Genomic DNA, 144179 nt, shown 5'->3' with positions numbered 1-144179 from the left:
CTCTTCTGCCTTTTCTTTAGACCTGTCTCCCATCCGTTCTATAGTTTCTAGTTTTTTTTCTGCCTTGTGTAGCTCTCTTTCAACAGTAGTTTGCATTCCTTTTGTTTTAGCTATTTCTGTTCCTCTAATCACCATTTTGAATGCTTCCCATAATGTGCCTGCTGATTGCACACTACCCATGTTATATTTAAAGTATTCTTTCACCCTTTCTCTTAGATGTTTGCAGAATACTTTATCCCTAAGTGATTCTCCTCTAAGCCTCCATTTCGGGGGGCACAATATTGTCCGAAAGTACACGTGGTTTATATTCTGCCCCCTTAAATTCCCCCAAGGTCTCTTTGCCTGTGAACACATAATCCAGCCTAGTGTGTAAGTCCCTAGGAGCAGTGTAATGTGAGTATATTCTGTAATGCGGGTGTGGGGTCCTCGATTTATTGCGTTTAATAATGTATTCAAGGCTTTAGACGAAGGGGCTGGGTGTGTGAATTTTTTCGTCTGATCTGTCCATTGGCAGGTTAAGCGTGCAGTTGAAATCTCCCCCTATATGAGTGTGCCATCCCTGTATGGGCTGATCTTAGGATATAATGAACGGAAATAGGCTGCTGTATCCTGATTTGGTGTGAACGTGTTAATAACGCAGATTTCACTTTGCTCAACCAGACCCTGTATTACAATCATCCTGCCATCTGTATCTTGGAAGGTCTTGAGGACTCTGAATGGAACTGACAGCACCACCCATATCAAGACCCCTCTGGAATATGCTGAATATAGCGAGCCAAGGGTCGTGTCGACCCACTTTTTCTCTAGGGCGTTTTGCTTCTCTCTGGTAAGGTGTCTCCTGCAGGAGCTCAATATCGATTTTCTGACATCTCAGGTAGGTCATTATTCTATTTCGTTTGATGTAACTGTTTAGAGCCCTGGCATACCAGGACGCTAATTTATGTTCTCCCATCGCGCATTGAGGTGCTAACATATTCTGCCAGTCTGTTGCTCGTACTATACCTACCCTGTGTGGAACAATAGGTTACCTCCCCTCTAACTACCCCAACTTCCCTTCCCTTCCTCCTCCCATCAATTGCCCAGCTCAATACTTTGTGCTCAGGAATCCCTGCGTCTCACTCCTGCCCCAGGCACTAGTCTTGGTGCTCAAAGTGTAGCGGGAGGATGTATAACCGCTCATATCCTAAAATGAACCAATCTAGTCTCAGGGGTAAGACGTTTCCCCCGGTGTTTACCCGGCTGGGCACGAAAAATCTGAAAAGGGCTGGGAAACTCTAGCCTCTGTACCAGAGTATTACAATTGCATAGAACAACAGAAAAAGATTGTCCAGAGAAACAAATCAATTTGAAAAAATGTGTATCAAAATTTATTGAAAGTGATACCAACAATTTAAACAATGGTGAGTCAATCACAAATAATTAAACACTGATCACTTTAATACAGCAAAACAGCAGCAACCGTATGCCTAAAGTCGGCTAAAACATTGTCACACATACTTGCCATTCATAGTGCACTCATTCAAACCCAACTCAACATACCGTGACATACATCCAAAAGCTTAAAAGACAAAAGAATCATGCTAAAAAACCTGTGGGGAGAAGGAATTCATGACTGGTCCCCATCAAACAGACATAATTTTTATATTCATAATCAATAGAATTAATTAATAAATAATCTATTGTCAGGGTGGATCAGAAGGAAAAGTGCAAAAGATCACATCCCTGTAGGGTATATCTCTCGACCGGTTTCGACGTGTAGTGGTAGTAAACACAACGTCTTCCTCAGAAGGTGGATGTTACCATTCTGTAAAACACAAAAACATGGCTATAGACTACTGCGTAGAACATATGAGTCATAGCTGACTGTCTGCCGAATACAATTAAACAGAGAGGGCAACTACAAAAGAGCAGCCCAATTTTCTTTGTGAAACAACTCAGGGATCATATATGCCGTATAACAATAAAGCAAAATAGGAATCCCAATCTAACAGCTATATATGACAGAGCGAAAGGGTTAGTGACTCCCAAAAGAAGACCGTGCAGAATGGTGGGGAACCTTCAGGACCATGGTTAATCTGCGACAAGTATATAAGTGCACAATGCAGATTATATATAAACATATGATTGTTAGTCCAAAGAAGACCAATACTGGACCAACCTGATGAATGCCAAATTGCTATGGTGGCCGTAACGAAGTGATATGGTCAGTCACGCTGGGGGAAGCCAGGACCAAATCCTAACCTAAAGTAAGACCGACATGCAAAAAATTAAATAAAACAAGACAAAAAGTGCTATATCAAGTGCTTAAAACTGGAGCAAAAAATGGTGGCTCACCTGAAAAGGCACCCTATTGAATTAGGGGAAGCCAAGTTGCAGATGTTGGAAGTTGGCAAAGCAGCACAGCTTAACCCGAAACACCAGTGTCATCTGTAGATCACTACAACAAACCAGTTGAGAAGCCCATTATAATGATGAAATAGCAGAAAATGGCAAAAAATGCCGAAACAGAATGCAGGCGCTGCTTTGGTAAAATTACAAACAGAGCTGTGCTGTAAGGGTCCTCAGCGGACATGCCCATCCCTCAAGGAGGCCAAGAGTATTATGCCAGTACAGAACAACATGTGCAGCATTAACGTGGATGTTCAAAAAATGAATTAGCAGAAAATGGCAAAAAATGCCAAAGCAGAAAGCAGACACTGCTTTGGAATGTCAAGCTGTGAGAGTCCACAGCAGACTTGCCTATCCCTCAAGGGGGCCAAGAGTGTTGTTATACACATTTAAAATTACATGCACTGCATTCACGTGAATGCTCGAATGACTGCCCTGTTAAAGAATGTGCATGGCAGCACTGAACTGTCATCCAAAATGCAGCCCCTCTTAAAAGTGCTCAGAATTCCCACAATTAAGTTGTACAAAGCGGAAGAACTAGCCGCTCGCTTACCTCCATCAAACAATTATTCATCTCTGTCAAGTGGATAATAGAGGTCAAAAAGGTTGACTCTGCGAGCCGAAATAGATTTCCTCACTCAAAACACCACGCATGCGTGTAGGCAGTCTGCACAAAAGAGGCTGGCTGACGGGAACCGCAAGTTAAGCTCTATTTAAGCTAACTGCGCATGCCTATGTTGATAAGAATCAAGAATCCAGAACCCAGGTGCGTAAACTTGCTCGTATACTGCCGCCTGAAATGTAATTAACACAAGCAATGAAAACTTCCTCAGCTGGAAAGAGAATGTTACCTAGAATTAAATACTGATGCCTGAAAGCCGCCTAAGAAAATTGAAAGCTGCTAGTTGACGCCCAGAGGGATTTTGGGAATGGTAGTGCAGCTAAGTGAGTTATAAAGAAAAATGAAATAAAAATAAAAATAAATTAACTGACAATTCGAACTTTAAATTACAAAGATGTCAACTAAGCGCCAATTAGATGCTGTAAATAATAATGACACAAAATAAGTAAAACCTCGTAGAATAGGTAAATACTACTATTATTGCCTAGAAAAAATAGTTATTGCCTAGAAGAAATAGGCAGGAAAAGTAAAAAACTGCTGACCAGACGCCAGATGAACACTTGGAGATGACATCCAACTAAAGTGCAATATACGATCTACCAGTATCTAAATGGCTCAAAACTGAGCTAAAGATGTAAACGTCACCAAGTCTCTAGAAAATGCACCCAGGCTGCCACAGGATGGTCTGGAATGGGCTGGTGTGTTGTGGACAGTATCCGTAAATGTGAGAAGAATGACAAGAAGAAATGAATAGCATACGTGCATAGGGCGATCCTAGAGTCAGGGAAAGCTCACAAAAACAGCGGCCAATTAACAGCAACTAGTAAACACAGGAATAAAGAATGGGGGCGATTCATAGCCCACTCGTGATGGCATAGGCCCGTAGGGACTCGTGGTAAGAAACTCATTAACGGATATTAAAGTCCCATGACTCTAGCGTGTTGAAGCCTTTGTGGAGTGTTTTTAAATTAAAAATCCACATTTGCTCCTTATAGGACAATTTGTTGGCCAATTGTACTGTGTTATTGGCAAAAACCTTTTCTAAGCAGAACCAGGTTAAAGAGTCCGGATTGTGACCCATTTCTACATAGTGAATCACTAGTGGAGCCGATAAGTTGCGAGTTCTGATTTTTGATCGGTGCTCATTAATACGTAGGTTAACTTCCCTAGACGTTTTTTCTACATACAAAAGCTGACACGGACACTGAATGGCGTAAATAACATTCTTGCTTCTGCAGGTGGTAAAAGTACGTAGTGCCCAACACCTGCCGTTGTAGATAAAGTCTGTGGTTTTCTTTGAAAATTTACAGGCTGCGCACGACGTGCACGGGTAGTGGCCTGTCACTTGGTTGAGGTTGACATCCCTAACCTGGTTAGTACGAACCGGGAGTCTTGTGGCCCGAGTGAGCTTCTGTCCTAAATTTTTGCTTTTTTTAAAAGCAAAAAGAGGTTTCTCTAAATTGAGATTCGTGGAATTAAGGATCCTCCAGTTTTTCAGAACAATAGCTTTAATGGTCTCACTGTATTGACAAAAAGTGGACACGCAAACTAACTGTTCTTTCCCGACAGTTTTGTTTTTTGGTCTAAGGAGGGCGTCCCTGTTGGTATAGCGCGCTCTTTTTCTTGAGTGTTTTATGAGTTTGCGCGGGTAACCCCGATCTAACAGTCTAGCCTGTAAGACGTCCGCATGAGTATTGAATTGTGTGAGATTGGAACAATTACGGCGCAGCCGTAGACACATCCCATAAGGGAGATTGCGTAAAAGACTTTTGGGATGTTGTCTTTTGAACTGTAACGTCATATTCCTTTCTGTGGCTTTTCTGTAGAGCTCAGTCTGCAGGAACCCATCCTCATTATAAATGGATAGATTGAGGAAAGCAATGCGAGAGGTGGAGTATTCCAAAGTGAATTTGATGTTAATATCAACCTGATTGAGCCATCGAACGAAAAGTTCCAATGTGGCAATGTCACCCTCCCACAGTACTAAGATGTCATCAATATACCGGCGGTATAACGTAATGTTATACCGGCTGGGCACACCACAATCAGCTCCTGCATTCTGCAAAGACTTTAGCATCTGTGTGTGCTCAATATCTGTCCAATGTTCGTGTTCTGTTGTGGCTTATCAGTATCTCCGCCGTACGTTAGGATGTGCCACCTCCACCTTTCATTTGGTTATCTGCTTCCGTTGGTAACACTGCATGTCTATTCACTTATGCGCCTCCTCAGGGGTCTCAAAGAAGATAGCGCAGCCCTTATGTATGACTTTCAGTCTGGCTGGGTACAACAGCCTGTATTTAAGGTTCCCTTCCTGTAGCCTCCTCTTGACTGATGTAAAATTCATCCTCCGTTTTTGTACCCGGAAGGTATAGTCCGGGTATGTAGTGTTGTTGGCTGATGCTCGTTGAATTCTGCCCCCCTTGTGAAAGTGTTCAAGGATCTTTTCCATGTCTTTGTAATTGAATATCCAGGCTATTATGGGCCGAGGCGGGGCTCCAGGTAGAGGCTTCCTCGTCAGGGACCTATGTGCTCTCTCAATTGTGAACCCTTGCTTGAGGTATCCTGTAGCAGCATATTTTCTACAAAGTTGGTAAGGTTTGACCCTTCTTTCCTTTCCGGGAGCACGATGATCTGCACGTTGTTGTGTCTAGCTCATCCTTCTGCATCTTCTGCTCTAATTTGCAGGTTTGGCACTTCTTGTTGCAATATTGCTACTTCTCTGGAATTGTCTTTCAAGTTGCTGCATTCGCTGCTACCTCTTTTTCTAGAGCTCCTGTACGTTCTGCAAGCGCTCGCACATCTTGTCTCAAAAGGTTCACATCTAGGCTGATGGCGTCCATTTTAGATTCCAGAGAGATCTTTAAGGCTGCTATGGCATCAAATACCTGTTGATCTCATTTCATGTGGGCCTTCTCCCCCTGTAGAATAGAGATCATTGACTGCATTGACTGAGTGCCTTCAGGTGCTTGCCCAGGTCAGGTGAATGCATCCAACGTGGGCTGCTTCGGCTTGTTCTTGTTAGACTTGGACGCCATGATTAATCTGTTTCGTGCTTGTGTGATCGTTGCTTTCTAGTCCTTATCTTGCACTGTGCTTCTGCCGTAGGGGCCAGGACATTGCTGGGTGGGCCTGCACCGTCTTGCTTCTGCCTTGCTGCAGCACAGCAGGTATCAGTCAGGGGCTGTTGCTTGCTTACAGGGTTATACTGCCGGCTTTCTGCCGTCCGCTCTGCACTCTGCTGATGGAAATGTCATCCGGTGACTCTCTCAGCTCTGTGGTGTCCCGTATTTCCTGCTCAGGGCCCTTACTGGTGTTCAGTGTGTGAGCTTGTGGCCATCAGGCTGACCATCCTCGATCAGGACCAGAACATGTTACTCCCCAGAATCACAAGATTTAGGCATCTGAATTTATATTGATCTAAATATTTATAGGCAGTGCCCCTGTCCACTTTATCATTCAGCACCCAATAGTTAGTTAATCAATTCCTTTCCTCCTCCCTTTCCGTTACTCTCCTGTTCCAGTTTATGGTATGCTTTGCATCAGGTAGTCTCGTGGGAACAGGGGACGTTTATTTACTTGACTGCTGTGTTTAAATGTATTTGCATTTCTTTTCATCATCCCTTTAGCACAGCTAATTATTTGCCATTTATTAGTCTTCTGCGCAGCTCATACCTCTTCTGCTGAATTGTTTGGAACTCCAGCTCTTCACAAGGGTCCCAGCGGGTTTACCGGAATGTGGCCACCCTCCTTCATCTATCCTGCGTCTCCGGTACCAGTTGGAGAAACTGTCACTCGCTCGGTTGTCTTCTGACTCTGCAGGTTGTTTTACACGTTGCACCCTCACTTGTCTCGTCTATGTCCACCTCTTGTCCCTGTGGGAATTCCAATAGCGCTGTTGCGGGAGGTACCTTGTCCCACCTGATAACTTTCATCCTCTCTTGTGCCTTATAAACACAGGGGTGGCACCACTACGGGAAGCCCTGGTTTCTGCTGTCTCTCTGGCTCCCGCTGCGGCCTTCCCACAGTCACTATAATTGTGAGTCTGTTTGTCTTTTCTTGTATTTCAATCCTGCCGCTCCAGTAACTCCTTCCACGCAAACCCTTTCGGTCTCTCCCTCCAATCCGTCTTTGCTACTTTGCCATTGTGCACTGCGACTGCTGCTGTACCTCTCCTGTCGCTCAACAGGCCCTTTGCATGCCCCCTTGCCTCCCACTTTATCTCTAAAATCCAGGATATCCTGTCCCCCCGTCATCCCCTTCCCTTGTGCCCCCGTCCCACCTCTCCCTTCTGTGAACTCTAGTGCCCTTACAGCCACTCCTCCACCTTGCTTCTTGTCCTTTCCTCTTTTCTCCCCTGACAAGTTCTCTAGACAAGTCTGATCTATGAAAGCCTCGTTAAAACAGGTTTTTCCTTGCTCTTCCAAAACTATCAAGGATCATATTGACACCCTCGCTCCTGCCCTGACTGATTTCTGCAGCCTCCCCTTTGCCTCAGCAGTCTTCCCTTCCCCCCTGAAGCACTCTCTTGTGCACCCTCTTCTCAAACAACCCACAGCCGACCCTTCTTGCCCGGCTACATACCGCCAAATCTCCATCGCCCCCTTTCCGGGCAAACTCCTTGAAAAGCTGGCCATCTTGCAGCTTAACCTTCACTCTGATTCTGTTAGTTGTCTCCACAACCATCAATCTGGCTTTAGAGCTGCCAGAAGCAGGGAATCTGCTCTCCTGATCATCCGTGAAGATCTGCTCTCCGACCTTTACACTAATATCCCCTCTGTCCTCATCCTACTTGATCTCACTTCTGCCTTCTACACGGTCAACCATAACATCCTGCTCTACCATTTCTATGACAACCTGGGTATCACCGATCAGGCTCGGGCCTGTCTGACCTCTTTCTTCTCTGATTGACCATCCCAGTTCCAACTTGGGTCCTTCCTTTCATCTATCTTCCTGTCTACTTATGGTGTTCTCCAGGTGTCTAACCTCTCACCCTGGCTTTTTAACCAATAACTGGCAACTCTCGCTCATTGCATCTCCATTTTCTGCTCCCACTTTCAGTGCTATGTTGATGACACTCAACTAATTTTCAGGCTTCCCCCGGCCACCTCCTCTCCTTCTCTCATCTCTGATTGCCTATATGCCATTCAGGATTGGCATGCTGCCAGCGATCTCTGCCTGAATGCTAGCAAGATGGAGATCTTCCTCATCGGCACACCCTCACCCACCTTTCCTCTCACTCTTTGGCCGGCTTCCCTTGGCCATCCTCCTACCCCTACCTGTGAGGCTAAGAACCTCTGGGTCATCTTTGACTCCACTTTCCTTCTCTGCCCACTCTAAAAAGTCAAACTTCTGACTGCACCTCCTCAGAGGTATTCTGCCTTGCCTCTCTGTCCCCCAGCAGCTCACTGTCTCTCGAGCCCTTGTTCTCTCTAGGTTGGACTATTGTAACAACCTATTTTCTAAATCTACCTGCTTCTACTCATCCCTCCCTTTGCAATTTATCCAGAACAGGACTGCAAGACTTGCCCTTGGCCTCAAGCCCTGGGATTGTTTCTCTCCAGCCCTGAAATCTCTCCACTGGCTCCCAGTGGCTGCAAGGATAACATTCAGAATCATTTGCATTGTCCACAAGGCTTTCTGGGGCCTGGGTCCAATACACCTTCAGCTGTCCCTTCGTAAATACCTTCTCTCTCGAGCTCTTCGCTCCTCTACCTCTAACTCCCTCAGGGTCAGTTGTTTCTCAAAGAATCAAGCTGGGGGTAGATCTTTGTCTTCTGCTGGAGCCTCCATCTGGAACAGCCTCCCTGCCACCTTGAAACCTGAGGAAAACCATCTCCGGTTCCGGAAGAACCTCAAGACCTTCCTCTTTGCTTCTGCCTTCACCCCTCCTCTCCCCTGCAGATTTGCTCTCTCTTGGCACCGTGCTCCTTGCCTACCTTCTGATTTCCGGATCCAGGTACCCGCTCACCTTGCCACCCACCTGCACTGCCTCCTGGAAAACCCTTGCACTGGGGTCTGCATCTGAATCATACAGTCCCCCCCTTTTTCTCTCTGCACTTACCAGACTCACTCTGTCTGTTGCCTCAAACCTAGCACTTGCCACATGTTGGCTGCACTAGCACTGTTTGTTGGCTTGTTATTTATTTATTTATTTATTTGTTTATTTATTATTTATATCTGTATTCCTTTGCCCTGCACTTTCCACTTCTCCCCCTTGGATGCACTTTTCCCCTTTTTCCCTCTCCAATGCACTTACACGTTCTCAATGTCACTGGGCCTAGTAAGATTGTTGTTTTTGTTCTCCCTTGATACCCTCCCTTGCCTTGTTGGGCTCTGAAACACCTGTGTACGAGTGCGATATAAATAAAATATCACATCATATCATATCATATTAAGTTGTGCAGAACGTTTTCTCTACAATGTAGACATTACTTGCCCTTCCATGACTTGCAGTGCAACAATCTGTGCCGTGTTCTTTTGTCCCTCACTCTGTATCCTCTCGTCTTCACCGGATACTTCCATTGTTTGCTGTCGCTGTGCATCAGCTGTCCGCGAGGTCTGCGATGACATGGGCTGGCACTATTACTCTCCTGGATCCTGCTACCTCTCCTCCCACGTCTGAGGAATCGTTTGGCACTTCTTTTTCTTATCCGTGTTGCTTCTTACCATGCGGCTTGTACATATCTCATCCCTCCTTAGTTGCGTACACCTTCGATGCCTCTGGATCGCCGCTTGCACGTATGTGGACCTCACCTCTCGTCCCATTCTAAGTTGGCAGTCAGTGTCCCAGCTGTCGCGGAGAATGCCACATGTGCCGTTTCCCTTTATTGCACTGCAATCGCTGGCCCAGGCTCGTTCCAATCCAGCCACCGCTCCTATTAAAGGGTCTGGTCTGGTCTCTTTCTTCCACCAGTGGCTCTTTACATAGTTTCACAATGCTGCAGTGTCCCGTCTCAACTCAGCTCTTTGTCTCGCGTCATCTGCCATTTTGCTTTAGTCCTTTCTTGTCGGCTCACAAAGTTCCATTGGCTCGCATTCTATGATTTATCCATGGATAGCCCTCAGCTTGTTCCCATCGATGCTCAGCCACTTCATATACCTGGTGACATGTATATGTGCACTGACGCATCCTATAACCTCTGTTACTGCACAGGATCATTTAGGATCGGCAAAAACTCCCTGAGTCACGTCCTACTACATGGCCATGTAGCCATGCCCCATTGATATGCCTTATAACCTTGTGAATCTCGTCCTGATAGATTTCAGCGGCAGCCGAAGCTGAGCTGCTTGTATTGAAAAAGGCCCATGTGTGTCACAAATGTGGTGATATACCGTGACTCAGGGGTGATTTCAAGTTGATGGTATCCTTTTGTGAGGTATAGTTTTGAGAAAAATCTAGCGCTGACTGGCAGGTGGATCATGTCTGTTATGCTCGGCGCCTGGTGTCTTTCACGCTGTATTGCCCCATTTTCCCTCCTTATGTCCGCACATAGCCTGATGGAGCAGCCCGCTGACATCTTGGGGACGGGCACTATCGGCAACACCCATGGAGTGGGCCCTACTGCTGGTTCAATGACTTGTTGTTTCAGCAATTTGTTGATCTCTTCTTCAACTTGTCTTTGTATATCAATTGGTATGCCCTTGTAGTGCTCTGCGATAGGCTTAATGTCGGTATTGATATGTAGTTGAATTTTATGGTTTCTAAGTTTCCCCAGTCCTCTAAGCAGTTTTGGGAATGTCACCTCAATGACTTCAGTCTTGGCAAAGTACCAGGCCCATGTCTACAGCTGTTCTGAAGCTGAGGATGCACCTGCTATTTACTTCGGTCTTTAGCACATGTAGTTGAACTTTGGCTGCATGTGACTTGTGGGTGTGGGTTGCAGTGATGACTCTGTTGTGTGGTAGGTGCGTGGTGGAGCCGTAGGGGTAGACGTCGATAGTGGATCACTTGAGTTTTGGGGGCTGCGGGAGTGTCTTGTACGCTTCTTCACTTATGATGTTTATGGTCGACCCCGTGTCTATAAGAAACTCCAAGGGTGTGTCATTGACGTGAAGTATGAGGGTGTGGCTGTGTTGCTTTGCTGTGTTGTTATTTAGCGCCCAGACATAGCTTCTCTTCCTTTGGTCGTCTCCTGAGGATACAGAGTTACTGATGAAGGGTGACCTCACTTCGATGTATCTGACATGCTGTCTGTGGTGCCATTGTCTGGGGCCCTCTGAGGGCCTGAGATCCTCTCGTGCATGGGACCTAATGTATTCCCGATCATCCTGTCTGTGCCTTTTCGATTTACTGTCTGGCCCAGTCTCATGTGAGCCAGCCTTTGCTGTCCTTTGCCTTTCCCTTTGTGGCCTCCTGCTTGATGGGTGCAGGGGTGCGTTCTTACAGATGGCTCAAAATTGGTCCTCTCCACCACATGCAGCACATTTCTGCCCCAGTGCTGGGCATTCCCCGGCGTGAGGGTATTCATAGCCACACTTGATGTCATCATGTCTGACTGTGAAGTTTACGGCGGTGTATCATTTGTTGACAATCTCGCCCTCGGTCGCTTTTGGCTGTATTGTGACTTTGCTCAGGTTGTCCTTTTGCGTTTCTAGGTCCGATTCTATGAGTGCTAGCGCAAGGATTTCTTCCAATGACCTTTCTTTTTTAACAGGTTCTTGGTAAATGATTGAGAGTCACATTGAGCGATGACTTGAGACCCCAGGGCCTCTTCATTGGAGTGTCAGCGGAAGTTGCAATGTTTTAGTTTGATGTGTAATCTCATAACAACGTTGTCCACGGATTCCCCTTTGTCTTGGCCCGTAGTGTGGAAAATGTGTCTCTCGTAATAGACTTTAGTATGGGGTGCAAAATATGTTGACAATCTCGGGTGTAGGTGTCGACAGGATTCAAAGTTCAGCAGCTCTCCAGCAATGTCCCTGACTGCGGGCCGAACCCCCATGAACAGTGTTTTTTAATCTTGCGTCGTCTTTGAGCCCCAAGGGCCGACACAGAACTTGAATTCCCTTAGCCATATTACCCAGCGTGGTCCCAGATTGCTCGTGTCACATAAGTCAAATGCTGGTGGTAGGTGCAGTACCTGTGTTTTTTTGCCACCTGTGTGCAGGAGAGGTCCTGAGACCTCACCGCCCATGGTCGAGGAAATGTCATCTTCCGACATGGTTTAATGTGTTTACTCTCCCTTCTGTGCACCGCCGCATGGTCTGTCGTGCAGAACATTGTGTGCACGTGTTGCTTTTGCTGCACGGGCACTTCCGGCAACACGTGTAGGCCTCCGCCCTTGTACCTTATGTGCCGTGGCAGACTGGTTCCCTCTGGTGGTGCTCTAGCAGCTAGAGGCATGCAGACACGCCTTTAGCCGTGCCTGACGGCACCCTCCAGGACTACACTGTCCCGGCCCTCCTTGTATACACAGGCATGCGGCACGCGCTGTGGTAGGCCCTCGCCTGATAGGCAATGTTTGCTGCCGACTGTGCCCTCCTAGAGCTGACGCAGCGGCGGCTGGTGCATGGGTCGTCACTCGATGCCCAATCGTCGCCAGTGTAATGTTGTGGCTCACCCAGGGAATCCAGGGGTCTTCTCTGGTGGCAACTCCCTTTTCAAGGATGACACACACACGGGCTGGTGCAAGACAAACACGTCTTTATTCACTCCCATACATTACATTTCTGAACTCACTCCCCATCCCGGAACTCACGCCCTACCCCGTCACTTCCCTCTGTTCTGACCCAAACATGGACCATCCCCTCATAACGATGAGGGAGGCCTACGAGCCCACATTGACGACATTACAGTCCATTCGACCCACTTATTGGGTGAAGACTCATTTTTCTTTTACCGCCCAGATGGAAGAGTAGAGTGGAAGAAATCCCTTTCTATTCTTCCATTTTGCTCCACTGTGAGGCTGGAAGAGCAGTGGGGAGAGTTTAACCCTACCTGTAACGGAGGCAAGTGTGCCATCATTAGAGAGTAGGTAAGGCCTGTGCACTGAATGGCAGAGGTTTTGCTAGGGGGCCTGTGGAGGCAATAGCCCCCAGTCCTTTGTTTGTAGCCGCGGATATAAACTCAGAGGCTACTGTCAAAAGGCTAGCTAGCCCTTAGTCCCGACAGTCCAGACATTAGCGTAGCCCTAGATTTTTTCCAGGCCTAGCAACACCCCTGCTGAAGGGCCCTGGGTATGAGACCTTGCTGCAGGGAGAGGAAGGGCAGGGGCGCTTATCCACACTAGCCCAGGAGGCAGAAGTGGGCCCCGCCCTATCCCCTGGTTTTGTTCTTCAGTGCAGACATTTTGCGTTGCATCTCCCTGGCACTGGAAAAGTCAAACGCAGCCTGCGCCGAGCACATCATGTCCCTTCCCCGTGCATTAGGCTTTCTATTATTTCTCCCCTTGGGCATGAATGTTTTATGATGACCAGGAAGCCTGTCTGCACTCTGATGTGTGAGCATCTCCACACCCGCACCTTGGCGGTTACTTGCCGCAGGTCGGTAGCAATCAGCAGGAATAATCATTGCTGAGGCCTCACCTGCCATACCAGAAAAGGATCCATTCTGGATGCCGTATCTTTAAGATATTTTCCCAGTCTGGGGGGGCACTTCCAGATAATGGTGTCGAGTTCTGGGGCTTCATTAGGAACATGGGGAAGCAAGTATGATGCAGAGTTCTGGAGGGCACATTTGTGATATGGTTTTCAGTTTTGTAGGACTCATCAGTTCTGAAGGCCACGCCCGGACTCCTGTATCCAGTTCTAGAGGCTGAATCTTGATGATTGTGTCTAGTTGTGAAACACCACATTTACACTATTACAGTACAGTTCTGGAAGCCTCATCTGAAGCCTCATCTGAAGCTCTGTGTCCCGTTCTGGAGGTCTTTTCTGGGGTGCTGCGGCCAAGTGCTCTAGGTGACATCTGCAGCATTGTGTCCACTTATGAAGGAATGGGTAGGGGTCTGCATGCTTTAAATTGTGCATTCTGTCCACTACATGCTACTGCGGCAGCCGGTGGGGAGTTGCTAGGTCTGGAAAAGACCCGGGGCTAAGCTGATGTCAGAACTGTTGGGACTGGGGGCTAGCTAGTCTTTTGGCTGTAGCTCCTGAGATTCTATCCGGGGCTACAACCAAAAGATCAGGGGCTATAGCCCCCTTAGCCCCCCCCTAGCAACGCCCCTGCGGTGAAGTATGAAAGCTTATTTACATTTACTTCTGCATTCATCATCACAAGCATTATATCCTGCTCCAAAATCCACATTACATATACATCATTTTCTAGGGATATCTGTACATTGGTAGTGGACATGCACACAGCTACCTCCCAAAATAAGAATAGTCTGTCATAGTCATGTTATGCTGACATCCAAGTCCTAAACATGTCCGAATAAGTATTGCTTCTTGGTTAAAAACTCTGATATTATGGTGAGTGTTGAGAAAAATCAAATGAGCACCAGTGTGCATTATGTATTTAGTGATTCAAGCATATAATATTCCTTTATCACAGGCATATATATAAACCTATAAAGATCTGTAGTCATTGTTATGTTCCCAATATACTGAGTGATTTTATGCAAAGCAGCCAGGAATCTTCATTGTTGCTGTTTGTCCACCTGCCCTTTTCTCATAGGGGTATTTTGAAAGGGTATCATAGGAGTGTGCCAGACTCTCCATTTTGGGATGGTAACCTTCTATAAAAAAATAATGTATATGGTAAGTCTCGTTCTTGATAATGTGCTTTGCTCAGTAGGACAGGTGCAACATTTTTATGATGAGTACAATGTATACTGGAAGTGATCATTAGAAATTAACATTGCGAAATTAAAGAAAAATATGCCAGTGTACACCTATAAATAAATAATGTCCCTTTTAATAGATTCTTTTTCACAGCATGCCCACTTTTTTGTCACTAAAATGTCCTTCCTTCTTGGAAACGGTTGTACTCCGATTAAACCTAACAACCTGTTTCTTCTGTGAGCACTGTGGCGTTGTTCAATTTTGCGTGTTGGCCACTGAATGGTTGGTTGTGTAGCACATTTGTTACAGTATGCACGGACACTAATAAGTAACAACAACAGAAATTAACACATCCAATTGTCGATCCTGTAGCTTGCTCCTCTGCATCTTACAAGGACTGCCAGTACCACCTCGAAGCCTATCTCCGCCCCCCAAACCTGCACCTGTTGAGACAATGCACCTTCAGTAAGATGGGGAGATTCCTGCAGGATACATGTGATCAAAAACGCAGTGCGCCCACCCCTTCAAGATATATGTGTATTTTCTCTGGTTGCGCTGCTGTCAGCAGTGATTGGAGTGGATCAGCAAATAAGCACCTGACAGGGTGACACTATAGAGAAAGAGGTAGAGACTTGGAGTGAGACAGAGGAAAAGACCAGCAGAGACAGAGGTAGAGATAGAGAGAGAGAGAGCGAGAGAGAGAGACGGAGACAGAGAGAGCGAGACAGACAGAGACAGAACAGAGAGAGGTGGGTCGGTGTATGATACGCCGGGTACATCTAGTGCACAAAATGATGTCAAAATCTACATGTTTCATCTAAAATAGTATGGGCCTCATTATAAGGCTGGCGCTCCCGGAATGAACGGGGCCGGTACGGGACCGGCCCCCTTCATTCCGGGAGCACCGATTACGAGCTTCCCTTCGCGGGACCCGGATTGCACGCCTGGTAAAACCAGGCGTGCTTTCTGGGTCCCGCGAGGGGAAGAGGGACGCAATAACGGGCCAGATGTAATCTGCCCATTATTACCTCCCTCCCCATTGTCATTGAGCCATATGGGGGATCAAATGGGAATGGGTTCCTGCAAGGAGGAACTGGGTCCTCCTATGTCGGAGTAACGCGGTAAGTCCCCATTGCAGGGACCCGGTAATGGAGCCCAGACGGAGGCAGCCGTGGAGCTAACAGCTCTGTGGCTACCTCCATTCTCGTAATGAGGCCCTATGTCTGAGCCTGAAGGTTCTGTTCTTAGTTTTCTCTGTCTGGTTGGGGCACTGTGTCCCGTTTTGGGTATCACATTGGGAGTGAAGTTCTGTTCCATAGAAGTTTTATAAAAAATACAAGGTGTCTTCAGCACCATTCAAAAGCTACTTTGACTATTAAATGATGAAAATATAATAGTGTGCAGGTATAAAATGGTGTATTACAGCTATTTAATTTGTGAATTTACTGAAATATGAAATCATCATTAAAAAAAAGTTAAACATATGTTTATTCATTTTTCTGTAATAACACCAAAACAAAAGAACGGTAAGTCTTCAATGTCGCGATCACAAAATTCCAGTTCGACTCACTTACTTCCTAAAACAAAACTGTCCGCCCATCGTTCACCTGATCATTCCATATAACAACCAGTACTGAAACCTCCAATCCGGCCGTACAATTTGCAGACCATAAATACCATGTATACGAATCTAACCCAGGCAGTTCAGTATCTTTAAAAAGGAGTCGTATAATTCATAAGGTCCTCACTCAACATTTCATAAGAGTTTGACAACTTCAAGGCGGGTACCAGCGCGAGAGTTCACTCAACAGATCATGCAATGCATGCCACACGGTATAGGAGCCAGCGCCTTCACCCATTTGTAGTCTAACATTCCTGACATCCATTTAAGCCCTAACCTATTTTTTGACATTGGCCAACCACGTCACAAATCTCGTTCCAGCTGTAGATTTCCAAGCAGTGGCGATACGCCTTTTAGCCAAGCGTAACTCCAACAACCTAAATTTGGCTGCTGTGGCACCTCTTTTTTTTCCTAGCCGGAATGAGACACAAAAGACAGTGGTCAATTGAAAAATAAACTTTCATATTCGTCATTCGATTCCATTTTTCCACCACCTTTTCTCTGAAAGGAAATACTTTGCTGCAACCCCACCACATATGTATATAAGAACCATCATCTACCCCGAATCTCCAAAATGTAGGGACATGTCATTTTAACCACCACAATGGGCGTAACACAGAGGTCTTCAAACTGTAGGGCATGCCCCCCCAGGGGGGTGTAGCCTGATGCCCGCGGGGTGGGGGGGGGCGGTACCCGAACCCTGAAATCACCAAAAAATGGAGGAAAGAAAAAGCCGACGCTGGATGGGGCATGTATGTTTGTGCATATCCCATCCTAACATGGCCCCCGCACATGCTCAGTGTGACGGGCCAGTCTTAGGGTCAGTGGGAGTGGTTGACCCAGGAAATTGACACCTTGGAAGCGCGCTCTTTGTCCCTTTCCAGGGTGCACACTTCCAGGGTGTTTGAATCCATTTGCAGGATCGGAACGTGATTATACGAGGTAAAGAGGGGGGCCCTGGGGTTGTTTTTGGAGTGGATGGGGGAGCACTGGGGTTGTCTTTGGAGCAGGGAGGGGGCCTGGGATTATTTTTGGAGCAGGTGGGCGAGCCCTGGGGTTGTTTTATGGAGTGGTTGGGGGAGCCATGGGGATGTTTTAGGAGCAGATGGGGGGCCCTGGGATTGTTTTTGGGACAATGCAGTGTGTGGGGTGGAGGGTAAAATGGGATTGTGCTGGGAGCAGGGTGCTGGAGCCCATGGACTGTGCTGGGAGCAGGTTAGCGGGAGCCATGGGATAGTGGTGGGAGCATGAGAGCAGTGGGGAGGGCCCAGGGGTTGTGGTGGGGTGGGGAGAGCCCAGGGACTGGGCTAGGAGTGGGATGAGCGAGCCCAGAGACTATGATGTGAGCAGGTGAGGGAACCCAGGGACTGTACTGGGAGCGTGTCGCAGCAACGGTGCACAAGAATCCGTAGCCTTTTTGGACTTACTGGCCATTTGGCATTTTTGGGGGGCCTGTCCTGCCCACATTTTGCTCCGGTGGGGTGGTGGCTCAGGACAAAAAGCTGTGAAGACCACTGGTGTGACGTGTGCCCTCATTACACATTTATACTGTATCCAACAGAATCTTACGTTCCTGAAGAGACCTCCTTTGTGTGCCTAAGCATCCTTGCCCATTCCTCATCAGTAAACTCTGTATCTGCATCTACATGCCATGCCTGTCTAATTCTTGACAATTTCCCATCATCCTTCCTTGGAATCACCCCATAAAACTCAGAGACCTTCCTCTAAGCACATCAATGCTTGAGTCACTGTTTGCAGTTCCGGTCTCTTCCGATACCCCAGCCAGAGCCTCCACAAAGCCACCATCAATCTGGCGCGTTCCAAAAAATGGATCTGCATCATTGGATTTAACAATTTAAATTCCTGGTATGTGGCAACCATGTCTCCCAAATAAATATCATCAACCATTTCCTGAGTTTACAGCTGGAATTACCTGACCGTGCGCACCTGATATAAGCACGCCACATACAACTACTACTCAATGGCATCATAGATAAGTACAACAACTTGTGCGAGGTAGCCCTCGTCACTTGCCTCCAAAAAGTTAGCAAAGTGGAAATGAGTTGGCAGAGTATTCAAATCCCTCCCCATGGCGTCCACTATTTCGAACAACTGCAAGGGAAACCACAGCCCTTCTATTAATTCGGTAACCGCATCCACGTTGGCCACCTGAAACCAGGCTACCATATGTTGCAGCGTCTCTGCCCAATAATAGACCCTATAATCCAGTACACCCACACCCCTCTGGCCAAATGGCAGCTGTAATCTAGACAAGGCAACTCTCGGGTCCTCATTCCTCCAAAGGAGCTTCCTTAATACCATATTAAGTTTCTGGAAAAATTCAGCAGGTATGACCATGGCATAAATTGAAAAATGTACAATCATTTCTACAATGTGACCATATTTTCCAGACTGGTTCATCCCATCAGTGACAATGGAAACTTCACCCAGAAATCTATAGATTTATCAAATTGAGGCAACACTTCCTCCACATTCCACTGATATAACCATTGCAGATCCTGACTCACTTCTATGCCCAGGCTTTGGAACCTCTCTGTGGCAATAATCATGTGTAATCCCCCAAAATGAGTCCTCTATGGGTCTGGCCTTCCATATATCACTGATTTAGATCTCTTTACCACCAGGCCAGATAACTGTCCAAACTCCTCCACCAACTCCAACATCAAACCCAGTATCCGCACAGTGCGATGCAGTAAGAAACCTCGCCCACCTTGATACCCCACTCATTGTGCCTACCCCTAATTACCATTGCCAGAGGTTCGATCACCAGCACAAACACCAATGGCGAAGGTTGGCAACACTGCCTAGTGCCCCTGTTCACTTCCCATGCCCGTGACAGTGTCCTATTTACACTCACTGCTTGAGGTTGGTCCATTACACAGTAATTTAACCAACTCTGAAAACTGATCCTTTGACCCCATCTTTGCCAGGACAACCCACATGAATTCCCAGTCATCCTTATGAAACGCTTTATACGAGTCCAGGCTGGCGATCTCAAATTGTCTCCTGTCCTGGGTACACTCATTCAAAATCAAGAACAGTTTTCTCAGATTCTGAGTAGTGATTCTACAAGAAGTAGTGGTTCTTCCAGGCATGAAGCTGGCTTGATCTTCATGGACCAACATGGTCATAACTCTACTAAACCTACGTGCAAGTAACTTGCTAAGAATTTTCGGGTAAGCATTAATCAGTGACAATGGTCTGTATGAGCTGCATTCCCTGATATCCTTCCCCAGGTTTGGGCAACAGGTCCACCAACGCCTCTAGCATGGAACTTGAAAATGCCCCACAAGCACGTGCTTCCTGAAATAACTCCAGCCACCCAGAAGCTAGCGACTGTTTATAGGTGCAATAGAGTTCCACCGTCCATCCATCAACTCCCGGTGTTTTATTCCATACTAACTTATCTACAGTCCATTCCACATCCGATAAGTCTATCAGCACATTAAGCATTGCGCCCTCCTCCTCAGTGGGTGACTATAATTGAGCTTCCGCCAACCAGGCCAAGATCTGGCTTGTATCCACTCTGGGCTGTGCCGGAAACACTCTGGCATAAAAATCATAAAATACCTTGCATCAACTCCCAGTGTTTTATTCCTTACTAACTTATCTACAGTCCATTCCACATCCGATAAGTGTATCAGCACATTAAGCATTGCACCCTCCTCCTCAGTGGGTGACTGTAATTGAGCTTCCTCCAACCAGGCCAAGATCTGGCTTGTATCCACTCTGGGCTGTGCCGGATACACTCTGGCATAAAGATCATAAAATACCTTGCATCAACTCCCAGTGTTTTATTCCTTACTAACTTATCTACAGTCCATTCCACATCCGATAAGTCTATCAGCACATTAAGCATTGCGCCCTCCTCCTCAGTGTGTGACTGTAATTGAGCTTCCTCCAACCAGGCCAAGATCTGGCTTGTATCCACTCTGGGCTGTGCCGGATACACTCTGGCATAAAGATCATAAAATACCTTGCATCAACTCCCAGTGTTTTATTCCTTACTAACTTATCTACAGTCCATTCCACATCCGATAAGTCTATCAGCACATTAAGCATTGCGCCCTCCTCCTCAGTGGGTGACTGTAATTGAGCTTCCTCCAACCAGGCCAAGATATGGCTTGTATCCACTCTGGGCTGTGCCGGATACACTCTGGCATAAAAATCATAAAATACCTTGCAGTTTTCTTGCTGCCCTGTCACAATATTACCAGCTTCGTCTTTAATACAATTGATCGCTTACCCACCCTTCTCCGTATTTACTAACCACGCTAATAGCCAGCCAGGTTTATCCCCTCAATATGCTTTTTCACCACTCCGCCACATAATAAATGCTCCCCAACCTCTCCTGTGCCTCTAATAAATAATTTTGGATTTTTCAAGCTTGTGATCGATCCCTGGCCTGATCCCCCTATCCAACTCTGCCAAGTGTTGTTCAAGCTGTAATACTGAATAATTAAGAGCTCTGTGCACCCCAAACCTAAGGATACATACACATACACACACCCCTAATGTAGAACTTCAGTGCCTCCCATTCTGTAGACCTGGAACTTACTGACCCCCAATTAGATGAGAAATAACGTGACCATTCTGACCCCAACTTCTTTAAGCATCTCGTTGTTGAATCTCCTCATCAGAATCAGGGTGTACCTCAGAGGCATACAGAGAGCCACACCAAGAGGCGCATGATTCGATAATATCCTATCAAAATATTCCACTGAGCCCAACCGTTCCATATGTTCCTCCCCTGTAGAAATAAAATCTATCCTTGAAAGAGAACCATATACTCCAGAGTAAGAAGAATAACCCACATCAGCCCTATATTTCAGCCACCATCCCTCCCCATCCCACTACTAACCCCAATTCTTGTGTCACTCTCGGTAGCGTCTTTGCAGCTGTCCCAGCGTACAACCCCCCACCCTGAAAGTATCCAAATGTCTATCCAATATGCAGTTAAAATTCCCTGCCCATAGTATCCATCTATCTCGATATTTTGCTATAACTCCTGCCATTTTATCAAAGAAGCTTGTGTGATCCACATTTGGTGCATATGTCCCCACTGTTAATGCTTTCCTGTCCAATAGCTTATGTGTCACACCTATGTATCGCCCCTCCTCTCTCGTCTTCCAACGCCGAATTCAGCTCAAACACTGAGGTATCCCCTACCCAGATTAGCATCACCCTGGTGTATGCCAAAAATCCTGATCATACGAACCGCACCTTTCATCGCCTAGCCAAACTCTGCACCTCATCCCTTTGTAAGTGCGTTTCCTGGAAAATGCCAATCGTGACACAATGCCTAATGAAGTAGGAATGTATTTTGCTCCTTTTAACCACCCAACTCATTCCTTGAACATTTCAACTTATGATTTTCAAGTCGCTACCCATCACCATCGGTCGCCAACAGAGAAATCGCATACCCAAAACATTTCAACACTGCCTCCCCTCCCAACCCCAACATTCCCACACCCAACAAATCCCTCCAACCCAGCACCCTTGCTGACACATTCACTCACCTTCCTGAGGTCTTCTCTGACCAATGACGCATCCACTCCTACTTCTTGGATCTTGCTTTCCAAAGATGATCTGGATTCCTGAAGAGCAGCTAATAGGCCTTTCATCATGACTGGTGCCGAGGGGGTTCCGGCTGGAAATGTGTTCCAACTTCCACTGCTAAATGTTTGCTATGTTTTCCCCTGGCACCAACAAATTGATCCATCCTCTGTTGATGCCCTTTCACCATTGTATAACTCCAGCTGCCACACAACAAGGAGTGTCCAAGTGACCCCCTGTGCACTATCACCAGTGCTAACAGTTAAGGCACCGTCTGCCATGCACCAGTTCAGGCCTCCCACTGCTCTCACATCCTACCTGCCGCGTCCCTCTGAATTTCCACGGTACCCTCCTCAGCACTGGAGGAAGCCTCAAACACTTTTAAAAACACTTTTAACACAGTATTTTGTCAAAACAGTAGACACGTTATGCAAAACAGGATAGTGGTTGGTTTTAGAAATTGGGTACGAGGGTATCCTCCCCTTAAGAAATTGATGTCGAATGGTACATAGATGTATACATTTTAAAACGTCTGCTTGGCCCATCTAGATTAGAGTTTAGGAGCATGCTTGAACATTTTAAAAGGAGTGTGGGATCTTTTCTCCAAATAATATTTTTATGGAAAGGCAAAATACATCAATGTTCACTGCCCCCTTGCTAAATAACTGAACAAAATGAACATATAAGAGTGCAAAAGGTTCTCCCAATTGAGCCAAGATCTTCCTCCCAAATGTCATTCTCCAGTTCAATGCCTTTTTGCAGAAAGACATGAAAGAATCCAAAATAGCAATCATGAAATGCCCATTTTATGCTGAAATGATTTTCAGTTATGCCGGTTGTTGACGGACCCTAGAGTAGTGCTGTTATCCGTGTGGCACAGTGGTGCCCAGTGCTGCCCTGACTTCTGGTCTGTTATGGATGCAATAAAACAGCGTTAGCTTTCCTGAGGCCTCCTGCACTGGAGCAGGAGGGCAGGGGCACCGCTGGCTGGTGAGGAGCAATACTTCCCCCCTCGCATCTGGCAACATGAATCCTTGCTCGGGGTTCCTCTGCACCACCTTATGTCAAGGGCAGACCCTAAGTTTGGGAGCTGGGCAGGGATAGAGATGAGGTTTGGGTGAAGGCTGTGGGGTGAGATATGCGGTTGTTCCTTAGCAGAGGAGACTTTCAGCCACATAGGCCCAGGTCCTTTCCAACTTCATATTCCCAAATGCGCTTTTCATTTACTCAGGGACAATCATTTTATATGCAAGCCGGTCATAGGGTGGTTCCTTTTGAGAATATGATAAATGCACCTGGGATTATGAGGCTGTATTTCACATACGTTACTTTCCTGTAACAGTATTTTTTCACCTTCTCTCTGTTTTAGATTCACATGCGACTCATCCCAACAACCCGGAAGGTTGGCACATTGTAATGTTTATTACATGTTACATGTCTGTTGTTTTTATGTCTCTATGTGAACCTTTGCACTCCGTGGCTGTTTCTGTATCCCTACAGCCTCCTACAAGCACTTGACACCTGATGTCTGCACTTACCTTTGCACTACCCACCAGCTTGCCGCACTGCATATTTATTGCTTGTGTTATTACTGTTATCCTATGTACTGCACTGCCCCGTCCCCCTCACACTTTTTCCCCCTTCACCCATCCCTTGCACTTGCGCGATCTCAATGTCACCCCGCCTTGTAAGATCGTTGCCTCTGTCTTCCCTCTGTTCCCCTTCCATTGCCTCGTCGCGCCTTGCAGCATCTAAAGTATTGCTGAATCCTCAACTGTAGGCAGTTGCCGTTGGGTTTACTTGACTCCCTTACACTCACGCCCCCACTCCACCTTTAGCACCTTGCTTCATAGAACACTGCTAAATCCCACAACAAATGTGCTCCACCCGCCACGTGTTCACCGACATAGCGATCCATCATCCAGACCTGGACACTCTAGAGATCAGTGCTAATACAGTGTCATCAGTGGAGTAACTTTGCTGAAAAAGTTGGGGGGGGGGGCATGACAACTGAAGAAAAAGTGCCCCAGCCTAATGAATGGGGACACAATGGTGTGCCATGAAAGTTGGGGGGGACAAACATCCCTGTCCCCCCCTAAAATTACGCCCATGAGTGTCATTGCACTATTCATTTCTGCTATCAATTGAGCACTATCTGTAATTATGAATTGTTTAGTCTCTTAAAATAAAATTACTCTGTTTATTTTCATGTATGTTCAGAGTACAGTCTGCCGAAATGCCACACATCTAAAAGCGCTTTGAAGACATAAACCTGCCAGGAAGGTGACACACATATATCAAGCAACGCAACATAAGATGGCAGCAACTGGCTCTGCGAGGTTGTACCTTAGATATGGCAGCTACACTTCACATGCAAAGCTTTCGCCGGCAAACTAGCACAGTCAGTTAAGCACACACTCCAGACAGCCTTCATGACAAAGGCCCTGAGTGTGACAGGACCACCTCAGCCCTTCACCCTTCAGTGATCCATGACTTGCTTGCAGTGGAATTGGGAAAACATTATGCCTCGTATTACATGGCTCAGAAACCACTGGAGGAATCCAAAATGAAGCTCTGTGTAAAAAGGGGACATTATTTTGACCTGGCATAAAATCTCACTATCTGGGCATTTGAGGCGGCACTTACCATGTACCATGGCAGCACTTGGGCATGTGAACCCGTAGCTGGGATATGATGGTTATACTTTACATTTGAGGCTACAAATGGCATGAAATGCCAGCAGCTGGGTATACAAGAGTGCACTTGCAATACAAATAAAATAAACAAACAAACACACAAACACCCAAACTTGTCCTATGAAGGCAGAGCCCCGTGGCCTATCAGGGCTCTGCTTGGTGTGACCCCAGCACAACTTAAGGGAATTTCACTCTAGTTATTATATTGGAAGTAACTAAAATAACATTTTCGGATTTTGTCTTTTTTTTTAATGTTTAATATTCTTAGATGTATTATGGTATCTGTTTGCAAACGTGACGTCAACAGTCATACACGGTAGCATCACTTCCTGCAACGTTTTCGTAATGCCACGTCCTCTCATCTTCTCGCCCATGTGACACCCTGCCCATTACCTCTGGCATGTTGGTGAAATAATGTCCTTGTTAGAGGCTGTATGTTGATGATGGCGGGAGTCAGGGGAGCCGATTTATGAATTTCCCTGGGGGGCCCAAATACAGGAAGTGACATCACTGGCAGTTATATGACTGCAAATTTGCATGTATTCGCCAACTTGGTGCAACGGCGCGCAGGCGGGGCGGGTGTTGGCGCGCGCAGCGCAGAACAGTGGAAACCTTGGCTAGCATGCACTGCATATACTAAAGTCAAGAAAGAAGGAGATTTAAGCCTTCGAGTTGCATTCCAGTACGACATCACTGCCCCTACTCCACCGCTCTATAATCGTTCAGCAACACAACTAGGATGGGAGAATGAAACGCTTGCTAAACAGAAGGTACAGCTGCAAGGTGGAGTACCACCACCACCACCACCACCAAAAAAAAGTTCCCAATTCAAGGGAAACAAGAAGTAAAGACGTTTCCCGATTAAAAACTACCAAGCAAGACGTGTGTGGTGCCATAGCTCAGTAAAACATCAACAATTCAAACTTACAATAGTGCTGCTGTAGATTGGCCAGACGAAAGTGACATTTGCTCAGATGTTACCTCTGGGTAACCAGATAGAGTTAGGGATGTAGCTTAATCTTAAACCTTTCAGTGGACAGATCAGATGTGCTGCTGAAGTATAATGCAATCCTGGCTGAAGTATAATGCAATCAAGTGTGGTTTCAGACTTGGGGGGAAGAGTGTTAATTGCTTTTAACATTGTAGTTTACCAGAAATTCTGGTAAAGTAGTGTACAATGTTAAAAAGCAGTTACCCAGGCTCACCCTGCACCCAGGTGATGTTTGGGACTGATGGAAGCACTCGCGTATAGATGTTGTAGCCATGGTTGTCTCCATGTTTTTAAAACTCCCACTTTCCGGGTTTTCAACATTCATTTGAAACACCCCTTATTCAAAAAATGAAGGAGTCAGTAGACAAAAAGTATACCCCACTTATGCTTAATAACGTCTTACCTTCCAAGAAACCTTCAGTCAAAATTCACCCACTGCAATGTTCCTAAATTCAGATTGCAGAGTAGTGTCTGGTGGAACCTCAATCAGCTCTTCCTGGGCATCAAATGGAAGATGCACCACCTCCTCTGCCAGAAATGTCTGCATCACCCAGTCATTAATGCCAGCATTTTCTTCAGGGAAGTATTCATCAAAGCTGGACCTTAATGTTGCTAGGTGGCTTGCCCAGATCCAACTGTTCTTTTGCAAAGGTCTAGCTTCCTCTTGAAGGGAAATACTTTTTTATTCATTCTTTCCTCTGTGTTCCCATGTCCACAGGAATGCCCCCAAAAGGTGGGATTGGGAGTTTCTAGGGTGGTGAGTTCTAGTGGTCTTAGTTTCCTTTATAAAATGCACAAATCACATAGTATGTCAACCAGACAATGTATCATTGTGTACAGCTTAAAGGGGGCCACCTGACCCAAAGCAGCACACTAGGAGATGTATTTTGGAACAATCAACATTGTAAACACACCTCTAGTTTAGATTGTAAAGAGTGCTTGTGCTGCAATTACAAGCACCCAGTTAATAAAGTCCAGACTTAAAACACTTGATCAGCATTCAGTGAGTAAAATAACCTTGTAAAAATAAAATGCAGCTTTGCATAAAATTACAGAGAATTTTGGGATTATCAGGCACTGGCAAGCGGGCTCTGCTGTTGCTGTGGGAGAAGTGAGACTGCGATGGCGACAAATTGAAGGTTAATAGCTGCTGTTTATCACAAGATGGCAGGCCAGCACAGATCTTAACCACTGAATGCCCACTGAACAGCTATAAACCCTTCTATGTCAGCAAGAGGCTGATGTAGAGGAACCAGTGTTAGAAAGCAATGAGGTAATTATACTGTACCATATCCCGTGGGAGGTGATGCCCCCCAAGACTCAGTGAAGGCCCCTCGTGTCAAAAGGTTGAAAAGTCCTGCTGTCTCAGTCCCCACAGTCCTAACTTCTCCCCCGCTTAGAGTGGAAGCAGTCTGCGGCACACAGCTTGTAATGCAAATCGCACATTTTAAGCGTCAGGACAAAAAACAGAGAACTGAATACATTGCTGAGGTAAATGAGTTCTGACTGGCAACACTGGTAATACCATATAGAGCCACATTATCGCACCGCCCAACTATGAGTTTGAGGGCAAAGGTGGAGGAAAATCCTTCAGCAAGAAGCTGGAGGTATTTCCTCCACCATGCCGCCCAAAATAGAACAATTTGGGGTATTACCACCAGAAAAATTACTACCAGCAGTAATACCGCTGAAATCCACCATGGAGTCCTATGGACTCCAATTAATGGGGACTAACACTGCCTACCACCACGTGTAATCCGGCAGTAATACCGCCAGACCAAGTGGCAGTAATGGTAGTACAGTTTGGTGGTATCTCTGCAGATTTACAGGCCACACAGAGACATCACCCCTCTCCATGTTGTCTTTTATTGTAAAGTGGATTACCAGGTTTCAGACCTGTAAAATACCCCTGTCTCCTCAGGTGACTCAGACCCCCACCATTCCATCCTGCATAAACTTGATGCCCCCAGGCTGTTCTTCTAGTCTACTTTTATTCTACCCATGTAGATCCAGGAACGTCATACTCCTGTTACTTTCATGGATTATTTTACTTTCTGTTCCTTAAAGCCAGGGGCCTTAAACATGTGGCTCTCCAGATGTTTTGGACTACGACTCCTATGATCCATCACCATTGACTATGCTGGCTGGGGCTGATGAGCATTGTAGTCCAACACATCTGCAGAGCTAAAGGTTGCAGAACCCCGTGTCCAAGCAGAGGCCTGGAACTCCATACTGCCACAAGCACCTTGTCATTTGACTCTGGCTCTGAAATAGAGACTTTATGCCGGCCCTTTACCCACAAACACTGGTTGTTAATATTATACCTTGGAGCTGCACGCATTAATATCACTAGTGCAAGAAGCCGACGTTCAGGACGGGCGGTATAAAGCCTTCTGTGGGTTGTATGCGGCCTATGAGTTCACAGGGTTTGGTTGACCAGGGAATAGCACACGAGGCATGGAGTTGGGACAGGTTGGCAGGTTAGCAGCTGGCAACCTTTCAGGTGGCAACCGTAAACCCATGAAGAGGGAGCGTAGATGTGCAGTGCTTCTTTGCCCCCCCTGATTCTCTGATTTTTCAGAGCTACATTTTCAAAGCCTCTCTCTGAATGGCGCATAAGTGCATCCATCTCTTCAGTTGACTCACACAGTTATTGTTCTGTCCGCGTCTTTCATTTGTTATAAAACAGCACCCAAGGTTGGTGGCTCTCAGGAGGTAGGGAGCCTAGGACGTTCCAAGGACAACGAACTGGCAGCTAGGGGGTTTTAGTAATGCGCTACTTTTGTAAACAAAATGAGCCCCCAAAAAATCTTTTTTTTGTGACTGCACCAGTAAATCATCAAGAATCGATGACTGGGAGAGAGGCTGCAGGAGAGCGATTCCCCCTTATTTGTATGGTACAGTAGCACAGATAGGAGAAAGAGGTTGGTTGGCTCTTGACTTACATCTACCTGTTCAGTAGCACCCCTTGGAGTGGGTAGTTGAACTGGCTTTGGGGTCCCCGTTTCTCTGTGATAGCATACTCTTGAGGGCATACTTTTTTAATGAACATTTAATTGCAACTGCATGTGTATACCAAGTGCTTAATTTGTAAAACAGTAGGTGCCTGTGCCCAAATATGTTCTAGCACTTCTGTGACACTTGGGCAGTTCCACACCACTGCTGCCACCACCCACAGTGCAACAGAGGTCAGGCCTTTGTGGGGCCTCAGGCTCCATTAGGAGCCTATTCATGAAGACAAAAAAAAGCACACACATTCTTTTGCCGTAATGACCATCATCAAGGCAAAAGAAGGTGTGTGCTTTTTCTTTTGTCTTCATAAATAGGCTCCTAATGGAGCCTGAGACCTCACAAAGGGCTGGCCCCTGTCGCACTAAGCATGTGTGGCAGGGGCCGTGGATCGGGCTGCTGCTTATTAACGAAGCAACAGCCCGACCCTTTGGTCATTTATCCTTTTTTTTTTTCTTCAAACTGTGGATGCGCGCCCCCCCTGGGCATGAGGCTGCGGCCCACCCGAGGGGCGCGCCCCACAGTTTGAATACCACTGCGCCTAAACCCTCCCCTCCAGGACCATACACCAATGAGTCCTAGAGGGGAGGGCTTAATCGCACATTTTCGCGATTATACCCGGCCGGAGAGAAGTGATGCGGTATCGATGGAAAGGGCCATCGATGCTGCATCACTTCTCTCCTGTGGGGAGGGGGGAGGGTGCGCTCAGCCCCGACTTGATTTTGCCAGGGGGATACGGGGGGCTCGGGCCCCGGAGCCCCTCCCGTACTCGGCGCCACTGGCGGGAGTGGTGGGGGTGAAGGGGGGGCAACTCAGTTCTCAGTCTGTGCAATCAGTCCTACATTAACTCGCGTATTTCCTGGACGTTTGCAGACGAAAGAGAGGGTTTTGCTCAAAAGTGGCCGGTCTGGACACCAAACCAGGGGGATAGTTTCATGTTTAGGCCGTTAGGGCGGTCGCAGCGACCCCACCTCACAAATGTTGCTTCAGGAGTGCTACCGAACCCACACGAGCCAAGCTCTGCAATGCGCCTGCCCTAAAACGATCCCATGCCCGTAGACACCACCCTCACCACTTGACACTACTCCCAAGCTCGGCACTGCGAAGGACAATATCACTGCAAAACTCGGAAAGGTTGCTAACCTGATTACCCTGTTGTTTTCTTGTCTAGAGGGTTTTTGACTGCGTGCCGTTTATTTACCTTCCAATACATTTCTGCCACTGTGTGAATGCATCTGTCGTCTATGGCTCACCAGGGACCTAATTAGAGAAACCTTGCACTGGTGCAAGTGCAGTTTGCCACAATGTTATCACGATGGCAAACATTCTTTCAATGCATGTTTGCACTAGGGAAATGTTTGCCCTGGTGCCAGTAGGACACATCATTAGCACTACGGCAAGCATGACCAATGTGTAAATGTGTAAATACCAGCCTCTAGTCCAATACCTACATGTACAGAATATTTTCAGAATATATTACATTAATGTGTCCTCTGTCTATGTCTACCGACCCTAGCCTCCCAGAACCAAATTAATGAGCACCCTTATAATCACTGTTGCTTAGAAGAGACTGCTAAAATTGCGACTGCTTTGGTGCCTATATATTATATTGTGTACAGCACATCCAGCAGAAGAGTCAAGCAAGTTCAAACATGGCCCTGGTTGACGCTTGTTGTGAACATGAGGAGGATTACCAGTGTTCACCTTGCTGCAAAGGGGCCATTCAAAGTCGGTGAAGCAAATGACTGGCGCGTGTCCCAATGTGCTACCGCGGACCAGACAATCCATCAACATTAATTACTGTTGTTTTTTTGTGGTGGAAGCGCACTGGTGAATTTGCAGTTAAATATCGAAGCTCTTTGAAGGAAACTGTGGCTTGCCAGAGGATATATCTTATGGAGGCAGTGCTGGAAATGGCACAGCAGAGCAAGGCGGGCACCGGTGGCCTCGCCACCTGGCCACGCTCCATCACTGCCGCATCCCTTCAGACTTATGTGGTTTGTGAGGGGCGTCCGATCACTGCAACTGGCTAATGTGGCCACCTAGATGAGGAACCCGGCCAACTGTTATCTACAGCCTTATAAAACCGCACAGACTATTGCAGCAGTTTATATGACAAGCACCTCCAAAGCCAATAGGTCTGGCTTTGTAAATGTATAGGGTAAGATCTCTTTTGGGACCAATCACAAGACAAGCAATTCTTACCCTCTACATTTGCAAGGCCAGCTTTGTTGGTTTGGGTAATGCTTTTTGAAGTGGCTCGCACCCCAATTGTATGGCAAGATGAAGACTGCATATTGAAGTGCGAGTACAAGTGCAGTCAGAGATTTGTTTAACCTCAAAGTCACCATCAAGCCTTGATGATAATATCAATTTTTTTAAGGGAAAATAGCTGACAGGAACTGTTTTTTTTTTTAAAGACACCCTTTGCTTGGATATAGTAGTACAAAAAATTGCACCTATCCCCATGTTCAATTGCCCAATAGTATGTCACACAACCTGGGAGCTAGATGGACCTGGGCAAATCCCACAGTGAAATTTGAAAAATCTCTTATATGTTAGGCTATGTTGGTTGTTAACCAATTCCTTCAACTGAAGAGACATAGCCACTAAAACTCTGGAGTTCAACCAAAACACGATGCGAATCTGTTCTCCCTAGATCAATCTACTGTGATGCTGTGTCTCCCTGATGCACAACGCACCCTCTCCAATAGCATAACCCACCATTACCAAATCACTTCCTGTTTCAACCTCTCCAACGTCTTTACTTATTGTACATTAAAGGTTTGTGCATAACACGCCACTTCTTCTTGAAACAAGGTCCACATTTTACAAATAATTCACGTCCAAATAAATATACAATGCCAGTGTTTCTTTCTTTGCTCGGGTGGATAGCTCTGGGGCAAAGCGCTCACCTTGGAAGCAAGACGATGCAGAGCAACACAGGTCCGCGCTTGGAAACCTCTTGGTATTAGGCTTGTTATAAATAAGCAATTTCAATTCCAATTTGCCATCAGCCAGAATCCTGGGAAACAAAGCAACACTGCACTTGCTGGCAATCAGACGGTCAAAGAGAATCCAGGAGGGGGAGGCCAGGAATATGCCTGGCTTCTTCGAGGATGAGAGGCACTCTGTGTGCAGATAGCCTGGATAATGAGAGAGGGGTCTGTCCTATGACATGTGGTTAAGGGTATTAGAACTATGGCTGTGAGCAGTCGGGTGCCTAGCAGTGCTCAAATGAGTCTCCTGTGCCAAAATCAGGAAATCAGGAGAGAGGCTTTGGCCCTGGCAAGATGAAAAAAAAGAGGTTTCCATCATGACCTCCAAAAACGGTCATGATGGAAACAGATGGATCTGTGCACTGACATACTGGGCAGAGGTGTGGAGACATAGAGCATGGCGGGCTTTCTGGTAGCAGAAAGAGCGCCATGGTGAAAGAATGTAGGACTCTGGATGTAGGTACTCTTGCCTAGTACCCGTGACTGAAGCTGTGACCCTGTCCAGGACACACACAGGGTGTGGCTGTAGTATCTTTGGCAGGCTGTTCCTTTCTCAGCACCTGTGCTCCTGCTCTCTCTACAGTCAGAGGAATAGAAATGGGACACCTAGAATAGCTTCTACTGCAAAGGACAGCGATCCCCTGCCACCCAGAAGGCACACATCCGCCATCAGTGCAGTGACATTTGTAAAACCTGGAGGTTTATTAAGAGCCCCAATCCCATCATAGGAATAAAGACTAGGAACACACACAGATGCATTTAAAGAAAATGCATATAAACAAAAGACAGACAGCACACATTGTACGGCTAGCGCCATCTTGTCCTGAGTGGACATGCTGTTGCATTCCCATTGCTCATGGAACGGAATGCAGGACTCGTGTGCAGATAACTTGGCCATCCTGGGGCTTTTTCTATAATTGCCTAAAATGGGGAAATCGGGAGTAATACAGGCGGACCTACTAGATGCTGGGGCCTGCATTAACACACACACCTGCGGAGCAACACAGGGAGCAGGGAAAGACTTCAGACAGTGCAGGGAGCATGGGCGTAATTTTAGGGAGGCACAGGGGTGTTTGTTTCCCTCAACTTTCATGACACACCATTTTGTCCCCACTCATTTGGCTGGGGCATCTTTTCTTCAGATGTCATGTCCCCCCCCAACATTTTCAGCAAAGTTAGGGAGGTTCATACACTGAAACAATGGGGCGCCTCACAGGGATCAAGGAAGTAAGTTAAGCGCCAAATGGGACACATATAAATACACAAGTGGAAAAACAGCAATGTAGCATGCTTTTAAAAGTATCGCTCACAATTCTCTCCTCAGCTTGAATAGCTCCAGTCGCTCACACAAAATGTCTGCCGCTGTAACCGAGCTTTCAGCAGGTTTCACTCTTTCTGCCTCAAGGACAGTCTATCTGGCTGGCGTCCGGACACTTTTATGAGATGTACCTTAAAGTGCTTTGAGAACTAAAGTTTTCTCTAGGCAGACGTATAAGCGGTTCTATGTGAACATATCCTCCCTTTTTGCAGCAAAGGAATTAACCAATAACATTGACATTCCAGCGGTTTCCAAATTCATCACCAAACATGTTAATCAGAGCCAAAAATAACTCCCACTTATTCTAGTAGTAAGTTAAATTCGCATATTTGGAGTTGAAAGTTGTAAGGAAGTCTTTCCAAACATCTCAGTGCCCAGATGCCTCCTGGTTTGGAGCGCTTTATAAATGCCCAAATAAATAAATAAATAAATAAATAAATAAATCTGACGTGGAAATATTTTTTCGTGAGTGATATTGCTCTGGCAATATTACTGCTGACAATGTAACAGCACTGATATTATTGTCCCCAAGGCATAACGCAGGCTGTCCACTGTTCTACTGTAATTCCATATTTGTATACATTACTGTACTTCCCGTAGATGTAGCCTAGCCCTCAATCGTCGGTGAAGAAACTGCCAACCATCCTGTACATGGCGACAAGAAAAGCTGTACACTGATCAAATACGATCGGCGGGCGCCGTCTGCTGCGCCATCCCATCGATGCATGGACCCTCTCCCATGCAGAGGAAAAGGGAACTCAAACCCGAAAAGCCGGTAAACAAAAGTTTACAGGAAGCACCTTTACACTGGAATTGCAGGTACAATAGGGAAAGGCATTTTTCGAGCACCTGTCACTTTTTCGATTCCAAGCAAATTCATGCCTGCGGATTGGGGCCTGAGTGCATCGTTTTGCATTTCTGGATCTTGTGGTGATCTTTTAGGTATCAATGCTACTCCATGTTATCCTCCGAGCATCACAGAATATAACATTCCCATAATCCTGCATTGCATTAAAGCCAATTACCGCGTGGCTGTCTACAGAGAGCCTGCCATGTACTCACCCTTTTAGCGCCCGCTTCTATTCAGTTCGGTCTGCGTGGATCGAATATCTGCTTGGCACGAGGTGCCCAGGGCTACTGCCCTGCCTTATAAGTGCAGGCGTGGCACATAGTGCAAAAACGGATCCCCTACGGTGGGTGGAGCAATACCAGCTTATTTTGCAGAAAATGCACAAAAGCACACTCTGTACTGTTGTGGCAATTAGAAGTCTCAGCTTTGAAACATTCTGTAAGAAAACAAAGCAGTTAATTAGCCTCTGCCTCCATTAGGCGACCGACAAGGAAATAGGGCGGAGAAACTTAGAAAAAAACAAGTAAAACGTTTAGAAATGGAGCACGATTTTTTCCATGATCATTTTAGCTTTCCTAAAGCTTTTGCCGAATCGATTTGCTCTTGTTTCTACAAAGGCAATTCCAAGGGTGCCCATCACTGTTCTGGGAAGATAGCAACATGCCATTTGTCTGCCACCTTGTACTGCTAAGTCTTTCCTATCTGTCGATTTACTTGGTGACGCTTGGAATACGTGGTTCCTGTGATCTAGTCTCCAGATTTTCCCTGGCCTTCTAAGCACCATTGCAACAGCAACTTTTGAAGTTGGTATCAATTAAAAGCTCCATGGATTTATGGACGGTCTTTCTCTGGACCTTTTCAGCTAGGAGACCGTTTTGTTTACAAACATGTATCCCAAAATGTCCCTAGAGATTCCCCCGACTCGTCGAGTCCCATGTTGTGACCTCCTGTCCCAGATGTTTTCATCTGCTGAGAAGTTCTGCCAAGTTCAATGTAAGACAGGTTCTCTTTAGAACCCCTGAGCTTGACGATGTTCAAAGCGTTGGCATCCAAAGTCAAGGACAGCAAAGTCCCATTAAAAAGTACCTGGGTTTTTACCCATGTCCCTTGTAGCCTCACAGACATTCCTGTGGTGAGCAAAGTATCCTGATAGTGCCTCTTTTAGACCCTGGAATGTAGCTACAGACCCTTCCGTAAGATCACCTGCGCAGACACGCCCCCCGCAAGCGCCAGGAAACTCTTCTTTCTGTGGTTGTCGTTGTGGCCCAAAGCATTAATACACACAGTGAAGTCTCTTAGCCACCTCACTCACTTGCGGCCCATGTTGCTGGTATGCAGCAGGTGGTCAAAAGCAGTTGTACAGATAACGATAAACATCCTGGGCGAGGACGTCACCACCATCATTGGAATCAATCTCCTCGTCCGACATAACAACGTTTGCTTTCTAGCAAACATTTTTCCCTTGCCTCTACTCTGCATCTGTCCCTCACTTTCTGCTGCCTCCACTCCAGTACTTCATGCACCATGGTCACATCACTAACACAGCTGGCCGTGCCACCATCCTACACTTTAAAATGTCTAATGTTGGTTGTCCCTGGTGACTGACTGTTGCATTTACTACCAATCCTACCCCCCACAACCTGGTCTGAACGTCAATCAAACTCACCCCATTGTAAGAAGCTCACTGCTTCCCATCAAATTTGATTTCTTATATATTGTGCATTCTTTTGTGACCAAAAGAGCCTTGTTCCTCACAGTATATACACATTTAAAATATATTTAAATAAATAAATATATATATATACAAAGTCTGGGAGTCTTCGTGAATACGTGTCTCTCCTGTTACAGGCCACTGTGTAGTGGGCACACACCACCTAGTCTTCTCCTCCTCCTGGAGGGGGCCCCCCAGGCTGTTGCCGTGCTGGGTTGCAGCCTCCCCAATAGATGCAGATTACATATTCCAATAATACAGAACGTGCGGTGAGAGAGGGCACTCCCCCCCCCCTCACAGGCTGCATCACGAGGACCACCTCGCTTCCCAAACAGGAACACTACCAGCGTGAGCGCTCATTGCTCTCAGCGGCGGCGCACGCGGAGTCTTCACGCCGTGTGCCGCAGACATTGAGGCGCCCTCGCTTTCAGGGTCGCGGGACAGCGCACCGCCACTTTCCCAGCAGGTCCAGGCGCGCACGCGGTTTGAACCGCAGTCGTCACCAAAGGTAGCCTCTCACAAATGGGCTACAGGGGCCGTGTCATTAACATAAACCACCACCAGAACGGACGAATATTTCCAACTCCTTTATTCTTCAGCATCGGTTGTCCCTGACTACCTCCCCACTATGTCACTTTCCGTTCCACGTTCTCTTTGGTTCCACTACCGCATAACGATGCGGGAAGCCTGTATAGTGGGCAACATCTTGTGTGACGTTGCAGCCCTGCATTGGCGGCCCTAGTTATCGTTGATTGGTGATCTGTCTTGGACGGACTGATGCGATGTATTCTAACAGGAAGCAACTGCTAAGATATATCCTGGTGCACAGATAACCTGGAAGCATTGGTGGCTGGTGATTTTTTTGAGTGGGGGGGTGGGTGAACATGTTTCTCATGAACACGCAGGAATCACTGAGCACAGCAATGGAGATGAGGCTCTCCCCCGAATAAATTAAATAAACATAATGGGTGAAAATGGTGCATTTTAAAAGTACACTTTCTGTGGACATTTGGGTAAAAAAAAAACAGTTTGCAATCAGGTGTGCAAGGTAGTGCATGAACAACCCAATACATGTCAAGTCAGCAACAGTGCACAGGAGCATTTCCCAATGCATGTTCATGATGTCTTTACCCACAATATATGCCAGTATAAAGAGTGTTTTCATGCTGGCTGTGCCCATATTTGCAAACTCTGAATCTTATTCTTTTCCTTTCCCCTGCTGACCGTGCTTCATCTGTCCTGCTTTCTGAATCTGATTTTGCTATTTCTCATGAACTATTTCTCTCCTATGCTCGTCCATTCCTCTCACTCCTCCTCTCCCCCCTCTTCATCTAATTGTGTCACTCCTTTCACCCCTGTGATGTCATCTTTTCACTTGCACACTGACTTGGATATCGCTTCTGCTCTTGCTAGGTCTTCGCCTACATCTTTTCCCAGTGATCCTCTTCCCTAATTCTGCCCATCTACTCTACTATTATCCACTGTTTTATGCCCCTTTTCAACTCTACTCTTTCTTCTTCTACTGTCTCTTTTTCTTTCAAAACACCTCTATCCTCTCTATTCTGAAAGAAACCTCGCTTGACCCTTCTTTGCCTTCCAACTTTCCCTCCACCTCTCTCATTTCTTTCCTCTCCAGATGTCTGTTTATTCTCAGGTTTCTTTCTTCATCAATTTGCACTCACTTCTACCACATTTCCACTCAGGTTTTAGGCCGCGCCACTCCACTGAAACCGCTCTTCTGGCTGCTACCAGTTTGTTCTTTATGTCACGCTATTCTAAACTTTCCTCCTATCTTGTTGTTCTGGATCGGTCACCACCTTTGACTCTTTCCACCATTCTATGCTTCTTTCATCTCTTGCTGAACTTGGCTTTCGTAACTCTCTCTTTAATTGGTTCCATCTCTCGGGTCACACTTATTCAGTCTCTTGGGCTGGTCACTCCTCGCCTACCATGCCCCTTTCTCAGGGCGTTCCCCAAGGGTCAGTAATTGGCCCTCTCCTCTTCTCTTTCTATACCTCTGCCCTCGCCTCATCATCTTTTTATTCGTTTCTTCTTACCACCTTTATGCTGATTCTCAAATCATCCCATCTTTGACCTCTTTCACTGATTCTGTTCATTATCTGCCTGTCTTCCTGCAATACAGACATGTATGTCTTCCCACTACCTGTACCTTAATCCCTCTGAAAGAGAGGTTCTCTTATTTCCCACTCATTCTGTTCCCCCTCCCCTCTCTCCTCCCTGTTTCCTTTCCCCCTCTACTCTTTCGATTTCCACTTCTGCCCGTAATCTTGGCGTCATATTTGACTCTTCATTTTCCTTTTCCTCTCATATCTCCCATTCTTGTCGCTACCAACTGTTTAACATCTGGAAGGCCCATCAACTCCTCACTTTTTTGCCTTCCAAGCTCCTTAGCTCGTCTCTAGTTTTTTCCAGACTATTTTATTGCTCTTCTCGCCTCTCTTCCTTCCTCTCAACTTGGCCCTCTTCGCTTGGTTTATCATTCATCTATTCACGTCCTTTGCACTTTTTTCCCTATGGACTCCAATTCTTTTGTATTGCACACTTTACAATGGCTGTCCTTTGAAGCTTGTCGCCTTTTCCACTTCCTTTCAAATGCATCCATGTCCTTGCCCCTTACTATCTTTCCTCCCTTATTTCATTCTATACCCCATCACATTCTCTTAGCTCGCAATCGCTTTTGCTCTTAGCTGTTCCCGCCCTGTTGCGCTTCATCTTGTTTCCGCTCCTTTGCCTTGGTCGTTCCCCATCTTTGGAAATCCCTCCCCCTTTCTCTAGGTTGTCTAGCTTCTCTCCTCTCTTCAAAACCCACCTTAAAGCTCATCTTCTTTATAACTGATCTGTTGGTTTGATTATTTGACATTTTCATATTGGCGCCCCAGCCAGCCCACATGTCACCACGCACAAGTGAGCACTGACTCATGTCCCCCAGCGCCCCCATCCACCCAGCAGTGAGGGGCATCTGCCAGCAGGCCCCGACTCATGTCCCACAGTACCCCCATCCACCCAGCAGTGAGGGGCACCTGCCAGCAGGCCCCGACTCATGTCCCCTAGCACCCCCATCCACCCAGCAGTGAGGGGCCCTTGCAAGCAGGCCCCGACCCATGTCCCCCAGCACCCCCATCCTCCCAGCAGTGAGGGGCACCTGCCAGCAGGCTCTGACTCATGTCCCCCAGCACCCCCATCCACCCAGCATTGTACCATTTGTTGTTTATGTGAAGCGCTATAAAAATATAATAAAATACAACTATCAACACATGCCAGTATTCCCATATAAGAACATACTCATGTTTACTTTGCCCATAATTCCAGTAATGATGCTATAAAACACAGTACATTCTGACTCTAGAAATATATGCCAGTATGACCATGTAAGAACATATTAATTTTGGCTTTGCCAGTAAACAATTCCATGCCACTGAAAGAAAATATGTCCAAACTGGCTACACCTTTGTTGGTTGGTGTGGCCATGCAAAAACTCTCATCATGTTGGCTTTACTGTTGAGGCCAGTAGAAAATGACATGCCACAGTAAGACACCATTGGGGTAATTCATAGAATTCAGCACACAAGTGGCACACGCGGCTGGCGCACAGTGTGCGCGTGCGGCAGTCTGCGCCAGCCGCGTGCGCCAAAATCCATTTCCGCGCACAGCGTATTCATGGATTTCAACATCCATAACCAGCCGTGGTGCAGAGTAGCGCAGCGACCCTGCAGCTGCGCCAGTTACGCCCGCAACCTCTCCCTGTGCGCCATGAACAGCGCACAAATCCCGTACATGACGCACAGGCCAGTGGACCAGCATACAGCTCCCTAACCACGAAAACGTCTGTAAAACTCCCCGTGCACCCCTCCGAATACACGTACCCCACTGCACGGGAAGTTTAACACGCGATTGGCCTTGTGCGAGCGGGTTATGTGTATTTCGGCAGTGCGCAGGAAGTTACACACGCGATTGGCCCTGTGCGAGCGGGGTTCGTGTATTTCTGGGGTGCATGGGAACTTCCACACGGGATTGGCCTTGTGCGAGCGGGGTACGTGTATTTCGAGGGTGCGCTGGAAGTTTCACACGCGATTGGCCTTGTGCAAGCGGGGCACGTGTATTTCAGGGGTGAGCGGTAAATTACACACACGATTGGTCCTGTGCGAGCGGGGTACGTGTATTTCAGGGTGCGTGGGAAGTTTCACACACGATTGGCCCTGTGTGAGTGGGGTATCTGTATTTCGGGGGTGCGCGGGACGTTTCACACGCGATTGGCCCTGTGCGAGCAGGATACGTGTATTTTTGGGGTACGCGGGAAGTTTTACACGCGATTGGCCTTGTGCGAGCGGGTAGTACGTGCATTATGGGTGTGCCCCAACGAATAGGCAGTGTGTGCCCTCCCAGGTGTGCCCTCCCCCCCTCCCCAGGGCCTGCAGGCAGACCCCAACACAGAGGTACACACTGCACCCCTGGCCATGCCCCTCAGGCAGCCCATCCACCCTGGCGAAGCACACCAGCCAGCCCACATGTCACCACGCACAAGTGAGCACTGACTCATGTCCCCCAGCACCCCCATCCACCCAGCAGTGAGGGGCACCTGCCAGCAGGCCCCGACTCATGTCCCCTAGCACCCCCATCCACCCAGCAGTGAGGGGCACCTGCCAGCAGGCCCCGACCCATGTCCCCCAGCACCCCATCCACCCAGCAGTGAGGGGCACCTGCCAGCAGGCTCCGACTCATGTCCCCCAGCACCCCTATCCACCCAGCATTGAGGGTCAGGCCCCAACTTATGTCCCCCTGCAATACAACAGGAAGCTGCAGAATCATGGGCCTCATGTGCACCAAAATACCACAGCACGCCACCCCAGTCTTGACATGCTATGATTTCACCAATCCACCCCACACCAACATGCCTATGTCAGGACACAAATCAAAAGTCAACCACATACATCAACACATGTCTGTCTCACACACACACACACTGTTTGCCATAGATCGTGTAAACCCACATATTGACATGGATGAACCCAATGAGCGAATCCCACACATGGAATTAAAATATCAAAATGTATTATGAACAAAATCAATGTAATGAAATGAAAGCCAAAAAAATAATACAAACATGAAAAGAAATGCATGTCCAAAAATATGAAAAAGGAAATGTAGATCCAATCCAAAGAAATCCTAAAGACAAATGGTCCACCAAAACAAATCCAAAGGAAACGTAAAAATCAAAATCCATTGCTTCATGGTGAAATCCAAAGAAAATGTACACATTAATCCAATGTCCAACTATGTACAAGCAATTTGCAAAGGGTCCATGAGCCCAACAAAAGAACTGAAACCTATCAAAGAAACTACCTAAGAAATAACTATATACAAAAGTGTGGGGCATAGTCCAATCACCCCAAAATAAAGCAAAACGAAAATGAAACCTACCACTAAAAACTATTTACAATGGTGGCGGGCTAGTCCGAGGGCTCACTTTCTGATGTCGCGGGCCAGGGCATCATCGAACTCCTGCTCAATGTCCTGAAGGCTGTCCTCTTCCATGGCCCCGAGGGTTCGCAGGGACGACTCCAACTCCCTGAGAATAGCCCCGAGGCACTCGGCCCTCCTCAGTACCCTCCGCAAGGAGTTCTGACCATTGTGAGCCGTGCCTCTTCTGCCCGCCGCCGCTCCGCACCTATGGCCTGGCCCAACCGCTGCCACATGGAAGACACTTCCAATCCTGGGTCCTCCTGCCCTCTGGCCGATGCCTGCCCTTCCGATGTTGATGACCCAAAGCCATCATCACTCCCACCTTGTTGCTGCTGCTGTGCCTGTGCCCTGGCTCTTGCTGCTTGCACGTCCTCCTCCGGCTGGGGTGCAGTTGTCGTGGTGGCCACCCCTGCTGGACGTCCGACTCCCGACTGTGGCAGGGATGTGTCCTCCACCAGCCTGGCCGCTGGGTCAGAGGCAGCTCCACAGGGTACCCAGGTGATACATGGGTGGGAAGATGGCATGGAGGACGACTGGCGCATAGGGGGTTCAGGTGAGGAGGGGGTCGGAATAAGGTCCAGCATACGGAGGAATCCAGCCCTGGTGACCCGTCCCAGTAGGTCAACGCGGTCAATGAGGCATCCGAGATGACGTGCAGTGTCTTCACTAAAACACTGCAGGTCACCTCACATGCCCAGTTGACGCAACGCCATCCCAGCCAGGACAGGCTCAACCCGGTTCCGGATTGCCACGTCCGCAGGGAGAGGAAGGCCAGTTGTTGTGCACTCATCCCCTCCCTGAAAACGGGTCTGGACGTAGGCATCCCTGCTGGTGCAGGATGATGCAGTCACAGGATCGGGGACAGGATTACACACAGGCACCTCCGCGGCAGCCTGTGCTGCCTCCTGTCCCTACCCCTGCACTGCACCACTAGAACCAGTGGAATCCCCATCTCGAGACCCCATGTTTGTCCCTTCCACGGCCTCCTCCTCCACCAAACCCCCCACCAACCTGGATGACTCCATGCCATCTTCCTCTGTCGGACCCTGTGGGGTCTCAGCTGCCCCTTCTGCTGCCGAGGAGTCCACCTCCGACCTCCGCCTCTTGGACATACCCTCGGCAGCTGCAGCCTGGGATGCGGCACCAGACTCCTCATTCCCCGGCAAGATGACAACGTGGGAGGGGAGCCGGGCCTTGCGTCTCCGGCTGGTGGTGCGATCCCTGCCGCTTTGCTCCACAGCACCCTCTTCGCCCTCTTCATCAGTTGACACTACAGACAGGGAGAGATAGAACACAGGAATCAGGGCACTGTACAATGGACTGATACACAAATGACAGTTGCACATGAGTGGCAGGGTACGCGACACACAGGGGCAACCACAGTTGGAAAATACTTGTGCAACTCACTGTCTGCCTTGAAATAGAACATGAAAAAGACGCACGTGTGTGCGTTGGCAACACCCCCGCCAAAAGAAGAAAAGAACGCAGTCTGAGGAAACAGGGAGTACGAACTGGAAACGTTGTGAAGTAATCGCGTGTGAACCGACAAGAAGTACAAGAATCACCCGCTCGCTCTCCACAAAAAGCACGTACAAGAAAATAGCGTCATACTCGTACCTTTTAAGCCAGCCCACATGTGCAACGTCACTTACGTGCTTACGCGCTAAGGCCCTTTCCTCCAATAGCACGGTGACGTGCAGTTTTCTCACGTGCTGATTCACTATGCACCCGTGTTGTGCGGAATGCCCGTGTGCGTAACGTCACTTATGCGCTTACGCGCTGAGGTGCCTTTCCTCCAATTTCACGCTGACGTGCACTTTTTTCACATGCCAAATCACTCCGTATCAAGCTGGCCACGCAACAACACACGGAAGACCACGCTCCTGTCCCGAAGGCCATATTCCTGTGCCCCAGAGCCCCGAGCACGCTCCCACCTGCCATCTGCTGCTGCCTGCCTGCCTGCTGCCCACGCGTCCTGCTATTTGGCGCCTACACGTCAGCCAAGGGTGCAGGTGCTGTGACCACCCATGCTGGAATTGAAGACTCCCGACTGGGATACCATCGCTCCACAGCCCAGCCACAGGACCCAGTTGCCCACCCACACCTGCCACTGGGGTTGCCATGTCGGACACTACACCATCTGGCACCACTGGCAACCCCCAGGCAGAGAGACATTACTGCAGTTGCCCTTGAACTGTCATCTTGCAACAACATTGTTCAACATTTTCAGTGTTCATTCAGCCTGATTGTTTCAATCCTCCCATTTTTACAACACATTTTTCTGCCCTAATGCCACTTATGTGACATGCTTCTGTCATAGATTACACACCACAATGGCCCACATTTATTACCTTATTATGGGAATGATTTGACCATTCAGGCTGATTGAGTAAGGGCCAGCTCACATTAATTTTTGGGCCCTGTTTGAATGTGGAACATGACTGTTGTCTCCTGTCATGTTGAAGTGACCAACCATTGATGTATCCATCTTCCTGCCATCACTGTATCATTGAACACTGGATGTGTTGCAGTGTGTGGCACATGCATATTTTATCACACTATTTTGTATTTTTCATCTCATCATGTCCATCTCACAAGGATGGGTGACACTACTCATTCACTAACATATGGCTGTACTTGTCAAATGTACCATGGCTATGCTACGTGCCATCTGTGTGCTGGCATGTGTCATGTATGTGTATTGGACATGCCACTCACAGGCTAATGTGTGATGCCAGTGCTATCCAGCATGCAGCAAATCTGTTGCTTTTCCATCTTTGAGTCCTCAGTGTCTGCTTTTTGCCTCCCTTTCCAACTCATTGACAGTGCATGCATGCCAGAGTTATAGTCATGTGGGACATGTGTAATTCATGTACTGGATCTCTGGCTTGTCAGGCCTATGTGTGTGCTATGGTTCTCATGCCTGTTTCCATTTGTTGTCTTTCATGTTTTTGCAGGTGATGAAGCACTTGATGCTGTTGAGGTGGAGGAGATGGTGCGGACCCAGGAGGAATCTCAGCCGCAACCGGGCACCATGGGAGGACGTGGGGTGGTGGTGGGTGAAAACCCAATCCTCCTGCAGACCATACTGTCCACGGGTGTCTCTGGGTGCACCTCCCCAGACCTCTATGATTCAGGTGCTGAATCGGACAGCGAGACATATGTGCCATCACAGGTGAGTGTTTCTGGCTGCGATGCTGTTCTGTCCAACCCACCTGCACCGGGGGTAGACCCCTCTATGGGGATGTCAGTGTTGGTAACTCTGCCTTTGGCGGTTACGGATGCAAGGTCACACTCCAAAACATTAGCTCTTGTTCCTGGGCCAGCAGATCAAAGGGGGAATGCAGTCCTGCAGCCTCAGGCAGTGCCAGCACAGCAAGGTGCAGATCACCTTGCCCCAAACAGGTGTGGTGCCCGCAAACGCGGTGGCCGTGTGACTCCAGGCAATACTGTATGGGAAAACTCCATCTACAGTATAGCAGCACAACAGGGAGTATCGTGTGAAATGATGGCTCAGGCAATGGATAGTGTGGCCACTTCCATTCTCCTCCCTGAAAGCAGATGGAGCTCCAACAGCAGGCAACAGACTCCATTTGCCAATCACACAGGGAGGACATGTTGGCGTCCAACAAGGACAGACGGGCGGCACTGGAGACTCTGCGCAAAGCCATATCTGTAGAGTCACAGGGCCACAGGGAAGCCCTGAGGTTAGAATACCAGTTCCTCAGGGAGACTCTGGGTGAACTTGAGGCTTCCTGAAATTTTAGGTCAGAACAGCAGCTGGAGCAGCTCACACGTTCACTCTCAGCAGAGCTCCAGACAACCTGTGCGGAGATCCGGGCATCACGCGAGGCCATACAGGTAGAAATGTGGGCTACCCGTGAGGTGCTGCATGGGGATCTCCGTACCATCATCCTCCAGAACGAAACCTTCCACACCTGCATGCTTGCTGCCATGGAGGACCATACCAGGGCTTTACGTGGGCTGCCTCACATAGCACGGCCACCTCCTGATGTAGCAGCAGAGGGTGAAGAGAGCGACAGCTGTTCTCCCACAGTAGCGTAGCCGTGCAGGCCATGAGCCCATGGAGGTATTTTTTTTTCTCAACATCCACGCAGGTGGGTGTTGGGGTGCACCCTGTCCTCGAACCTCCTGTGTGCCCCCCCCCGGTCCACACATGGCCATTTTTGATTTTAGTATTTTTTTTTTTAACAGTGTGTTGCCTTGTGTGGCTCCCACTGTGTATTCCAGCTGGGCACATGCAGGCTTGTCCTGTCTTTGGGTTAGATGCTTGGGTTCCTGACACACACACCCCTTCTGCTCCCCCTTTACATGGGCTTGCAAAGGGTGTGACCAAGTGACAGTAACTTACACAGTGACATTGGGCTCCCATGAGCTGTGTGGGCAGTCTGTAGTCAAAACTGTGTGCACATCCCTAGTGGGGATTGTTGTTGGATTGAACACTGCATGGTGTATTGATATGTCCTTGTGCATCCATGTCTTTCTCCTTGTACCTCACATGTACCTTCTTCATGTTTTCACAAGGCCGTCTCCTTTGCAGATGCAGTTCATGTTGAATGCAGTACACTGACACATTTGCCTGACAGCAACACTCTGCAGTTGGAAGGGGTGGATGTGCTGGCTTAGTCAGGTTGTGAGACTTGCACTACTTTGATTTTGTACTGTCATATTTTGCCACTGTTTCATCCTGTGTTGCTGGTAAGTATTTGTTCATGTGTGCTGTTTCTTATTGATTACTGGGAGCATATTTTCTGTGGCCTTTTTACATTTGGGACAGTGCACTTTGTGACACTTGTGTCATGTGTTGTGCATTCATTTGGTTTTGCTTTCACATTGCATGACATGCCACGGTGTGTTGGGCAGCTGAGATGGGGAGGGGTTGGGTGACATGGCACTATTTTCATGTTGTATTTTGCAAGGGGGTAGTCATTCATGCTGCATGAATGTGTGTCTTTTTGTGACACATCATTGGTTGTCTTTAAGTAGGTAAGGATGCACACAATGTCACACTTCCAGTTGACCAATCTCAGGCTGGTATGGTTGTGACAGTTGACTGTTCCTTATGACATCATCATTGATTGTCAGCTGGTATGTGCCAGGGCTGTGTGCATTCCACATGGGTAGGATATTAGGTGACGTAATTAGCCACCAGCTGGGTACGGGCTGCCTCACCACGTGCCCTTTCACCTCCCATGCGCAGCGGCCGTGCATGTGGTTGGGGATGTGTGTGCACCACCATGTCCACCCGCAGGCCCCGGCGGGTTGCAACGTTGTGCAGGACACATGCTGCCACTATGATCCTGCACACTACTGGGGCCGCGTATAGCAGCTGCCCACAAGAGCGGTCAAGGGAGCGAAAGCGTGACTTCAGCACTCCGAATGTGCGCTCCACTATGCCCCGGGTTGCAATATGGGCTGTGTTGTATCTTACCTCAGGTGGTGTGGTGGGGTTCTGAATTGGCATCATCATGTGGGTGCTCAGAGGGTAGGCACTGTCCCCTGGGGTGGTGATGATGGGTATCATTAGTGGGGTTGTCACATTACTCAGTATCTGACATTCATGCATGTGCAGAGGCATTTATACTCACCCATCAGCCATGTATCACCATGTCGCCCAGCTTCTAGGTCCCGGTTTAGGGGTGACATTCTGAAAATGAAACTATCATGGGTGGACCCTGGATAGTTGGCATATACTGAGGTGATGATTCCCTTGGCATCACATACTACGTGCACATTTATGGAATGCCAGTGCTTGCGGTTTCTATAGATGTGCTCAGTTGCCCTGGGAGGACGTAGAGCCACATGGGTGCAATCAATGGCACCTAGCACTTTGATGAAGTGTGCCACCCCTTAAAAGTCCTGGACGGCAGCCTGCCTTTCTGCTGGTGTTCTGGGCATGTATATGTGCCTGCGGAATGAGGAGCGTGCAGTCATGATGGCCAACACCTGGTGTAGGCAGCGTGACTGTGTGGCCTGTGACACCCCCCCACTATGGCACTTGTCTGCTGAAATGAACCAGTAGCCAAGAAGTGCAGTACATTGCGCACCTTTTCCAAGGGGCTCAGTGTTTGGGAGCACAGGGTGGGTGATGTGAGGTCATCCTCCCACTCACTCACCAGGTCGAGTATTATGTGTGATGGAAACCTGTACCTCCCATACACCTGGTCATCAGGCATCCCAAAAAGGCTGGTCCTGGGTGAAAAAATGTGGGGCCTGGCTATCCTCCTCCTCCTGCGGTGTCCCACGACCACTGCTGCGAGGAACGGTATATTCATCGTAGCGTCTGAGCTTGTTTGTTGTTTGCGCGCACTTTTATGCTGCGCGGGGCCGCGTACGCCTGTTTCCTGCTGGCGTACATGTTTCCGGATTAGCGCGTCTTTTTTGGCGCATGCGTTTCCCCTGTTCGATTCCATGAATACGTGTTGTAGGCGCGCTTGTGGGTGTTGTGAGCATTTACCTCCTGTACTTCCCCCCGTAACGCCCACATTTTCACGCGTTGTTCCCCATTCCGCATGTTACGCCCCGTGTTACGCCCACTTTTGTTGTATGCGCTGCGCTTTGTGCGCGTAGCACACGCCGTTTAAAGACGTGTGCGCCCACATGCGCCACCCACGATTTTAGCACACATCCCAGGATTTACAAGCGCACTGACTTCCATGAATCGATGTGCGCGGCTTTGGCACGCTTGCGCTGTGATTTTCACGCTTGCGGTGCCATTTTCGGCGCACATTGATTCCATGAATCGGCCTGCATGTCTGGACTGGCTGCAATCAAGCTGCGCCTCAGTGAAGAGGCCATGAATGGATGAAACAGTTTTGGGGCTTGCATGTGTTCCTGTGCATTGAATTTGAGGCCTTGCAGTTTGGGCTAGCCTGCTCACATTTGTGATATGAAGTTGCATTTGGGTGATCCCCTTTTGTAATGGCTGAGACAGGCTAAAAAGATGTCATTGAAGGATGCAAAGAAAATGGTTTTGGTTACTACAAAGCCTCCCTTTCATAACTTTCTGGCTCAAGGGGCACATACCATATACTATCCAAGACACACACTTTTCAGAAATGTGTGGTGTTTCTATATTTTTCATGGGGCAGGGCTTGCCAGGAAAAGAAACTGCTGATGTATATTGGTGGAATATGCTTAAGAAAATAAAGTATGCCATAGAATAAAATCAACATGGCTGCCTTTCTACCTTACCCTATCCCATGATTTATAAGAACCTATACCAGGGGAAGAGGTAGCTTTTCCTGCAGGTGACAGGTGGCTTCTGAAGGGAGCACACCAACGGGCAGGTGATAAATATTATCGGTGGAAGAGCATTAACATCTCCCTGAATTAGTGAGAGTGATGGAACGTAGTCAGGTAGCCCTAAAGTAATGTATGAGAAATCTGGAGTCGGGGTGTGGGGGGGTTCTACCTCCAAAAACGTTTTTTTAAATAATGTTTTGATTTGATGCATTTTACTTGGTAGTGTATGTATTGGTACATGTACATGTACAATGGATGCCAGGCCACCATAATGCACAGGAACATTTTACAACATTGTCATGATGTTCCTGCCCACAATATATGCCAGCACTATCACTGTAAAGCACATGCACTGATATCTGTGCCCACGATATATACCTTCAGCGCCACTGTAAATCACTTTCATGATGCTGCTGCCACCGTTCTAGGTTTTCATTGCCTCTTTAAATCATTTTCATGATGCTAGTGCCTCCAATATATCTCCTTGTTGCCACTGTAAAAAGCGTTATGTTTTTGTCCACACTATATGATATCAACACACTTTAAAAGGCTTTCTTGATGCTGGTACCACAAATTAAGGTCATCATTACCACTTTAAATCACATTGGTGACGCAAGTGCCCCTAATATGTCATCCCTACCACTTTGGAACTATTTCTTGAAGCTTGGGACCCCCAGTATAGAGCCTCTCTGCCACTTTAAAACACTTTCATGATTCTACCCTGTATGTCTCGGATTCTATGTCATCAATTCCACTGAAAACATCTTTCATTATGCGGGTGTTAACAGTATGTGCCATCACAGGTTGTCATTGCTACGTTAAATCATGGTCATCATGAAGGTGCCCCAACTATAGGTCTTTTTTGTCAAACTAAAATACTTTCATGATGCTGTTGTCATCAATGCCACTGATACTGCATGTCATCAGTTCCACTAAATACAGCTTTCCTGTCATCATTACCACTTTAAATCAAATTCGTAATTCTGGTTCCATTAATATGTCATCAATGCCACTTTAAAAAACTTTCATAATGCCTGTGCCCAAAAAATAGGTGATCGTTGCTATTGTAAACCACTTTCAGGGTGCTTTTGTCCACACTGTACATCATCAACCACATTTTAAAAAACGTTAATGATGCTGGTGGTCACACGAAGTGTTATCATTGCAACTTTGAATTGCATTCATGATGCTGATGCCCCCAATATGTCATCAATGCTACTGTATAGTAGTTTCCTGATGCTGGTGTCTTTGGTGGAAAAAAGTGGCCTTGACCTATTTACACTCTCGCCACTCCTTTGCACATCCACACACAAACACACACACGCGTGAACACACACCACATAAATCTCTCACTCTCAGGCTCACACAAATGCATATATCTGCATGCTAACATACTGCCACAGGCTCACACACACATATGCACACACATATGCACGCTTGCACACACTCCCAGCTCCCACAACCTCTTAGACTGCACCTTCAGACTCATACAAACTCAGACATACACATAAACACATGCTCAAAGACACCCACCCACCAGGCTGAAACACTTGCACATAAACATTTTAATTTACCGGACACTCGGCTCAGCCACTCTGCTGCTTTGCCGCCAGCAAGAATCCACCCAAAGGGGCCGTGGCTTGGCACCAAGGTTGATGGCCGCCTGAATCAGAACCTCCCGCCCTTGGTAATGGTATATATGTGACCACAATGCCTCACGATCATTTTTATTAATTAACTGCTGCTTCTGATTACTGTGCCTTACCTCTGGCACCGTCGACACCTTTTTCAGTAACTTTGCTGAACTTGTCTAAGGAAGCCTCTTGCTCCACTACGGACGCTTCATGTGTTACTGCTGAGGAGAGGCTCGGCCGACATTCTAACGCAACACTTTGCATTGCTGGAGCTCGGCCTCACTCCCATGCCAACTACTGGACAAAAATGATAGCAATTATAAAAATATAATGAAATGGAAACTTAGTGCTTCTATGTACTATTACGAGGTGAGACTGTGTCGCATCGTTTCATTGCTGTTTTGACCATTCTAACGTGTTTTTTTGCGCCACATGCTCCTGAAATTCTGCTATGTGAGATTTGAATTGGAACAGTATTTTCATCTTCACTTATCTCCTGTTAGCCCAAGACCCATCTTCTTTGTCTTTTTATAGCAAAGCATATTATTGTTAACCGTGGCTTCCGGGAAAAGTGGACACAAGCCTACACCGGTTAATAAAGAATCCCATGCCACTTTATCTTCAGCCACACATAAAAGGCCCAAAAGTGATTCTCCTCCACTGCCTGGTTCCACTGACCCCACAGTGGAGTTGCTTCTGAAAGAGATTAGGTCACTAAAACCCTTCATTGAAACCACCAATTGGAAATTACAGCAATTGGATGACAGGTGGTGTGCATTCCAAAACAGAATGGATGAAGTGGAAAAAAAGAATATGTTTTGTTGAGGATATTTCACCTAGAGTCCATCAGCTGGAGAACTCTGTTAAAGAGCTTCAGAGGCAAAACGAGGAATTGGAAACTCGAGGAAGAAGGAACAACCTTCGTATTTCGGGCCAGCCTGAGGGATGTGAAGGGAATGACGCCATTTTGTTCCTACATAAAATGCTCTGGGCTCTACTCCATATCCCACCAGACATTGTTCTCAATGTTCAACAAGCGCTTCACATTGGGCCCTTAAAATCTGCTCAGTCACCTCGCCCTATGCCACGTACTCTGATTTTTTTACTATTGGAATACACTCAACTGCAACGTATCATCTCCAAGGCAAAATAAAATAACTCTCTTATTTGGCATGGCAGCAGAACGCTTATCTCTCAGGATGTAGCTAGGAAAATCTGTTCAATGAAGAAAAGAGTTTCTCCCCTATCGTCTGGCGTTAAAACTACTCAATGTCAGATATGATCTTTTTCATCCGTTTTCTTTCAAAGTCACATCCAAAGGACAAACATCGGTCTTTGATGACCCGGCCGACCTCAAAGCTTTCATTAGATTGCTTAAATCAGACAGCATGGACACATCTACTCCACCTACTCTCTCTGCCTCCGGTACCTGAAGCATCACCTTTGCTTCATTGATGTACCATTGCACTACTCCTGCTTGCATTGTGGTTATTGATTATCTAGTAACTTTATTTCGTTTTTTTCTCTTTTTGTCACAGGTGCGGTTACTGCTGTTTTGGGTGCCCGTCCTCCGATAGGGCTCGTAAAGAAGTCCATTTCGGTCACACCTAGCTCTCAACTTAGTACTGCTTTCCTCCTGTGTAAGTTGTCACTTGTATGTTATTATTTCTGATTCCTGCCACTCCGTTCTTCTCTTTTCATCTTTATGCACCGTCATATAGATGTCATGTTTTTACATACCCCTACTCTACTTATGTGTCTATCCTATGTGTTGCACTGACTCTCAATATGGTACTTTTTTGTCGACTGATTATATGATTGTTTCCTCTACTCTTTGCCTTTTTCATATGGTAGTTCTCACTTTCATTATATTTGCAATGCATTTTCATATGTGTCCATCAATTATGTTTAACTGTGCATAGTGGGATTTACATGCATATCTTGGAATGTGAAACGTTTTAATAATCTAAACAAAAGATACAGGCTTCTAGCTCTGTTGCTTGTATTCAAGAAACCCACCTATCCATGATGGAATCAATGAAACTGAAATCGTTGTGGGTTCAAAATGTAATTGCTAGCCCAGCTGTAGCAAAGAAAAATGGCGCTGCTATACTTATCAACACAAATGTACCCCATAAGATCCTGGGTCAGGGTATAGATCGTGAGGGAAGGTGGCTATGGGTTAAGCTACACATAGGTGCTAATGTGAAATCTATTATGAATATCTATGGCCCAACATTCCGACCTTGGTCTTGGTATAACCACGTTTATATATTGACTGGTATGCACAGACCCTACCTTCTCCCCCAATGACAAGGCAGCATATGATCCACCTATCTTGGGTGGGCAGCTCTGCGGATGGTTGTGTGGCATGCCTGACCTGGGGTTGGCTGAGTTAGTCGTCCATACAGACGTATTTTGTTGGTATACCTACCCATGGCCCCTCTTCCTTCGTTTCCAGTTGGTCAAATCCCACCGACATCATCAGATTTCTTTTTCTCCCCACACCCTCCTCAATTCATCATTAAACAACCCTATATCTATAAAACCGTTACAAAAAACCCCCATAACCATAACAATGAGTATGGTCCACTATAACATTAAACAACCAATACAATCGATGCATCAGGATCACACATAATGTGACAAGAAAGAAGGAAGAAAACAAAAGAAGGAGAAAATGTGCAAACATGAGGGATGAGTCAAAACAGGGGAGCAGGGGAGAGAAAAAGAGAGAGAGGATGTAGCAAAACACATACTCGCAGAATTACAGAGAGGAGCACAGAATCCACTGTCTGCGCGCCCCACATTATGACTTTAACTGCTATGGCTCTTAGGGCAACCAATAACCTCCCATGTGTGTACTTTCTGCTAAGCGAGGGGGGCACGCTCCCCATTAACACTTCTAGTGGTGTAGAAAGGTATGTTTAATCTAAAAATTCAAAGTATACGTTGCCATATCGCCTCCCGGAACGAGTATGAGAATTTGCACGCAAATAACATTTGCAGCAGGTTACCTTCCTTTTCCCTACATGACCTACAGTGTGTGCTTCCTCTACCTTTGCATGCTATTGCTTAGCGGTAAGCCGTAAAGAGAGCCCCATTATAAATAAGGCTTCTGGTTTTTTACGGTATTTATTTTTCTGACATTTCCGCCTGTATTTTTCCATATTTATTTTTGGCCCTTTTTTTAGTATTTATCCACATTTCTGTTTTGTCGTATGAAAAAGAAAATACGCAACCAATATTTTTCTGCATTTATTCTAATAAAATAATGCATTTATTAAAGCACACATGCAACCATATAGGAAAAGAAATGCTTGCTCCATTTTTTCCATAACAACAAATGGTTGCTCCTGTGACTGCTGCTGCCTTAATATATGCTGTCAGCAATTTGAACAAATGTAATACTATGTTTATACCCGTTTTTCCATTTTTATAAATAATTAGGGACAGAAAGCAGATTGATTTCCGTCTGTATTTATGTGTAAACATAAGTAAAAACGGAAAACTGGAAGCCTTCATTATCAACTAGGTATAATGTATGCATTGTGGACACAGCAAGTGAGGTGTGCCCGATTTCATGCCACACACGTGCCCATCTATCATCTAATAATGCAACCCCACATTCACTGTTCTATGCTAATTCAGTTTCCTGTTGGGATCTGTCTCATCCACTGATTCTGGGTAGCATAAATACCTGACACCTTACGGGTGGCTTTCGTCCAGCCCCCAGTCGCTACCATTGCCACCCACCCAGCCAGTTGCCCGTAATATAAGAATCTGCTGGCGGGTAACCGTACAACTTCTGTATTGATGCAAAGTGGAGATCCCCTGAGGCTGACCGTATCTTATGCAGATACAGTATTCACTGCTTCTCGCACTAGGACCAATGTAAGAATTTGCCCACTGTTCCTAGTTTAAAATGATGCCATTATGGGATCCTTCCATGCGGAAGCTGCTCACCTACTGTTACTACAGCCAAAGTTTTGCGATGCTTTGCTGGTAAATGTTATCTGGTGGACCCCTGCAGGGAGGGTTTTGCCCCTAATTGTGGTATGTCGCCTATGTGATAGGGATATGCCAATGATGCTCCCAGGTCCATCCGTACCGGCTGATGTTCTCTGGCCGACTCGGATGCCCACCCCATTCCCTGCCTTATACCAAATGCTGTCAAGTACCTTTCAAAGTTAGAGAATTTCACTCCGCCCTGAAACTGGTGCAATTGAAGTCTGCTGAGGGATATCCTGGCCCTCCTCCCATTCCACCAGACATTAGTGAATACCCTATATAATTGCGCAAAAAAGACGAGGGTCATTGGAGGGGTAACATTGCCAGGCTATAAACAATTACCAAGGAGATGCACATTTTAATAGTTGCTAGCCTACCCCACCAGGTAGGAGTAGCGGAGACCACCTGTTTAATAAACCCTCTATCTTGGATTTAAGCTTCATGCAATTCAATTGTAGTGTGCCAGCAATGTGTGTTGCAAAATCAATACCAAGATACTTATTATTTATTAATTTTTTATTGTTCATTTATAATGCACTTAATACCAGAGAGTGGTTTCTAAGCATGGGATCGGGATTAAAATCTGTGTTGCGCTGCATTGCCTTGCTTCCAAGACAAACGTGTTGCCCCTGAGCGTTGCCTCAATTTAAGGCTCTGATTCTTGATATGTGAACAGAAACATAAATTACCTAGGGGCATTACTTACATTTTGCCTAAATTAGGTTTATCTCCAGCTACCCAGAGTATCATATCATTACTTTTTTTATTAGTTGTTTTAATCAAGAAAAAAATCTTGACTTTTCAACATACATAAACTTAATAAGATTACACATTTTGATACATAAAATCCTACATGAGACAACATTTCAGGAAATTATTAAAAACAAAACTAAATAAAAAATGATCAAACACAAATTATCATCCCTTGATATTTACATTTATAATTTTCACATTTGGTAAAACCAAAAACTATAAAAGAAAGAAAAGGAAGGGAAGCTATTTGTTTAAAACAATATGTGCCATGATTATACATTAAGGATATTTTCATAAAATGTCTCAAGTATTGTGATTACAATTTAATTACAATTACTGCCTTTTTCAACAGTCCTAAACTATATAAAAAATTAAGAATTGCATATCTAACCTTTTTCCTAGTTGAATGATACAATAGCTCCCAAGCCCTTGCCATAGATAGATCACAGTAACCCTCAAACAGGGGTTTAAAATGCATAATCCTCTGTGATAGTAACATGACACATTCTGTGCAAAGATGCTTCAATGTTTCAGGTACAGTTTTACAAAACCGACATTGCAAGTCACTTGCTGTTATAAGCTTACGTATGTATAGAACTTCATGCGTGGGCCACAGATAATCATCATGCAGACGTGCATAAGGAAATCTGGTTAGACAACTTTCTACTACACCATACCGTTTTAGTGCAAAAGGGTTATCTATAAACTTCTGATATTTGGAACATGCACTCCTTGTTTGGATCCAATCATATTCCCATGTGCGCATTTTGGCTTTATCTGGATTCTCAAGTAATAGCTTTAAAGAGAAGCCTGTGTTATTAACAATCTTCTGTGCTTTCCCACACCACATTAGAGGGAATTAATCCAACAAATTTAACAAATAGTCTGCCATAAGTCATATCAAGCCAGTTTTTGTCGAGGCCAAAACACATTTATGGTAGAGTGAACATAATTTCCACTTATGCATTGCATACAGCAATAGCAAGCCTAATTCATGCCTTACTAAACATATGGGTTTGGATGCTGGCAGATTCAATACTTGCTTCCAGTAACCCCCTTCCAATCTCGACCAGTAATTGTATGATTTGCCTATTGATGCTTCAGTACCATACAAGATTACAGGGACTCATTTTTGTTTCTTAATAAATGAGAATAGGTGAGATGGAAAATTTACAGAATTTTGCTTTAATAATACGGGCACTTTTACCCTGTTGGTTGGTTACAAGGGTACCTAAGTATAAGTATGATGACACCGAGGTCAGGGATACTTTTTGAAGTGGCCACTTATACTTGATCGTGCGTTGGTTATCATTTCCAAACTGGATGACTTTCGTTTTCATGACATTAATTGATATGCAATTCTTCTGTGTGTACTTATCAAGTGCACCTAGCAAATCTCGTAGTCCCTTGGGAGTCTTGGAAAATAAAACCTTATCGTCTGCATAAAGAAGGAATTTCACTTGCACACCATTGATTTTTGGGGGGTCAGCTATAATTTCTGTAAAACAACATCCAACATCCGAAATAAAAAAGTTAAACATAGCAGATGCTAACAGGCAACCCTGCTTTAAACCACGGGCAGTGTGAATTGGGTCTGACAGTAAGCCGTCAGAGGTTAATTTGACCTGTATTGAGGTGTCGGAATGCAGATCAATCAACCATTTCAGGATAAACCAAGGGCACCCTTTATCCTTCAGTTATTTGGACAGCAGCTCACGTGACATAGCATCAAAGGCCATGCGAAAGTCTATGAAGGCAGTATATAGGGCCTGATGACGTTGCTACGCTTGATGTAAGATACTGTTCAAGGTTATAATATTGACAGCTGTGACAAGGCCCATCAAGAAACCCGTTTGCAAAGGATCGCGAAAGTTACTTGCGTCCAACCAAGAATTGAATTGCCCCAAAATTAAACGTGCAAATATTTTGCCTGGGCAATCTTATAATTCAACAGGTCGATAAGACTTAGGTTCGTCCCTGTTGCCTTTTTTAAAGATGGGGAGCATTATGGACTGTTTCCAGGAATTGGGGATTTGGCCCACCGCAAATATATGCCTGAAAATCTGGTAAAGTATTTATGCTCACTCTTGAGGATGATCACTCATGCCATTGTGCAACCCGTCGGGCCCCAGAGCACGTGAGCGATTTAGATTATTGAAACAATGTAGAATATCTTCTATTTCTAATGGAAAGGAATGAGTTACGTTTTCAACAATTGCATTCCACTGCAAATCAGCAAAAGGGGAGCCTTTCAGATCCCAAAAATATTCCTGCCAGGCCTCATTAGACATCGAGCTAATTTGTATATCACCTTGTGACTTGGAGACAGCATTACTCAAACATGCCCAAATGCCACTCGTAGATTTGTCTATTATTTGCTTAAGCATGTACTCGCCATCTCGTTGATGCCGAAGGAATCTCCGCGCTTTCAGCCATGTCTTGTATGCCATTCTCAAATTTTTTTTCACTGTGAGTCTATCTTTATTTAATTGATGTTTCAGATTGCGAATGTTTCACCTGAGACGAGATTTCTCACACTAAGTCCTAAATCAAAAACATGACAATGTCTGGTCTTCATGCTAGAATCTGGTAGACTATGTTCTTTAAAAACCTGTATCAACTGCACATAACAGTCTGAACCATCTGCGTAAGGGGAGTTAAAGGTCTTCTTAATTTGTGCTCTGAATTGGGTTAGTTTATGTGAGTTCCAGCGCAACCAATTGCCCTCGTTATTCACAGACACATTTGCCAGATGCCAATTGTTTTGTATGATCTGTGAATTCGATGGAATCTTACAACAAGCCTGAAGAATGTTATGGTCACTTAGGCTTGATGGGATAACCTTCAGGGATAACACATGTTTCAGAAAGTTGGTATTCACAAGAATATAATCCAAGGTGGTTTGTTTTTGGCTTCTGCCCCTTGTGGGCTGCAACGGAACATCACCTGCCACCAAACCATTCAGCATCACAAATTCCCTTTCTTTCATTATTGAAGATCAGATTCTTTCACCATGCGCAAGTTCGAGATCATGGTTAGGAAGCAAGTGTAAATTCAGGTCACCCACAATAAGGGTATGTGATAACCAAGAGTCAGAAGTAGTGTATCCAGAATCAAGAGCAAGTGTTTCAAAAACAGGTCTGCTTCTAATGTTTGCTGCTTGCTCCAATATATGTTAATGATGGCAAATGTTGTTGTACCTCTTGTTAGCTTCACGACTTGTAAGCAGGAAGTAGGGGTTGGGCATAGTACACTGATTACGCCAGAAGCTTTATTTGACTGCTAATAGTAGCCCGCCCATGCGGCGCACCGCCATTTTCCTGGTAGCCTGTGTTGCAATAATCGTATGGGAGGCCCATACCAGTGCTCTCATGAGCCAGGTTTCTTGGAGCGCAATAATGTCATAAGTCCCCAAACCAGTCTTCCAAGAGTTAATAATATGCTTATGACCTCTCATATTCCAAGAGATCATGGTGATGTTTTCAGCAATTTCACACTGTTATGATCCAACTCCATATGAATGCATTACTGGGGGATGGTGTTGAGTGACTCTGTATTTTCTCCATTGGCGCCCTCTGGGTGGACTTATAGATCTTAATTATCGGCTGCTCGACTTTCTGATCATTTTGCCTGGTGTCTTGAATTAATATGAAGCCCAGATCGAACAGAGCCATCCTGGCCTGCCACAGTATGTTAGCTAACAGCCCAGATCGAATGTAAATCCTCGCTTCTAACAAATCATGACAATTACCGAATTCCACTAGGTATATGTGATGTTCCTAAATTATTACATTAAATCCTTATTACGGACATATTGAGCAGCAGGCAAATCTCGACATTTTAATGTTAAAGAGTGATTTTTTTTGTCTATTTTGACCATGAGATCCCATAGATGTTATCTGGGTTTGATTCGCAGGGATAGAGGGAACTATATTGTCCCCTTGAGGCGGTCTCTGAAATGTAGGCTAACGAGTGGGACCCTTCAACAATGCACTCACATCAGGAAAAGCTGCTCGATCAATGTTACCGTCTCCATGTATTCTGCCTTGATTTCCTGCAATATAGGTGTCAATTGACGTCTTTATCATATCCCTCAGGTCCTGCGACATGGGCAGCACCGCATTGGTTGGCATCGTGGGGACCACTTGCATTGAGGTATGCTTGTGGGCATCCTGGGTTGGCAGGGCTGAGATTGTACCTGCACTATTTTGCAGATCTCCTGCCTGGAGAACCGGGTTAGTAAATGGCAAGAACGTGTACATCGGATGTGGATTAGTTGCAACAACCGAGGTCTCTACCATCGGGACTAACCATGAGGTAGGGGCCCCGGGTGTGGGTGCCATTATTGTGGAGATGGCTTGACAGGGCCTTGCATTTTCTGCCTCTAATGACTTTTGTGTCATGTAAGAATCAATGGAAGCTCTAATTTCCTCTCTAAGAGTGACAATGTTTGAGTTCACAGTAGTCGAGGTAACAGGAACTGCTGGCAACGTTACATTGTTCCCAGTATTGGAAATATGGGATAATGATCTCGTGGGCATCATATCCAGTGGACCATTGTTGGCATTTCTTATACCCCCATGGGGGGCAACATCCAATGAAAGGGCCACTAAGTCGTCTAAGGGTTTATATGCCATAGGCACCTGGATGTTATTTTTTGAGGCCATGCTAAAAGTCGTGGTGCCTGGAACATCTTGAGGTCTCCCTATCGACTAACGGCATTGGCAAACCTTCTTGCCTTACCCCTGGGCTGTAGGCACCGAGTTTTTTGACTTGACATCAAAGATCTCTTGATGCCATTGCCTGGGATAATCGGAACGCTATTTGTGTTGTCCTGGCAGTTTATTACCGGCCGGCGCAAAGAGTTCAAAGATGTTAGCTTTAGTAATCGATACAGGCTCCACCGCTAACACCGAATCAGTGAGCCTGTTCTTCTGGGGATTATAAATTGGCAAATTCAGCGCCTCGGATATTCTACGGCCGCCCGGGCTAGTGCAGGCGCAAGGCAGTAGGTGAACCTGCGTGTCCACCATCTCTCCTAGGAGTGCAGGTGGTGTACTTTGGTGATTAGAATCACCATCGACATGCGTAATTGCTGAGACGGTAGGTAAAATGTGCGCATCTGGACATTCTTGCAATGAAGATGAGCTGCTTATTTTATTAGGGTTGATGAGAGTCTCAATGACATTCACATTTCCAGCAAGCTGTTCTATTAGTATGGTTTGGCGACTTATTTTCCCTTCCAGAATCCCATATAGTTTTGCCACAGCCAAAAGGGTTGTGTTCATGGCACTGAACGTATTGTTGAGAGCAGGGGCTTCTGGGAAGGAAAATCCTGTTGATTGACCCTTATGAATACAAAATTCGGATTCCTGTGCTGCCTTCTGGATTCTGGGTCGTCTTGGTGTTTGAGCTATGAATGAAGGTGATGCATCCACAAAATGAATATGGGTCTTATCTTGCACCTCTGGCGTTGTACATTTTCTTGGGCTTCTCTCTCGGCATGATGTAGCATTGGGCGACACATGTTCAAGCTGTATGGAGATATTACTACGTGTGTGATCTTCATGCAATTGTATTAAGTCCCAGAATTAGAGCAGATATACAGATTATCCTGGGTGTGTGGGCTGGATTTATTGGATAAACCCATAAAATCCAGCGCGTCTTCATCAACCGCCCCTGCTAGGGTAAGTAGCTTGTGAGCCTTTCAGAGCCTCTGTTGGGCCACTACCGAGCACCAAACTGGTTTCATGACTTTGCAGGGGCTGGCCAGTGCGGTTGTGTGTGTCACTCCATTGGGCTGCAATTCTCCTGCTAGGCAGTCCGATTCTAATGTAGTGTCCGTGACTTCCCCCAGCAAAGATAGAGCCACAGAATTGACCTGGTTGGATGACTGACAGTCATCATTATTCATTTTGGGTGCACTCTGTGGTGCAGTTTCTAATAGTTTAACAATTACCGCGGAAGCATGGTAGGTGCTCGAATTCACTGGTTCACTGGGGTGATGACTTACTTCACTATCAAGCCGTGAGTCCATGTCACCAACTTCATACCAGAGGACTCATTAGCATAACAAGTACGGATATCTGATGTAATCAATATCGAACAGAAAGGCGTGGGCCCTAAATGCCTATTAAGAGAGGCTGCAGTTTTAGTCAGTGGACTAGGAATTTTGGCATCCGCCATCTTTATCTGTTCTATGGATGGCGGTCGCACTGGGATTTCTAGCGGCATGCCAGTTTTCAAAGTAAATCTTTTAGCGACCATTGTATACCACACAAAAGGTAAAGGAAAACTAAAACCTGAAAAGTAAGAAATAGTTAATTACAAAACTATACAGTACAAGCTGACGGTTTGACCTCCACCACCAGCTTGACCGCTAGACAGCGAGACAGCAGGGCAAAGACACTTAGCAAAGGCACTTGTGCAAATGCGCGCTCGCAAATGCGCGAGCACGGGGCCTTTGAGGATGCTGGGAAAGGAGGCGGGATTGTCGCTGTGAAAAAAAATAAATAATAATATATATATATATTATATATATATATATATATATATATATATATATATATATATATATAATCACATGGTGGAAGAGTTCGTGTGACAATAGAATGCAAAAAGCAGTCTATGGGGCCAGAGTAGCAGTCTATGGGGCCAGAGTAGCAGTCTATGGGTTAGGGCCAGTAGAAAGAGATCATAGCCCGTACCAGTCCAATCCTATTGCTTTGCTCAGCCAGAGGGTCACGTGTTCTTGTGGCGACTCTGCAACTTTCTCATAGCTGGATACCCCAGCAAACAACGGACAGCGAGACAGCAGGGCAAAGACACTTAGCAAAGGCACTTCTGCAAATTGTGCTCCCCAAGTTTGTCACAAGCTGCCCTTCTCACCTCCTTATTCCTGCCTGATACGTACCCTATGATGTGTCCCCAAAGCGTGGCTTTGTCGGCATCCAATGTTACACTAGCTTTCAGCCCCCCTTCGCCATTGAGCAAGACAAAGTCCTTTGTAAATTGCCCTAACAAATGTCCTATTGCTGGAGAGGCCAACAGGTCGGTATTAAGCCGCCACTTCCCGTTCCCAGATGCCCCCTCCCCCAGTCCAATGCAATGGCTACAGGGGCATGGTCTGATATTACTATGGCAGAGATTTCGACCCTGAACACTCTCTTGACTAACCCCTTACTCATAAACACATAATCAGTTCTTGAGTGAGAGGCATGAATCAGTGAGTAGAATGTACACACCCATGCAGTGGGGTTACAGAGTCGCCACACATCCCCCAAAACATTGCTCTTGCTACACTGTCAGTAAGGCTTGTGCATGCTTGAAGCCACACTGTGACTTCTTATACACGATGGGATCATAAGGAAGGTTGAAGTCCCCTCCAATGATCACCTTTGGGGAGTTTAGCCTTTGCACCATCTCAACATATTGCCAAATTTCCGGATTCCCTTGGTTGGGGGCATAGATGTTCAGTATGATGACAGTGACCTTATTGACTGAGCCGTCCCCCAACACCCATCCACCATCTTCATCTGTTCTAGAATTCCCAATTCAAACATAGAGACACTTATGGAAGAGAATGGCCACTCCACCCTTTTCCGGCCCACGGCCTGCGAGGCACACACTTGTTCACCCCATTGCTGCTTCAACCTCTCTGCTTTCTTAATCGGAAGGTGCGTCTCTTGAATAAGAGCTATATGCAACTCCAGTCTCCTTAGGTGACAAATCACTCGCTGGCTGCCTTTTTATTGGGGCCTGAAGGCCTTTTACATTCCATGAGACAACTTTAATCATGGAGCAGCGTTCTCAGTGCTGATAGACCTTGATCATTCTTCCTTTCCACAGAGACACAAATGGCCAGCCAAGCTCCTCACCTGAGTAGAGTGGTTTCTTACCCCCCCTCTCACACGCATAGCCTACCCACAAACTCAACTCAGGCATTTCTCTACAAGAACTGGAAAAGACACAGACAGACACATAAGGGAGGCAAAACACACAAACTATATCAACAAAACTATCCCTACTAATTGAGAACTCTCCTGCCTCTTCACGTTGCCCTACCTTCCACCAATTCACAGCTCTACAACTCTGTGCTGTTTGAGGCCCATCCCAACCACTGACCAAATACAGCTCCATCCCGCTGAGATCAGTCTACTCTCCAGTTAAACTGGAGGGCCCAAGGAGAGATGTCACCACAAAAGCTGCCCGACCCCGTAACCACTATAAAGATAAAGAACTGAGATAAAAATGGCAGGTTACTCTTCAGCTGACAGCTCTCTGCTTCAGACTATATCCACCCGGAAGTCAGCTCACGCTCCGGCTTCTTGATTGATTTCAATGGAGACCTGGCTCTGTCCTGTGCTTCTCAGTCTACCTGCGTTGCATTAGGAGCATCACGTGGTCCAGACATGCCTGCAGGACTTTCTGGTATCTATTGTGGGAAAGTCGAGCTTCCAGCTCCCTTGGAGGGCCTTGAGCTTGCACCAATGCAGCCAGCGATGTTTGAACTGCGCTATGGTAAGTACAGATGGGAGGAGCTGTGTCCATGGCCCGTTCAGACATCGCCTATAGATAATGATATAGATCTTGAGCGTCATCAAAGAACTTCAAAGCTCCTAGCTCAGTAGTAATCATCATTTTGGCCAGTGCTAATAGGCCGAATCACAACCCCCTGTGAAGTGCTTCCGTGTGGTTATCCTGTGTGTCAAAAAAGCCTTTGCCATGAATATTTGTTAACCCTCGAAGGTCAGCTTGTCTGGGCTTTTCCACACTGCTTCCAGAATCTGGACAACCTGCTTATGTCACACTAGGCATGCTATGAGAGGTCTTGGTGACTTGTTGCTATTATTTGCTAGTTTGCCCAACCTGTCCACTTTTTGGATTTAAGTGTGGCACAAAGTTGGGCTGGAGTGACTGGGATAACCACTTCTCCATCCACAGGATACGGTCAGCCCCCTATGCCTTCTCAGGGATAACAAAAAACCCTGATGGTATTCCCCCTGTTCCTGTCTTCCAGCTGTGCGACAGGTGATTCAAGGTAGCCAACCCTACCCTGAATGTGCTCGAGCCCCTCCAATCTGTCTTCCAGGGAGGATATCCTCTCTTCAGCGTGGTCCATGCAACCAGCAAAGGCCCCATGTCTTTCCTGATGGACTTCATCTCATCCTGTGCATCCTGGGGTCGTCTATCGATAGAGGGCACCGTTTTTTTGTATCGATGCCAGTTCTACCATTATTATACATAATTGCCCTTGCAGAGGTTCCATAGACAGGTTACATGGAAACGTGGCGTGAGGTGAGCTAGGTGGTGATTTCTTGTTGACATCACATTTCAGGGCCGTTTTGGATGACATACCGCCTGCTGTGCACTACCCAATACACGCACTGCTTTCCAGTTGCAGTTATAATCCTTGTCCCAGCTCAACAACACCAAGAAGACACGTTGTTCCCTCCGGGGAATGCTCCAGTAGTCAAAATACTTCCAGATTGCTGTATAAAACGACTGTGAGGGCAAAAGTTTCCAAATGGCTTCCAGCTAACCAGTAGCCCTTTATGTTGCAGACAGAGTGGTAGGACCCCAAGAGGGAACGGCCTCTCCGCAGGATTCTCCGACTGCGGCCATAGTCCTCGTTGTGCATGGGTCAGTGCGAGAACGGGCGCAGCCAGGAACTCTCGTCTCGCTGCTCTCATTACATGATCCTTGCATGAAATGGGCATCTGGTGTCAGCGGTGAGGTGCCCTGGAGTGCATCCCCTCGTCCTATCTGCCACCTGTGACACACCGCAGCCCTCTCTGCTCGGTCCACCGCACACCACTCGTTGGCCCTCCAATCATGGCACCACCAGGACAACGCGGCTCCCGGGATCACCGCTGCATGAATAGCATGTGCATGTAATTAGAAATGTACTCTGCCCGCATATTATTTTACATAACATGGAAACGGGGCTAGAAGCGTGCTAATTAGGCAGTCATCTTGTGGACAGCCGGCCACGCCCCCGAGAAACTATTTTTTAATGCCTTTTTTCTTTCCTTCCTCTAATTTAGAAACGGATTTTTAAAAAATTCTTGCATTCTGTTAGTAATATCATATATTTGTATTGCTGATGCTTGATTGTAATGAGTTTGCGAGTTTGGGCGCACTTAATCACATTCTGATTAGTAAAACACATTCATGAATGGCTTGGTGCAAATATGGGAGCAAATTGCGCACACGTAACTGATATAGTGAGTGCAGTGAGTAATCTAAAGTAGATGTGTCAATGGAGTGTCTAAACAAATATTCTTAAGTGCCATGGACGAGTATGCTCGTCCTTTTTGCATAGACTTTCATAATAGCCTGGCACTTCAGGGGTTAATTGTTGAATCATATTTTTTGTTTTAGCCAGGACTGCCTCTGCACTTGCACAATTTGCTCAAGTCCACGTTGCACCAGAAAAGCACCACTAACAGTCTTGTTGCTTTTGTTTGTGAATCAGTTAGACTTAGCACATTTCTTCTGCCTGGTGGTACCTGGTCTCCGGGAATCCAGAATCCTGCCTTCAGTAAAAGTTACAACACAAGACTGGTGTAACTAACGAGAGGTATAACTTCTTTTTTTCATGAAATACTAATATGGTCCATGTGTGCCCTTCTGTTCTAAATAAAGGGTGTTTCAGCAAGGTCTGAATGATGTCTTCCCACCAGCTCCCAGGGTAACTGAGACTCAATGGACCCAGCTTCCCTGAGTCTGTGCGCCACTTTGCCCCCTCCTGGAAGTGTTAGGCAGCACGAATATCTTCTAAAACACACTATGTAGGACGTCCTCCCTCACGTGCTTGAACCCTGATGTCCTTGCCCTCACTGAAGCCCTGTGCACCTAGGAGGATGGTTTGCCATGCACCTAGCAGCCTCCTCGGCACTCCCACCCTCTAACTCAAGGCATGGGTAGTAGAGTTCAGTGGGCACGTGCTCGTCTTGGAAGCCAGACGAGGCAGAGCAACACAGGTTTGAATCCTGGGTCCTTATAAAAAAATAATTATAATTATAACTCACTGGGCTCTCCAGGTGAATGTATCCATTGGGGGAGCCAGGGTGCATGGAAGGCCTTTCTGTGGAAATAATACCACCGAATTAAGAGGGAGTAACCGGCCTGCTTGGGTCCTTCCTCTCCCAGTGATCCAATACCAAGTTCTAACCCACTGTCAGACCCTGTTTATCTTCACTATGTCCATAATTCTCTCTGAAGCCCACACACCTTCCTTCTCCTGTTCTCTCTCGTTCCCCCTCAATTTCTCCTCTTCCCCAATAGCTTCAAGGTGGTGCAATGAAAGCGTCATGCAGGACACCTACACACATTAACAGCAGCCGATGCCTGGCAGCCACCACCAGCAGGGTCGGACTGGGGCATGAAATTGTCTCTGCCACCAATGGAAAAGTGGCCCACAGTTGCAAATGGCAATTAATTCCTTTTGTGACAGACTGTTTGAGTAGTGCCCAAGGGGGAGGTTTTTGATCAAATGTGATGCAAATTGTGCATTTAAAAAAATATTAATTCAGTAACACTGGACAAAACTACTAGCCGCATGCTGAAGTAACTTATCAAAGTGGCCCACATGGGCCAACAAAGTGGCCCACTTTGACAATAAACGGGTCCACACTAGCATTTTGCGTTTTTGGTTCAGACATTGCCCTATTGTCCTATAGGCCAGTCCGAGCCTGACCATCAGGCCTCTTAAAATCAAACCCAGTGCTTCTGTTTTTCCGTATTCATAACAGTGATTTCATCTAACCCTCCACGCCCCCCTCCTCCCTCCTGCCATTATCCTGAAGGAGAGAGTCAATTCCCAGGGCAAGCAGCAGACCTCTGTGCATCATCAACACAAATGTTTGTGCAGAAGAAGCGAAGAGCACAGGGCTAATGAGCTCAGGGACGGGCGTGTGGTAAGGCAGACTGGCCTTTTAGTTGTCAGACAGAAAGCACTTACCAGAATGCTTCGACCCTAATTACATCTTTCTCTTGCGGGCAATGGATTCCCGGCAGCGGCATTCTGGGAGGAGCCCATAGGGAAGGGGATTCATCAACAAGCAAGAGTTGGACTGGCCTTTGGAAGAATCAGGAACTTGAACAACAGGCCAGTGTCTGTAGAGTGCCAGTACGGCTGGGGCAAAGTCACTCACATGCGAGATTGAAGCTAGACAGGTGCCCTTGACGTTTGGTAAATACATTTTCCAAGGGTTTGAGGATTATTGATGAGGAGTGGAATTAGCTGCTCCTTCTCCACCCAGGTGTGTAACTATCCGGGGGTGCTTGCCAGCTTGAAGAGTATTGCTGTTGTGAATTAGACCCATTGAATTTAGGTTTGCATCACAACAATCTTACAAAAGGGCGACTTAGGTTTGACTTCCAGGTTGCAGATATCGAATCTGTTTTGATACTTTAATAATCAGAAGGCCAATTAGGCCCAGGAGTGTTTAGTACATTGCTGTCAAATCGATTTTGTATTTGTATTGTATTTGTTTTATTTATAACGCGCAGACCATCAGGCCCGGAGGCATCAGGGCACAATTTGTACAAAGTTACAATAATGCATATATACAGACATAAACATTACATTATCAGAATACTAACAGTGTTACTATCTCCATACATTACAGTGATTACAGTGCCGCTAGACTTAACAGTGGATAAACCCATAGGGTGTACTACGAATAGTAACGGAGGTCAGCGCAGCGGGCCAGCTTATCGACCCTCTGAGTCAGTTGAAATGAGACTGGCTACCTAGTTTACTTCTGTGACAGGAGAGTAGCAATTGAGCCTCCTTTCAATTTCTCAATGACTCACAGATTCTCCATGAATCTCTGTTACAGTTGTTTAGACCCTGCCTGACAACCAGCTTGCAGCATTTGGACGATAAGCCAGAGCCCCTCTGTTTGGGACTGTATCGTTACAGGACTCTAAAGCTTTTTTGGCTGACAGTCGTATCTGCAGGTGGGAAACTTATTAAAATGACTGCAGTTGATTATTATTCTGGAGTGGGTAAATGAGCCCATGTTCGAGGGACGGCGGGGGCATCGACATTCTGATCACCACAAGTAATGTCAGAAAATATAGAGGATCCCCTCACAACTAAATTCAGGTTATTATTCTGGATTCTAGAAACAGGCCTGCACACTTACCCGGGCGAGCTCCAAGTAACACCTATTGTCAGAATAAACATATCAAAAAATTATCCAAGGCGCTCCTCAGGTAACTCTATGGGCCATCCTGCAGAGATAAATATAACTGTTCTCTGAGTTACGAAGCTAAATGTTCAGAAAAAAGATGCTTGTGGGCATTGGTTGAAAAGGCTGAACGAGATTCAGAACTAGAGTGGATCACCTGAAGAAGGCCACCTACAATTGTTTAACGCAGTGAAACATGTTGGCATTTAACATCTATACTGTAACTGGTGTTATATTTATTTTGATGTTATTGAACTGGGTGATCTCCAGCCCTTTAAGGTGAGTAGTAGTATCATGGAGATGGATGGGGATGCAGAACTTACTGATACATCAATAATCTAAGCGAATCAGGTAGTTGGCAAAAAGGATAGCTGTTTTAATATCCATTATCTAAAACAAGGAGTAGAAAGGACATCAACGGACGTCTCAGCGCAAATTCTCTCAATGCATTACAAAAAAAAGCAATCTTATATAGCAAAAAATTGCCATCGATGACGGTAACCTATGTTTTAATGACGTCATCCTACGTGGCAAACTACAAAAACCTATTGGAGAAAGTGATTGGGTCTAAAGGGATATCTAAGTATACGTTTTATATTAGTATGGGACAGTGAGTGAAAGTAATTGGTTTTTTAACATCAGGTGGGGCAACTAAGCTCTCCCTTCAAAATGGCAATTATGAACATCACTAAATACACAACGTCCCATTGGCTACACAAACTATAGGACCCTTGATTACGTGTTCCCCTACAATTGGTTGGCACTCTAACCTTTGTCAGTACTTTTCCACCTACGTCTAGCAGCATGAAGATTGGACCTCCAGGTGCTGGTGAGCTTGTCTAAAACAGAGCTTCCCACCAATTAGCATATCCATCTATCATCACCTCAGTGGTGTGCTGACAATTAAGACTTTGAACTTGTCCTTGGGAGTGTTCTTAGCTCTGGAGAAATCAGGGGAGTAAAGGCACGCTCTGCTCTCATGTGTTGGTGTGATAGTCCTGTTCATCTAACTTCATCTGTCCACGTGACTGTAGACCATGATTTCAAGCATTTAGTGTATTAAAATACTATTTTCTAATAAGCCTCTGACGTCGTCCTTGTTTTTTTCATGCCTTCTGAACAGGAGCTTGTTCTTACAAACAATTTCGTATCCAATGTCAGCTCAACCCAGCCTGATAAAACCTTGGATTCTTGGCCTGGCTTTATGGCTCATCCATCCTTGCCTTTCTGAGATTCACTTTTAATTCATTTGTTTTCTTACTGCGACACATTGAAAATTAGGCATTCCTTTTTTAGTACAGCTCTGCTATAACAAGTAGTGAAAACATCCATCTTTTACTCTTCATGCATATATGTAGATATTGGCGCATGCCGCAATCTATTCACTATAAATCTAGCCTCAACAATACTTCGTCTGCTTGCATTTCTCTGCATCTGTACACGTGTAAAACAGCTTGATATCTTCATAATTTCTGTGGCATAAGCTTCTTCACCTTGGTCCCAAGATGTCACTTATCCTTGATGCTTTCTTGATGCCTTATAGAATATCTGCATTATCTTGTTTCTCTTGTTTCTGCATCTCTTCTATGTACGTCAGCTCGACTCTATATGACGTCACCATTCATCTTGCTCATTCATTTGCTCTGCTTCTTCCGGGATTTCATTCAAATGGCCATCATATTTTCTCGTACACAGATATGGTTTTCTCAATGGGAACCTTGCTTCCAGGATTCTCTTTGGTATCAGTATTTTTACTGGTACCGCATGTGTCTCACACTCTGGCTCCCAACATATAGGCAATATGGGGGACGTGGTTGAGGTGGGGGTACTTGGCTACCTGTCTACACTCCCATCATCTTTCACATCTAGACATCCTTGTCTGAAGAAATGCTTCTTCGGGATCCATATCCTTATGACTCCCCTCACGCATCCAGCTAATTTCACATGCTCATCCTTGTTCCATGTCATGAGCATGCAGTGCCCACTTGGACTGCAATAGATCCATCTTCCCACATACTTCTTATGGTTCTTTTGATACAATTTCGTTCCCTCAGGTGCATGGATACTGGCCTTCACGAAGTCTCTGATTTCTTCATCTGTCAAGTCTCTGGCCTTCCATCCTGATTCAACATCGATCATGATTTTCAATCCTATGGCTTTCTTTGCTGTCTTTTTACATTGTGTAATTATTATCTTGATTACACAGAATCCAAGCAGCATCCACACAATCAGGGCTCCAAGGATCTTGAACATATCTGCCATCCACTGTGGAACCCATGAAAAAAGTGATCCAAACCAACTGTCATCAGCAAAGTCCTCTACTTCGTTTATCATCTGGACGTGCAGCTTCGTTAGCATCTCTAAAGCCTCCGTCAAGGTTCCATTCTCGTCGTCATGAGCAGGTATGAATGTGCAACATGATTCTACGATTTTTGCACAAACACCTCCATCCATTGCTGTGATCATGTCCATGACGTATCTGTTCTGAAGAGTCATTAGTCGTATGGCTTTCATCTCCTCTCTGATAGCATTGAATCCCTTTATGGTTGTATTGATCGTTTGCAGCTATTCCCATCTGGTAATCTGCAGTCGTTTGGTATTTGCTCCAACCTGGATACACAGCATGAAGATCAATGTGAAGACTGACAAAGTATGACTGAACAGTCTGTGTTCATATGGGATAGAGTCAAAGCTTCTATTGATTTTGTTGAGAAATAGTTCTCTCTCTTCATTCTTCTTATCATCTCAACAGATTTCTTTTTCCTTAGATGTGAATCTGCTTTCGGGAAACTGTCAAGATTCAGGTCACTTTCAGGAATCACCAACGCTGGAACATGAACATTCACGAGTGAACATCGTCTCCCCCATCCTTGGGTAGCCTCATATATGCTCTGGATCTACAAGCCCAATAATGATCCATGATCACTGCTGTTCAAAGTTTCATTCCTGGTACATCAAAGATTTGGCCACAATTCTGGTTTTCTCCAACTTTTCTTGTGCCATTATTTCTGAAGCACAGCTTTGCAATCTCCAAAGGCATTATCTGCAAGGGTCCTCCTCTGTCTTCGACCCAAGTCACTAGCTTAGCAAGTCTTGGCCATAGTGGCTTGCATCATTTTTGCACTATATCAATGACTGGCTGATAACAATCAATGACCACTCAGGCTCTGCAGATAACCACTCCTTCTTCCCATCCATCAGGTGATAGCACTGATCCCCAAATCTGCATTTGGCATCTGTTCTTCCATCTGCAAATTTCTTCTACAGATTTTCCTGGACTCTCAAGTCTTTTGTTTACTTCCCATCTGATTACAGCTCCTTTCACTCCAGGTTTTTCATATCTGATCACATGATTCTTGGTGTGCCCCTCATTTCTTGTCTTTGTGTCCTGGACATAGTCATCTTCATCTGAATCTGTCCATTCAGTTGCCCATTTGAGATAGGCATCTCGACCCATGAACTGGCCTCTTGTATGGCAAAGTGCTATGTGGAATAGACAATGTGCTATCTGGACATCTATTTCAATAGCTATGAAGATTTTAGACTTCCCCATGCTATAAGGCAGGAGTGCACATACAATGTATTCCTCCTTTGTGGTCCTCCTTGTCATATGCTGATACCATATCTTATTGCCTAAGTATGCTGTACTGTCCAGGTAATCATTTATCACATTATCATCCTCCCTAGCACTTCTCTCAGGTCTGGTTCTTTTCTTACAAGCTCCTTTGACCATCTCATGTAACATGTCAGCATCGTTCTTCTTTACTAAACCACTTATTGACACATTTGTCAGTGGACTGGTTGTGTTTACATGTGCTACCTGTGTAGGAGAAAGTTCCAGAAGTTTCATCCTATCAACATAGATTTTAAGCATCAAAATGTCTTGCATAATCTCTATACGTGATCTCTTTCTAAACGGTAACCCAGGTTTATTCATCACAGGACTAGGGGCTTTCGTGTGTATCTCTAAAGTAGGAATAATCACATATGGTCTCGACTGCCTTGTAGTTTCCACTTTGGTACCCTTCTCTTGTACAGGAGGAAACACAGGAGTCTTTGCTCCACTTATGTCTATGTAATAAGGCGTGCCCACTGTAAGTGAAAGCAATATCAATATGAACAAAATGCAAACATAAATCATACAGAGGTAGGTCTACTTACAGCAATTACTTTTTATAAATCGCAGACGTCTCTCAGGATCTGGCATGACAATATAGCGCTACTTCTGGAAGCTGCTGAATCTGCTCTGTAAATCTCCTTGATCAGCAGACTGCTCACTGAATGATGAACACAAATTCCCAATGAATGTCACAAATTGGCCTTTCACCAGACGACATGATGTTTTTCTTTCAGCATGAAACAAAAGTTCTTTAACCAGTAGACCTCGGATCTGTCCCTTGAAAGAAAGTCTCATTTAGTTTGTAATGTTCTTGCAGAGTACCCGTTCACTTGCATGATAATATCTCTCTGAATTTCATTAAGCGCTGCATTGTTTCTCGAGTCTCTCAGGAATGTTCGGACGTCGGTTTGCCTCCCAACAAGATGCGTGCACTCTTCAATCAGGTAGTAGAATACTAGGCTGACCAGTCTGTGTGCATTATCCGGTGACAGGGGCATTTGCGTTCTCCCACTGAACTCAGGAAGCTGGAGAATCTGCTCAACAGTTGCTATGAGCAATCTCCTCACAATTGGACCATTCTTAGGATCTTGCAAGAAAACATGAACACTAGTAGTTCTCCCCACAAGCACAGGGTATGTGCACAATACGAAAACTGCAAGAATGACCTGTGAAACATTATCATTGGGTACCACCATACGTGCCCCTTAACAAGAACTCTGTGAGAAACGAATCTGGGTACTGCTCCCTCTTCCAGTTGTCGAAAAGGAACTCCAGATTTGGCATATAATTTATTTTTTCAATCAAGGCTTAAGCATGCCTCAGTCCAATGTCAACAAACTCCTGTGGCTCAAGAACACAATAACTTCCCTTAACTCCCCCCTTAACATTTAAATAACTGAAAAAGAGTGTCCCGAAATAAGCACCAGTCAATGAACTCTTTATCTTTATTTAGCAGCTTCTGCATCATTCTTCCTCACCATAGATCTAGTCTACACGTGCTGTGGTTCTTCCCTGATGCTTGCTTCCGATGGGTGTGGGTGTGAAGGGGGTTCTCCAGCATAGACCTTTATGTCACCAAGGAAAGTCCAAGTACGTCTGCCTTGCACCTTGAATGCAGACGCTGTGCCATCTTCTAAAATGAAAGGGCCTTTCAAGCGAGGTTCGTGCCACTTTCTAGTGAAATAGCAGATTAGGATTGCGCATATGGGGAAAAGTTTGGGAAGACATAACTCTTTAATTCCACTTGTTGAAGCATCTCCTTCTGTGGTCTGCGCTGCCTCACACCCTTTTCGCTTGAGCTGATCTGAAATGACAGAGATACTTGAAGTCATACAGATAAGGTAATCACGTAGCTCCTTTCCTAACAATTCTTCAGTTGACTGGGCATCACTTCTAACCCAAGCCGCAGGTGTGAGGGGTGTCCTCATTTGCCTCCCTGTCACTATTTCGTGCAAGGTAAGATTGTGGTCTGACCCTGGCTGATTTCTCAATTCATACAATGCCAGTGGTAGGTAATGCAACCATCCTTTCTTCAAAGTAAGCCTCAATTTGGCTATTCTTTCTTTAAGTAAGCTGTTGAGTCTCTCATGTAAACTGTTCGCTTGTAGGTGATAAGCCAATGAAAACTTGTGCTTTATGCCAAGGAACAAGCTTATTTGCTCAAAGACTGTGTTAACAAAATGAGGGCCATTATCTGCTCTCAATATTTCACATACTCCCCATCTGGGAAATACTTCTTGTACTAGAGATTTTGCTGCACAAGTGGAGTCTGGGTGTGTACATGGTCCAGCCTCAATCCACCTTGAAAACGGACATACCACTATGATCATATATCTATATTGATCACATACTTGCAGCATGTCGACATAGTCGATATGCAAATGCTGAAAGGGGCCACTAAGTCTAGGAATGACTCCCCTAATTGTGCACAATGTGTGCCCAGCAGTAAACATTTGACATACAATACAATTTACTACATAAAATGCAACGTGTTCTACCACATTTGGAATTAACCAATCCTCTTCAATAGTTGCAGCGAGGTTCTATCTGGTTGTGTGCGCAGGGTAGTGTATCTGGTCCAGCACCACCTATAATTAGGCTACAGGCATCACTGGTTTACCAGTAATGTCTTGTCACCACATTGCTTCAGAGGGGTTTAAAGAACGCCCTCTCTGCGTCCACAAGTCCTTCTCATCTTGGGGTGCTTCCCCCGGAACTCTATCAGTTGAATTCTAGACAGATTGTTATAACAATCAAACACACTCATCATCACCACCATGCTTTCATTCACATTCGGTGTGTCAAATGACATAATGTCATCCGAACATGCAACACGTTTGGCTTCCTCATCTGCTTTCCACGTGAAATAAAATCTGCCCTTTTATTGTGAGCTGCGTATTTAACGACTGCAATGGCTACTGGGAGTTGTAGTGCTTTAATAAGCATGTCCAATAGGGCTGCATGTTGCACTAGAGTGCCGTCCGCTCGGAGGTAGCCTCTCCTTTCCAGCATGCTAGCTCTGCGTGCACCATCGACGTCACATAGGCGGAGTCACTGTACACTGTTACTTCATGGTCTGCTTGATTCTCGAGCACAACAATCATCGCCACTAATTCTGCAGCCTTTGCTGAAAAATGAAACCTTAGTCGTGCACTTATCAGTACTTGCAACTCCCCATTAGCCGTGTGCTTTACCACAGCAGCACCTGTATATCTTTGTCCATCATTTTGATCGATTCTTGAAGAATCGTCAATAAAAAGAATCTCCCCAGCTGCCAACGCATTCTCTTTTACCCTCGGGATTTCATCATAGGACTCTTCATAGTTCAACCAATCATGTGCATGTTCGTCCTCTGCCAGTGGTTCAGCTACAAACATGGCAGGATTCACTGTTCTGCATCAGAATATTTGAATCAACGGATTTGATATGACTACTTCATAGGCAGGGTCTAGAATCCCACTGTAATATGCAAGGGGCTTGTACCCCAACGTGGTTCTCTGCGTGAGGACTGCTGTCATAACAGTGCCATCCGTGTGCGAAAACAAAACAAATTCCTCAGCATAATTGTCAATCCCTAAAACTGGAGCTGTGCAAATTACCTTTTTCAATTCATCAAACCCTTCTTCCATTTACTCAGTCCAAACAATTTTCTCTTGAGTTGCCTGTGCTTTCTTCAGAGCTTGCAATAACGGCCTTATGTATGAGCTATAATCAAAGACCCATGCTCTCACATAGTTACATAGCCCCAAAAATCTCTGCATGTGTTTTATCGTCTGTGGCTTTACTGTTTTCAAAATAGCCTTAGCTCTCTCAGGAGTAACCTTCTTTCCTTCGTGTGAAATTAACTGACCAATGTACACTTCTTGTTGACAATACTATAACTTCTCTCTGTCGACGTTATATCCTTTGTCAGCAAGAATAATCATTAGCTGAACAGAATCGCATCTGCACTTTTCCTCTGTGGTGTTACAGACCAATATATTGTCTACGTATTGCAACACAACACTTTCTGGACCAATATTGCTTAAGTCCATCTGCAGGACCCTATTGAAAATCGATGGAGACTCACAGTACCCCTGGGGTAAATGAGTGCTTTTCAGGCGAGCCTGTCTGAACGTAAATGACGTCAGATCTTGCAAATCTTTATGTAATGGGATTGAGAAAAATGCATTTTTCAAATCAATCACAGTAAAATATTGTACCTCAACAGGTCTATTACATAGGAATTTCCCAGGATTAGGAACTAGGGGGAACTCTGCCTCTACAATCTGGTTATTCAGTCGTAAATCTTGAATTAAACGCCACAACCCCCTTTCCCTTTTTTCACAGGATAAATTGCGGAATTAGACTGTGACTCTGATGTCACTAGGATGCCCTGTTCCATCATAGCTAATATCGTCTTGAAAATACCCTTGTCTGCCTCTCTAGACCTACGATGCTGTCGTGCTCGAGGTAAAATTGCTCCTGGTTTCAATTTAATCTTCACTTCTCCATACCCCTTCAATAGGCCTACGTCATAGGGGCCTGTCGTCCATAATGAAGCTGGCACTTTCGCCATGTCTTCGTCAAAATACTTGGGATGTTTTTGAGCTAACATCATTTTCTGAGTGACCTCACGCTTAATTGCTCTCACCCAATGAGTAATACTCATCTCAAATATGACTTCGTCATCTGATGGATGATCTCCAAACATATCCTCATCAGTGACGTCAGTCAATCTGTAACCCTCCCCAATGGCAATCACTGTGCACCATTGTCTGCCATCATGATCTTTCCCATCAACCAAAGCCATTTCCCCTCGCACTATGACTGCTTGTAATTCTAAAGGAAAGATTTGCCCTTCCTTTTCATCCATAGGTATCTTTGGACTGAATAAGAATTCATCAGGTATTCTCATAGTCCTGCCCACTAAGCCTGGCAGCCATGTCAACAAAATGTGTACACCATAGTGAAATACTTCTGGTTCTAACGGCACTCCTTGTATGGCCACTTGTCCTGCAAATGCCATAATACATTCACTCACATTTTAATAATGCATTCCTGGTGTTGAGCACACTATGCCTTCATCAGTGAACACAATTGTCATACTTAACCTGGTCATTAAATCTTGATTCAATATATAAACAGATGTCTGCCTTGAATAAAACAATGGCCTCGACATGTCACACTCTCCTAGAGAGACTGGCATTGTGTCAGTAAAAGGAACTCTGCTTGTAGCTCCTGTAAATCCTTGAGTATTCATGGCATTTCCAGACATTGAAAACTTCCCCTCTCGTATACATGAGCATGTTGCACCCGTGTCTACTAAAAACAAAAAGATTTTTTTTTTTATGTTAACATCAACCGTTGCTTCCTCTTGAGGATTTGGCATTAGCGATAGTATTGAACACATCAAGTCTCCCAGTGAGCTGTCCTATTGTGGATACAGCCTCATCCCTGTACCTGTGAACGGACTTCCTCCATCGACAGTGATACCCCCTACCCTTGGAGTCATTAACTGTCCTGTGCTTGTACTTTGCTCTATCTGCATGGGTGAATGCTGTGACTGCCCTTCTGGCAGATTCATTGCTGTCTGTTGTGTCTGTAAATCTTGATGCATTCTCGGCACTTGTGTCTGCTGCACTGTTTGATTCTGAGCAAATCCATCTCCATTCTGCTGCGAATATGCAGGCAGGTTTGAAGTCCCCCCTCTCAAAAATTGATTATTCTGCACGAATCTTTGACTGGGCAAAATGTCCTGTCATAACACATGTCCAACATATAGGCAGAGGTCTCCACATTTGCACTCCCTGCATGTCTTGATTATCATTCTGCATGTTCTGAAACCCACCTTGATTATTCCGAAAGTTCCCCTGATTATTCTGAAAACCTCTTCCTCGAAAATCTACCCTTTCCTGTGGTATAAACCCATTATTACCTTGGTCGAACTGTCTTTGGTTATTCATCTGTGGAATGTTAGCTGCTTGCTGTGAGCTTGATCCGTCTCCACTAGTTAACATTGCCCCTTCAATGGTGTACTTGGAGAGTTTTTTCTACACTAACTTTGCCTCTTCGCCTTTCCTAATATCGTCTTTCTTGCGATTCTTTTCTTGCAAGAGTCTGCAATAATGCACAATGGTCAGCTGTATCTCTGACCATGGTTTTGCTTTGATGCCCACTAACCTCTTGAGCTGCTTCTGCACTGGGTCTGGCAGACCCAGACATAATGTATGATAAAGAACAAGTATAGATTTCCCACAAGCCTCGCGTGTTTCCAAAGCCAATTGCTCTTGGAAATTCTGAATATAAACACACGGATCCTCTCCTTCCTGCATCTTTTTCGTCATTATAGCTCCCATATCTGACGTATCCGGATACAGCACTCTAAGTGCTTTCCAAACTGTCACTCTGCAATTGTTGAACTGTGCTCCATCATGAGCAGTGTTTACCGTTGTAACACCAGAATATCCTGCTCTTGACCAAATGTCATCAGCTCTTTCCACAAGGATCGCAATTAGGAGACCCTGAATGTCCCCTATGGCTAATATATTACCTCCTGTCATTTTCTCAAATTCATGTATCCTTTTCCCAGCGCCAGAAGTTAAACTCGAGAGTTTGCACCTTAAATTATCCTTGTCCATCAGCGGCAAAGGTATGTACTGTTCTCTGGCCCCTCCCTTCTCTAACCAAGGAAACTGTGAGAACCCAAATTCACTCTCATCTCCTATTGTTTGTCTATCCATAACAGGAACAATGGTTCCGCACCGCCTTCTTCCTGGCAATGACCTTAGCCTGCTCACATAAGGTGGCAAGTCCCCCTTCTGACCATGGGACCGCCCTTTAGGTGGTGGATCTAGCCACGTCAATGATTCTGACACCCAAGATGTAGGTAGGTCTAAATCTGACCATCAGACTTCCTTATCCATTGTAAAGCATCCCTCAGGTCCATATGCGTTACCTCCCACATCCCCACGGAAGGCTTCTCTGTCGTCTGACATCCCCTGTGCCCAAGTCGTGTGACCTCCCTCCTCTTCGTCTCTATCCAGAGTCTGTCTATCTAGAGACAGCTCTTTGGGCTCAAAACTACATGAGGCTCCCTCTTTGTCGTGTAACTGTGATCTCTCAAGTCGATCATTTTTACCCTTCCCCTGCAAAGCTTTCTTAGTTTTCATATCATGATAGACTTTATTGATAGCATCTCCAATGCTTCTAGAATCAAACTCGTCCTCTAGATTTTCTCTAGATGGAGCTGCTATTGGCTCATGTTCTGGGAAAAACTCTTCTAAATCTTCCCATGATACTGCTGGATCAGGATCCATTACCTCCTTCTCCATGCGATCAAGATCGAATGCTCTCTGCCTTCTCTTTTGTTCTAATTCATCATCAAATTCTCCTCACTTTCTTGCTTTCTCTTGTACCCTGCCTTCCTCTTTTCTTTTCATATCTCTTTTCTCATTTGTCCTTCAAATTTCTTCATCTCTACGTCTTTGCATTCTTTTATCCCTTCATTTCTGTTCCTCTTCTTCCATTATTTTGCTTTCTAGACTTTCCCGCTCTTCAATTGCCATATTTTATTTGCTCCTCTGCTCTTTCCTGTCTCTTCAATTGCTCATCTTGATACAACTGTTCCTGTCTCTGTCTATCCTTTCTCTTTGCCCCATCGTCTTTCAATCTTACTTCCCTCTCTTTGTCTTTCTCATCCTGCTCGTCTCGATTTTCCCTTTGCCTTATGTCCTTGTTGCCTTTTCCATCCAGTTGAGCAAAATCTGACCACCCATCCATTCATTCTGTATAAACGCTAACTCATCAGCCTTATCTTTTTCTCCTTTCCATCTCTTTATTTCTTGTCCTACATCTAAGGATGTACTTGGTCGATCACTTCTCTCTTTGTCACGTCTCTCCTTGTCCCTCGGGACCTTAAAGATTACATCCCTCTCAGTATTTTTCTCTGGACCCTCATTGCTGCTTTGCGCAGGCGACTCATATGCCGGGTTACTATACCCTGTCGCTGCCATAAGCTCCCTCAATGGGTACAGCCCATCAACTTTCTTGCTATCACCATCTGCTTCAGGCGCGGTGAGGAGCAGAAGGCTCCTCACCCCCCTCTTTGCATACATTAAGTATCCAATCTACAGGAAGCGGGTCTTCTCTATCCTCCTGGTACATCCTCCAGAGCTCTAGGCTGGCTAGTCGCTTGTCTAGCTTTTTCCCCGTATATGCAACATGCAAATATGTCGTCATATGCTGCAGCACTACCTTCGATAGTGATCCGCCTTGTGGCCATGGCATGAACATTTTGTCTGCCGTTCCTTTAATTAATTCTGCACTGTACTGTCTAAGCTTAGGTGCATGTTTTGGCAGCTGTTTGCAAAGGTGTATAAGTGGAGTAATATCCTCCATTTTGACACGTCACTCTTTGACTGTCAATACTCACCGTTTTACTCTTTGCAAATTTCAATAATACTTTTCAAGAAAACAAAACAATATGAGCGTGCACCAATCATCGCAGGCTCCAAACCCTCTATTTCACGTTTTTTACTTTAATCTGCTAAAAATGTCATCAATTCAAGTTCATTAAAATACGCTTAATTCTTTAACTGTTTTTCCTCTTTACGTTCTATTATTTCGCCATCACAACCACATAAAACAAAACAGAGGGACAAACATATTCAGCCGGCCACATATATCGTAGCCTTTTTCCTCAAGACTTCTCCTGCCTCTAAAAGTACTCCTACAGACTTTGAACAGCCATCCTTAAACCGGTCTTTAACCGGGTTTGTCTCCTACGTCATCCACTACGGGATTTTAGGTGCTGTTCCTTCTGGTATGTTCTTTAAAACGCAGGTTCTAGGCATATTCTTTATCGTGGACTCTCCTCACGATACTTCTTAATTGCTTAGCCTCTCCTCAAGTCAATTTACTAATTATTTAACACTCATTATTCTTAAGTTGCTTTACCCAAGCCTCCCTCCATTACTCGTTTTCCCCCTTATCACTTTCTCCATTCACTGCTCATTCGCAATTTTGCCACCTCACTCAGTTCTACTCACTGTTCGTATGTTCAACCTCCGACTCTTGGGATTGCCTGCCTCGTTATCGCCGCTTCAACTTTTTGTTCGTTCAGCTTCCTGTAGACACCGGGAGGGGATTCTGTTGAAACCGGGGGACCCGCCACACCCTAGCTTGCAATCATATTGTTTTTAACGAGCACCGCTATCTACAGGGAGCTTCACGTCCTTTCAGACGAATGGCAGAGGTCGTGCGATATTGCCGGGACCCCGAACCTTACTTCTCTCAATGGATTAATTTTAAACCATCCCCTCCACTACCATGTGAACTGGGTGATCTCTAGTCCTTTAAGATGAGAAGCAATACCCTGGAGATGGATGGGGATGCAGACCTTACTCATACATCAATAATCGAAAACGACTCAGGTAGTTGGCAAAAAGGGTGACTGTTTTAATATCAATTATCTAAAACATGGAGTGCAAAGGCCATCAACGGACGTCTCAGCACAAATTCTCTCAATGCATTACAAAAAAAAGCAAACTTATATAGCAAAAAATCGTCATGATGATGTTAACCTATGTTTTACTAACGTCATCCTAAGTGGCAAACTACAAAAACCTATTGGAGAAAGTGATTGGGTCTAAAGAGATATCTAAGAATACGTTCTATACTAGTATAGGACAGTGAGTGAAAGTAATTGGTTTCTAAACATCAAGTGGAGCAACTAAGCCCTCCCTTTAAAATGGCCACTCTGAACGTCACTAAATACATGACGTCCCATTGGCTACACAAACTATAGGACCCTTAATTACGTGGTCCACTAGAATTGGTTGGCACTCTAACCTTTGTCAGTACGTACCTTTCCACCTACGTCTAGCCACATGCAGATTGGACATCCCAGTGCTGGTGAGCTTGTCTAAAACAGAGCTTCCCACCAATTAGCATATCCATTTATCATCACCTCAGTGGTCTGCTGACAATTAAGACTTTGAACTTGTCCTTGGGAGTGGTCTTAGCTCTGGAGAATTAAGCGGAGTGAAGGCACACTCTGCCCTCATGCGTAGGTGTGATAGTCCTGTTCATCCAACTTCATCTGTCCATGTGACTGTAGACCATGATTTAAAGCCTTTATAGTGTATTAAAATACTATTTTCTAATAAACCTCTGATGTCTTCTTTTTGTTTGTGCCTTCTGAACAGGAGCTTGTTCTTTCACACGATTGACGAATGTCGGTATGTACAACATTAGTTTTGTCCACAGTGGTGCTACTGGCCCAGGATCCATAAATAAAATCCAGGCAATTGCAAGTATGTTTTATGCCCTTTACTTTTCCATTGACATGCAAGGTTTTGAACACTGTGCTGAAGGGCTTTGAATGCATCCCTTCAATGGTCAAACTAATTGTTTGATTGTTCAATTTTCTACCATTAAAAGTACACGACTACCACTAACTATCACTCTTCTCTCTCGCATCTTGTCAACAGAGGATAAGACAGGTGAAGCAGCGTCGGTCAAATAACTGTCTTGGCAATAGTGACAGGCTGGGAGTTTCGCTGGTGCAAGTTAACACTTTCATCCATACCCATTTACCCGGAATTAGAAGGCTCATATGCTCCCTACCATTTTAGGATATAGTGGACAATGCCACCGGTTACCCCGTCAGAGCATAGTGCTTTGCTCAGAAAGGCACTTTCATACGATTTGAAAGTTCGAACGTAAGTAGTCAAAATGTGTCTATATGGGTTAGCGAGCAACTCTGCTTATACTGAACAATGTTAACACAAGATGGTGGTCTCAATGTGACGGGAAATCTTGACCGATTTCTTGTAAGGACCAGGACTTGAGTTGTCAATGGAAGGGCTGCAGGGTTCCAGCTGCCTGATTCTAAGGGGCATGCAATTCCATGCGCTAGGGCCGGAAAGGAAAACCCTCCCATGCTTTCAGTGCAATGTGAACATAGGTACGATGGCAAGACCAAGTCTGAACAAGCTATGTGTAGTATCCTATATGTGATCAAGGATGTCTGTGTGAGTGCAAGGGCCTTGCAGAATGCTCTAGTGGAGCTTGGAGTGTTGGGGGCACCTGGATGTTCCACAACTGACGGTTGGGGACTTGGAGCTGGGCAGGGAACCAGGGTAGAAGCTAATGATCTTATCTCTCCTACTTTATGATCTGAACCTGTAACTAAGACAATAAAGCGTGTTCCTTTTATACATACCTGGGTCAGCCTGGTTCCTGCTCCTTGTTGTTACTGGCCCTGAGTAGATCCTGCAGGAGGCAGGATACATCAATATACTAAAGAAGCCTCTACTGGGAACAGACAAGCAGACGCTTGGTGTTAGTGCCAAGGAGACATGGCTGCACGGCTTAAGGTCATATGCTCGCCAGAATCCCACATTTTGGGCCCCTTCAAGCAGATTTAGCAGAGAGGTTGCGATGTTGGAGTGAAGGACATGCCATTGTTCCATTTGTGAATTAATAGTTGTTATAGGCAGGACATAATCCAATACATAATTGTAAACGCAGAAAATACCTGTTGATTGAGGGTTAGAGTTTATCACGTGTTTATTGTTTTATTATTCATTTCTTAATTGACAGTGTTTTATATAGCCCCCACAACACTAGGAAGGCTGCTTCAGAAGGGGGAATTCACAGGAGCCCGGGAGGAAGCATTTAGAAGAGAAGAGGTCCAACACGTTACAGCCTACCAGCCAAGACAGGGGGGGAGTCTTACTCACTCTGTGTCCTTGAGGACACGAGGTTCAAGACCCTGAGGCAGAGGCAGTGCATTCCAGGGCGGCAGATGCTTGGGCATGTAAGAATATTCGTCTAAAAGATTTGTATTTGCTCTGACAGATCCATCAGGTTTAGTGTTTCGGACCAAAGGCATCTGGTCGGTTACTAAGGAGTTGTCATCCTACTGTTAAAGGCTAGAGATGAGGTGAAATGCATGGCTTTGGGTCCTCTGACGTATGTGCAGAGACTTCGGGCCTGATTCACAGACACCTTTTATAATGGCGCAATCCCATTAGAAAACGCTCTGTGAATCAAGCCCTTAGTAGGGTGGCCAAGGTTGAGGCCATTACAGTTATAGAGATGAGACATTACTAATGCAAGCCACTTATGATTCATATAGGAATTATGCTTACTCACAACTCATCAACAACTCTAAGCTGTAAGGGTAATTTAAATGCTCAATGGGAAGGGAGACCGAGGTAACCCCTGGGAGACTCTACATATCACTGAGGCTAGATTCGGTGTCATTTTACCAATGTTTACTTTCTGGGTTAGATTAGTGTGGTTTTGGCATCACAGTATGGATTAGTTAGAGACTTCTGCAACAAACTATAGCCTAACAGCGTGGGGTGGCCCATGGGGTTGAATTGATCACCCTGAGCAAGTCATCCCAGAAGATCTACTGTGTCGATTCAACTCTGTGCCACAGCCTGACAAGAAGAATGATAAACCGTGGGTTTAACTAAGAAATCGGTCAAGATGTCTAGCAACCTATTGCCCATTATCTTCACTAGAACAGAAAGCTCTGTTATTGGGCAGTAATTAGCTGGCACTGAGGGATTCTCGTTCAGCATTTTCAGAAGTGGTGAAACCATTCTCTCCTCGTGGCAAGGCAGCATTATCCTGTTCATAATAAGGCACTCATGAGGGATGCAACGCGTGATGAAATCAGGTTCGGCTGGGATTTCAGGACCCATAGTGGCATGTGATTGTGCAGGGCATCTGTAGGCATGGGCTTGGCAAAAGCATTCTTGAGATGAGACATCGGGGGATACGAGATAAAGAAGAACAACGAATGGATTCAAGTGTGGAACTGGAGCTGATGGTAGCAGAGTGTGATGAAAAGATAACACGTTTGTATGGAACACTCGTCTTTTCCAGTCACAGGAAACTCCTCCCTCGTATTATTTTCAGTATTTAAAAATAAAAAAAAGATGTCAAATTATTTACAAGTTACTCAGAAGAAAACACTGTTGCACTTTCTAGTCAGGGTGCTAAATAAAGATTTCCTGTTCAAATTACTCTGTCGAATATTTTTGGGCTCTTAAAAAAGATGTTTTCTAATTCCTGTTGATCCTGAACTAATTTGCCATGGAGGTGGGATTGTGGGGACCTTGGGAATGCCCATGGTAATCTTGATGATAGCAAAGCTTACTCATCTAGGTGTAATTTCCCTACGTACCACCAGACACTGTCTAGCTCCTCAGTGGAATCTAATTAAAGAACCATCTCGAATGATTTGCAATTGAGGAGGCCCATAAATGTAACTGTTTAAGCTCTGGGACCCCAGCGTAGTATGCAGGGGTGTTGCTAGGTCTGGAAAAGATCAGGGGCTAGGCTAATGTCGGGACTGGCGGGATTCGGGGCTAGCTATAGCCTTTTGGTTGTAGTGCCTGAGCTTCTATCCGGGGCTACAACCAAAAGACCCGGGGCTATAGCCCCCTCAGCACCCCTGAGCCACCGCCCCCAGAAACGCCTCTGGTAGTATGCATCCTTTCTCCTGAGGTGCAAACGCGACCACTTGTGAAAGATGCTAAAGAAGTCATTTAAAGACTGCCTTTGACAGGATGGACGTCATTTCCGAGTGGGTCAGTAAGAGAGTAGCTCGGGAGTCCGAAATGGTCGGCACTGGCTATCGGCAGCTGCCGCTGTCTGGATGTCTTAGACAGACATGTTATCATCGAACGGAAGATCCGGGCTCCTTTCTGATGCTTCATCAGATAATATGGACATTAGCTTGCGATGCCAAGCACCCACCTCATAAAAAAACAGTGCCAGGAGCAAATCTCATCCTATTCTGACAATAGGATTATCCAAAAGCATCTGGTCTTCAACGCGTGAGAGGGACTGGAACCAGAACGACGCCCTGCCCTGCCCATCGACAACCTCATAGCCTCGCGCCGATTCAGCCCACACAGGTAGGCAGTACAAGTACATTCATTGGTAGCTTAAACGCGCACAGGCTCTCACTTTCTCTGTGGGAACCACTGTCATGCAAAGGTATGCCCTATTCTACAGTCACAAAAAGCACACATTTAACAAAGGCCTTTCTATGCCAAGAGACTGAGATTCGCCACATCTTTTCAGGTTTCCCCAAGGATAACGGTTCCTTCATGGCGATGCGGCCACACGGAGTTTAGCACACCCTCAAAATAAGGAAGCTTCTCACCAGCTTCACAGGATACTCTGTCTGGGGCTCAGGCAAATGCACCCTGACTCCCTACTCCCTCTCCCCCCCATGCGCCCCCAAAAGCAGACGTGTGCTAAAAGGCTCCATGTGATAATGTCCCCGCAAAAATGTCGCCATGCAAAAATGGCGCTGTTTTTTTTTGCGGCGACATTATCACTTCGATCATTTTTCTTTTTTAAGGGAGCGGGGGACACCCCTGCAACCCCTGCTCCCATTTACCCCATATATTGTCCCCATATATATATTGTTGGCTATGCCGTTTCCTGGTGACTATATGTATGGCGACATTATATATGGGGACAATATTACCTGATACCTGCTAAAATACTTTTTAGCCCACGTATAATTTTTGCTTCATATGTTGTTCTTTACTTCTTATTCTTCTGTTTATAGGTTTGTAAATCCGGGTAGGTGTTTCATTTCTTACCCGGTTCCATTGTCTGTTCATTATTGCAATACTTTTTGTTGAGGGGTTCGGCATAGTCTGAGATGTTGTATTCTGATTCAAGGTACCCCATGAACAGATTTGAGAATGTCTGCCCATATTTGGAGGCTATGCCCACAGTCACGTATTTAAATACAAAAGATATTATTGTTGAGGGTGGAATGTAATATTTGAATGATCATCCAGATTCTGTAAAACATATTTAATGGCTTGAATTATTAAATGAACAACATTACAAATTATCATTTCTTGGCATTCAATTGGTATACCTGGCTGCTGAAAAGCGTTCAGTGTGCTCTGATGACTGCTCCATTCATGAGGCAAATACACTTTGCATGGTTTGAATGGTTTTGTGGCTTTATTCATTTTAAAAGTAGATACAAGTTTGCTTTAAACCGGTTTCAATTCAAGTGCACCAAGTCTGTCCGAAGATTGGAAACACGTGTGCGGTCCAGGATCCTTCCAAACGTATGATGTGGGGGCATGGAAACCCGCGTATTCCCAAGGCTTCCCTACCTAGCACTGCATCACACACTGGGTTTACATTGATCACAGGCGTGCATACACTTGTGCACGCCATTGGTTGGTGATGGCGGCCGCCAGGAGGAAACTTGGTCACCACCATTATAGCGGATTCCCTGAGGGGAAATGCAAAAATGTGTTGGGTTATCCGTAGGGATCTGTGCCTCTTCACTTAAATCCAAATGAGCAGATATTATCCACTCCTTGTCCCACTCTGGATGCTGGAAAAACACAACTGGGCTCATGGGTAATTGTAATAAATTATTTATAACGCGCTTAATACCCAGAGGTTTCTAAATGCGGACCCAGGGATCGAACCTGTGTTGCTCTTCGTTGTCTTGCTTCCAAAGCGGACCTGCAGATCGAACCTGTGTTGCTCTGTGTTGTCTTGCTTCCAAGGCGAGCACGTTGCCCCTGGGCTATCCTCCTGAGGGCAAAAAGGGCTGTGAGGGGAATCAATCTCTTTTAAAGCTTTTGATTCCCGCCATGGCCAAGTTTCGTTAATTTGTATGGTGGAGATGCGGAACACAACTTGTGTTTCTGCTACTCCCTTCCTCTCCCACCAGAGCACTAACTCATGCAGATACACACATTCATACGCATTCACACAAGCAGCCACGCAACCATACAGCTTCTCTCAGTCATTCACACGGCACCCACCAGAAACTCTGCCACTCACACTCACGTATACACACACACAAACATACACACAAAACACATGCATACGCATTTCTTATTTTATTTAAAAACACACCTGCGCGGGCCTAGCTGTGATCTTCCTTCTTCCCAGGCTTCCTCTCTCTTTCTCCAGACGTCATGACGTAGGAGGAAGAGAGTGTGGGGTCAGGAGACACCCGTCACCCCTTCTGCTGCCTATTCCTGTATCATACACAAATCAGGTTCATCAGGTTCTGCATTCTGACCCCACCCCACCTGAGACAGACAGGCAGAGAAAAGGGGAAGACGCCTTCAGGATGCTTCATGTGCTAGATTTACCAGCGCCCCCAAAGCATCCTGAATGGTGTGATGTCATGTGTGGTTTCCCAGTTCACCAAAGCCTTTCAGAGAGCTTTACATGAGTGAAGGCATGCACGTTTTATTCACTGGCCTTCACTCATGTGAAGTACTGTGTAGGTAGGGCATAGGGACACCACCAGTCTTTGCATTTACAAAGATTATTTTTTTGATTCTTTGCAAATGCAAATGCTACATTTGTATTATTATAGAGCGAGTTAAAATCACTCGTTTCATAATACAAATTAATATTTTATTTGTATTTGTATGTCATAGTATCTCCTCAGGGGACTTGGCGGGTTACCAATAATTGAGCTGGGGCACTGCCCTAGTGCCCACTATGGGGGAGGGTGGGTGCACTGTTTAGCAGCTAGGTGTTATTAATCATAACCTTATTTCAATGTTTTACATTCACAATAGTACATCCTGTGTTATTATTAAGTTAAAATGTCATAAAGTTCAAATGTCATGTGACATCACTTTCTGTGATGCCATCAGGGTCTACTGTCACGTGCCCTCACTTTCTGGTGATGTCATTAAGCATGTGATGTCACTTCCATTACCTTGTGGATCTTAGTGACTTGGTGTCCCTTCAGAACTAGAGCTGACTGCCAAAGCATAAGGCATACAGAAGGCCCACGTTGTAACTCTAGTGTCTGCTTTACTGGTTCTGCAATCACTGTGACATCATGCATAATAATGCCCTCAGAGGGAGAACCCCAGCTCCAGCAACACACTACAAACACAGAAGACTACGCAATGATCATCACAGAGCCCAGAAGCGTATCTAGCTGGAGTAAAGCCACCATATGTTATGACATCACACATGAACCTATAAAGGCCTGCACATATTCTAAATTAAACACAGGGGTTCACAGGACAGGCCAATTGTGGTCATTTGTGCTTCTATGGAAGGAGTCAAAGGAAAACATTTGCCGGATGCAAATGGAAATTAGTGAAGATAAACAAGGATGACCTGTGCCGCCATTGATTTTTCTGAAAAGCTGGAACTGATTCCATGGAATTTTTTTGCCTCGCGTTTGCTGTGTACATATGCGTAATCAGCGATTTACATTACAGCGGGGACATGTTTGAGAAAAAGAGGGGAAGATTTTTAAGGGAAACATAAGAAGGAATGCTTACTAAGGATAACATAAAACATTAGCTGGCTATATGAACTTGTGGCAACCAAGGACATGAAGTTATTCACTTGGTTCTGTTTTTCGTTCTAGATAGTGATAGTGGTTTACTTTGTGTGTCTCTGAGCCCTTAATTAGTTACATTTCCTACAAAGTTAAGTGGTAGAATAGTTCCTGCTTCGGGCGAATGCACATAATTTGGGTCAAGGGGCTTTCATCAGGACAACATCTTCTACCACTCGCTCACTTTTAATAGATGGTCACTATCTATGTGAGGGTTGTCCAGCCTCCTTGTGTGATTAATGGAATCATTATATTTTGTTGCTGCAATGCTCTGTAGCTTACAGAAACTATCGACAGAAAGCAGAGGGGAGACGGGTGCCTATTCATAATGAAGCGACACAGTGCTCCATTATGAGTATGGATGAGTATGGAGGTTTTGAACCCCACTTTTTCCTTATAGTATCACATTATTATTAGGATTGGGGTTGAAAGACGGATGTAGGAATGTTCGAGAGAGAAAAGACCGAAGATCATTTTTTTGAAATAACCTTCGGTCTTTTCTCCCCTGAACATTTCTGACTTGGCCCCCACCCCGAGGTGTTTTCCTTTCTTTTTTTTTTATGGGACAACGGCAGAGGTGCCCCCCATAGCCCTGCAACCGCCACTCACAATATAGTGAGCAAGGGTGCAGGGGACACCCCCGCATCCCCCAGCACCGAACGCGTGATTTGGTTGAACTTTTCTGTCGTTTAGATTTTTGGAATGGCCGAAATTCGGCCAAATCATGCATTCAGTATTTTTTTTCTCGAACATTTTGGGTGAATCCCATATTATTATCTGGCATCTCACATGGGACGTTTATGGGAATTGAGGTCACTATTTAGTGGGTCACTTTTTTCTCGACTTTCTCCACTCGTGTTTTGCTTTTCACTCTCATGCTAAATATTTTACAGGGACATATTTCTGCAGGACAGTACCCCGGTCCCATTTTTGAGATGCAGTTACAGAGAAATTACAGCATGGGGAAAATATTGGTTCTTTACCCCATTTGAAACTTTTTAAGTACCCCAAGCTATACAGATCCCATCAACTAACAGCCATTGACAAGTGGTATTTTAATAAAAGGAAGAATTTAAAATATATATTAGTTTGGGGTCAAACAGAATTTCGTCCGGTCAACACGTCTTCCTTTTTCAAACTTGATATAGCACAGACTTCGCTTCAGGAAGAAGCAGAACTCTTTTTAGAGAACGCCTTTTGTAGTAGGGGCCTTTCGCACCTGAGTTGCGTTCAAAGTAGAGTATGTTGTACAGGCGTCAGTTGAAAACGGATTACACAAACTAGTCTGTGATGATGTGAAAGGGGACATTAGTAGCCAGCGCATTCTCATTCTATAGTTGTCTTTTTTTAAATGTATTGTTCATACATTTTACAGCCGAGGTCCGGCAAAAGAAAATTAAGTGATTTGACACGTGAAAGTGGACTTAGAATCTAGACTTCCAGATCAAAGGTCAGCAACATAATAGCTTAATTCTGTCACTGGTCTTACTTTTTGTAGCTTTGTACAGTCTTGTCATACTCATATGCTAGGTCTAGAACATCGATGGACTCAAGACTTATAAAGAACTCAGACCTTCAATGTTTGCTGAGGACAAGATGTTATCCCACCACCTCCATCCTTAATCTTCTCTTGCAGGATAAAAAAGGAACTGACCTAAAATGAGAATCTTTCCTCTATCCAGAGTCATATAGGGATTTTTTTAATCTGTTTTATTTTATCCACCCAGGGGTACAGAGCAAGCACAATGCCACGATTTCACAATGCCGGCTGGACTGACTCAGCCCTTCACCAACCCTATACCATAAGTTAAGTACCCCAAGTGCGTAATAATAGTAATATTGATTATTAAAGTGCTGAGACGCTGGAAAATCTGACATGAATTGCTGGATAAATCACCCAACCATTGTTGTTGTTGTTATTATTATTATTATTATTATTATTATTATTATTATTATTAGTAATAATAACAATAACTTGACCCATTGGTCATGGAAGAAGTAGATCCATGTAACATAAGGATAATTCTCATTACCAGCGTACAGATGTACCTTTCTTTAAATGTATCTCAAGCCACAGCTAAAAAGAAGGAGGACATTTTTTGTTGGGGTACATTGGACTAATTCTTTAGGGTAAAGGTCAACACACACAGAGACATAATGCACACGAATGGAGGATAGCACAGGGGCAACGTGCTGGTCTTGGAAGGAAGACCATGCAGAGCAACAGAGGTTCGAATTCCGGAAACCGAACTCAGGTATTAAGCGCGTTATAAAAAACCAATAAACAAATCTTTTGGCAACATTTCTATGTCACTTTTATGCTGAGGCAGTGCTAAGACACAAATCTCAATAGAAAACCTAGTTAAAATCTGAATGATCTTTGTAGGGGTGGGGAGGGTTAGTTTGTGGGGGAATAGTCAGACACCCAGATAACAAATGGTATAACACGGCATTCGACATGCTCGGTGTTGGTCCTTATTTAAAAAGACTAAAGTGATTCCTATAGATCGGAGAACACCGAACAACACTCTCTAAACCTTGTAAAGGCAACCCACCCAAAAGATCGCTTTTACACCTCCATCCTCTACCTTCCTTATTTTTGGGGTGTCCACCCTCCACTCCTTCCCCGCTAGACGGACCTACCACCCCCTTGCCCTGCCCATCTCTCCCCACGTTCCCCTGTCTCCAGGGTTTTAAGTGGGGTAAGAAATCGAGGGGAGGGGGCCTAGGTCTGACCTGGCGGGTTTAACACCACCCACCTGCAGGCGGATGAGGAAACACCGGCACCATCACAAGATGGTGCCGGTGTTTCCATGATCCCCGTTACCATTGAGTCCTATAGGACTCAATGGGAACGGGGATTAACACCATTCTGCCTCCGGAATTCCCGGGTCACCGGGGTTGTAATGCCCCGGTAATTCCGGGAATCACAAAGGCGGAATGGTAATACGAGTCCGGCGGTAACCAGGCGGTTTTACCGCCTCGGTTACCACCGGACTCGTAATGAGGCCCTATGTTTATAAAAGATGGCTTTAAAAGTACACACACCATAGTAAGCTACGCACATAAATATATAAATGGTTACATTTATATATTTGTTTGCGTACCTTACTATGGGTTGTGTACTTCAAGATAGCTTGAAAAGTACACAAACCATAGTAAGGTACGCACACAAATATATAACATTTATATATTTGTGTGCATACCCTATGGTTGCATACTTTTCAAGCCATCTTTTTTAAACATTTCTATGTTTATAAAAGATGGCTTGAAAAGTACACAATTCAGAGGCCTCTTTGTCCGTTGGCAAAGCTTTGTAAAAGATGGCTTGAATTGTGTACTTTTCAAGCCATCTTTTATAAACCTTTTATAAACCTCGAAATATGTCAAGGAATCTCCATCCAGGTTTGCCGAGGGTTAAAGACGCCTCAGCGACCTGGGGAGGTGGTGGGGAAACAAAGGGACAGTAACTTCCTCTCGTGACCCCTCGCACGATCACCAGAGGAATTTACAGTGACTGGCTGGCACTTCTGTCAGCTTGCCTGAATTCATGGCAGGGGCATCTCCTGTCACGGCTGCAGCGGGATAATGTGTTGCGGCAATGTTGTGATGGAATGGGTGGCCCCGCCAGGGCCCCGGCTCAGCCCCAATTTTTGGAGACTGCCAGGGCCGGGCCTCAGCTGGCCCCGGCCCACTTAAAGCACTGCATGTCCCTCTTCCTTACCTTTCCATGACAGCTCCATTCCCGGTGGCTGACTCTGCCCCTCTGGGCCAAAAGCGCTATGTACTGCACGTCATGTGAAGCACAGCACTCCTTTGTGAGTCGCACTTTGGCGGTCTAGAGACCGAAATCACACAAAAGATGGCTTGAATTCTGCACTTTTCAAGCCATCTTTTATAAACATTGAAATATGTCAAGGATCCCCAGGTTCGCCAAGGGTTAAAGATGCCTCGGCGACCAGGGGAGGGGCTGGGGAAAAAAAGGGACAGTAACTTCCTCTGGTGTCCCCTCGCGCGAGGTTTTACCAGGGGAATTTACAGTGACTGACAGGCACTCCTTTCAGCTTGCCTGACTTAATGGCAGGCGCATCTCCCGTCGCGGCAGCGGCGGGATAATGTGTCCAGCCAATGTTGTGGTGGGATGGCTCACACTTTTTTGAGACTGCCGTGGCTGGCCCCGGCCCACTGAAAGCACTTCCTGTCCCTCATCCTTAACTTTCCATGACAGCTCCATTCCTGGTGGCTGACTCTGCCTCTCTCGGCCAAAAGCGCTATGGACTGCACGTCAGCTGAAGCAAGGCACTCCTTTGTGCTTTGCGCGTTGTCAGTGAAGAGACCGAAATCACTATTTTGAAATGCTGACCGTCTCATCTTTAAACTATGTTAACCAAAAATGTCAAAGGATTTACAGAGTCCCTAACAGCTGCTCTTAGATTTCTGTCAAGAGCGTTAGACATTTCATCCAGGAGCATTTCACGGAATCACCAGACACTGAGTAATGTATACCAAAATAAGTGTTTAGGAAAGGCTACATTACAACAGGTTTATTATGCAAACATTGAAACCAACATATAACAGTACTGTTAATTCACAGTAAACTGGTAAGGCACTGTGCACTTAGGAATAATGAAAAATACGGGAAAGCAGCTGAGTACAAGGACAGTCTTACTCAGGGTTGTTCATAGGCTCCTCTCCGGCGCATATCGAATTCCTCTGCAGGGTTCAGCAGATGTCCATCCTGCAACGGCCTCTTCCCAACTTCAGACCCCCACGCCCTTTGCCTACGTTGCCTTTGCCCAAACCATGGTTGGCAAGCTTGTACAGCGTGTGGTGCGCTGTCATCAAAATCGCTGAAGAACAGACTAGCCAGGTGGAGGGAACACTTCCAGAAGTCGCCTCCAGAGGACCTCAAGAACTTCGTGAAACACTGAGCCAGGCCCAAGGTAGTGCCGCTATTTTCCATCGCACCCCGGAAAGGAGACTCCTTCCCAAGGACTCTCCTGCATGGGAGGGCCCGTTCAGGTCCTTGTACCAGCCCGTGCACCAAGGCTGCTGCAGCTACCGGCCTTGGGGCCGAGGTGAAGAGGAAGTGCCAAGTATCAGCCGCCCCCAAGCCACCTCCTTCGAAGTGCCAAAATATGTGACGTATGGAGAACAGTTAAACCAGTAGAGGGCCACAGCGGGGCTCTGCCCAGTGCCTGTCGGAATAACAGCACCTATTGAAGTACCGACACCTAAGCAAACCTTGCCAGTAAGATACCCACTGAGAAATCCATACCTACGGACACGACAAAAGAACGTTTGTCAGAATGGAATACCCGAAGAAGCCAAGAAGACACTAAAAGAAGATGACTGGTGACGTCACGAGAAATCGGACTGACACACAGAGAGAGTATATGATGACCCAAGAATGCTGATAAAGAGACGAAACACCATGTATAAGTGACATCTTGAGCCTAAGGTGAAACAGTTGTTTTCAAGATGAAGAAACTTATGCCATATGCACGATGAAGACATTAAGCCTGTTTAAACATGTACATACGCAAGGAACCGCAAGAAGCAAAGAAATCGTTCAGCTTGCTTACGCTTAGTAGAAAAATAGATTGCGGCAAGTGCCAACTATACATATATCTACCTCAAAAGAACTTTTAGATCAGCGAAAATCCACTGCGCACACAAGCAGAATTGAATAAAGGGTAATAAAGGCCTCAAGAAAAGAGGGCCGCAGCCACAAATCAAGAAGAAAAGACGGAGAGAAACCCTGCGAAGATAACCCTGCAAAGAGGCCAAAGTCGTATCAGGCTGGAACCGACTAGCAATGCCTACAGTTAAAGAGAAGAATAACAGAGTCTCCTGTTCAGCAAGGTCGAGATAAGCCGCAGATGGTATATAACTGACTGGACTAAATCTAATACACAAAATTGCATGAAGGAGATGCCGATTTCACGGTGTCCTAGTCACGTAGCAAGGCGGCAGAAAGAGATGAGACTTTCACACCTACGCATGGAGCCTTGTCATTCCAACACTCCTTAAACTTTCTCAGACCATGAGGCAACCTCAAGGCCAAACTACAAAGCAGTAATTGACACACGGCCACTGAGGTGATGAATGGTTGTACCACAAATTGAGGGGAAGCTGGTGTGCAGGCTTACTCCCTGCACCTGGCTAATTATTCTGCATGCTGTTTTGCGCAAGTGGAAAAGAATGTGTGGGGTCAATGCCAACCCAATCATAGTGGACCATGTAATCTAGGGTCCTATAGAGAGTAGAACCAATGGGAAGTCGTTCCTGTTTGTGACGTTTACAGTAGCCAGTTCGAAGGAAGGGCTTAGTTTCCCCACCTGACAGTATTATCCAATCCCCTCTCCCCATGTTAAAGTTACCTTCCTATAACCAATCAAGTTGAATGTTAGGTTGTTCAGATTACAGGTCAATGATGACGAGTTTTTGGTATAAATGTTGTAGTTTTTCTGAAATTAATCGGAGTTTAAGCGAGAAGGAAGATCGAGCGGTTGCTGATGTTCATTGGACTCCCAGTTTTTTGTACTTGTCCTTAAACGGACTCCCTTTGCCAAACTATTGAGTTGTTATTATTATTTGATGCGAGAGTATGAATCTGCATCCCCATCTATCTCGAGGGTGCTGCTACTCATCTTAATGGGCTGTTTGGAGACCCCCAGTCATATGGGCCAGCTGGGGTCCATCCAGTTCAGAGGGATCCTTGGATCCTCCCGGTGGCAGTGTTGAGGGACTGGAAGGTTCTTGTACCGGATTGTCATCCGAGTGGTTCCGCCCTTGTACTGGCAATATGGCCGAGGGGCTTTGCCCTAGTACTGGCAATACATCGGAGAGGGTGCCTAAACACAGCTCTACCGACCCACGGGTCGATGGTGTCACACCTACCGGGTCTAGGCCCGAGGAGCAGGGTAGGCCTTGTGATCCACACTCAAGAGTCTTGGAGGAGGCTGGGCCCACTGAGCTGAGCAACAAGTCGCAGGCACCTGGCAGGCAGCTTGACAAGATGGCTGCCGCACCAGACAGAGGCACCCGTTCGACGCCATTGCAGGAGTTTGGCGAAGAACGAGTGTCAAGGTGGGACTGGCCTCAACCAGGTAGGTGGCCTACAGCCTATCTTTCTTAGGCACAGAGCAGTTTCCCACTGCGTCCATACGGGCAGAGTATGCAGTGGCTCCAGCAGCTCCCGGCTACCCGTCATTACCCCATACCACCTCTCTGTCCAGTGAAGAGGGGTTCTTCGAGAGGTTCTTCGGCCTCATGAAGTCACCTCGGATGGGGTTATCCTCAAGGACGCCATCAGGGAGGTGCTCCCTGTGATGCTACCGGCACCACAAGCTCCTCCGCCAGCGCCCCTGGCGAAGCCGCTGCCTCTGGCCCATCAGCCTATTCCTCAGGTGGTTTCGTACCAGCCTCCGCCTCCTCCTCAGCCTCCGGCCGTGGTCACTGTACCCCAGCCTCTGGCTCCAGCTACTCCTCCTCCTACACCTCCACAGGATCCTCCTGATCCACAGGATACGGATGAGGAGGAGGATCCGGACACGCCATCCTGAGCCAGGGCCTTACACGATCGTCTTGCAGGGCTGGCGGAGTACCTGGGTCTACCCCAACCCGAGGTTGAGCAGCTGGCAGAGGGGGTCCTTGATGAAGTCCTCACGTGATGCCCCTCTGCCAAAACAGGGATTCCACTGCAAACCGATGTAGTCTCCCGGGCCAAGAAGGGTTGGCTCAAGCCCCACTCGATCCAGCCGGTCAATCGATGCCTGGACGCCAAGTACAGTCAGATGGAGGGGGATACACTCTTGCTATAGGCCCATCCTCAGCCACACTCCTCGGTGATTGCTGCAGCATCACTATACTCGAAGCCTCAGTCGTCATCAACCTCCACAGCAGCGATGCTACTAGGCAAGGAGGAGCAGATCTTGGAAGCATACGGGAAGAAGCTGTATTCCAACGCATCCTTGCATCTTCATAAGGCCAACGCTGATGCCATTCTGGCCGCCGCTAACCAAAGGTTATGGCAGAAAAATTGAGACTTCCTCCCGGAACTCCGTATGCAGAGCCAGTCACATTTTAAGGCGGGACTGGCTGAGGCCAAGCTGCTGGCACAGGACCTCATGGAATCCACTCTGGCCCATATTGACACCTCTGGCCGTGCCATCTGCATCGCCACTGACATGAGAAGGACAGCCTGGCTACGGGCAACGAAATTCAACCCGGACGTCCAGGAACGCATATTAGATCTACTGTTGAAGACCACTTCAACTAGGCCAATTACAAACATTGCCTACCCAGCAAAACTCCTTGAAACCTACGTATACAAATTAACCCAAGAACACGTAGAAAAACACCACCTTCTAGACCAAGCACAAGTCTGTTTCAAACCTGCAAGAGGAACAGAAACAGCACTACTATCCATCTGGGATGAGCTAAAAGCAAACGCGGACTCCAACACAACCTCAGGTCTGATTCTGCTCGACCTCGTTGCAGCCTTCGACACAGTTAGCCATGACACCCTAACCAAAAGACTAGAAGACATAGGCAGAATGGACATGGCACTACTCTGGATTAAATCATTCCTAGCAGACAGAACAGAAACCATATATATAAAACCCTTAAAATCCACCCCATGAGTTAACAACAGTGGAGTACCACAAGGGTCCTCACTATCACCACTGTACTTCAACATTTACAAGACTCCAGTAATCATAATCTTAAAAAAATACAAAATTACATACTACAACTACGCAGACGACACTCAAATCATCTACAAAATCGAAGACACACAAGCCGATCACTCAACCCTAATCGAGTGTCTAAAAGAAGTCTTTAACTGGATGAAGTCCAACAACTTGAAAATCAACCCAGGAAAGACAGAAATCATGATTATATCCAAAAACCAAGAGAACAACACCTACATTTCATGGCCAACAGAAATGGGAATCGCACCAACACCATCTAAGGTAGTAAAAAATCTGGCAGTCCTGATGGACAACTCCCTAAACTTAGAACCACAAATAAATGCAATCATCAACAAAGGCTTCATCCTCCTACACACGGCAAGAAGAAACCTACCTCTCCTCTCCTTCACCCACAAAACACTCACAATCGTCGCCCTCATCATGTCAAGAATCGACTATGCAAACAGCCTCTATCTCGGGATACCAGAATACCTCCTGAAGAAACTAAAACGGATCCAAAATACAGCAGCCAGACTGCTCCTCAAACTATCTAGAAGAAAAGACCTTACTCCAGCCCTAAAAACACTGCATTGGCTCCCAGTCAAAAATCGCATCACCTTCAAAACAATGTGCTTAACACACAGGGCAATCAGCGGACAAGGAGCTGAGTTCCTACAAAAGAAAATAACAATCTACAAGCCAACGAAACTCCTCAGATAAAGCAACAAAATCAACCTGGAACAACCATACCTCAAGAAAAAACTGGGGGGCTCCTCCTTCTCCCACTTACCCGCAAAAACCTAGAACAACATCCCGAAAGAAATAAGAAACACCAAAGACCACCTACAATTCAGAAAATTACTAAAAACCTGGCTCTTCAACATCACAGATTGAAACTGAATAACGGAAACAACCAACCGGTAAACACAAAGAAAAGAATGACAATTTAGGATGACAATGACAACACCCAGAACTGGCTAGAGAAACTCATACTACAACAAGAGAGACGATGCTAAGTCGAATAGGACACACAAGTGACACCCATGAGGACAGAAATCAGCATCCGTAGCCAACTCCAGCCAACAACCTTACCCGCTCCATAATTGCTACCAGGTATCACACGTGTATAGAGTTGTGTGAATGTTAGCACTTGCCACACTTAGACTAAGTTGTGGACATTAGCATGGGCATTGACCAGATGGAGTTGTGAATGAAGGCTGGTGCCACCCCTGGATGTAATTGCAAGCATCGGCATATGCCACGTTTTGAAGGGGCTGGGAGCGATTACCTGCATGAGCAACTGAATAAGATAATGAATGCCAACCAGCCACCACATATGGATGGAGTATCCTTGGCTAGCCTATGCCGCGCACCGACTGGATTGGGATGCTCTCTGGGCCAGATTATAAGGGATGCACAAACGCCTGCCTGCCCCGCATACAGACAGGTGTCACGTAGGATGCCATGTGTGAAAGGCACTGGGAGTATCAGACGGCCCCAAATCAGGACGGAGATGCAGAGATGCTCCCACACCCCACCTGGAGAGAATACGGAAAATTAGAGCCTCACGTCCAGACAGCAATGCTAAATTAACCAATCCACTAACAATTTCACCCCTATGCATGCACCTCTCAAACCCTAACCAAACACACCACAAGCCTACAACTCAACTATCCGCACAAAATTCACTACACTGCAACAACAAAACAAACCACACATAGACTCGCACGACAGCACACAACGACTACTGACTGTAAAACACCCGAAGCCCAGCCAACGGACTTACTGGGATGAGGCCGCCAACAGCACATCACTGCTCTCTTGCACTTTTCCAGCTTATTCCCACTAACTCACCCCCCACCCTTGCCTTTTTCAGAGCCACCAGAGCACCAGGGGATCACTCCGGTGGTGATAGTGCGCGGTACAAATATCCTTTAACATTAACATAGTATCCAATAACTGCAAACAGCTTTATCACGATTTAAAATTTCAAGAGTGGCAAGAGTCCAGGGTTCTATGAGTCTAGAGTTCAACAAGTACAGTGCTCACTCCACAAACGTTTCAGACTCAATTAGCACAACTCCGGAAAGGAATTCAAGCCAGGTTGGACAAGCAGAGAACTATGGGACATACGTACTCTATGGATTTAGAGCTGAGGGGTCCTTTAGAGCCAGATGCCAATCATGATCGACCAGCAGGGAACTAATGGACATCAGTATCCCAAGGAACCAGACCTGCCTGCTCTTGCTGAACCAGATGTAAATAATAGTTGGACAAACAGAAGCTATGGGACATCAGTACCCCACAGAGCTCAACCTTCCTGGTCTTGCAAAGCGAGGTGTCAATTCTGGTTGGACCAAAAAAAACAATGAAAAGGGGGGTCTTACCAGAATGCACAGAGCCACTTATTATTTAAGTTAGTTGTCAGGATCTGTTTGCATGCAGGAGTCAATTCAATATTTCTCATGTATGATAGCACAGGTTATATCATTACTTCTATACCATTACATTTAGTGATTTTTTTAATTCATATTTATATGCTGGGTTGCCAGTGATAACATGTTTTTGAGTGGGAAATCTCCCTTGAATTCATGAATGGGCTGCATTTCTCTCCTGAGGGGAGTGGGAGAGACTTGTATTGCGAGCAGAACGTTAAGGCTTGAATCTGAAAAAAGCATCCTGGAAAGCAGCACTGAGACAGGAATTTCCATAACAAAATTAAAATTGCCAGTATTAACTAGTTGGGGGGAGACAGGTTTAAATAGTGACTGGGGTGTCAAGTCGAAGTGCCACAGAGTTTGGTGGGCCCCACATAAAAGCAAAGAGAAGGGGTACATTTATATCCAGAAAATGTGATCAGAAATGTGGGGCCAGCAGGCATTTTGGAACAAAAGATGAACATCCAGCAGTATCCAATACACCAACCATGTCCGCAGGCAATAGCCATGCTTTGTGCAGACTCCACAAAGGCACACCAGAAACAGCTACATATTGCTTATGAACTCAAATTCCAGGCTATCACAGCTGCCATTGGTGTTTCAGTACATCTTTGCACATTTGCCAGGGGACGGGCACATTGGGCGTTGTTTCTTTTCATGCATCAATCATATGTTTGTTTATTCACTTCTAATGCGCACCAGACCGAGGGTATCAGGGTGCAGCATATTATGACAAATGCAAGGCTTGAAATCTTTGTTACATACATAGGCAAAGGATACAGAATAATTACAGGTTAGTAGTTCAACACACTATGAACAGGGGTACAAAAGATAAGAAGATATAAACAAAGTGTCATTTATCTACAGCCGATATTTGATAGACTATGCATACAATCTGTCTGGGGTGGGTGGCCTGGCCTACTGGTCAGTAGATTTGAGCAGGTTTATGTAATTTTCTCTGAAGGTCATGTAGGGTTGGATTTCCCTAAGTGGGTGTGGCAGAGAATTCCAAAGTTTAGCAGCTTTCACAGGGAAACTGTTGCCATCTACTTTGGTAAGCCTGAATCTCGGGATGGTAAGGCAATTCATGTTGCTGAGTCTCATGGGTCTGCTAGATGTTCTCCTATGGAATCTGGCCGTGAGATAACTGGGGGCCGCATTATTAAGAGCTTTATGGGTGAGGGGGGCAGTGTCTAGGAGGATTGTATTTTGAGTCGAAAGGCAATTGTTTTGGCGCCTAGTTGTTGAGATATGTAATCTTCTGGGGACACCTAGTGCGGCTCTTAAAGCATCATTCTGCAGGATTTGAATTCTCTGTGTGATTGATTTATTGGCACCTAGGTAGAGAGAGTTTCAGTAATCTAGAGAATCCAGGCTCTGGCTAGTATCATGAAGTTATTGCTTGATAGAAAGGGTTTACCTGACCTGATGATTTTGCAGGTGTATGCAGTGGCCGAGGCCATCAATGTCACCTGTTTGTCAAAGGAGAGGGTAGAGTCAAGGTAGAAGCCAAGGGTCTTTACCTCCTTTGACACCTTGATAAGGTTTCCGTCAACAACAAAGGACGTGCACTGCTGTCCTAATTTCTTTAAGTTAGAATGAGTGCCCAGGATAAGGATATCAGTCTTGTGTAGTATGTTTTGCCCTTCACTGAGCCACAGAGATACCAGTGCTGGCTGCAGAGGCTAATTCACTGACTCCTACGGTAACCTGCATTTCACAATGACAGTAGCAGCAATATCCTGATGAAAGGTCTAAAAGCAGCATGCAGGTGCGCCCCACGTCAGTCAGCCAGGTTAATAAATTACTAAAATAACTATGGCCCCAGTTCAAAGACCGGCCCGTGCTGGACCTAGTATGTATGGTGCCAGTTCTCCTGGGCCCAGCATGCCCTTCACGCAGGTGCCCAGCTTCACATTCACAAGGAAGACCTGCGTTCAGGAGGAAGGCGCAACTGTGATGCAGTGTGGAATGACAATGGCACCTTGCACTAGAGCCGGAATCACAGATTCCCTGGCCTGCCTACTTTGAGCAGTGTATTCAGGGCCGACATTTAGGTGTGATGTAAAGGCAGGTACATGGGGCGTTGCTACTTCTGGAAAAGTTCTGGGGCTACGCTAAAGTTGGACTGCAGGACTCGGGGGGCTAGCTAGCCTTTTAGTTGTAGCCTCTTAGCTTCTATCTAGGGGTACAACCAAAAAACCCAGGGCTATAGCCCCCTTTGCTCCCCTAGCCCCCAGCAACGCCTCTGTCCGGTACCACGTATTACTCATTCTAAGGAAGCAGGCAGGAGAGGGAGGTGACAGTGGTGATCATCACACATTTCATTTAACCCCAATTAACAGCAGGAGTCGGCGGACCCGACAATGATTCCTCATGGAAATTCAAGACCAACATACACGCCCTTGGGCTAAGGGCACATTCCAATTCCAATCCTATGTCGAATCTCATAATGCCTTATAAGTGCTAAATCTCAATGCAGTACAGTACATGCACATTAAAATGAATCACATAACATGTGAAATACAAAAAGAGGTTTCCATATCTTTTTCTCTGGTTAACCTGAAGACATGTGGCTATACGATTGCACACGTTTAATAAAAAACATTGTTTTAAAGAAAGTACATGAATTACCAATCAATCAAATTTTGCTTTATTTCAGCACTTGACATACAAGCATACACAATCTTAACACATTGCTTCAGATACAGTTTTAAAAACTTATAACATGGGAATTTTAAACTAGATTAAATAAAATCCTTAGCCGTATGAATTGATGCATCCTCAGTGCAAATTACATTTACATACATTAAAGTGATCATGATATTAATAATCAAAATATATTGAGCAATGATTGATTATTGATTAACGCAGATGCATTAGTGGAAGTTAGTGGTTTATTTTGTTGGGTGTTATTAACTTCCATTGACATTGGGAAAATAACACCATGGATCAATTTGCTACTACATATGGAGAGATCTACATTTTTAGCACTGAAAGGAGAGATGCTTTGACTCTGGGCAGCTTGACCTCCACAGGTGATTCCTCTAGCAATAATCAGGGTCTTGGGAAATGTGCACATACTCAAGATGCAACATGTTCCAAGAGCACCCTTCAAGAGTAATTTGACCCTTTTGCCCTTACCTCGGATGAATGATGAACACAATCATTATAAGTATCCATATTTGGCCTCATTACGGGGTCGGCAGTAAAACCCATTGGTCGGCAGCGGGTTACCGCTGACCCGTAACACTGTTTCTTCCCCCCGATATCCCGGGCCCAGCGGAATATCTTGTGCGGCAGCAGTATGGTACATCCCCATTGCTGTGGAGTCCCAATAGCTTGCTATTTGTGGGTGTGACTACAGCCGTGCTCATGAATGCACAAATAGTCTGGTTATTGCACTGGTAAATTTCAACTCACATGATCAATATATAGTTACTTAATGGTTCATGATGGTGCAGAGACTTATGGATATAGTTTTTTATTGTATCATGGATAGATTCCCACATTACTGGCAAACAGGCCATCCCATACGCCCACAATCTGCTGCGCTTGTGCTCAGAAGCAGCTGTTTTTTGCACACACTGCTTCTGTGGTGTGCCATTCAACATGGGGACGAACGAGCTGCATTGTATGTGTCCAGTGCCGCTAATTATGTGCTCACTACCTCTGCAGCATTTAGTAAAGTATTAAGTAAAGAATGCTGACCCCCGCAGCCTAATCTTGTTTGGTGTAAACGAGGACCGCCTGTATCCAAGGTCTCCACGTGTCTCATGGACAGCCAGCATATCAGTTATATTGCAAAAGGATCAGCTCATACGCCACAAAGCACGCGGTTCATTAATCTTAACCCCTCCCCTTGGACTGCTGTGCAACCGCAGGTATCTTATCTTTGCGCTTAGCTGAACATAGTTTATCAGCACTGGTCAACGCAGTCACAAAACGGTGCTCTCTCTAGCGTTGCAGTCGGGCTCTGCCGGTCATTTTGAGATGCGGTGCTTTTTTATCCATGACATCAGGCTTCTGTCAAGTCTGCCAGTGTGTACTTACGATGATGGCAGTCATCTTAACAACGTCCTACTAAGTCTGTTCACTAACTTAAATCAATGTGGGAAATGAAGATCTAGGCACACCATGTGTGTCATGTGGTGCCTGTCCCTTTAAGCGCACACACGTGGCAGAGTGACGCAACTCTGCCATTTGTGCTTGGAATAAACGGGACGTTTCCATGTCTGCGTCAGAGCATCCATGGAGCCCAGCCAGCAAGCACATCTCGGAGTGTGCTGTGTGTCTGGTGGGCTCACAGGGGCCAGTGGGGCATTCTGGCCACACACATCAGTGGCAACGAGTTGGGGAATTGATCCAACACGGACCCAGGTGTAGGCAAGCTTATTTTGGTTTCATATTACCAGGTTTAGGCAGTGAAAGAACATGTCCAGTTTTCATGCTGCAGAGCCGGCAGAGTCCATGCAGTCGGCCGCCATTTTGGAATTTTCTGAACCTCTGTACAGGGGATAGCATTGTGCTGCACATGCATCTCTTCTGGAGTGTTTCCAACACTTTTCACGCGTTGAGTGTGAGGTGAGGAGAAAGGGGTGGACTACAGTGTGTTATTCTTTGTCCCCTGGGCCCACCCCACTAAATTTTTGGGATCTCTTGTCTTTGGACTGGGGGAACTGTCCCATTGTTCCTGGCTGTTTGGACATTGGTGGAGGGGGCTAGTATGATTACAAGCCCTAGGGTGGTTGTGGCAAGTGGCTACATGCCCAATTTTTTTGACATCCTGCCAGCCGAGGCATTTTTGTGACTGTGTGGTTTGATGGAGAGCAATCATCAGAATTAGCCAGAAGGGCAGTAGTTGGCCAACATCATCACGCTCAATATTTTAATGCAGATTTCCTGGAGGAGGCCATCTGTGAGTTCCGGCCCAGTGCTCTGGTGGGGTGCTTGTGCGCTCACCATCAGGAATGACCAGGATGGTGGTGCAGGAGCCCAAGCACCAGTGGCAGGACCAGCAGGCCCAGGGGGTGCGTGTGCACGAGACAACAGGGGGCGCTCACACCAATGCCCGAGTTTGATATTTTGGGGCCCCCGTCAAGCCTTGACCAAGGTCGAGGCTCTGGATAGATCGGCTTGACATGTACTTCCAGGCCACTGGTGAGACTGATGAGGTCAGTAAATTGGTCACACTTCTCTACTCAGCGGGACCAGCGGTGCATGAAGTCTTTCAGTCCCTGACACCTCTGGATGCATCGTACATGGCGGCCACAAACGCACTGCGCAAGCATTTGATGCTGCTGGCCAACGTGGATTATGAACGCTACGTGATGTGCAGTGCCAGACAGAAGAATGATGAGTCTCTGGACACTTTCTATGGACAGCTATGCCGGATGTCCCTGTCACATGCCTGGGAGAGTTCCCAAACAATGATCAGGAACCAACTCATACCAGGCTGTTCATCTGGTAAAGTGTGCAGACAGGTGCTGCGGGAACCGGGACTAGCGTTACTCCCTATATTGGAGCTCGGCCGTTGCCAGGAGATGTCGGAGGTGCACGCCTCGAAAAATGAATGCGACAGTGCATCCAGGGAAGACGGAGGAGGTATGTGCTGTGGGCTGCAGTCAAGGCAGAAGAGGGACCCAACATCCTAGTGGTGGCCAGCATGACAGAGGTGCTAGAGCCTTTGAGTCCTGCATAAAGTGTGGGTATGATCTTCCGCACCCTGCAGAGTGCCCGGCGAAAGCCTGTGGACGTTGTGGGGTATTTGACCATTATGCCCATATACGGAGGGCTCCGTTGCCGGTGGTGGTACCAAAGGGGCCGGTACAGGCAGGGCTCTTTAGGCCTCAGCGCCCGCCAACTGTCTCCGAAGTAGACAAAGGTGAGGATGGTGTACATCAGGAGGAGGAAGAGGAGGACAAAGAGGAGAATATCTTCTTTATCTCGAGTGTCAGTGCGCTACGTGCCACCACCATAAGGCAGCCACGGTGAAAGTCAACGAGTCGACAATACTGGTGTTGGTGGACACAGGGGCATCAGTCAGTGTAATGGCCAATGTGCATTATGATGCCATGGTGGCGCCGCCCACATTACAGAAGCCTAGGGTGTGCATATTCACTTTTGGCGGTGAGCAGCCACTCCCATTGGCTGGGGCATTTGTGGCAAATGTTGAGCATGGAGGGTCGTCCATCAAGGCCTGATTCTATGTAACGAGCATCAGCAGCAACACCCCCTTGAGCTGTGCGGCAGCAGAAGTGTTCAGCATTGTGAGCTTCGCCTATTCAGTGTGTGTGGAAGACATGCAAGGACTGCTCACGAAGTACAGCCATCTTTTTCAGGGAATCGGCCGGTGAACCAGTGAGGCTGCACATTGACGAGTCAATACAACCAATTGCGCTCAAACACCACAGAGTCCCATTCCATCTGCATGACCTCGTCGTCAAAGAACTGGACAGTTTGGTGGCACTAGACATCATTGAGAAGGTGGATGGACCGACCCTGTGGGTGTCTCCAATTGTCATCGCAAGGAAGCCAAAGCAATTGAAGTTGGAGAGAATTTGTGTGGACATAAGGCTCCCGAACAATGCCATCAAGCGTGAAAGAAACATCACCCCCACGATTGATGGCATCATTACGGAGTTTCAAGGAGCGTATTTCTTTTCAAAGCTTGATTTACGGACGGGATACCATCAAGTGGTGTTGCATCCGGACTCAAGGTACATAACCACCTTTACCACGCACTGAGGACTCTACAGATACAAGAGTCTAAGCTTCGGGGAGTCTTTCACGGTGGAGGTGTTCCAAAACATCATTTGTGGGGCCGTGGTTGATTTGAATGGTGTCCTCAACATCAGTGACGACATCCTGGTGTTGGAGAACATGGAGGCGGAATGCATGGAGAGACTAGTGAAAACTCTCGAAAAGCTGCTGGCATTTGGACTGACCTTGCATTATAAAAAATGCAAATTCCTCAAGAAAAACATTGAGTTTTTCGGGTTTGTATTCAAGGAGGGAAGCATGTCACCTGATCCCCGGAGGGTCAAAGACATTGTGGAGGCAAGGTCTCTGGAGAATGTGTCTGAGGTCCGAAGCTTCCTGGGGATGTTCACCTACTGTGGTTGGTTCGTCCGGAATCTAGCCTCCAGGTCTGAGCCCCTGAGAAGTCTCACCAAGAAAGAGGCAACATGGCCGTGGGATCCGCTCGAGCAGGCCGCGTTCAAAGATGTTAAGGGAGTGCTGACGGTGTCGGACACCATGGCATCTTTTGATCCATCCCAGACATCAGAGATTGTGGTGGATGCCAGCCTGTTTGGTCTGGGTGCAGTTCTCAAGCAGCCGGACATTAACGGGGAGATCAGACCGATCACCTACGCGGGCAAGGCACTGTCGGAGACAGAGCAGCAATACTCACAAATAGAGAGAGAGGCCCTGGTAGTCTCATGGGGGTGTCACCACTTTTGTCTGTATGTGCTGGGACGACTGGTGATGGTGGTAACTGACCACAAGCCCCTGCTGCCGATCATGGCTGGCTCATCTTCCAAACATCATGCCCGAATTGAGTATATCGGCCGGCCAGTACCAACCCTGCAGACTATCTGTCTAGGCACCCCAAAGGTGAGGCAAAGGACGTGCAAACATCAGTGGGGAGGAGGCTGATGAACATGTGAGGCTGATTGCGGAGGTAGCAACGCCACACTCTGTGCCTCTCCAGAAGCTGGAAAAAGTGATGGCAGAGGACAAGTGCTTCATAATTCTAAAGGTGGCCCTTCAGCAAGGGTTGTGCTGTTTGGCGGAGGACACGCTGGCACAAAGGACCCAGGTGGTGCGGTCAGAGCTTGAACAACTGTGGAGAGTCAAAGATGAAGGGCCATTTCTTGAGTCGGGACTATTGCTACGGGGTGACTGCATAGTGATACCAATGTGCAAGGTTCCCCAAGTCATTGAGTTAGCGCACCAGGGCCATCAAGGAATTGCCAAGACTAAGGGCTGGCTATGACAGAAAGTATGGTTCCTTGAGAGATGGGTGGAGGAATTTGTGGCGGCCTGTGTGTGGTGCCAGGCAGCTACCCCATCACCGAGGAAGCCCCTTATTGAGACAATGCCCGAGAAACCAGGCCCTGGGAAAATGTGCATGCTGACTTTGGGTCCACGGGCCAGGACACTCATTCCTGTTGGTGGTGGATGAGTGTTCATGGTACCCTGAGATTGAGTTCATCGAGTCCGTCTCTTTTTACAAGGTGGCCGTGGCCCTAGAGAAGATCTTTGCTACTCATGGCCTGCCTCAGACCCTGTGTTCAGACAATGGACCGCCATTTCAAGGGGACAGCTTCGCCCAGCTGATGGGGGACTACAGAATACAACATCGGAAAATGACAACAGTCTAGCCCCGTGTGAATGGAGAAGCTGAAAGGTTCATGAGGACTTTGAACAAGGTGTTTCGCATCACTCACGGCCAAGGACACTGCCTGCAACGGGCGCTGCATCAGTTCTTGAGGGAATATAGGGCCACCCCTCATGCGTCCACTGGAGTGGCACCAGCTGAGGCAATGTTTCGGCGGTGTCTGAGGGGTCTGATCCCTGAGGTGCTGGAGTGGGAGCCAGCCGTCATTGATGATGCTCATGTGGAGCAGGACAGGAGACTCAGGACGGAGGGAGTGAACATCAGGAGAGGGCTCTGGCCCCAGCAGCTGATTCCTGGGGATTAAGTACTCGTGAAGAACCGGCATCCACAAGGCAACATTCACTAACTTATGAGGCTGGTCCGATGGTTGTGGTGGCGGTGCGTGGCTCGATGGTGACTGCCATTGTTACCCGTAATGCCAGCTTCTTCAAGAAGGTGGGGGAAGCCAAGCCGCAGGCGATCCTGAGAAGAGTCTGTGGTGAGGTACCGGATGAGGGCGGTGGCCCGGCCCATCCGCAGAGTCCCCTAGGCCGAGAGGACGCAGGTGAGGATGCCCCTATCTGGCATGGTGGGCAGGAGGTATCCCCAAAAGTCAGGCGGGGGAAGCCTGGCCATCTCAATGACTATGTGTTGGACTAAGTGATTAAAGGGGTGTTTTACTTTGGGTGCAGTGTAATGTTTGAAGTGTTTGTAATTACCTTCTTATGTTGTTGTTATGAAAAAGAAGGAGTGTGGTGTCTGCCCCTTTATGGGCACGCACGCAGGAGAGTGACGCAACTCCGGTGCGTGTGCTTGGAATAAACAGGGCGTTTCCACGGCCGCGTCAGTGCAACCATGGAGCCCCACAGCAAGCACGTCTCAGAGTGTAAGTATCATGATATGTAGGCAGGTATAGTCTATGTCTAGAAAAAGGACTGCTATGCACTGGGATCTCCCCAGTTTACTGCATAAAGGAGAGTTGTCTGCATGGAAGAGGGGCCTGTCGTGCCCACTTTAAATCCCTGCCTGGTTGCAAATCCGTGTGTGCTGGTTAGGAAAAGGGCAAATTCCTGTCCATGATGTAATCCGTGCGTGGTGGTGTAGTACTTCAGGGTTGCAAACCCTCTAATGCCTCCTCACTATGTGATAACATGTTGAAAGGGGAAGTCCAAGGGCTGTCCTAGTGACTCTGACAAGATGTTCATGTGGGTATTATAACCCTGTTAACAATGTTACTCCTAAGAAGACAAATGTATGCATGTCTTGTGAATATTTCTACGGATACCTTTTTAGAGTACCGCCAGATGCTGCCAGGGAATACTTTCATTAAGTCCCTTAGAGTCTGTTTTCATTCTGTGTACCCGGTTTTGTTCCCTGAGTAATAGGAGTCTGGCAATATTGCCTCCTCTTTCTGGCAGGTTGATGTGCTCAAAAATGGTCCATCTCACCTAATTCTCAAGAGTGTGCTTTCTCCAAGAAATGTGTGACCATTGGAGCCGTTACCTTCTTAGTTCTAATGCATGACTTGTGCTCCACTATGCGCAGCCTGATCTTCCTTGCCGTCATGCCTACATATCTTAATCCACAGTGGAAAGTGATGATGTAGATAACATTCTGTGTATTACAATTTGTAAAAGATCTTTGCTCCCATTGTGTCTGGAGGCCAATCTCTATTTACTGACTTTTTGCGTCGTTTGTGGACAGACTGAGCAGCTTCCACAAGGGGCATGTCCCACTACCATGGGGAGTGACCATGGTGTGCATTGTCTGTGTGCTTCTCGTGAAGGGGCTGCCTGGTAACTCTTCATGAGGACATCTCTCAGGTTCTTGCATCTTTTTATCAGAAATCTTGGTCGATCGATGTTGCTGGTGCCCATGTTGAGAAATGGTCATGACCGATTTATTATGATTTTATCTATATTTTATATATTTTATATACATGTTGTCGTCCAATGCCTCCTAGATCTACTTATAACAAGCATTAGAAAGGCCCACAGTTTTGGCTTTTGTGTAGTCATGGGATAGGCGTTAGCCATGCACTGCTACATTTGTGTAGGGCATTTAGAGGTGTAATTAAGACATTAACTCTCAGCAGCTTTCTAGAAATAACACTAGCAGGCTAAAGTTTGATGTTAGAGCTAGCCAAAGAGATCTGAGGTCAATGTTATTTGGGCAGAGAGGGGCAGATGCTGGCTGAGAAGGGCTAAAATAATTAGAATGACCTTGTGCAGTCAATGGGTGGCTAAGCAACTAAACAACATCCAATAGCTGTGTGCCCCCCCGATCCCTCTCACATGTCATCTCACTCCTAGTTGTACTCCAATGCAACAGTTTGGTCTTGTAAGTGGTGCTTAGGTGCCACCTAATAGCCAAAACAAAAAATGTGTCCGCTAATAGTTTCTTTCTTACCCATGCATCCATCCTCCTCTTTCCTTTCTCAAGGGCATTGGCTGGGCCATTAGGGTTACTTAACCAGTGAAACACAATTATTCAACATACTTGCCAACAGAGTAGCTCTGTACCTATCTGTGTTAGATATGGGAATCTGTCACAGAAGACCAATGTAGTAAATGCGTTTCTTTTTTTATGTCTAGCTAGAGCTATGATGTCACCTATTTGCATTAGGGGTGATGATATAAGAGAACTCCAATGTGGGCAGATGATATAATATGATATGGCATTTATAATGCACCTATACAAGGCAAGGGAAGTGGAACAGAGAGAAGACAGAGACAATAAATAAAAAATGTGGCCAGCTGGTGGCAAGTGCAGGGAAAGTGCAGACATCAGGTATCACATGCTGGTAGGGGGTTGTAGGGATACAGAAACAGGCCCTGAGTGCAAGGGTTGCCAGGTGGGCAATGCAGGTGTGCAATTGGCGGGAGGGGACCTGGGCCCGAGATCAGAGGGTAGCAAGGTAACAAGTGCAGTTTAAGTTTGAGCCAGGGGAGAGCAGGATCGAAAAATTCAGAAGCAAAAGAGGAAGGTCTTGAGGCAGGGAGGCTGTTCCAGAGGGAGGCCCCAATTGAAGAAAGAGATTGTCCACCAACTCGTTGCTTGGAGAAGCAACCGACCCTTATGGAGTTGGAGGCGGATGAGCAAAGAGCTTGAGACGGAAGATATTTAGGAAGAGAGAGTTGAAGGTATTGAGGCCTGTTCGGGATTTTGTCAGAGGACTATTTTATGACTTGGTGGTATTTTGGTACAGTGGTAAAATGGTGGTATAGTGTGGTTATGGTGATGCCCTATCTGGTGTGACAAAACTCCCCTCTGATACCTGTATTCTACTTAGGGTCCACTCTAAATGCAGGATAGCAGGCTTTGTACATGCAGGAACTCGACAGTGCTACCTGTCACTCCACTCACTTATCTACGAGACTGGATTACAGTCTTGGACAGATTTGTTCAAGAGACACTTTTCACTATGAATAATCCAGCAGTAACACATGCATCATACGTTTGTAAACTTACTTGCTAGGCTCCCAAACTTTACCTCCCTGTTTTGCCACCCGTGGTAAAATGTTTTACCACTTTTGACACTCTGGGGCTCTTCCATGTAATTTCAAACCCTCTTTGCATTGAATTCACTTAGACACAGAAAAACACAACACTATTGATTCAGTTTTAAAAATGTCTTTTTTTATATGCACTATTGTTTGAAAACAGGTTATTAAGTATAAATATTAATACAAAATAGTATCTCTACATTAGATTACATGGCCAGCCTGTGTTCATAACAAAACATTTGCATTGCATATCTTACCCAGACCTTGAGTCCCATGGCAATTGGCAGAATAAACAGTCTAAGAGAAGAAACAAAAACAAAAGCATGATCGCATGCCAACTTTCTTTTCTCCGTCTACACTTCGGCAACAGCTAATAAAAACACTGTTCATAAAGTGACCACTTAATCCTGACTGACTGTAAAGATAAACACATTTATCCGCATATGCTCCTCAATTTTTACCAATACTCACTTTAAGTGTATGTATGAAGCTTCTGCGCTGTTATCATGGGAAACCCCTCTCTGAAGTGGATTATCAGCAAACGGGGGTGTTGTGAATTCCGCAGAGCTCCGCCACCCACAAAGGACAGCTCAAGGCCCCAGCTTCTTGGAATGTCTTGCACTGCATGATTCTGCTCTCTGCCTGCTGCTCTCCCGTCCTTCTCTGAACCACCTGTGCCCCAGCTTCTGTCTCCTGAATTTATATGTTAGCCCTGTCACTCTAACTAAAACCTGCCTATTTTCTGACGTCTGCACATCATCTGAGCTGGTTTCCATGGAAGTATAGCTTCATTAAAAAAAAATGTGCAACAATCACTTCCTTTGGTACAATGGAACTTTTCAATTGAACACATATTTTCTTCACAATTTGTTCAATGAACCACAGCCAGCAAACCTACTGCACATTATAAATCTTCTGTAAAGCAGCACATTATTTTAATATTTCTTCTGCAGCATTTTGCACTGCTTTGTTAAAGGTAAATTATGAAGTAATGGGAAAGTGTTAGCTATTTAATTGGTTTAATATACATAGTGCAAACTGGACAGATGACCCATCCACTCTGAAGTGGATCATTTTAAAACGTGCTTAATGTGCATTTCCATTTGCTGTCTGTATTTTTGTATTCAGTTTACTGGCTCCTCTGAATGTAATTTTATGGACCATTTACTGCCTTCATATACATTATCCCTACCTCTACAGCATCTCTCTTACCCTCTCCTATATCTCCCGCCTTTTTCTCATGCTGGGATCGCCTGAGATATAATTGCAGGAAAAACAGAATAACCATCTTTCAAAAATAGAAATTTAAAAAAAATACATGTGTACTCCCAATTGAAGTGTCCATATTTTAAATAAATTAAATGTCCATATTTTAAATAAACACAAGATACATTAAATCACAGGCGCATTACTTATGTACATATTCTAGCTTCATGGAAAAAGCAACATTTCCTTCGGATGTATCAATGATGTTTCAATATATCAACTATCCCTCTTCTGCTGCAATGTCTGAAAGTAAAATTGGATTAATATTATCCTTATGGTGGCCCCATGGGGTTTATTTGTCATGCTGGAACACCTGAAAATAAGTTTATCATTATACAATTTAAAAATATACACCCCACATCACACAACCAAAATAATTTAAAAAATGCACTCAGTATATCTCAATAATGACACTAAAAGACAGGTATGTTTAACTTGATTCCCCTGTTAGCTCAATTTCTTTTTGCTCTGCACTCCTTATTCCCATTCAACTTTTCTCAATCTGCTCGAGCCTTCTCGCCTCATGTTTCGGGTGGAAAGGCTTGATTTGATTTGCATGGACAAACTGTTCCACTGTCATCTTACCCTCCTTTTTAACTATTCTGTACACCACAGGGGACACCTTGTCTATTATTTTAAATGGTCCTTGCCACGCTGTAGGAAACCTCAAGTTTTTATGTTTATTTTTCCCAAAATAGAATTTGTAGACCTGATCTTCCACCTTGTACTCCCTTACAGAGGTCTTCCTATCGTAATATGTTTTTGCACTATCAGCAGCCGTCTCTAGATTCCGCTACACAAATGCAAATGCATGTTGTAAGTGCTTCCTCAACACTTCCACATATTCATTTTTGTGGAGGCATTCACAAGTGTTTGCTCATGGGTTCTGTACATTAAGAGAGTAATTCATAGAATTTAGCGCACAAGTGGCGCACGCGGCTGGCGCACAGTGTGCGCGTGCGAATCTCTGTGCCAGCTGCCTGCGCTAAAATCCATTTCCGCGCACAGCGTATTCATGGATTTTAGCTACCAAAACCAGCTGTGGCGCACAGTGGCGCAGCGACCCTGCAGCAGCGCCAGTTACGCCCCCAAGAACGCCCCTCACGCAGGGAAAAGCCATCAAAATCCCCAATCCAGCGCAAAGGACTGCGCTAACCCTGTACCAGCACGGCAAGCGGGGAACATGTATTACTGGGGTTCGCGGGAAGTTTCACATGCAATTGGCCCTGTGCGAGTGGGGTAAGTGTATTACTGGGGTTCGTGGGAAGTTTCACACGCAAAAGGGCCTGTGCGAGTGGGCTACATGTATTACTGGGGTTCGCGGGAAGTTTCACACGCGATTGGCCCTGTGCGAGTGGGGTATGTGTATTTCGGGGGTGCGTGGGAAGTTTCACACGCGATTGGCCCTGTGTGAGTGGGGTACGCATATTTCGGGGGTGTGCGGGAAGTTTCACATGCGAAAGGGCCTGTGCGAGTGGGGTACGTGTATTACTGGGGTTCGCAGGAAGTTTCACACGCGATTGGCCCTGTGCGAGTGGGGTACATGTATTTTGGGGGGGCGCGGGAAGTTTCACACGCGAAAGGGCCTGTGCGAGTGGGGTACGTGTATTACTGGGGCTCACGGGAAGTTTGACACGCGAAAGGGCCTGTGCGAGTGGGGTTACTGGATTTCGCGGGAAGTTTGATACGCGAAAGGGCCTGTGCGAGTGGGGTACGTGTATTACTGGGGTTTGCGGGAAGTTTCACACGCGATTGGCCCTGTGCACGTGGGGTACGTGTATTACTGGGTTTAGCGGGAAGTTTCACACGCGATTGGCCCTGTGCGAGTGGGATACGTGTATTTTGGGGGTTCACAGGAAGTTTCACACGCGATTGGCCCTGTGCGAGTGGGGTACGTGTATTACTGGGGTTAGCGGGAAGTTTCACACGCGATTGGCCCTGTGAGAGTGGGGTACGTGTATTTCGGGGGTTCGCGGGAAGTTTCAGCCCAAAGACCCAACCAAGTATTGCATCCACCCACATAGAAAAGGCAATTACATGATACAACCCCAAAGGCAAGTATGTAAATGAACACATGTCCGTCACACACACACAATGGGTGCAAGTGAATGTGAAAACCCATATCATGACATGCATGAAACCAATGAGATAATACCACACATCGAAGTATGAAGAAAAAAATGTATTAAACACAACATGAATGTAATTTAAAAAAAACACACAACAATGGGAATAATTAAAGAAATGTTGCATGTCCGTAAAAGAATGAAAAACAAGAAATCATAATCCAAAGAAATCCAAAAGAAATGGTGTCCAAAGTCACAGTCCAACAAAGCAAATCCAAGGGAAAAAAGAAAGTGAAATCCATTGCTCCATGGTGAAAATAAAAAAAATGTGAATAATCCAATGGTGAACTATGTACAAATGAACAATCCAGGGTCCATGAGGCAAACTGATGAAATGAAACCTACCAAAAATACTACCTAATAAAAAACTATATACAAAAACGTGGTGCATTATCCAAGCGCAACCAAAATAAAAAAGAAAAGGAAAGGAAACCTAACACTATCTAACTATATACAATGGCGGCGGGCAAGTCCTGCGGCTCACTCTGTGGAGTCCCGGGCCACGGCATCATCGAACTCCATGTCGATGTCCCGGAGGCGGGACTCTGCCCTGGCCCCGAGGACTCGCAGGGAGGCACTCATGGCCTGTTCCAACTTCCTGCGAGTCACCTCGAGGCACTCTGCCCGCCTCAACGCCCGACACATGGAGAACTCCGCCCTGACCATGGTGAGCCGCGCCTCTTCCGCCTGCAGCCGCTCCCCATCTATAGCATGGCCTAACTACTACCACACGGAAGACACTTCCAGTCCTGGGTCCTCCTGCCCTCTAGCCAATGCCTGCCCCTCCGATGTTGAAGGCCCCACCTTGTTGCTGCTGCTGCTGTGCCTCTGCTTGTGCCCTGGCTCTTGCTGCCTGCACATCCTCCTCCGGCTGGGGTGCAGTTGTTGAGGTGGCCACCCCTGCTGGACGTTCGACTCCCGACTGTGGCAGGGATGTGTCCTCCACCAGCCTGACCGCAGGGTCAGAGGCAGCTCCACAGGGTACCCAGGTTATACATGGGTGGGAAGATGGCAAAGAGGACCACTGGCGCATAGGGCGTTCAGGTGAGGAGGGGGTCGGAACAAGGTCCAGCAAACGGAGGAATCGGGCCCTGGTGACCCGTCCCAGTAGGTCAGTGCGGTCAACGAGGCATTCGAGATGACGTGCAATGTCCTCACGAAAACACTGCAGGTCACCTCGCATGCCCCGTTGATGCAATGCCATCCCACTCAGGACAGGCACAACCCGGTCCCAGATAGCCACGTCCGCAGGGAGAGGAAGGGCAGTTGTTGTAAGCGGATCCCCTCCCTGAAAACGGGTCTGGTCGTAGGCATCCCTGCTGGTGCAGGATGATGTAGTCACAGGATCGGGGACAGGATTACACACAGGTACCTCCGCGGTGGCCTGTGCTGCCTCCTGTCCCTGCACTGCACCACTAGCACCATTGGAATCCCCACCTCCAGACCCCGTGTCTGTCCCTTGCACAGCCTCCTCCTCCACCAAACCCCCCACCAACCTGGATGACTCCGTGCCATCTTCCTCCTTCGGACTCTGTAGGGTCTCAGCTGCCCCTTCTGCTGCCGAGGACTCCAACTCTGACCTCTGCCTCTTGGACCTACCCTCGGCAGCTGCGGCCTGGGACGCGGCACCGGACTCCTCACTCCCTGACGAGATGACAACCTGGGAGGGGAGCCGGGCCTTGCGTCTCCGGCTGGCGGTGCAATCCCTGCCGCTGTGCTCCACAGCACCTTCTCCGCCCTCTTCATCAGTTGACGCTGCAGATAGGGAGAGAAAGGACACAGGCATCAGGGCACTGTACAATGGACTGATACACACATGACAGTTGCACATGAGTGGCAGTGTCAAACTTCAGACATGGCATCACAATCCCCAACACACATGTCATTTCAACTCACACACATGAGCAATTCCACAGCCATATCACAACAGCCAGCACCATCCATACACATACAACAGCATGAGCATCCAAAGGTGAGCCAGACATCACATGAAACACAGGGAGTGCAGTATACATGCACACACGCCACCACACTTACATGCATGTCTACATCTCCTCCAACTGTTGCAGCGATGATTTCGCTATACATGTCAGATCTGCCATTCAGCCTTCTACATATCAGTGTCACATGCATCCATGTTGCATCACAGTTGCACACTTGTCAAGTACACACACATGCACATGTACACAGTGCAGATACATGCATTAGGAACCACCATCCATGCCACAACCATGCCAATGTACATACACAGAAATTCAAACATGTGTGCTTCCACACCTGCATTTGTCCAGCATGCTTACCAACACATACACCATCAATGTGTCTCACACATGAGAGGACACACATGTGGCAGCCTCACGCCCATGTTCATACACATCCCTACATTGCCCTACAAAAACACATGTGCAACCTGCACACTACTGGCACACCACAACACGCACAGCGTCCAATCACTCTGCATGTACACTTACCGCTCGACTCGAGACGGGTCTGCCTCTCAAGGATCTGGACGTAGAGCGCTGGGCATATGCGTTCCAGGACCCTCATTTGGTGGTCCGACAGTTGGCCCCGGCGCCCCTCGGCATCCGCTGCCTTTGCGAGGTGCCGGGCCTTGTTGAGGGTCCTGGACCTGAAGTCCTCCCAGCACTTCTTGACATGATGTAAGTCGCGGACTGCCACCCCCTCCGCATTGATGGCAGTCACGATATTCCATCCAGATCCTGGTCCGTCCTTCATTGTCGGCGTGCGAACTTCCAAAGAGGGCATCATACTGCCCCAGGACTTGCTCCACGAGGACACCAACTTCCCTGGCACTGAAGCTGGTGGCCCTCTGCCTCTCTGGTTGGGGGTTGCCAGTGCTGCCTGATGGTGTTCTGCTGGACATGGCAACCCCAGAGGCAGGAGTGGGTGGGCAACTGGGTCCTGGGGCTGGGCTGTGGAGCGATGGAATCCCAGTCGGGAGTCTTTAGTTCCAGCAGGGGTGGTCACAGCAACTGCACCCCTGGCTGACGTGCAGGCAGCAAATGGCAGGGAACGTGGGCAGCAGGCAGTCAGGCAGCAGCAGATGGCAGGTGGGAGCGTGCTCGGGGCAGGAAAATGGCCTTCTGGGCAGGAGCGTGGTCTTCCGTGTGTGTACGCGTGGCCAGCTTGATACGGAGTGAATTGGCACGTGAAAAAATTGCATGTCAGTGTGAAATCCGAGGAAAGGCCCTTAGCGCGTAAGCGCTTCAGCACACGTACGTGATTTCATTGGACCAAAGGCCCTTAGCGCGTAAGCGCGTCTGTGACGTATCGCGCACGGGCGTTGCCCTTTCGCGTGTAAAACTTCCAGCGAACCCGAGTAATACACGTACCCCACTCGCACAGGGCCAATCGCGTGTGAAACTTCCTGCGAACCCCAGTAATACACGTACCCCACTCGCACAGGGCCAATCGCATGTAAAACTTCCCGCGAACCCCAGTAATACACGTACCCCACTCGCACAGGGCCCCTTGTGTGTAAAACTTCCAGCGAACCCCAGTAATACACGTACCCCACCTGCACAGGGCCAATCCCGTGTGAAACTTCCTGCGAACCCCAGTAATACACGTACCCCACTCGCACAGGGCCGATCACGTGTAAAACTTCCTGCGAACCCCAGTAATACACGTACCCCACTCGCACAGGACCCTTTCGCGTGTAAAACTTCCCGCGAACCCCAGTAATACACGTAGCCCACTCGCACAGGGCCAATCCCGTGTGAAACTTCCCGCGAACCCCAGTAATACACGTACCCCACTCGCACAGGGCCAATCGCGTGTAAAACTTCCCGCGAACCCCAGTAATACACGTACCCCACTCGCACAGGGCCCTTTCGCGTGTAAAACCTCCTGCGAACCCCAGTAATACACATACCCCACTCAGTATATACGTGCTTTTTATTTGTGCACACTTTTGTAATGCACAGGGACGCTACCGCCTGCCTTCATGTGGCGGACGTGTTTAGGCCTGTGCGTGTTTTTGCCCGTGCGCAGGTTTGCCCTATTCGATTCCATGAATACGTGTGGTTCACGTGCGTGTGGGCGTTCCGTGTACTTTCCAGCAGTATTTCCCCAGTCACGCCTTCTTTTTCACACGTTATTCCCCATTCTGCGTGTTACGCCCCCTGTTCCGCCTACTTTTGTTGTGTGTGCTGCGCTATGTGCGCTTAGCGCATGCTGTTTGGAGACGTGTGCGCCAGTGTGCGCCATGCACGGATTTGGCGCACAACCAAAAAGTAGGGAAAGTAGCGCAGCGCCTTCCTTGAATCGCACGCGTGCGTGGGCGCTTGCTTTCTCACGCTTGCGCCTCTTTGCACCTGCTTGCGCTGGGATTTTCGGCACACGTTTGTTCCATGAATCGGCCCCTAAGTGTTGTGGCAACCATATTTCTCCCTGTCAGTATTTCATGAGGACTCAGGTTTGTTGATTTAGCCGGGGTCCATCTAATAGCCATCAATACTAAGGGCAGCCGAAGATGCCAACTAGAACCTGCCTCAGCTACGAATTTCTTTAATATGTCCACAATGGATCTATTTCCACCCCACCTGAAAAAGAAGGCCGATATGAGATGTGCAGTTTTAGTGAAATGGCTTCCCCAGTCTGTCCTTTGGGGTAACCCAAATCCTGAAAAGATATGATTTACCAGTAGCGTGGCTACAGGACCAACATAGTCGATTTGCAAATCAGACCCTTAGGGCTCAGACCCCAGAAGGCCTTGTGGACAATGCAGCAGTTTTTTAACATAATCCTTGCCACCAGATGGAGATTTTATTCTTTCTGTTAAGATGTTAAACAAACGAAGGATATTATTACAGAAAAGTCCATGGATATTTGTGCACCACAAGGACAATGATATGATGAATTCTGGAACCCCACAAACACTTTACAGCTCCTGCAGACCTGTGTAGAAGCTGCCATTTTAATTTCGAGGTTAACAAGCAAAGTATTTCTGTAAGGTGACTTATATGCTGAGCAGACCTCCTGCAAGTAGCAGACTAAATGCCAGAAGAAAGCTCAACTGCTTCCACGATAAACAGAATACCAGAGAATAATGATTTTTACCCACACCAGGTACACCCAAAGCAAGACAAATTCCATGGAAAATGTATTTCCTTAACAACAAAAAGCAGTATGTTCTCCCCCATTATGGCACTGAAAGGAAGAATGCTATTTAGATGCACTCTTTAGAGCAACAAGTTTGTTGCTGTCTACGTGATCTACAAGATATAGGCCAAGATCGGGAAGTACTTCACAACTTTGAGATTTGCCTAAAGAAACAGGATCTTCACTCTGAACCCAAAACAGGGATCACCTGGGAAAGGCCCTACTACTTCAATATGCAATGCAAGACAAGCTTGCCGAGGACATTCTCATAAGCTGTTGACATTGTCTTGTAATTCTGGTGACACATTTGTTGAACGTATTAGGGGCCAAATTATGCAAAGAAAAAGCAGTTAGAGGATATGGGAAGGTTTGTGGGCCAAGGGTGATCCTGACTTGGATAGGGTCATCAATATTGCAAGGAGATTTGCAGACTTCACTTTGTGTTAAAGAGATGGAGACCCAAATGCACAAAGTTGATACTGAGTTGGTTGATGACACGAAATATGATACGAAACTGGAGGGAGAAGGATGGAAAATGTCAGAGCACTTTTCAGGGGTGGAAGTTAATAACATGTGGCTAGTTAAGGAGAGTTTCCTGGCATGACAGCACTGTGCCTAGAGTGCAACAAAAAATGTGCATGCTCTTTCCTGCAAAACTAAACATGCAGAAGGACAATGAGAGTGATGATGTGGTACCAGTGGCAGGTCATCTTTTTTTTTAGTTCATATGCTATTATTTACATTTTGACTTCTACGTTGATGTGCATTAGGTGCCATCTGTGTGACATCCGAATCCCATGGCCCGTGGTCAAAACATTTTTATCTGCCCGTGGCATTGTGGTCCTCTGGGCAGACGAGGCTGTCAGCAGTCAAATTGTTGCTGCAATTGGATTTCGGGTCAAGATGATGACTGATTCAGCAGCCAAATATACTTAAATGTGAAGGACCGTTTGGCAAAATATGGTTGGTGGAGTAGAAGATGTTTTGATTCTCTCGGACATCACTAAAAGGAAGTTAGAAAGAGATCAAGATGCCTATTTTAGATGACTTTGCTGCTAGACTGGACTTTCAAGCGAAAGGTGGAGAAGCTCACATTGAAGGCGGGTGGCACTCCACGTGCAGAAACATGACTTCACCAATCTTCAAAAACATTACTGGTTTTAACACGCACATGGGTGTTTTTCAATTTAAACATATGTTGTTTGGACTTATTTCTGCAGCTTATCTTCAAAAAATTATGCTAGTTATTTTTGGTCTTGGTCATCTAAAAACAGTACATTGTTTCCAAGATGACATTTTAGTTACTGACGTGACATTGAACATAATTATGTGGTACTAAAAAGGTTCTAGGTGTTTTTACAAGAATACAATTTCACTATAAGTTAGTATAACTGCAATTTCAGGTAAACCTCCACTGACTGCCTTGGCTATGGGCTGTGTGCAGATGAAATCAGGTCCAAAGATCTGTAGGGAAATCTATCTATATAATGGTCAAACACCAAAATCCAAGGAAAGGTGTACTCCATCATAAGGTTAATGCCAGTAGTTGTAGGTCTTGTGGAGTGATCTTGCAACTCATTGATGGGGTACAAAAGTAATTGGGAAGCATGGATGCAAAGTCAAAGCCTTGAAAAGCAATTTGTGACTGGTAAGAAGACCATGGCAGCTGAATGCTTTCCATGCTTCCCTTTGATTCTGACTGTAGCATTATTGATTTGTCTAAACAACTATTCCTAATAAGTAAAAGCTTTGTTTTGAATGTGTAATGGCATTAAGAGGGTAGCACTGACGAAGCACTGAACATAGTAATTCAGTGTGGAAGTAACAGGTGATACAGCTGTGGTGCTAATTTGAGTTATATCCTAATTGAATTGGTATGAGGTCCCCATTGAAGAACACAAGATGAAATAGAGACTTGGAAAAGACTTCATATGACCAGGCGGGATGAGGGCCACATTGGAGTAACCAAGATGAAGTAGCGACCTGGACAAGACTTCACAAGGCCAGGTGGCATTAGGGCCACATTGGTGTAACCAAGATGTAGTAGAGACCTAGAGAAGACTTCACATGGCCAGATGGCACGAGGGCCAGATTGGTGTAACCAATATGAAGTAGAGACCTAGAGAAGACTTCACATGGCCAGGTGGCACAAGTTGGGGGAGAAGAGTTTGAAAAGTTGCTTTGAACATGTAGATAAGAATTGTAAAAACTAGGCAACAGCATTTGATGATTTTGAGTGTACACAACCTCATTGTGATGAGTTGACCCTTGATATTGTGGGCCCATTTTAGGAACTTGGTGGGTGAAGAAATACTCAGTTGTTCTTTTAGACATATTTCGTTAGTGGTTTGACATTAGGTTGGTAAAATACAGAACTGTTTCCTGTATGCTTGATTTTTGAAGGAGCTTGTCTGTGAAGAGTGTGTGCCAGGGTTTATGCTTTCAGATAATGGTGTGCAGCTTTGAGCTAGAGAAATGGTTAAGTCTTGGCAAGTTTTGGGGTCACGCACAAAAGGACTTCTCTCCAACATACTGAAATATCTGGTGTTGTTGAAAGTGTTGACAGGGTGGGTATGGAGGCAGATGTGTTAGCAAAGGCCAGTGGTAGGATTTCTTATGTTGCTAAAAAAGGATTGTTGTATTGTGGTTTGCTAGGCACAGTACCTTCGGTTGGGTAGCATGTGAAGTGCTGAGATGTCATAAACCACATAAACAAAATGGTGCCCTTCATGGGTGGTCTAAGACGATTTGCTGCAGTGATGATGACATTGTAGGGGAGCATGTAGAATGCAATCAAGCCAACAATAAGGAGAGATATCAGGAAGAGTGCACCCAAGTTAGACTTCAAGATGGCGGGTAAATGCATAATCACACTGCCCAGAAATGTGTTTAAAGGGGGCAGGGTGGCTGAAGTTCTCCAGACCCATAGAGGTGATTAAGAAGGTGAGAAGTTCAGTTCTGCTTAGCAATTGAAAAGTGTGGAAAGCCAGTAGGTTCTGATTGACATAAACTGCTTTTCTGTCTCTTTCGGTTTTGTGGAGGGAAAAGGTGTTGCTCACATCCACAGATGTTTATGTTGCTTGTTTCCCTGTCTGTTTGGTGGTCACTTTTTGAGTAGTAAACCTCCAAATTCTCTACTATTTGTGTTGTTGTTTTTTGTGAAGGGAGACGTGTGTGGTATAGGTATCACATGTTGTTTTCTTTTATTGCTGATTTGCTGCATCACCTAGTACAGTGATGTCACCAAAGGGCTGATGATGGACGGTTGGAGGTGTGATTCTATCTGTACAAATGTCTTCTGGGGTCTTGCTTGAAAGAAGTTAAATTAATGAAGGGATTGATTCCAGAAGTGAATTCATGTCTTTTCCATCATAGCTAACCCCAAACCTACATTCTTCCATTTGTCCAAAGCCATTTGGAGCAACTGCATCAAAGCCTCATAGAAGCTTGTCTCGACTGTTTGAAAAACGCCTATCTAATCCTAAATCTAAAGATGGGAGCAAGCTATGACCATCAAATTATAATAACACAGTTCTAGTGGTTTCTTGTCAAAATAAAAGGGCCTATACTAAAGAAAAATTATTGCCAACCCTTACCTCTAATTACAAATAGTGTGGGAAACAGTGTTATGTAAAAGAAAGAAGTGTCCAAGAAATTATAAGTCAGGATATTCAGGCCGTTGGCCTCCCTTCCCCGCATTTTCAGCACGGGACAAGGCAAAGCACTCGAGCTTACCACAGTCTCTGGTTTCTCTAGCACGAGGGTGCAGTTCAAACATTCCCATCAGGGCTTTCCGTGTCCAAGTCTCTTTTCCTTTGAAAGTCTCTTCTTTCAGATGGCCTGATGCGATAAACAAACAATACGTTATTTTCCTCTGAGGATTTCACATGCGCTCAATTTCTGAGGTGATTTTATCTTTTCTTTTTATTGATTTGGTTTAGAATCCAGTTCCACATTTGTTACTAAAACATTCACAGATGTGTTTAGCAAAATTACAAAGGTAAAAAAAATCAATTACAATGATCCCATCCAGTACTATTCAGTTAACAAAGATAAACAAATCAGTATCAATCTGATTGACATTCAATATGAGGTATGTTTACATTTTAGTTAAAAACAATTGGTATAAAAAGATATATATAGTTTAGAACACAACGGCACAAGATGATATTTGTACTAGAGGTTGATAGTCAATGTTTGTCAATCTTTGTCAACGGACAATGATTCTAAGAATGTCATCGTTGTTACGATTACTGATACTCGTTTGCTGTTAAAAATATGTCCCATAGATTGTCATTAGTTAAACCTCTATATTCCTTAAACAATTGTTGTAGATATGGTTTCCTAACTGACAAGAGAGCTTGACAATCAATTACAATATGTCTTAGCGTTTCCAACTGTAATAGATCATCACAAAATCTGCATGTTTTCTGCACGTGCGTGACGTCACATCTAATTCCTAGTACAGTTTTTATCGGACAAAGATTTACTCGAAATCTCATAAACAAATTCTGATATTTCCAAGCAGGAAACTTAAGTAAATACAGCTCAGGTTGATTAAAAGCCTTCAATTTAAAGTTACCAATCCTAAAAGAATGATATTGTCCACATTGTTGTCAAGGCATTTTACAATCATGTATCCAGAGTTTAGTCTTGGCTCTAGTTGGATTATTTATTAATAAATCAATTGAAATATCTGCAGTTGTCATTACAGTTACCATTTGCTGTCTCTATTGTCGTAGAAATGTATCATTGCCGGCTCGTAGCTTCATCACTATGAGAGCCAAGAGTGATTGTGGGGTAGATGCAATTAAACATTTCCTAAATAGACTTAACATTTTCCACAATATTATTATATGCAGTGACAACAGACCTAGTTCAAATCATACAATGCTCATGGGTTGGCTCGTAGGACGGCTCAAGATGTTTTTCCAGAATAGGCCTTCTAACCTGGTTCCAGAATAATGCGCCATTGTAAGACCTTGGGCCTCATTATAAGCTTGCTGGTCCGGTAACAATGGTAGCGGTAAGCGCTTGCTGCTACCGTTTTTACTGAACCGGAAATCTACGAGGTCTGCGAGCGGGTGCCTGTCAGCCCGACAGGTCTGAACTGCTAGGCAGAACGGCACCCGCTCGGAGACCATGTCGGATACACCGGCACCATTTAGGAATGGTGCCGGTGCATCCAGCTTCCCCATTCCCATTGGGTCCAATGGGACTCAAATGGGAATGGGGATTAATATTTACCGGTGCCCGGGAATGGGCAATTACCGGGTCCGCCGGGGCTGTAATGCCCCGGTAATTGCCCATTCCCAGGTGCCGGTAAATTCATGACTCCGGCACAGCTACCGCCGAAGTCGTAATGAGGCCCCTTGTCTCTGTGCCATAATTAAGTGTGGGGACTACCTTTTGTTTGTAGTATATAATTAAAGGTTCACACTAAAACTTGCCATGCATTGCATTGATTATACGGGCTTGAGAGGCTGCAGGGAGGACTTTATTCCTCAGCCCTAGATAATAAGGTAAGTCTGTTGAATCATTATTTACATTCATGCCTAGATAGCAGTATTCGTTGACTATTGCAATGGGTGTCTCATGGAGCAACCATTTGAATGTGCATTTTATAATGTTGTTCTTAGAAGCATTGATGAGTATTTTGTTTTTTTCCACATTTATGACCAGATGATTCGCTGTTTCGTAATCTTCTAGTGCTCTTTGGAGATTCTGGAGTCATTTAGGAGCAATAAGAACAAAATCATCGTCATATAATAACCATAGGAGTGGGCATGTACCCATTTTTGGCGAGTCAGAAACTATGGGCCTCATTACGAGGTTGGAGGTAATCATGGGGCTAATAGCGCCATGATTACCTCCAAACTCGTACCGACTCCGCCCTGGTGAATGGAGCAATTACCGGCCCATTCCAAGGTTGGCGGGACCGGTAATTGCCCATTCACCAGGGCCCTTCCCCATTCCCATTGAGCCCTATGGGGCAAATTGCGGTACCGTTATTAGCTCCAAGGTCCCTTTGCGGGTCCCGTCCTTAACGCCTGGAAAAGCCAGGCATTAAGAGAGGGCCCGCAAAGGGAACTCGTAGTAGGGCAGTAAGGGATTACCGGCACCAGTGCCATTACCGGTGCCGGCAATCCCTTAATGCCCACCTTGTAATGAGGCATTATGTCTGCTATAAAAAAGTTAAATAGGGCCGAGGATAGAATGCAACCTTGCGTCAGCCCTCTATTGAATGGACAATGTATGTTTGCCATCTTGGGATAGGTGAATTTGGACAGAGGTATCTGAGTAAAATTGCATAATTAAGGCAGGAATTTATGATGGACAGGCTGCTTCTTTCATCTTAGTAAAGAGAAGTTATCGAGGGACTGAGTCGAAGACCATCTTAAAATCAACAAAGGCCATGAAAAATTGGTTGTTTTGAAGAATGACCTTGAGCTTTGATTGTTGCTATAGCTAAAAGATTTACTGTAGTTCCCAGCCCACAAACAAAACCTGTTTGAAATCTGTCTGCCAAAGCTCTTGATTTTATCCACTGGTTAAAATCTCTAAGGAGCAAACATGCACATTTTTTACCTGGGACACCCAACAATGCAATTGGATGATAGTTAATAGGTACATTTCGATCTTTGTAGCTACGGTCGCTATCATGAGCTTTCCATCACGCTGGAATTTAAGGGCCTGGTGATGGTAAAGAAATGCACCATTGGGGGGCGTCTGTACTACTGCTCTCTATATGGCAGAGGAGAGGCACAGAGGGCCCCAGCCAAGATTCTCTATAGGGTAGCTATGGTTGAGCAATCAAGGCCTAGCTTCTCAGGAGGTGATGCGGGCTGTTTCTTAAGTACAGTGTAGTCCCCAAGCACCCACAAAGGAATGTCTACACACTGTATTAGATAAAACCCAGTCTTTATATAAGTAAGGTTCAAGGTTATATGCACAATCACGATAATACATTTTGTGCTCCGACAATTCTAAAATGGTAAATATATGCAGTTCTAGGTGGTACCACGATGACTCTGATTCCATTCAAATGCATCAACTGTACTCAGTTCAAATAACATAAGAATCAACACAGCAAAACGATATCAACCATAGACTAAGGAGGAAGACAAGTTGGTTAGACAATTGGCAGAATCATGAGTCCCTACCAACCAGACAAAGTTCTGTATGAGGATCACCCCACCTGGGCAACCTGTAAATGAAGATGCACTAAAGAGCCGGCCACCATAAGGGCAATTTCCTGTCTGTGCCTGTCCGCGACAGGACGCCGACAGCCATCTACTCCAGGTACATTGCGTCATTCCCTACTTTACTCTGCTCCCCCCCCTATAATGTACCATCCTGTAATTCTAATCTACTCGCCTACCTTTATACCCTCCGCCCACCTACATTACCCCTCGTAAGCTTCTATGAACGGCTCGCTGTGGATCGAGCACCTATCTATCGGCCATTACTCACCACACTTGCAGTTACAACCCCCTCGCCCACCTCTACGCCTGGATCAGCTGTGCAACATTGCCCCAGAGGCCGCCTCCTCACCACAGCTAAATGCAGACTGCCTGATCACTCACTATCGTACACTTGACAATACGTGAGTCTAGACTACCATCTCACCATGCGCCACGGTACCGAACTGCCTATTAATGAAACATAGACTAAAGTATCTGTGACGCGCCAAAGTATGCCTGATTACTACGCATTACTGTATTCCTTACCCTATCCTGGTTAACATTACTGTTCTGTTATCCTTACTGCCTTGATTATCACTACTGTGGACTGCTGAACGAGCCTACGCTGTTATCCCTACGGTCTTTGACCAAGCCTACTTTGTTAACCTTATTGCTCTGCTTAGCATCAGTGTGGACTGTGTACTAGCCTAATCTGTTATCCTTATTGTTTTAGTTATTTTCACTATGAACTGTTGCACTAGCCTAACTTTGAATCTATAGTGTAATGGTCATTACGATACACACTTTACACAAACAATACATACAACAGATAGGTGCACACCATGATCAGCACACTCTGTATCATCCCTCTTATACTCACCTCCATGTGGCCTGAAATTAGTCTACTTAATCACAACAAGATGGAGCACCCTAGGGACCCCCTCCCAGGGCTCTCCTAAACTCCACCACCACCCCAACCCTGCGATTTTGCCCACGCTCTTCCTACCAGCAAAAAATTCCACTAACTGGGATTCCAGAATCAAGCCCACCTCATTCCTACCTATACTACACTCCTTCACCACATCCAAAGCAAGGCATGGCACACCCATCCCTCATAGAACACCCAACGCTCCCACTACTGTTAAGCTACCTCTCCTCCGAGTAGGTATACCTACTACCAACCCTGACATAACAGAGCTTAAAAACAGACTAGGGAGTAGATTACCCACGCACCCGAACTCACCTGCCAAACATAACCCTAAAACCACCAGTAAACTGCGCACAGAATCCATCAATGACAAACATACGCACACAAATCCTACACTAACACAACAAAGAGCTTAGTTGACAATAGTCCTATCTCCAGAAGGGTACACAGAAGCAGCCCTAAAAGGGGCATTACTAAATGGCAGGTCCCTCGTTGCCCACGCAACCGAGATTGCAGACGTCACATTGGCTAATAACCTTGACTTCCTTGCTGTGACAGAAAGCAGCTGGCCCGTCTCTAACCCTAGCTGTCCCCGACAGCTATCCCATCCTTAGAGCTGACAGACCCAATGCTCGAGGAGGAGGAGCAGCCATTATCTTTAAATCCACCCTAGACATGAGATTGGCTACCTCTTCTCCCCTGACATCTCGTAAACTCCTCTGTTAAGTTCCAAACGTCTCCTAAAAATACTATTACTATCCACCTAATATACAGGCCTCCAGGTCCTCCTGGATCTTTCGAAGAAGACATTACGTCACTTGTAGCTGACACTACCAAACCTATGGCGCAAAACATTATTCTAGGTGATTTCAATCTTGGTTATAATTACCCCAATAACCTACCCGCCACCTCCCTAGCTAATGCACTATCAGAACAAGGTTTCATACAAATAAGCACCAAACCCACCCATGAGAAAGGTAGGATACTTGACTGGGTAGCAGACCTCAACTGCAACATCACCCTAAAGGACTCTTCACCACTCGTGTGGTCCGACCATTACCTCATATCCCTAGAAATCAATGCCAACAACCAAGAGTTGAAAAAACCCATATTGCACCACCTTGTCTCACTAGGAACAAACACAATATCACAGCGGAGGCTACAATACCCCTTTTAGTCCCCATACTCAATGCACTACCTTCCACAAATGACCTGGATCTGCTGGTCGACATTTACAATGATTCCATGACCAAATTACTACGCACAGAAAAAAGAAAACTGGAAACACTTTGGAAAATGACCCCTTCTCTTGAAAACAAAATCAACCTAACTAATATCACTGCCACTTACAAAAATGAGATAATCCGCACCAAAAAAGAAACCTTCAAGGACAGAATAAACCAAGCAGGATCCAGCGCTAAATAATTATTTAACATTTTAAGAGAGTTAGAAAACCCCAACCCACCTGCAAATACTTGCACCAAGGATAAACCCTGGTGCACTAGCATCCAAAATGCTCTCTTTAACAAAATCACGGGGCTCCAGACCAAAATAGCTGACAAAAGACACCAACTCACCTCTGGCAATCTAACAAGTCCGACTTCGCCCTCTACCGCACACCTTAACTCAGGCTTCAGATTCAACAATGTATCCATACCTGAGGTTCAAAAAATTATAGCATCTCTGAAACCATCTAATTGTAAAGGTGACAGTTGCCCAGCTCAGATCATAAAAGTTGCAGCCAGAGATTTAGCCCCTTTCATCACCAAATTAATAAACTCCTCATTCGCCAGTAACTCAGTCCCAAGTAACCTGAAACAGTCTTGGGTTCTCCCATTACTTAAGAAACAAACACTAGATCCGCCTATACCCACTAACTATAGACCGATCACTACCGTCCCTTTCTTACTGAAGATCCTAGATAGAGTTGCATACTTGCGAATTCAAGACGCTCTAGAACAAACCAATTACTCGGAACAGGTCAATCTGGCTTCAGACCGCAGCACGGAACGGAAACTGCCCTTGTTGACCTCAAAAGCCAGATTGACGAACTAAAAGACAAAGGCAGAGTTGCCATCCTACTTTTCTTAGACTTATCGGCAGCCTTTGATCTGGTTGACCATAAAATATTATGTGATCACTTGTCATCGGCAGCACCCTTTTCTAACTCTGGTGTCACGTGGATTCAATCTTTCCTTGCGAATAGAACTATGCGCGTCTTTTCACCTACTGCTGCGGCCGTCCCGATCCCCATAACCTGCGGAGTCCCACAAGGCTCCTACGTATCGCCCACTTTTTACAATATCTTTACAAAGCCACTATTTGACAAACTGGACCGTCTGGGAGTCACCTACACTAATTATGCAGATGACACCCAGATACTCCTAACATTATCAGGCACCTATGACACAGATGGCTGCCGGATTAACGAAGTCTACACCATCATTCAGGCATGGATGGCCACACATGGCCTTTGCCTGAATGATGACAAGACTGAGCAACTCTTAGTTGGCTCACCCAACAACATTCTGAAACAGTCCCAACTACACAAGTATCCATGAGAACAATATACATATTGCCAAAATGCCAACTCTAATCTAACCAAACAGGTAAACATGACTGCCTCAGCCACCGCCAACACCGGCAAGCTGATCAGGGCATGCAGACCACCTATTTGTATCTTGATTGTATAAACTGTATTTCATCTGTATAAACCGTATCATGTAACAGTCATCCTTCACTTAAGTGCTCAGATACCCTGGGTCAGGCGCGCTATATAAATAAAATAAACAAACAAACAAACAAACAAGCCCAGTCCATATATTGTCTATTAGAGTAATATCTTCTTATATTGTTCTGCAACACAAATGTACCTTGTGTTGTAGAATTCTTCGTCAGGAATCGACAGGCCCTTCTTGAGTGCACTCCCTTTCAAGCCAGAGCCACGGGTCGTCGAACTTCCGAGATGAAGAAAGGGTGGACATTGTCGTTGAGGCAGCAGCTTCGGTCCTTGCGGTGCTCATAGACAAGTGATTGAAAATGTCCTGCAACAGGGGTGGCGTGCAGTGCACCTCGACGACGATGGTTCGGTGCCGCAAAGAGTCAGTGAAGAACTTTGGCCCAGCAAGGGCGTTGAGTCGTCGGCGTCTGGCGTCGGCGAACGGGACGTGACCACGGCTGGCTTCAGTAGCTTCGTCAGCATCTCTGAGGTCTTCGGGTGGCGGGAAACCCACCAGTGGATTCTCCGAGGTCGTCGACAGCCTTGACTTTCTGTGGCAGGACAAAAGCAGTCGACAATGATGAACAAGGGAGTCCTTGGATCAAAATGTTCTTAGGCAAAGGGAGCACGGCGGCTCTGATCGGCGATGGCGGTCGTTGATGGTGGATGGCTGTCCGGTGCTTTTCTTAGTTCTCCTCGGCGGTCCCCTTCTCCGGTCGGCAGCCTTTCGTAGGTCTGTCTACCAGCTAGCTTTGGCAAAGATCAGCTGGTGCACGATGGTCCCTCGTAGCTCAGGGAGAGGTCTTCTTATCAGGGCCTCTCTTGGATCAGTTCTTGAAGACACAGCAGCGTTCAGATTACACGGAAGGGAACAGCGGTTCTCCTTCTTCTTCCGGCTCGGCTTCGAGAGTAAGCATTAAGTATCAACTTCAGCTTCTGAACGATTTCAAGCAGTGAGAGGCCCCCAGATATACTAGTTGATCTCCCAGTCACTCTGCTGGGTCACACTCAGGCAACCAATCACTCAGAAGGGCATTCAGGCAGTCAGTCAGCCAATCAGGCGCACAGTGCATTCGGGCCATTCTTCTCCATCCAGACCCTCACAACACAGAATGTGGATTCAGACAAGTACTCTGCCATTCAGGACTACACACTGCATTCATACCAGTTTCGGGCAGGGCTGTCTCAGTCATTGTGTCAAACACCAGATTCTAGACACCCATAACACAGAATGCGTATTCGTCATGCACTCCATTCACCCAGGTCCCACCCCATGGGTGTACCCACAACAAACAGTCATTGGGAAGGCTCCAGCCAGTCTGGCCTGGACTTCCCCACAACACCATATATGGAACTTCCACCCAACAGCCAGTCAGGGGGAAGAGACAGAGTCAGGGCTTCCCGGGACTTCAGGCAAAGTAAGGTAACAGCAGAGAGAAAGCAAGAGGCCACTGGGCCATCTTGCCTCCATCAGGAATCTACTGATTCCAATGACAGGGCCTGGGCATCCCAAAATGGAGGATGCGCAGGGCACCTGTCAATTCGGCACAGAGATGCTACCAGCACGTACCCTGCTCTGTGGGCCACGCACTGGTGCCCAAAAACATACACTAGGAGTACAGCGTTGTACTCCCACCCATGGGTGCCATAAGGGTATCCCAAGGGTCTGTTCACCAAACCAAATACAGGAAGAGCTGCACTGCCAGGAGTCCCACATGAACTCCTGCGTGGAAAGCAAGAGAGGCCACCTGATAAAAAGCAATAAAGGACAAGGATTCAGAGGCCCTGTCCCTCTGATGCATTTCCAGCATCACAGTCATTCTTTGACCAATTTCTGTATTGCATTGTTAGCTTTTGTCTGAGAAGAATTTTAATTGGCGGATCACAGTGCTGTAGAGCTTTTATGTCTCTCAGCTGTTTCTTTTTCGAGACTACTATAGTGTCAAATGTATGTTTATGTTTGTAGCATGGTTTATTACCCATTGATGGCTGCTGCTTAAATAAATTCATTACTGCCACATAATGACGTTCTGAATCTTTTATTTGAGTGTTCAGACCTAGATAGTCATTCTGAAGGTGTGTACTGAATTCGGCCACATATTCATCTGTCCACCTAAATCTATTTTCGGCCACCCGTTAATGTCAGATGGCCGTGGTACAGGGATGTGGCTTTCACAGATAAATGGGGCCATTCCTAAGTGAGACAAAGCACATCATGATCCCTTTGTTCTTGTGTAATAACTTGAAAACAAACAAGTAATCAATAGTTGAAAACAAATTGCCTTTCCTCCAGGTGAACTGAGGGGGAATGTCTCCCGGAATGGCACCATTGACCATTTTCAACTGTCTCTCATGCATAAGTGCAAGCCATTTGGCAGCTGTAGCAGTTGGTTTCATGCGGTCACTGGGAAACCAATGAATACCTCCAAGGATCACAAAAATAATACTCGGATCATCTACTATCAAGTCTCACATGTGTTCTACTCCTTGGAGGAATGTTTTCTCTGTGATGGCTGTGTGGTTCGAATAAAGATTAACCAAGACTAAATTCCCATGGCCCTTCATCGAGAGACTAACCAATTCCGTAAACGCATTTGGTGAAGCCCATGGTTCGAGCGTAAGACACCGGTCAATCTTTTGTGCAACTAGCCACCCCACTGCCGGGCGACCACAAGTATTTTCTAAAGCAGGAATTGTTAGAAAAACATGTCCATCCCATAGTCGAGGTTCAGTGAGCCATGTCTCTTGAAGCATTATGATGTAAGCATCTTTAAGCTTTGCATTCTCCCCCCATTAACAAATCTTTGAACCTTCTGGTATTCCATGTAATTCTAATAAGTTGCCATACCTGGTCTTCTCTGCAAGGAGAAGGTCTTCATTCAATTTATGGTTCATGCTTAGATGTTTGGGTGTGTCATGTTTCTTAATAGACCGATCAGTTGAATGTTCCTGTTCTAAGAGAAAGCCCAAATTATATAAGTGGGATCTGGCCTGCCAGAGTGTATTTAGAACCATGCCTGATAGAATCCACAATCTAAACTTTTCCAAGATCAATATCATTAATGAATTCAACTTGTGCTATGTCCAAGGATTGTATATCTTCCAATGCTAGGACATCACTAAACACACACATTTAATATACTAGTTCTAGTTAACACATATTATTGGTCATTGCCCCCCTCTACATTGCAATGTTAGACTATGACACTAGTTTTGCTTGTGAATTGTATCGAATTGCTGGTCAGGGACCTGAGTTTGTTTTAAATTAGAAACCAGTGCTGATCTCAGTGATTCCTTTGTTTTAGGCAATTTAAATTCCACATAAGACTTGTTATTAGTCTATTCGCTCATATGATTTCCGTTAAAGGATCTCAGCGATGTTTCGATCTCCTGCCTCCTCTGTTCTAGAGTAAGAAAGGTAGTTACTTGTGGTTGCATTTTAGCATTGTGTAAATCACAAAAAGCATTATTGTCCTTGTCTAAGTTGTGAGATGTGAATGATTCAGAAGATACAGTTGGAATTATACTCGGCACTGAGTTTAATGCTGCTACCTCATGTATAGGCTCATAGTCCAAGTCCAAATGATCAGTTAACTCAGGCACGGCTTCTTGAGGAGGTATTCTCTTAACTTTTTGATTTTTAAGGGTTTTCTTATTTCGTTTTGATGCTGATATAGTGGAACGCATTGTCGATTTCAGGGGAGTGGTCATGACTGTATAAACCTTCTCGTGTCAAATTGAGCTGCCTTTGAACAAAATTTCTGATTTTTAGTCTTCTTAGTAATTTTAGTATTGTGATTCTTTTGAGTAGTCTTTGTACTCGCAAAAATGTCAAAAGCAGGTTTGGCTACTGGTAGTAAGACCTTCACCACTTCCTCACTAGAATTTAATATGCCACTACTAGCAGGTTCGCTTATGCCCATAATGATTGATGCCTGGGGAATCTCGATAGCGGTGAGATTAATTGTCCCTTGGTGTACTTGTAGCTGGGTATTCTGTTCATAGTGACACTCTTTTACCATTTGAATGTAAGTCTTAATAACCTCATCCCTGGTCACAAGATCAGCCATTAGATTAGTCAGCATGGTATTTTGATTAAGTACTTAGGCGTCTAAGGCTTCATATAATCTAGCCAAGGACGTCAAGGTTGTATTAATTACAGCAAGGGTAATTTCAATCTTGCCTGTTGTTCAGTGGTCTTCTTGGGGTAGGATTTACACAGGAAATATCCGAAGACACAGATGAGTCAAAAGAATCAGCGTATAAAATAGGGGAGCGAGAAAGATTTGGGGAACAGGGATCTTGCATAGTGGCCTGTGTGTCTGGAACCAACACAACATATGGAATTTCCTGAATTGGCAGTAACACTGAAAGGTGGAAGAGTAGTCTTGTTTTCCACTGTGTACGGGGTGTTTGCAAGGTCCTGGTCACAACAATTCCCTCCTGAATTACATATTACAGCTGACTCAACAATCAACAGATCAGAGCTTTTTTTCTGCATGAATTTGCACCTGAGTAGTTAGGTTATTGATATGTGACTCTATTGTCTCAATATCAGTTCCGGTGGTAGATGGCTCATTAGGTAAAATCTCAGGTAATGGCTTTGTACTAAGTATGGGCAGAATGGCCACCATAGTAGTATAGCAGTATCTGAGATTTCAGTGAATTCTATTAACAAACCTTGTTCCCCAACCTCAATATGCAAACATGCAGCGGAATTAGGAGCGTCGTCTGGGACAGGGCCACAAGGTTTGCAAAAATCTCTAATGTCGACCATTAGCGATTACGCACGTTTAGAGCTAGATGCAACGGTACGTTGCGTTTAGTGCTCTATAGGTTTCTTTAGCAAGTTAGCAGGCACATTATGTACCTCAGAACCTTGCAGATCATGTCGGATAAGCAGTTTTCAAAGTATAGCGGTTAGACATATAAAGTACTAATCAGGGTTGTCAGGACAATAAGCATCACTTAATTACAAAAATCGATAAACCATCAGTGAAAAACTAATAAAGCGTGGTCTTAACCCTCCGTCCCTCTGCAAAACTGAGTAACTGCACTCCTCATGCACTTGTCAAATGGGTGCGCGCAAATGCGCTGCAACCTGGTGTTTTCATAGGCAATTGGTGTAGAGGGGGTGGAGTCTGTCCACTTTGAAATGCACACAGTGAAAATAGGTCAGTAATCTGCCGAATATTCGTTCTAGAATGTAAAAGAGATAAATATTAGTTTGTGAAACAGTCCAAATGATAGCTATTCAGAATGGAGGAAAATCCATAAGAGAAGTACAAGAGGTATACTGCTCACGAGCAGGGGTCCTCCTGCGTAACTGCACTCTTTATACACTCGTCAAATGCGCGTGCAGCTGTGTACAAATGTGAGCGGCCTGGTGTTTTTATAGGCAGTTGGTGTAGAGGGGGCAGAGTCTGTGCACTTTCAAATGCACAGAGTGAAAATAGGTCAGTAAGCCGCTGAATATTCGTTCTCCTCATGCGCTCGTCAATTTCTCAGGTGATTCACTATTCACCTTGGATCCCCCTCAGCCGGGCTCAGATCCTCTTTAACACAATGCACATAGGATTTTCATGTATCCAATTTATATATCCAATTTCTCAGGTGATTCATGGTTCACCCCGGATCCCCCTCCGCCGGGCTCAGATCCGTTTCAACACAATGTTTAATCGGTCTCCCACTGCCAAGCTCGGACCAATTTTTATTTACTTTAACACTAACTTGCTTTATCCAAAAGCTCTCTGTTGATCTCCCACATTCGGGATCAGACCCACTTTATCTACTTTGTCATTAACTTCTACTCTATTAACATCGAAGACTTTCTATTGTGCACAGGATTTTGCTCTTTGATTCACACTGCTTTGTCACTCTTTCGCTTTTGCCACTTCTCAGTTGTATACCTTATAGAGACCTTCAAATGAACACTCTGTCTAAAGTATCGTATCTTGGTTTCAAAGTTCAATCACTCATCTGTTGTCCAATTTTACTTGCGTTGGTTATCACATGCGCTTCATACACTGTGCGCTTCAGCCTTCACCATACAATGTGGCTGCTTGCAAACCTGCAACACAGAGCGGTCTGGTATCGGCCTTCCCAACTCATCGGCTGTGTTGATTTCACTGATGCTGCTCTGTTGCAGGAGCCAAAGACAGTACCACGGCAAGAGGTGATTCTCCCCACCTTGATTATCGATTCAGGCGAGCCCCGGGTACCTTCAACACACAATGCAGGATTCTTCAACCTAGTTTCCTTACACTTTCCATTCTCGAGGTTTCGTGCAAGTAACAGTTCCTGGTCGAAAAGGTAAAGGGCACTTCCCTCCTAGCGATGCCCTTCTGTTTTGCCGACTTTCGCCTCGTATTAAACTGCCATCTTGGAACTGCTGCTTTCTTGTGCGATTTGCCTCGCTCAGAGTGTGCTCTTGTGCTCTGTCTTTTATCCGTGTGGGGACATGTAATGGAAGTCAGGTGTGTGTGATGGTCAGTAGTTGCCTGACCCTGCCTGACTATCATATTGGGACATGTCAGGTATACAACTCGGGTGTTAGTCCATTTTCTCTCATAGCGAGCTGTCCATGACAAAGGGTTCATGTTGTAAAGGGTGGGGGGGGGGTTTGAGTTCCTAAGTATCCTACCTGGTAGGATGGGAGAAATGTCTTAGAGGGAAGGGGATACTGCGTCTCATCATGCAGTGTCCCACTTCCTGAAGATCCCTCACCGAGGTGATCCTCCCGCACTGGTCCACCCGCAGGAACTGGATCCAAAAGGGATGGCCGTGTCCTGGCCACATGGATGACAGATGCTTGGGATTAGCATGTGAGACACCTTCAGGTTTCTCACACGACACAAATCAACACAATGGTAGACTACCTTCAAGCTGTAGTCAGAGGACACACGCACACACAAACACACAGCACACATCCTCCCATCTCTTTCTCCAGTGGTGTTTAAAATGTGGCGCATGTAACTGAAGGAGTGACCTAACAGACACAGTTGAGTTTTCACACCTTGCCTGAAAGGAATACAATGGGCCTCATTACGACTCAGGCGGTAGCCGTGCTGCCGGAGTCATGAATTTACTGGCGCCGCGGAATGGGCAATTACCGGGGCATTACAGCCCCAGCGGACCCGGTAATTGCCCATTCCCGGGCGCCGTTGAATATTAGTCCCCATTCCCATTGAGTCCCATTGGACTTAATGGGAATGGGGAAGCCAGATGCACCTGCACCATTCGTGAATGGTTCTGGGGCATCCGACATGGTCTGCAAGCGGGTGCCGTTCTGCCTGGCAGTAAAGACCTGCCGGGCTGACAGGCACCCACCCGCAGACCTCGTAATTTGCCGGTCCGGTAACAATGATACCGGCAAGCTTACCAGTACCGTTGTTACTGGACTGAGGCCCAATATATTTGAAAAGTCGCAGTAAATATATTAATCAGCAGTCAGAAAATCAGCTCACATAAAGACATTAAAATGTAAAGAACATATCTCAAATCAAAATTAGCCAATACAGGTTCCAATACCTCCGTTCTTTTGAAGCAAATCTATGATTCTTATACATAAAATAATATTATTTAATAATTCTATCTACAAGACTTCAATACAATACTATGTTGCAAAATCAAACAATGTATTCTCTAGATAATATTTTCTCTTCTGGGTATCACAAAACAAATGTCTTAAATTGTTGATGTGATTCCACACATGGGTTATAGTGGCATTTACTGGTGACTCAAGGGAAAGTGAGGAGAATTAGGTGGTATAAGTTCTGGAAAGCCCTAGTCCACTGAAACCATGTTGTGGAAAGGCCTAGCCCACTTAAAGCCTTGTGTATATGGATTTACTGTGATTAAACCGAAGCTGAAATGTTCGAAGGAAAGACCGAAAGTTATTTTACTGAAAATAAATTTTGGTTTTCTCTCCCCAGAACATTTCAGACTATCCCCTTGCCCCCAACCCCTTATCTGTGGGAGGCACATCTCCTTGTGTGCCACCGTCTCCGTCATTCCTCTGCGACGCTGGCTCCCTTCACTAGCGTGCATGGGAACCGACGCTGCAGGGTCCGCTTTTCCTTTTTTTTAAAAAACTTTATTGAGACGGGAGCGGGGGATCCCCCCCCCGCAAGCCCTGCAGCCCCCACAACTGCTGCTCACAATACAACGAACATGGGTGCGGGGGACACCCCTGCGCCCCTGCACCCCTGCGCCCCTGCTGCTCTTCTACACTGTAATGCAAACAAATGGGAGACTTGGTTTAAATGTTCAGCCGTACGTCAGTTTCGTACGGCTGAAATTTGGTCAACTCTCCCAATCGTTTTTGCCCCGGTTTTTTTGTGTCTTTCCGTGTATATGTGACCTTAGTTGATTACCCAAGATGGTTGGGCCTTCATGATGACCTTGTCATGCAGGGGACTTGACTGGCTACCCTAGCTGTGGGACTCAGAGGTAGTGGGAGTCTGGGCTCAAGGAAGGCCACACTCAGTCTCTTGCAATGTGCGGCTCTTCATTGATGGCTGCATCGTATAACTCGCCCTTTTCAGCGTCTTCCATCTGAACTCCTGAGCCAAGAGGTGATCTATCAGTAGTTGCAGTGGAAGGGAAGCTTCACACACATTCCTTATGTCTACGTCCTGTGAGGTCTCCCCATGGGAAAAGGATACACACGTTAAAGTAGGGGGGCACCAGGGGCGACTTAGAGAACGGTAGGGGGAAGTCCATGAAGTGGCGTCAAGGATGAGATCCCTTTGCGGGACACTCTCTTCAGCTCACTGCACATTATCTGGAGTCATTCTACTTACACACACACACACTTTTCTTTTGTTAGCGGCAAAGCCTTTCTTATAAGTGATGGCTGTGACATTTCCAAATAAAAGACCCCAAACAGCACCAGTTACCTGCAATATCTGTGCCCACTTCCAAATGAGTAAAAGTGAGCAACAGAATAAAGACCATTTTAAAGATGTGTTTATATTCATGATGTCTCCTAAATTGACATGCAAAATAAAGTTTGCTTTGTGTCAATAGTCAAATGTTCTTCACATCATGCATAACTGCAAACTGGAAGTTTGGGACAAATGCCCCCTATGCCTGACTTTATTACACGACTTCTTTTAGTGTATATCTTAAAGTGGTTGTGTTAAATAGCAGATGTTTCAGATTTGTATTTTTTTGTATTCTTGGACTTATTATTTCCCTTTCAGGATGTGGAAAATAAAGCTACAATGGGATACTTTTGGCTTGACATATTTCTATAAGGATGAAGATGTCAGGTTACTGCAGTGTGTGTATTTAGTAAGTAACCTCTAGAAGACAGTATTATAGCAGTCCTTGAAATCCAAAACCTAAATATTGGTACCAAGTAAAGATTGGAAAGTGTGTGGTCAAGTGCTTGAATTGCACAGTGGTTTAAAATCCCTGTTTTACTGTTTAGCCAGAGTGTGTGATTCTGGGCAAATAATGTAATCTCACTCTGATTTAACTGCAAACATTGAGGTCCATATAAGTTATTAAGTTCACACTATTTGAAAAAAGACACTGTTAAAATATGGCAGATTTTATGATTCTAAAGACAAAATGGTTTACCCTCAAGCTCCTTTGTCGTCCCTCAGTCCCATATCACTTGATTCAGCAAGCATCTTTAGAGTTCCACCCACCATTCAGGGCCCCAGAACTCTATCTAGTACAGCATGGAGACTCTGGCAGAACCAACATTACGTTCCTCCCCTGCTGCCAGTCACTGAAGTTGCTTGGCCCGCCCACAGCTCTGCCCCATAAGGGAAATGAGTAAAACTCTTTTCTATACCCTGTAATGCTGTGTTACTGACTTTTGAATAGCATGCCTTCTGCTAATTTCATGGTTTCTAGGAGCTTCAGGATCTGCAAGAGGTAGGGGATTGGTTTAGTAGCAGGCGAAGCAGGGCAAGTGTGCTTTGTTACAATGTTGATGCGTACAGATGTGAAAAGATAGGGCTCTCTGTGAAGTGTACATTTTAGATACTCTGTGGGCTGTCTGAAGCCGTGGTTAACGTGTGCTCTAGATTGATAACGTAACTGTGTGGTTATCTGTGGTGTCTGTCAGAGCAGTGCTTAAGGAGTGTGGAGTTATGTTGGTGTATCTTTGGTGGGTTAGTGTTACGTTTGGGGACATTTTGTGCACCTTCTGGTGTTGTACATTCCATTGTCTACCCTGTGCTGTTTCAATGGAGGAGTTGTGTGTCTAGATGTATTGTTGGTTAAGGTGGAAGGCAGAATTATTTTGACATGGTTGTTACTATGTCTTTCTCCAATCAGTGCCAAATCTGATTTGCTGGACACACCGTGCAAGCATGGGAGCTTGGAACTTTCAAGTGCACTTTAGACAGCAACAGCACACAGAAAAAGGAAGTGTTTGTCTTCCGTTTGTTTTTGGCAGTGACTCACCGGGAAGCCAAGGACCAGAAAGGTGATGGAAGAGCTGTCAAGGAATAGAGGGGCACCAGACCAGAGCAGCCAAGGACCAGAGGATGCACAGAGCAGAGGAGAGTTACTCCAGAGGGAGCGAAGGACCAACGTGGCGAAGAACCAAAGTCACATTTCATAAGGGACTAGGGTTGTCAGATGTCTTTATGCCATTAGGGGCACCATTCTCTACTCCTGGGCTTTGCTTTTACCCCCTATTTTTACTTGAGTCCATTTTATTCAATTGAAGTAACTTCATCCAGATGATCAGTGGAAACTACAAAGGGTATTGAGTGGAAGGTATGGTTATGGGCTTTCCAAAAGTATTGAGATTCTGTTTTGCTCAATGAATGCTATTTATAAATGCAATGATATATTTAGGAATATGGTAATAATATAACATTCATATTAAAATGGCACTTGTCATGGATTGACGCCCTGTACTGTGCATATAGCAACATATAGTTTTTACTAGCAACACTATTTAGAGACGTAAGCAGTTGTAATGCCGAGCGCAATATGTTTATGCTATATTTGTAATTGTGCGTTTTAGTGTAATTGATGACTCTTAGAGAACACCAATAAACGTGCTATAAAGAGATGTGTGTTAAATAGTATGTTATTTAATTTGCATACACATTTGGATCAAAGATTTCTATATATTAACAGATGGTTTGGATATTTCTTTCGAGAAGGAATCTAGTGCCATGTTTTATTATTGCAAACATTGGGGGTCATTACGAGTTAGGAGGTAACCATGCCACTATTAGCGGCATGGCTACCCCCTTACCGGGTACCGGGTCCGGTTCCTTGTATGAGGAATTGATGGGCCATTCCGACCTTGGAGGGCCCGGTAATTCCTCATTCAAGGAACCCATCCCCATTCCCATTCGAGCCCCCATAGGGCAAAATGGGAATCGGAGGGTGCTAACAACGGGCCCGATAGCAACGGCCCCGTTGTTAGCACCCTGGTCTGCTCGCGGGACCCGCTAAGGCCGCCTGGTTTTACCAGGCTGCCTTAGCGGGTCCCGCGAGCAGAACTCGTAATGAGGCGGTAAGGGGTTGACGGCTCCGGCACCTTTACTGGTGCCCTTAACCCCTTACTGCCTAGGTCGTAATGACCTCGTATTTCTAGTTAAGCCCCAATGTGACAAGAGCCAATAAGGTCAGGTCGTGCTACCTATCACACCCTCTCTTTCCCTACCCACTGATATTCCCATCCCATCTCCAACTCCTCCTCCAACCATCCTACTCCCTCCTTTTTGGACAAAAGCAGAGTACCACTAGTTCCTTTTGTCAATTTCCACCACTGACAGACATATCCACATGCACACATACACACACAGACATGAATGCACACACATGCGTGCATACACACACACACACACACACCTGTTTTTATCCACTCACACACCAATTATTTCTTCAATACCTTGAATGATCATCAGCCAGTCCATGTATTATGCAACACAACTTCAAAACGTAACATATGCCACACCTAAACATAAGGAAACATAAACTGCAAGTCGGTTTGGCGGTAGAGGTCTGATCTATTTGCACTGCAAGACTTGTCCTTGGCCTCAAGCCCAGGGATCGTATCTCTCCAGGACTGAAATCTCTGCACTGGCTCCCAGTGGCTGCGAGGGTTAAGTTCAAAACCCTATGCATTATCCACAAGGGCTTCTGGGGTCTGGGGCCTCAATACCTTCAACTCTCTCTCCCTAAATACCTTCCTTCTGGAACTCTTCGCTCATCTGCCTCCAACTCCCTAGGGGTTAGTCGCTTCTCCAAGCAACGAGTTGGTGTTAGATCTCTTTCTTCGGCTGGGGCCTCCCTCTGGAACAGCCTCCCTCCCTTCCTGAAACTTGAGGAGAATCATCTCTGGTTCCGGCAGCACCTCAAAACCTTCCTCTTTGCTTCTGCCTTTCACCTCCTCTCCCCTGCTGACTTCCTGGCTAAAACTGAAACTGCACTGGTTACCTGGCCACCCTCTGATCTCAGGCCCAGGTCCCCTGCCCCGCCAGTCACACACCTGCACTGCCTTCCTGGCAACCCCCGCGCTTGGGGACTGTTTTTCTATATCCCTACAGTCCCACTACCATCACTTGACACCTGATGTCTGCACTTACCCTTGCACTTGCCACCAGCTGGCCGTACTTTACTTATTGTTTATTTATTCTTTTATCCTAGGTACTGCACTTTTCACCTCCCCTACCCATGCACTTGCGCAATCTGAATGACACCTGGCCTAGTAGGATTGTTGTCCGCCTTTCCTCTGTTCCCCCTCCCTTGGCTCCTCGCGCCTAGAAACACTTGTGTATAGGCGCGCTATAAATGGCATATCATATCATATAATATCACAAAGCATATCACTAATTCTATTTGATATTGTGTTCATATGGTCACTGGGAGGTCAGGAAATAAAGCACATTTCAGAGAATGGCGTCTCTAAAAGGCCAATAGGACCGGAGAAGAGTAACAAACATATAAAGGGCTGATAGACACAAATGCATCTTTCAT

General features: G+C 45.9%; 2 long non-coding RNA genes across 2 annotated transcripts; one reads left to right on the top strand and one right to left on the bottom strand.

The window, feature by feature from the left end:
* Positions 1-1340: 1340 nt before the first annotated feature.
* LOC138493279 (uncharacterized) lies at positions 1341-3040 on the bottom strand. The gene is made up of 4 exons (XR_011276351.1): positions 2942-3040; positions 2335-2437; positions 2159-2241; positions 1341-1804 (listed from the first exon to the last, which is right to left on the bottom strand). It is a non-coding gene; the product is annotated as an uncharacterized lncRNA (long non-coding RNA).
* A 48176-nt stretch (positions 3041-51216) lies between these two features.
* Positions 51217-142258, top strand: LOC138493278 (uncharacterized). The gene is made up of 2 exons (XR_011276350.1): positions 51217-51524; positions 141634-142258. It is a non-coding gene; the product is annotated as an uncharacterized lncRNA (long non-coding RNA).
* Positions 142259-144179: the final 1921 nt, after the last annotated feature.

Source organism: Ambystoma mexicanum, chromosome 10 (genome assembly GCF_040938575.1).
Source record: "Ambystoma mexicanum isolate Mex_15411 chromosome 10, UKY_AmexF1_1, whole genome shotgun sequence".
Classification (NCBI taxonomy): domain Eukaryota; kingdom Metazoa; phylum Chordata; class Amphibia; order Caudata; family Ambystomatidae; genus Ambystoma; species Ambystoma mexicanum.
The sequence above is the reverse complement of the archived record's forward strand: the minus strand, read 5'-3'. Positions and strand labels throughout refer to the sequence as shown.